This window comes from Stegodyphus dumicola, chromosome 1 (genome assembly GCF_044657685.1).
Source record: "Stegodyphus dumicola isolate Sdum_Otavi_A_Nest chromosome 1, ASM4465768v1".
In the NCBI taxonomy this organism is placed as follows: domain Eukaryota; kingdom Metazoa; phylum Arthropoda; class Arachnida; order Araneae; family Eresidae; genus Stegodyphus; species Stegodyphus dumicola.
The window spans coordinates 87506543-87650721 of NC_140768.1; the positions used below are offsets into that span (position 1 = coordinate 87506543).

The window sequence follows — 144179 nt, forward strand, 5'->3', positions numbered from 1 at the left end:
TTTGCATGAAGTAGATTGCAGGTAAAAATAAAACTGGATTCTTTATTTTATTCCTTTAAGTTTTATTTATTAGGAAATTGTATATATTATTGAAGTATGGTTATATGCCGCCGAGAAAAATAATGAAAATTATACCTCAATTTTTTAGGAAAAGTCAATTTTTTTTTTGAAAAAAATACCATTTGAATATTTTTCCTACTTCAAAAAAACCACGTGAAAGTATTGCATATAGCTTAGGAGATCTTTTAATTTGATATACCAAAAGAACTTTCTCACAAATAATTTATTTAAAATCGTTACAAACAAATTATTACATTACAAAAGTACAAAACATTCGTTAAAAATAATTCGTTAGAAATAATTTTTGCTTTCGCAAAAAGCTCACAAGTTGGCTGTGTGCCAACAAATAAAGCTTGCCAATGTTTTATAGAACACCAATTTTATAAGATTTCTTTTTTGAAAAATTAAAATGATCAATAATTTTCATGACAGTCGACATAGAAATCTTTTTCACTTAATCCATTAACATCAAAAAACCTTTTTAAACCTTACCTTTTATTTTCAGTTATTTTCAAATAGAAACATTCAGTTTGCATATGGACCCTAAATATAATTTCCAAATTAAGATGAACTATCTCGGTCTTAGGTGGGTTTAAAAACAATTTGTTATTTTCCTTTTTATAATTAATGTCAAACTTACCTCAATATAAGTATAGGTACTGGTAGAAATATGTAGAGAGTTAATATTTCGTCATTTTCACAGTTGAAAAAAAATTGTTTTTCTAAATTAAAAAATATGAAAATTTGAATTTTTGCGTTGGAAGTATATGTCTACGACGAACAATTGCAGAAATAAATACCTGATAAGGATGTTTGTGTACACAGTGTATATTTCATCAAAAATATTAAAAGTATAATTATTCTGAATGCTGCTTTTGGGTAAGAAATAAGAAAGAAATATATTGGCCCAACGCGATTGTTGCAAATGTGCCGACTATTAAATGTAGCTTAACCAGATGCGAAAAGAAATCTTTTGCTTTAATAATTTTAATAACTTTTATTGCATTTATAAGTATTAAATTATTTTAGATAAAATACTGATATTAAGTTAATGAACAGAAAGTTATTGGGCAGTTTTAGCAACATTTGAAAATAGTTACAAGTTCGGGGGGGAATTATTCTTTGTGTTGTTCAAGCTGCCTCCCAGATAAGAAAGTGGTTAGTGACACTGAATGCCGTATCGAAGGGCCAGGGTTCGAATCTCGGAGGAGGCATGGATGTAAATTGTCTGACTTTTCATAGAAGGTAACGGTGATCGCCTATTACGTACCTCCATTATAAAATAAATGACCACAGATTCTGGCCTTAGTAATGCCCAAAATGGCTAGTGTCCTCGCCACCCCCTCACCCTTCCAAAAATAAGCTTTATTTTTATCTATCGTTTCTTAATCTGTGTTCCTCGAATCCTGCTCTTGTAGTCCTTCTATAGATGTAACAAAAAAATCCTGTTATTTGTGTAAAGGAAATTAACAAGATTTTACATCATATCTTGCTGATGACATGTGGCTAAATACACTAGTATATCTTTCCCGAAATTCACTGAATTCAAAATTTCGTGTATTTTCAAAAGTAAATGAATTAAATAATCTATATTGTAATTCTTTGACTGTTTTAAATGCCAATGAGAAATTAAAGGAACCTGAGATGAAATTTGGTTTGTGGGTTAATTGTGTAAAACAGGGAATTTTTTCACCATTTCCAACCTTAGAATCTTTTTTTATCAGAAAATTATACCGTTAGTATAAATATATATATATATATATGAATTATACTTGTTTGCATCTCAAAATTCTGAGTAAATATCATGACAATTTTCACTCAAAACGTATTAGTCCCTAACTCACATAATAATTCGGACACTCGAAACTTTTGTTAAGATGATTTCGTAGATGAAGTTTCTTGTGATAATTTTTTGTCGTAAATGAAATTAATTCAGAAAAATTATCGTCCGTATTTATAATTATTACTTGTTTAGTTTATAATAAACAGTAATTAACGGTATGTGCCGATCTCAGAATTAAGCTTACGAGTTACATCCAAACATGGAGCACTTATGCAAGAACTGGCAGGCTCATTCATGTTGTTAACGTGAGTACTGACATTTATTTAGTTTTTAGTTAATATGATCAAGATTATCCAAACTTTAAAAGCCTTGAATTATTAAAAACAAATATAACTTAATTGACTAATACTAATGTAAAATTAAATGAATTGTAATTAATTGCGTTTAAAAAATATAAATAATATATCGGTGGTAACATATACTAAAAAAATTGTTTTCGAAGGGGAAAGTGCAAGGTGGTCCTCTGAACATTCTTTAATTTATAGAAGTGGTCCCCCACTATAAAAAGTTTGAAAAATGCTGCTTTAACTCATTCATGCAAGAGAGTAAATGTGCAAACATTTCAAAGAAAGGAAATCTAGTTGAACTTACCGAAGGCTGCTGCCTAACTGAACTCTTGATTTAAGGAAAACGCGACGACTGAGAAGGGACGAAAAGAGTAGATCTATTCAGAATTCTACTGTCCTAGTGATAAGTCATTTCCGTCCGTTTCGGGTATCGGAAATAAACAGAAGAGCAAAGAATGCTCCATATTTTTTGAATTAGGAAAAAAAAAAAAAAAAAAAAAAAAAAAAACACTGCCCTCTTTTTTTTTTATCTTTACCATGATTTTTTAAAATTAATTAACTTATTTTCGGGAAAGATATACTAGTGTAAATGAACTACATCATTTTACAAAAAATGAGAGATAATTCGATAGTCTGTCTTTCATAATTTCGAATTCATCAGTGACGCATAACAGAATTCTAACTGAACTTTAAATAGACGACATTATTTTGTAAAAATAAGTAATAAAGCTTTCAAGTAGCTCATGAATTTTGTTTTGAAGTTAAAAACAAATGTAAAGGAGCTTGGTACAGAGGTCGTTTGCACATTTTTTAGATGATTTTACTTTGCTGTATAAAAAAATCTTTTACCTGGAATTTTTTTAAACTGCAACTATATATTTATACTTATATAGTTATTATCTATATATAACTATGTAAGTATAAATTATGGTCTGTTACTTGAAAGTTTTATTTTCATGCAAAATGTCGCTTTTAATGAAACATTTATGTATGGCTATTTTTGGATTGTTTTCGAAGAAAATTATTCGTATCTAGTTATTATAAAACATTGTGAAAGCCATAGATTTTTGATATCTAAAGCTACGATAGGCAATGTTGTCAACAACAAAGGAAAAAAAAAAGAACTTAAAAATTTAGCTGCAAGGGGAAAAATTGTTCCAAATATGTAACCAAGGAAAAAATGGTATGTTTTCAATGTTGCAGAAGATCTTTAATGGTAAAAGAAAATCCTCCAATTCAAAGAGCAGTTGCAAAATCATTAAAATTCCCAGTGTCAACTGTAAATTGATGCTGATTTGAATCTTAAAAAGGCGAAAAAAGCAAAATGTGCATCTTCTTTCTGTATGACATATCGCCAAACGCAGAATGCACTGCAGAATTCTTTATGAGAAACATTTATCCGGACAAAAATGGAAAAATGTTGTCACAATAGACGAATCTTGGGTACTTAAATTACTGCAATTTAAAGAGATCCATTTATTATCATCGAAGAGGAGAAAAGATCTTAAAATGTGTTTCAAGGAATCTAAAGAAAGTTTTACGAGCCAGTTTCCGCTAGAAAGTCCTCTACTTAGGCATTACTCCTCTCAAGTAGATTGCCTTTATGAACTTTGCCATATTTAAATACCCTAAACATAAGCTCCTCAGTATAACGTAAATACAAACCAGTGTTTCTTAGAATGTCCTCTACGGAGGCATTCCTCCCTTTAGACCAGGGCTTCTTAAACTTTTTTCAGTCGCGACCCCTTTTTATCACTGAGATTTTTTCGCGACCCCCAGGACCCCATAATATTTACGAAAATTTTGTGGGACCCCATAAGCATTGCGCAAATCCGGCACAAGCGTATGTGAAACGGTCAATTTTTTCACTATACTATTGCTGTTTTAGATCATTAACTTTAATTTCTAATTTTAAGACATAAAACAATGTGAAAATTTTAAATAAGTAACAGACGAAATAACAGCTTTACCTGCAAAGCAAGTAAAATGAACTTTCTATTATACAAAGAATGCGTCGAAACGTTTTCCTTTTTTCTTTATCTGTATTGTCTTATTAGTCCAAAGGGGCTTTGTCCCTGAAGGACTATTGTTTTCGTTTTGCGATTTTGCGTCGGACTCATAAACGTCGGCTCACTTTTCAAACTGTTGCCACAAAATGTTAGAGTCCTGCATTATATTTGAAGAAATTAAATAATGAAAAATCTGCATAAATGATTGTCTATTTCTCGCATTGTGATAAAACAATGGTACATAGAGCCATCGAATTTTGAATGACGAAATCCTACTGCGAATATGGGCATCTGAAATCCCAAATTTGGAATTTGTTTTATTATAGATTTTATATTTTGTAAAACTTTAACGAATTTTTGATTTACAAACTCAATGCTTTAAAAGCGAGAAATGGCAACGTTATATAGAAAAAAAATACTTTTATCTCCAGCTCGCGAGACTGTGTATATAGGAAATTCTAAAGATATGCTTAATTTAACATTATTTTGCGATATTGCTCTTGAACTGAATTTTATGGTTTAAGTGCAAAGAACATGATATTTAATAAATAAAGGTAACACTCAAAATGTTAAAAAAACGCCCCTTTGGACGTAATTTAAAATCTGAAACATTTCAGATTTTTTTTTTGATTTGTTTTCAGATATATTGTGTAAAAATATTTGGTAATTGTAAAATTATTATAATAAGTTAAAGAAATAGCAAAACTGCTAAATTTTTTGGCGACCTCCTGCTGCAGGTCCGGCGACTTCCCTGGGGGGGGGGGTAGCTACCCACAGTTTAAGAAATACTGCTTTAGACAAACAATCGTCATGTTCCTTGCCATAAAGTAACCATTTTGAAATATTAGCGAATGTATTCGTGTATTTTTCAGTAATATATGAAAGAATTAAATATATACTTTAAATATACTGAATCATTTTATAAACATATTCGTGTATCTGGCATAACTTTACATTTTTCGATGTTGCAAAACATTACATTCTTCGATGCAGCAAAAATCTAAATTACCTTTAAATGTACAGCATCATTTTGTGTATAAGAGCTGCATTATTATTGTATTTCGCATAATTTTGCATTTTTCGATCACACGCAATAGAATTCTGACTGAACCTTAAATTTCTGAACCATAGTGTAAAAGAAAAGAATAATGTGTTCATGCATCTTGCTAATTTTGCATTCTTCGATTACACGTAATAGAATTCTAAACGAATTTTAAATAGGCGGCATAATTTTGTAAAAACCTGCCAGTGTTCGAGTAGTTTACACCACTGAATAACTTCACCTCAGGTTTGACACCAAACAAACGGTTGGCTTCTTGGGTGTTTTTCGTGGTTTTGTCCGTGTGAACTCAAGCGGGTTTCCCTTAGAAAGCATTTTACGAAGACATTCCGAATTGTACATGAGGGCAATCGTTGGAAAAGCCAGAGAGATGAAAAATTAGCAACGCCTTCGTCGGGATTCGAACCACGGACCTCTGGAATACCGGATCATGAAAATTTCACGTTTTTTACCAAGTTTCCAATATGAAGCGCCATCTAGTGCGAGCATATGACAACTTTTAAAAATAAATTAGCAACGCCTTCGTCGGGATTCGAACCACGGACCTCTGGAATACCGGATCATGAAAATTTCACGTTTTTTACCAAGTTTCCAATATGAAGCGCCATCTAGTGCGAGCATATGACAACTTTTAACTTTGTGAAGACCACTACACCACGAAGGTACGCTAGGAAGGCGGGAGAAATACCTTACAAGGTAACCATTTTGTAAAATTAAGCGAATGCTTTAACATGTAAAGTTTTCATCAGTAGGGTACAATAATTCAAAATGAACTTTAAGTGAATTGAGTCACTTTCTAAAAACATAATATGATGCATTCGTGTGTCAGGCATAATTTCTCATATTACGATTATAGGTAATAGAATTCTAAATGAGCTTTAAATGTGCAATAAATAACATATTTCAATACGATGCGTTTATGCTTTTAAAATTTTGCTTTAGTATTTGAGAAAACTGATATATATTTTATAGGCAATTAACTTATACATTTTCTAATACAATATTAGCCCAAGAATCGAAAAAAATAAAAAAATTGGCATTAAAACACTTTGCTTTAAAAAACGTTAATTCGCATTTCCTGTATTCTTATATATATCCCTACGTTCATTCTTTATGAGCTAACAAATGAAAACATTTAATTAATGAAGTCATAATGCTTTATAGTACCGTTTAAAATAAACATGGAATTCTTATTCCGATGTTCTTACAATATTGTTTCAAATCTGATCTCAATAATTGGAATGACGAACATTATGGAAAAGTAAATAAACCCAGTAAAATTTAAATATTGAAAAAAGTTTGGAAAATTAATTGAATACATATTCAACTTGATGTTTCAAACGTGATGCATGACTAATCTGCCTACAGCACTGCACTTCAGTGATTTTGCAATATGAAAAATTCACAGCTATTGAAAATAAGTTGCCTAGATTAAATTCAAGTCAAATGAGCCCTATACTTATGGATACTTATGGATGAATGTTTTCACGAAATCCTCCTAATATCAATGATTTTGGTAATTACAGATGGTGTTCAGATTATGTTCACACATTTTTAGTACGATTTCGGTTCCGTTTAATTAATGTTTAAAATGTGTAGAGTTTGAACATTAATTAAACAGCCCAAATTTATTAAATGGACTCGAATATATTTTTTTTTAATGTTCGATTTGATAGCCATTTTTTCTGACTACTTTGCATCGTGATTTCCATGATAAAGGAACTTTTCGTAAAATTTCGAGGGATACTGATTTCGATTCCTTTTCCACTATTTTCCAGAGTATATCAATCGTGGTTCGTTTGCTCTTAGAAAGAGCTATTTTCAAGAAACCAAAGGCACAAAAGGTCATAGGTGAAACGCCAGGGGACTTTGCAGGAATACGCTGTAAAGGTATATACGCGATATCTGTTTCAATGAATGCAGTGGTACTTTTTCGAGGTATGATTTGTTGCTTTTGTCTTGATAAGTTTTCTTTGCAAGTCACTGGGATAAAGAAATAGAATTTCTTCTGTAAATATCGCAGGCCAAAATTTCTCATGATAATATTTTGAGTTGATTTAAACAATTTTTCCCACTCTTCTTATTTTTTTATTTCCCAATGTAAGAGAATCCTGAGACAATGATAAATCCCTTATTGAAAAATTTTTCTGCATTGACGCTACCAGGTTTGTATATTTTTTCTCTTCGTTTTCGATAACAAACAGACTTTTGTTTGTTAAGCTGCGTTCGCATTGGTAGCAGCAACGCAGAAAAAAACGCTTTCCGCCTATGTCAGTTCACACCAGCGCCGCAACTTTCGCTTTAAAAGTTGTCATATGCTCGCATTAGATGGCGCTTCATATCGGAAACTTAGGGAAAAAAGTGAAATTTTTCTGTGATATTTTAATTTTTTACGATTATACTTTTAATTAAAATGGATTTAATTGCTGCTAGCTTAAAACGTATTTTACTTCTTGCTTTGTGTAAGGGAAGCAGAATGCAGTGGTTTATATTAATATATGAGAAATGACTGCAGCAAGGAGATGCAACAATTTAATTAAAGAAATGCGCTTGAACGAAACGAAATTTCTTTTAGTTACTTTCGCATGACACCTCATCAATTCGATGAATTTCTAGCCCTCATTGAACTATTTATTCAAAAGCAGAACACTAATTTTTTTGTCAGAATATCGCAGAAAAGAATCGTTTGGAAGATAGGAATAGAATATCCCAGAAAAGGATCGTTCTATATATTAAACGCTGTATATATCTAATTTAATTTATTTATGAATTGTGTTGAACGATAATTAGAAAAATCCTAATTGCATGATTCTATTTTGGAGAGTAAATTTTTCATGGGGTAGAATGCCATAAATGTTTTTGTATGGTGTATGAACTACTCTTAAGTACTTCCTTAAATAAAGTTCCCTTAAGTGGTTTAAGTAATGCAATAAAAAAGTATATTTTGTTTAAATATATGTAGGATTTACAGCATTACTAAATTAAATATCACACTTAAAAAAAGCAATTATTTTTAAGTTAATAAACAACAGCAATTTTTTTTTAATATTTTAGTTTCTGTCTTATGTACATATTTTTTTTACCTTAAATGCAACAGTTATTACTTCAATTAGTCATTCATCTATTAATGAACAGCCACTATCTAAAGGTTTATTTTATAAGGTCACTTCAGGGGCGTAGCTAGAGGGGGGCAAGGGGGGCATCTGTCCCCGGGCGCAGAATCCAAGGGCGCCAAACTGATGTTACGACATTTTAGAATTAAACGTTTTCCATCTTTGGCAAGCAGTAGGGGGCGCGAAATCTTCATTTGTCCCTGGGCGCTGAAAACCCTAGCTACGACTCTGGGTCACTTTTATCTAAATTTCATTGAAGTAACTGCATGTTCTATAATACTTCTTTTTCTGCGTTAAAAATTGAATTTCACAATTAACAAATTTGCTAATGCTCATGCAGAAGTTCTTTAAATTAATGAAAAATTTTCATCAAGATTAAACCTTTCGAAAAGTGGTCATGCATGTTAAGAAAAACAAACATGAAGCCACTACAATGCGTAGAAGTATTCCATAAAATCAGCTACATACTAGGGAGTTTCTTTTCTGTATAAATAACAGTTTTCTTAATTTTTTTTAAAATAAATGTTTTACTCGTCACCACTCGTTTAAAATTCAGAACTCACTAAATTTTTTAATTAGATGATACAGCAACTTTATACTAATACCAGTATCGCTTTTGCTAGTCTCGTGTTAGCCGAAATAGAATCAGATCATAGTAGTCAGATCTTATTATGAATTATATCAAAGGCTCGTTGTCAAAAGAAGGATAATGCACACAACGCCGAGCGCAGGTAAGCATGGTTTTCACACTTCAAGCTTAGGAAATTGAAGAAGCATTTGGGAAACTGAAACTAGCGCTAATATTTTTCTGTAAATATATATTTTTTTTAATACCAACTCTATTACAACACCACTCCTTTCGACGCTTGAATCCAAAATCTTTTAACTAGAAAGCCAACTTTTTATCCACTAGGCAACAAGAACAATCTTAAATTGATGTAGATATATTTTAAAAAAAATTCAAATTCTGGGATTTCAAAATCCGTCACTATTTTCTCGCAACAATCTATTGCTTTAGATTATTCTGTAAAAATTATCAACCATATATCATTTATGGTTGATTATTAAGGTTTATTACTGCTAATAAACTTGAGAATTTTCCTTTAAATAATTTATAATGCTATTTATTCTATTAGCATATACATTTTTTATTATTAGTATCCGAAATTTTATTAAGATTAGTCCATTTGACTTTTTTTATCAAAAAGAATTTTTGAAAGTGCAATTATTTAAAAAACCATAAACGGTACGTTTGAAACGAGATGCCTGAAACTGACGCTTCAAGCGTCAAAAAGTTGAGTCAACTGACGCGGTCTGCGGGCATCCGGCAAATGCCGCCTCTGAACTCGCTTCTGATTGGTTAACGCTATTACGCGCGAACGCGTGACCGCGTTGGTGTGAACGTAGCTGTGCAGTCGTTTAGATAAACTCATGTTTCATCAAGGGTCACAATGTATTTCCACCTATCTCCCGGTAAACAGTTTTCATACAGGTTTCTACAAATTGTTATGCGTTGAGCCACATACTTCAGCAAAAGCTGGCGAACATTACGCTTTTTAGCTTTTCATGTTGTAAATCTTGGTTTGTCACTTTATTTTTTGTTGTTACAAATGTATTTATAGATTCTGCAATTGATACGTGGCAGATTTTCTTTTTAACCAAAGATTTAACTTTAGTAAACAGTACCTAACATTTTCGAGTATTCGTTGAGTCTTCTTTCCTCTTTCTAATTAATAAGGCTTCTTATGTTGCATTTAGAAATTTTAATATCATGCATTTCACAACGTTTTTGCAGGGCCGGATTAAGGGTGTCGTAGGCCCTAGGCACTCCAGCAGCGTAGGCCCCGAAATAATAAACATTTTTTAACTGAAATTGACCGCTAATATTAAGTAATAATTTTGTTGTAGATATAAATCCGAAAATGTGATGATGCGGTAAAATAACATTATTTTATTTTGGGATTTTAATGTTTTTATTTTTCATAGAGCCATTTTCAATAGCCATAATTCCAGAATTGAGTTTATCTGCAACAATGCAACTTTTATATCTACCAAATTCCATGCAGAATTCCAGGGTTTTAGTACATGAACATGACAAGACATTAGCCGCCGGGAAAACCTCTCGGACGGGCACATGCGTTTGACACAGTTGGCCACGTTTCCATGCCCACTACCAAACGCTTGCGCGCGATCGAGAGGTTTTCCCTGCTGCTAAGGTCTTTTGTTTTAGTAGCTCAGTTGTGTAATAAGTTAATATGTAAACACTACGATAGAGCGTGTATGCCTGTGCTTGTATTTAATCACGCTCAACCCCAAGTCAATCTTTAGTTTAAAAACTGGAAGTTAAATTTATTATAAGTAAGGTAAGTAAAGGAAAGTTGTTTTTATACTCTACTTATTTCAACCTAGTTTTTGATTCTGGAATATTGCTTCATTCCATTATAAATAATAGAATTTTCATTTTATCACTTCTTATTAGTATAATAGTCCGCCGTAGAATGCAGCACAATGCAAGGAACTTTGAGTAGGCCTACTATGGGGTGGTTTGGCCATACTATTGTAAAAAATCTCCAGTAGTAGTCGTAGAATAGTACAGTCCAAATCACCTTTGGAATAGCTTAATTTTAATCCATACTCGTAAATCCGGGTTTCGTTTTTACAAGTTTAAAATGCATTACTTAACAAATTTAAAATAAATTTTTAGCTTTCTGATAGCATAATAAAAGCGACGGGCGCAAACTAAAATGTATATTTAAAGGTGACGAGAAGAAGGAGAAAACAAGTTTAAATTTTAGTTTGTGCGTGCCCATCGCTTTTATTATGGTATATCAGAAAGTTAAAAAATTATTTTAAACTTTTAAGCGCAATTTATAAAAGCTTTTTTTAAATATTTTTTTTAGCGAAAAATGTCTGATGGATATAAAAGAAAACACCAAAGTGGACATGAAAAACGCAAAAAGAAAGAGAAAGTGAGTGAGTCGCTTAGTAAAATTAAAGGTTCTTTATTGAAATATGTTAACATTTCTAAGGAGACAGAAGATAATGCAGATGCGGTAGATATTTCCTCGATCGAGGTTAGACCTAAAGAAGCTGAGGCTTGTTGGGACTCGCAAGAATGTTCAACCAATAAAACTGAGAATGTCACAGAAGACGAGGCTGACGGGGGTTTACGAAATTTTAACGACGCTTCCAAGCAGGTGGTGCCTGAATCACTACCAACAACATCAGCCTCAAGTATTTTCAGTTCTGATCCAGCACGGTGGACAACCATAAGCGCAGATCTTATCGATTACTTCTCTCGTAATCACCCTGTGCAGAAATTGGATATAAATTTTAAGTTATACGCCACTAAATTTGGCGAAATAATGAGATGTCCATCACAAGATTATTTTTTCAGAAAACTGAACAACAATGATATTATAAAAAGGGACTGGTTGATATTTTCCGAATCTACTGGCAAGTTTTTTTGTTATAAATGTATTTTGTTCAAATCGGACCTACCTGGAAATCCAAACCTGTGTAACCAATTCCTTACAGGCTTTAATGACTGGAAAAACGCACATTCGAGAATTTCAAGTCATGAAGTGTCAAAAGAACATTTTGCATCTATTTCTGCTTTAATGAACTACCAACAAACTAGAAAAATTGATGAGACGTTTGATATTGTCAAGGAAAAAGAAAGCACATATTGGACAACGGTTTTAAGAAGAGTAGTGGAAGTAATTAAGTTTTTGGCCGAAAGGGGACTAGCGTTTAGAGGCGATAATGAAATACATGGTGATCCTAGTAATGGCAATTTTCTTGGGTGTATCGATCTCTTAGCCAAATTTGATCCGTTTCTAGAAGAACATGTAAGAAGATACGGTAATCCAGGCCGCGGAAAAGTATCATATTTATCCTCCACAACGTATGAAGAACTAATAATTTTACTGGGGTCAAAAGTATTGGAAAAAATAGTTACAGAAATCAAAGAAGCCAAGTATTATGGAATCACTGTGGATTCTACACCTGACGTTAGCCATACGGATCAACTCTCCATAGTTATTAGATATGTCTCAAAAACTGGAGATATATATGAAAGATTTTTGATGTTTGTTAAAATAGAAAAACATGATGCCAAGTATCTTTTTGACACTCTAATTTCAGTTTTAGAAAATCAGGGAATAGACCCAAAATTTTGCAGATGTCAGTCTTATGACAATGCGGCTAATATGAGCGGAGTGTATTCGGGAGTACAAACTAGATTTAGGGAAATCAACAGCGCAGCCACTTGGGTACCATGTGGAGCTCATAGTCTTAATCTAGTTGGCACAGCGGCGGCAGAAAGCTGCTTAGAAGCTGTAAAATTTTTTGAAATTTTGCAATCGCTCTACAATTTCTTTGCAGCGTCCCCTCAAAGATGGTCCAAACTAAGGTCTTTGGGAAGTAAATTTGGTGTAAAAAGACTTTCAGAGACCAGATGGTCAGCACGTTATGAGGCTGTAAAAACATTATGTGCCCATTATGATGATATACGTGGTATTCTTACAAATATTTCAACTAGTGAAGGTATGAAACCTACAACAGTGATTGAGGCACAAACCTTAATCCATCAAATGAATACTTTGGAGATGGTATTACTCACAGTTATTTGGGAAGATCTACTAAAACACGTCGATATTGTAAATAAATCTCTTCAAGAACCTGGCATCGAGTTTAACACGATGGTGCGACTTTACGACAGTTTAATTCAATATTTATCTCACTGCAGAACTGAGGACATGTATAATAGCTATTATCTTAAGGCAAAAGCCCTTGCACCAGATTCAGAATTTAAAGAATCCGAAACTAGAGTTCGTAAGAGAAAACGACAGTTCGATGAAGGGCCAGATGAGACTCCCTCTCGCAGTGCCAAAGATTCCTTTAAGATTAATGTTTTTTTTATTGTTCTGGATGTGCTTTGCGCTGAAATGACAAAGAGACGCACTGCGTATACCAGCCTTTATGACACATTTAGTTTTCTTACGGATAATACACTGACCGAGGACATTATCAAGGTTAAGGCTCAAGCTCTGGTAAAAATGTATCCGTCTGACTTAGAAGAAAACTTTGTTGATGAGTATTTGATTTTTTCAAATTTGTACCCCAAAACCACCTCTATAACGGATCTCATCAAATTACAAATAAAGGATAAACTTGTGTCAAGTTTCCCAAATGTTAATATTGCATTGCGCATATACCTTTCGATATTGGATTCGAATGCAGAAGGAGAAAGATCATTCTCCAAGTTGAAGCTTATAAAAAATTTTATGCGTTCAACTATGGGTCAAGAGAGAACTTCGTCACTGGGCCTTCTGTGTATTGAAAGTGATGTCGCTCGCGGCATTAATTTTGAAGATATAATACACGAATTCGCTGTGTCAAAATCCCGAAAAAAGGAGTTATTTTAGGATCTACTTAGTAAACCAAACGTTTTGTATTCGTATTTTTTGTGTATTTGTATTTACATATATTATTTTGACCTTCACTGTATAATAATATAAAAATGTTTATAAGTTTTTGGGGTATTTTTATTTCAATATATTTTTTTTCAAAGCCCTAAGACCTTTGGCCTTCGTAGGCCCTAGGCACGTGCCTACTGTGCCTAATTGGTAATCTGGCCCTGCGTTTTTGAATTATGTAATAGAAATATATCTCTTCGGAAAGCGAAAAACAGATTCTTCAACTTACAGCTTGTTTACATAACACATTTTGAAAGAAAAATAACAGCAGCAGACGATATTTCTTATTTCAGATAATAAGCTGATGCCAAATTTTTATTCCAAAACATTTGCTTTTTCTTTAATTCTTTATCGAAATCTTAATCGAAGAATGTGTAAACAACTTCTGTATAAATTATCAGCAACTGATTTCCAAGGCTGGCGCGAGGCTTCCACCCCCTCCCCAACTGTCCAAAGCAATCTCTGAAACTTGCACCAATAGTGATAAATCAAACAGCCGCACTTGATAAATGAAATGAAATTAAAGCTTATGAAATGACGAGAAAATACCCATTTCACGCACTTTAATAATCCTTACTTTTAGTTAAATTCTACCTGCAGTTAACTCGCTCTAGTCTGAAGCTGAGGGATACAGTTCTCTATTTTCCGTTACAGAAATATACTAATTTAAAACTGAACATTCCGGGACTGATGGTAGAATTCTTTAACTAGTGCTACATATTTTAGGAACTTGTATTTCACTCTAACTCAGTTTGATTTACGGACAAACAAATGTCTTTGTATTTGTATTCCAGCTGCTTTTTTTTAACGGTTTATGGGTTATCTTTATTTATTAAATATGATGTTCTTCGCACTTAAAGCATATATCTCAAAATAATTTTAAAATGAGCATATCTTTATAATTTCCGATATACAGTCTCGCGCGCTGGAGATAAATCCCCCCCCCGTAGAGTGTTGCCATTGCTCATTTTGAAATCACTGAGTTTGTTAATCAAAAATTCGTTAAAGTTTTACAAAATATAACAATAAAACAAGACAATAAATATAACAATAAACAGGCAATAATACAAGTTCAAAACTCCAAATTTGGACTTCCAGGTGGAGGACTTCCAAGACCATTTGGGTGGAGGACTAAGTTATTCAAAATTGCTGCGGGTTACCAAAATTGCTGCTGTGGTTATTCAAAAGGCTGCGGGTAACCTTGTTCTTTTTACAATGCGAAAACCGTGCATGCATTCAGGCAGATTCTTCGTTATTGAATTTCTTTAAATATAATACAAGGCGATTTTGTGGCAACAATTTAAAAAGTTATATGTTGCTTATAGTCAACCGACGCAAAATGCCGTTTCGAGACTAATATTCTTCCTGAGATAACGCTCTTTGGGCTAAAAACAAATTCTGATGTGGACACCACATAACATCCTTGTACGGCCCTTTTTGCCGCATTTCATTTAAATTTATTTCCTCGAATTTCATTAGAGATATTTCTCATTCAATTAATTTAGCTCTCACTTCGTGGCAATGCAAAAATACATAAAAACTCAAAACATCTTTATTAAAAATTTAAAAATATAGAAAAACATAAAACACCAAATACAATTAAAACAATTTAAAAAAATTACAATTAAAATTAAAGTTTTCACGCAAAATCAAGCAATTCGGCCAGCAGGCAGGAAAGCAGATTTTTTTTTTTTTTTTTGGTGCACAAAATGGGAAGTTTGCTTTTGGTCCCTATCGGCAAAAAGACACTGAAGGTGCAGAAACTGAATTCCCTATTCTGGTAAGTTTCAAATGTAAACAAATATGGATACTCTATCAGGCTTAGTCACATTTAAACAACTTTTAAATTGTTGATAATCCTACAATTATTGCATATAGATTAACGAAATGCATAAAAACTTTAACCGGAACATAAGAATAGTATAAAAAACTGAGCTCACCGAGCTGAGTAATAGAGTGAATACCGTATTTGACGGCATAAAAGACGCACTTTTTTTCCTAAATTTGGTCAAAAAAGTTACCTGCGTCTTATCCGTGAAGGACACAGGTTAACTTTCAATACTGAATGCTATTTTTAGCCCGGATAAAAATCTAGACACAAGTAACTTTTTCTACATCTACATGTGTGTGGCCGTCTAAATAAGGGTATAAGGGTGCGTCTTATATGCAAGTGAATCTTACATGCCGTCAAATACGGTATATATGACATTTTAATGCGCTGTCCTGATGGCTGAGTGGAAAGACGAACAGTTAACGCCGTTGCAAATGAATTTGGAAGAAGTCCCAATCTTTATTTTCACGCATATGAAGCCATCTTATTAAACATTTATCCAATCATAATGAATTACAACAAATCCTATGTACACTGATTTCAATAGTAAGACGTAGGCATCTGAGAAGCGAAGCAGCGCGGTGTTGGTAGAGTAGCATTTATGGAAAGGAATGGAATGACGTAATTAATTTGGGAGCGATATTTATGCGGAAGTAGATGCAATTGTAGAGACAAGCTATGACTGGTTAATTTTAGTTTTAGCTTCTCAAGCAGCGTTATATAATATCTTAAATTTGGGAAAACTGATGAATTTAGGAAGAGCTCCAAATCTAGAATGTTAATTTTGAGGTCGCCAATTATTCTTAAAGCAGCTATCGTATTTTGTTATATCTTACATATTCTCCCCTTCAAAAGAAAGGTTGTGAGAGCAGGGTGGCAGAAAAGCATTAGCGAAGCAAGAGAAAGTTTATCATATGAGGAAAGACACGAGAAAGCGTCAAGGACATAGCCTGCAGGTTTTCCTATGCCCTGTCATGACCTATCTCATATACAGGTAATGAAATGCTTAAACGACTAATTTATAATTATTATAACAGCAATACAATTTCTAAATAAAACTAAACGATAAATTAACACAAATATAATTTTTAAGTTAATTCAAGTTGTTAAAATGTCCAATGTCTTTTGAATGTCCAATGAAAATTTTTTTGTAAAGTCTCTTGATGAAAATAGTTTCACAAAATAAATGTTCAAATGTTTTCATAAGGTAAATATTCACTAAAAAGTCTTTCAAATTTTTGTTGAAAATATTTCCATTATAATACAGATTGAGTTATCAGCACCAGATCTAGAATGTTAATTTTTAGGTTGGCAATTATTCTTAAGGCAGCTATCATATTTTATTATATCTTACACACACACACACATATATATATATACGTTTGGTGCGGCCGATTTGAACCAAAAGGGTAGGTGCACAAATGTTATAGCAGTCCTATATACAAAATTTCAACGTTCTGAGGCTTCTCGTACTTGAGTTGTGCAAGATACATACATGCGTACGTACAGACGTCACGAACAAAATCTCAACTAATCCATTTTAAATCCATTTTGTAATTCATTTTGGGAAAAAAAAAAAAAAAAAAAAAAAAAAAAAAAAGAATCCTTTATTCTGTCTTTACATACAGATGTGGCGCAAAAATAATCATAAATTGCATTCAGTAGCGGTCAAAATGGATATTTTCGTTGAAATATGATACCAGAACTATTTCGTGATTACAATATTCCTTTTTTACTTCGTATAAGGAAGTAAAAAAGGAGGCTGTTTTAGAGTTTACCATCGAAAATTTTGTTGGAAGCCTACCAGGGATGTTCGATTCCGTTTTAGGGGTAAAATAATGTTTATGCCTTTATGGATAAACAGTGAACTAACATTTTCTAACTTTAACCTAGTGATTTTAATTTGTATCATTTTCCAACTTTTTAAAAGCATTTTAATTCTCGAATTTTAATGCTAGTTCTATGTAGAAAAGATTTTTTAGGAAATCTCAGAACCACAGTTGAAAGAAATTAATCCAGGGAGCTCGTGATTTGATTAAATCGATTCTTCCGATCCCATTGCTTGTTCGATTCTTTTCGTTCTTCTCTCCATCTTCGCTATTCTATACCTCTGCTTATTTGATTCTTTCCGCCATTCACTCCATTATTCTAAAAGTGAGATAACCGTTCTTGATTCACTCTCAGTTCCCGATGTTTTTCATCTGGCTATTATTAGTGAGTCATAAAATAGAATCGATTCATTTGAGTGAGCGAACGGTTCTGATCCGATTCCATTCAAGACGGGTGCTGCTCATCTGTACTATATTACTTCTTTTGACATCGTTTTAAATTGTATGAGAAATTCTTTAGACAATCTTATTTTTTAAAAACTCTTATATCCGCTCCCAGTAAAAATTACATGTGATTTTTACTTTAAGTGGGGACAAATTTGTTTTACTTTCAGAGCTGTATTTTCTATACAGTAGGCGACGTTTAATTGGTGTCGTTGCCAGTGATCAAGAAAGGAAGAATGACGTTAATTACGAAGGGGACAGAAAAGGTGTGTGTTAGAGGTTATAAGGGAAGATATATTGTAATAGAAAAGTGCTTTTAAATCTCGTTCGTTATCAGAATATTAGGGAAAAAAATCTTGAAAGGATCTGAGAGTGGGTAGTTTAAAATCAGTTACGGATAATTTTCATGTATATTGCCTGATGAAATATGCCCAAATATCAGGGAATAAGTAATTTGATTTCTTTTATTCTTTCATATTATAAAATTTATTGCTTTTCAGTAGGAAAAACTGAGATAATTATAAAGTAAGATCTTTAATAATGTAATGCATAACCGTCAATAATAAAGTATTTATAATTATTTTTACTAATAGTTTCTACAGATATCAATAACATCAATGCAATTAATGAAAACCATTTACCAAAATAGGATTTGCTTTTCTGAATTATAGTTAAGAATAATGGCCCCCATTGTTCTAAATATTATTGGAATAATTTAAAGATTAAATCCGATAATATCTTAAGATGGTTTGCAGTCGAAAAAACAAAAGCAAAACTCATTTTTATTCATATGTGTTTGCCGTGTTTGCCATATTTGCCGAATATCTGTTTGCCATACACTTGATGAAATAGGAGTAAGTGTTTAATCCAGATGATAATATTAAGCATTGATTAACATTTCTTATAACTACTGTTTAATTAAGGCTTCCTGTGAGCAATCCCCTTAGTTTCAATTCTTTTATTTTTAGGCTAGGGTATGAGCATAATGTTAATGTATCTTTAAACAATGTTTTATTTTTGTATAATAAAAATTGTATATTTAAGATTTTTTTCTTTGATATTTTACACCTTGTTTTATATTTGTATAATTTAAGAATTTCATATTGACTAATACATATGTAACCCAAAACTGCATCAACAATGTATATTTCAGTATTATTAACTATTAAGAATTATCTGCAGTCTAGTTTGCGTTATTTTATTCACAAGTCCCGAATCAAAAACAATTAAATGTTTGCACGGCATTAGAAAATTAACCGAAAAATAGCGACCACAAAGCATTGTAATTTGGTTAACGGTCCTTATAATAAAAAAACTAGTGTTTTGCAGAACATTCTTCAAAATGTAAGCTCAAAACCCAGCGAAAAAAAAATTTTTTTTGGTCCTTTAAAGAAAGGTCATCTAGAATTGGAGCAGTATTAAACTGGTTAGTCTAATAGATCTTCGTAAAACTTGGAAAACAGGTTCCTTTGTAGTTAGTTGAGTTGATAAAACTGGAAGAAAATATGGCAACGTGAAATTTAAAATTAAACAAAAAAGGCAGCCTTAGTTTGGCGTAGTTTTTTAGTCCAAAGGAGCTTTGTCCCTGAAGGACTTTGTTTTCGTTTTGCGATTTTACGTTGAATCACTATAAATGTCCGTTTCACTTTTCAGACTCTTGCCACCAAATGTTAGAGTCCTGCATTATATTTGACGAAATGAAATAATGAAAAATCTGCGTAAATGTACGCATATTTCTCGTATTGTGATATAACAATGACATATAGAGCCATCGAATTTTGAATGACGTAATCCTCCTACGAATATGGGCATGTGGAAGACCAAATTTGAAATTTGTTTTATTATCGATTCCATATTTTGTAAAACTTTAACGAATTTTTGAGTAACAAACTCAAGGATTTCAAAGCGAACAATGGCAGCACTCTACGGAAAAAAAAAAAAAAAAAAAAAAAAAAAAACTTTTTATCTTCAGCGCGTGAGACTGTGTATCAGGACTTCTATAGATATGCTCTTTTTAAAAATTTTGCGATTTTGCTATTGAACTGAATTTTATGATTTAAGTGCAAAGAACGTGATATTTAATAAATAAAGATAACAAAACATTACAAAAGCGCCCCTTTGGACATCATTTAAAATCTGAAACCTTTCAGATTGAAAAAGAATTTTTTTTAAATCAGAGAATTTTATTTTCAAAAAAGAGAGGTTTTTTTTTTTTTTTTTTTTTTTTTTTTTTTTCTTTTTACTCTCAAGAAAAGAGACATGTATCTGATCGCTTTCGGTAGAATTGTTTAAAATTTACTTGAAAGATACATGACTTTTTTGCCGACTTTTATATAGTAGGCTAAAATAATAATAATAATAATAATAAAACCAGCACCTTAGCAACATTTTTGTGTCATTTGGAAATTTTTATAATTTATTTTGACCCTATTTTGCAGATTTTTCTTCAGTTTAAAACATTTACTCCATTCGATAACAATATCTGAATGATAAAATTAACTACGAGTACATTACGTGGCGTCTACTATAGTTTTAAATTACCGTATTTTCCGGCGTATAAGACGCACCCCTTTTTTATACACATTTTTGAAAGATAAAATTTTATTACTGATCATTATAATGAATTTGCAGTATTTTAAATGTAAAGTAATACAAATACAAAGTAATACCTTCTGCAAATACCCAATATATCTGCGAAAGAACACCTTTTAATCGCTTGATAAATAATCATTTTTGTAGAGACTATAAGTCCCGCTTTTCTGTGGTCTTAAATCCAAGTATTCAGCTCTGCCTCAAGTTCAGGCCAATGTGTTCCCCTTCGTAGGTTACTGTGAGTAGCTTTTTTTTAAGATCCTTCTCCCTGATTCCGCCAAGTTCTTATTATTTTCTCAGTTGGGGGTGACCCGAAATGCCTTTCTGCAGCCCTGTTTCCATGTTCTTTAGCATACGCAATCACACGTAGCTTGTATGCAATGTTATAGCAATACCGAAGCTGATTTTGAGCCATAACTTGCCAACAAATTTAAAAAAATTGAACACTAGACATTTCATACACTTACCAGTCGCTCACAAAAATTGGAAAGTTTAAACAAACCCAGCTGTGATCGTCGATGACGCATTCACTGAAATCTATGTAACTGTAATATTCCCACACTCCGCCAAAAAAAAAAAAAAAAAAATCGCATAACTCCGAAAAGAGGAAATTTCCATAAATGAATGCAATCAAAACCTGAGTATCGACGTAGAAGACGCACTCCATTTTTCAGACCTAAAAGTGCGCCTGATACACCGGCAAATAAAGTATTTTTATTATACCGAGTAAAATGGCTGTGCAGAAGGTAAGTATTGACCTTGATTGTTGAGAATTTTTACTTTGAAATCTGGCATTACTCCAGTCGAATGATTTGTTTGTTTACATTTGTCATATTTCGTATTCACTTGTTGTTGAAGCTTGTCTCGGAGTTCAAGGCTGTGATATCTTTTATATTTTCTTCATCATGATAACATCAAGCAATAGAAATTCTTCAGATCATACTTTTTATCGCGTTTGGGCCATTTTTTGCTCAAAACGTGAACTTTGCTCTTCCCATTCAGCCATGAAGATAGTACTTAATTTTGAAATCACTTTAAACTTAAAATAGCTCGAAGAAACACGTAAAGCGTCCATATATATTTATTATATACATATAAGATGAATAAAGATTTATCCCAGTGAAATTAATTTTATTCGCTTTTTATATTATGAGTAATGCTTCTTTTCTTTGCAGTGTTTACATTCTTGGGCTTTCGTATGTGAAATGCAACCGACAGATTTACTGGATCAAGTTCGGGGATTTCGAAGTGACAGACTGAAACGAGTTTCAACTAAAGTGACTGCGGGAGACGGCCAACAGTACGTAGAAACACTACAAGATTCTGGAAAATATACTATTCTAAAATCCGGCAACAGTACGGGGTACGTTGTGGATAACAAAGAAGATATAACCGTGTCACTGGTTGTGCAAGGATTAATACTTGGTGAGTAGACATTTTTTTATATCTAGATTATATATCATTAACCACCAAGTTGTGATGGGGAATTGTCGGATTACAGTGAAATATGTTCTCTCCTGTATCTTAGGAAAAATTTAATAATTTAATATATATGTGTGCTATTTTCATTATCTCTGTTTAGTTCTACTGCACTACTAGAATATTTCAGTCACATCTTTAGTTAAATATGTAAAGGATCATTAACATAAATAAATAGACACATTCACTATCTGTAGCAATAAAAATTAGCAAAACATTTGAAACTATGACTGCATTGCCTGCTTTGTTTTGACAGTTGCTGTTTGTGTTGTTGAATGTCTTTAAATTTATATTGTCATAGTCTAAAGTAATGATGACATATTTGCAATGTCTTGTACATTTTTTTCAAGCAACATAGTTAAGTTTGAAAACTACTCATTTTTGGAAATAAGTAACACAACTAGCATATGTATTTGGTAATAAATATTTTCATTATATGATAAAGCTGTAGAGGCAGCTGTGGCTGATTGAACACTTTCTTTTATTGTTAAACCATTCTTGAATATAAAATATACTGCTAAGTTGGTACAATCTGCCTGTTCCTAAATAATTTTGTGTTTTTTTTTCACATCTTAACTATAATGTATTTGATGAGATAAAGGAAAATGGCCACATGTTAGCAGAACAGCAGTTGATAGAATAATGCAAACATTCCATTTTCAAATTTTAAATATTAAATATTAAAATCCTATGATGAGGATTAATTTTGAAATGACATATTTTAGAGAAACTTATTATAAGTAGTTATTATATTTTAGGACAGAAAGGCAAAATTCCCAGATTAGATTAAGTTTCCATTGCAAATAAAAGTTAGAATTTTGTTTTATATAATCTTTTTGTTATATATATGCACTTATTATGTAATACTAGTTTGATTTGTGCTGATTCTTGTATACCTATGCAGTCCTTCTATTGTATACTAAAAAAAAAAAAAAAAAAAAAAAAAAAAAAAAAAAAATACAGTAAAAGCTGGACTATCTGTTATTCAGTTAACAGGAAAGCTGGAATAACTGAAGTATTTTAGAAATTTTTCAATGAAAATTTACACAAATGAAAGACTTGTAAAGGCATCATAGTAATTCAAAATTTTTCTATAACATCTAAAATGTAAATAATAATTATTCGGTTTTCGTTCAGAAGATGTCACTTATATTCTTCCCACTGTTGTATTCTTCATATTCCAAGAATTCATCTTTGAAATAAATGCTCCATACAGGCATCTTTTCTAGTCTAGCAGTTTTCAGTGAACAAAAGCTATTGCTAGACAGTGCTGTGTAGCTCTAATAATGATAAACATGACATACAAACAATGATAAAATTTTTGCCATGCCATACTGTAAATCCCCTTTAATTCTTGATAAGCTAGTATAGTTTTATTAAAGATATAAATCATCTGCTGTTTCTGTGTCTTACACCCACTGTTTGACGAAAATGATTTGAATTTGCGACCTGCCTTCTTCATAATATCATACAAGGAATATTTCAAATTTACAGATCTAGGCATCAAGAAAAGTTGCTTTAACAAGCATTATATGCAAATTATATGAAAATTGATAAACATTAGTGATGCAATGTGAAAAATTATGATTAACAATTTAAGTTTATTGATGTATACTTGATCCGTAACTTGTATCTCGTAATTACCTAACTAAATAAGGAATAGCCAGTAGTTCTGCTAAAATGCTTGGCACAAGTTTGGTGAGGTCTCTGCCATATTTCATGGTCATTGGTACTTCATAATCCCTTGAAATATTTTAATTTATGTGTTTAAGGCTTACAAACGTACGTCAGCTTTTATGCAGGAAATGCATTTTTTTCTGCAGTCTTACATAATTTTAAATGTAGGTTTCTGATAACAAATAAAGTTATTTTTTTGTAATTTTAGACAGGAAATTTTTTTTATTCATTTAAATACTTTTAAATGTGCATTACATTTCTTTGTATGCTCAACTAACCAGAATATTCACATATCCATCATTTCCCAAGCTTTCGGTATAGTCAAGCATGTACTGTGTAAAGGTTGCATAAAGAAATCAGACGTGATTAAACTGTAGAATTTCAATGCTACTACTGTTCTACTGCTATTATATAAGTTTTTTTTTTTCCCTTTCCAACTTTTAATTTGAAATACTCTGTTTTTTTTTTTCCTTCCCAACTTTTAATTTGAAATACTGTACAATGGCTTACAAGAGTGTTCATACACTTAAGAGTTTCAGATAGATATCACTTTATTCATTATTAAAAATTAATATTTTAGAATGAAAATTTTTGAGTAATACCTATTAATTTCTCTTAGCTAAATTACATTGTTTGACTATATTAAAACTTTTTTTTAGGAAAATCATTAATAAAAAAGTAACAGAAACGTTACCTCACAAAAGTCTTCGTATGCTTTAAACGAATTTGCACATATTATTAAATATTGTAGTATTACTGTAAGTTAGTATTTTGTAGCATATCTTGCAGTGTTTATGACAGCTTTCAAACATCTGGGCATAGAGTCACCAGTGTTTTTGTAATATCTACCTCAATGTTCCTCCATTGTTTCATCATTACTGTTTTTAGTTTGGTTTTTTTATTAATGTTTTGTCTTCATACTATAACCTCTAATTCTCTTCAAATATGTTTTTTTGCGTTTATATCTGGTGACTGAGGTGATGTTTTCAGAACTTGTGGACAATTATAGACACCCAAAAGTTGAACATTGAGGGCCGCTGATAAGAATCCTGATAAGAAAAAAGTTGTTTCCAGATCCCAAATTTTAAGCAGATAATTTTAAATTATCTTTTAAAATATTAAAAAAAAAAGCATGGTTCATTGTGCCATCAGTAAATACTAAATTATTTAATCCTGATGCTGACATGCACCCGTCACACAAGAACACCTCCACCTCCATGCTTTACTGTTCCAACCAAAGTCTTGGGATTAAGCTCCTTAATTTTTCGCCATAGACTTATATGCCTATCGGAATCAGGAATGCTAAATTTTCTTTTATCTGCAAATAAGACATGATTCCAGTACGCTTCAGACTTATTTACCATTGATTTTGAGAAGAAAAGCCTAAGCTTTTTATTTTTTGCACTTCAAAAATATTTTCTTTGAGCAAAGTGCCAATGTAATCCAGCTGATCTGAGAACTTGTTGAAGGGTTTTAAATGAAATTGGAGTAAAAAATTTTCAGTAAATTTTGTAGAAATCTTTAAAGCATTCAAACATGGGTTTTTCTCAGATTTTGTAATTATAAATCTCAGATCATGTTGAGTCACATCAAGTCCTCTTTGCCGGACAGCCTCTTCTTACTTTATTTTGGATCCTATTTTCTTCTTTAAAGCATTTTATGATATACTTCACCATAGAATGGGAGAAATTTACTAATTTATTGATATTCCGATTATAAAAAATTATAAATTTTGGAATGCTGTTCGTTGTTTCCTTAGGAATATGAGCCACTCTTAAGCATTTAAAAAAAAAATATAATGAAGTAAGAAAGCAAAAAATAAAGCCAAACGATTTTTTAAACGTCAGCAAAATGCAAAATGGAAAAAAAAAAATACAAAAGGGGTAGACAATAATTTTATTTATGAAATTTTACGAAAATGTTTTAGTGTACGATCATTTTTTGTAGCGTGCTTTATGTATGCCTCCTTCCATTTTCAATTTTAGAAAAAGAAAATAAGTTAGTATTAAAAATTAAAAAGTTTGGTTTTATTCAAAATCATATGGAGATGATATGAAAAAATATTGGGCTTTATATTTGAATTCAGCTCTGGGTTACATTGCTTTCCCTACAAATTCTTAAGGTGTGCGAACACTTTTGGGAGACACTGTATGTATTTTTCAGAAAGTGAAACTATTTATTTTTTTTAAATCATAAGAATTCAAATTGCATACTATTAAAAAAAAAAAAAAGATTATGGCCAAATCTATTAGTCATTACCTATCATAAATCTATAACACTTCTCACCTGTAAGATTTTAATATAGCTGCAGATTTAAGTTAAAAAAAAGTATTTTTGAAGCACTATCTAATGTGATATTTGGTTTTTATCCTTAAGTAAAGCCTAATGAATCAGATAATAAACTTTTTATTAGTAGTGTGACATAAAAAGAAATGTCTGATATTGTCAACCAATGTGCTGTGTCTTGATTAGAAGGTGGGATTAATTTTTTAATATCCTTTTTTTTTTTAAATCATGTGACTGAAATATTTTTCCGGTAATCTTTTCAATCAGTTCTTTAACTGTGTGCTGTTTTGATATCATAGATTGGCATCACAGTTTATATATTCCTCAAAATTAACCTCTGCTTCCAGAAAATTTCAGTTCGTGATCTGAGTCACAGTTTCATCATTGTATTTGTTTTTGATGTTTTTGTTTGATTCTGGATTTGAAGACTCTCCTTTGATGAAACAATTTTTTAATTGTTTCTGATTTTTAATTGTTTCTTAACTTCATCCCTAGCTAAAGTGATGATATTCATGGACTCAAGTGTGTTTAACTGATTTAAAATGAAATTTAACATTTTGTTGTTTTTACTGTTACTGGCAATTATCTTGAATGCCCTGCCTACATTAATCATGTATCTCCAAAAGTATGTATTCCAGAGCTGCTGTACAGCTCTCTCAAAGACAAAGTGTATGAAACATAAACTTCCGCTATTGCTGACTTAAAAGATTGATTCAGTATATGTAGTGAATTTCTCAAGCATTGCATTGACTTAAATAATGTTCTTGTCATTTTATCTAAAGAAATGTATTCAACAATGGGCTCATAACTTGTGTTATATGATGTTCAAAACATATTATAGCAAGAGCTTATGTAATAAATATATGCAAGAAAATATGCATTTTACCTTTCATTAGCATTTTAAATCTTTAAAGACTTAATGTCATAGTTCTTGTTTAATGATGGAAGTTATGACACTGTCATCCAAACTTTTATTAACTCAAGTCAAGTGTCAGATAAAAGAATATTTTCTAATTTTTCAGGCTTGGAAAGTAACACTGATGTGGTTGTTGGCAAATAGACACTCATAATAAAATGTTATTGAAGTAGTTCTTAATCTTTGTACAATATTTTTAATAGCAAGTGAGAATTCATTCTTCAGTGCAAAGAGTTAAAAACTTATATAAGGTGTTTGCAAACAATTATTCTGTATCAAAATCTGTAATGCATTGAATTAAAATTATGTTTTATTAATTACTAGACGCTATGTGGCGAGCCTTTGTCTGGCTTTTAAATGTACCAGAAAAATGTCTAAAGGGACCAAACATTAAATTTAAAACTGCACAGAATTTTACTCTGTAGAACAGCTTTATCAAAATAAAATAAATAAATAAATAAAAAAAAAAAAAAAAAAAAAACACAAATTTTAATAAAAATGTATTACATATAAAAAATTACAATGAAATAAGCAATATCCCTTAATACAAATATTAATTATCCTAATAAATAAAGTAACTAACTTCCTGGTGTAAAATCTTAAGAACTCAAATGGTATAAAGGAAGTTAAGAACATTGTTTCCTTAAAATAAATCATGCAAAACTTTTTATGTAATTAAAATTATATATAATTAAAACATAATATAAAAATTACAATGAAATAAGCAATAAATCTCATATTTCAAGAGAAAACTGTCAGTAGTCCAGTATCTAAAGCAATGAATTGGGGAAAAAAAAAAAAAAAAAAAAAACGCATTTTAAATCTTTAAAGACTATCATCAGAAAGAATGAAACTATCATCAGAAAGCACATACACATAATGGGATGACAATTCAAAATATATGAACCTCTTTGCCAATAGTTAATAAAAAGAGAAAGAGAAAAAAAAGGAAATTCTTTCTGTTGTGGCTTGTGAGACACATTTGATTCAGAATAAGAAGATTGCAATGTGCATGTCCAAAAATCAAAAGAATGAATTTCTAAAAGAATGAAACTATCATCAGAAAGCACATACGTACACATAATGGAATGACATTATTCAAAATATACAAACCTCTTTGTTATTAGCTAAGAGAGAGAAAAAAAAGGAAATTCTTTCTGTTGTGCCTCGTGAGACACATTCACGTCAGAATAAGATTGCGATGTACATGTTGCGTGCCCCAAAATAAAAAGAAAATAAGCAGCATTTTATCTCATACTTTCAACAGTCAGCAGGCCAGTATACAAAGCATTGAATGAAAAACTGTTGCCAAAAAAGAATGAAACTATTGAAAATGATGCCATTTCATAAAAAAAGACAAGATAAAAAAATCTGATTTGAATTTTGAAAAAATCACTTCGAGGTGCACTGGCTCTTGTCTAGGTGCACTTAGGTACCAAATTTCTTAGCCCTGGGTCTATAAGCTTGCGTGCAGCATGAACGAAAGACTCTTTCTTTTATTATATGTAGAGATAACAACAGTGCTAGTGTTTATAAACATCATTAGTTAGATACATTCTGATTTATATGTACTGTGAGTTACATGAGCTATTAAAAATAAAATAATAACAACAGAATAATAAATATGTATATTGAATTTAAATCATGCATTATGCTAAATAATGCATAAACATATGTTGCCATTTATAGTATGAAATATAATCAGATCTACTTTAAACTTTCCCTCCAAAAAACAGCATTCCAAAAAAACATGCAAATAAGAAATAAAAATCCATTATAAAATGAAAAAGTCTTTAATCCGGACTCTTTGGGACTTCAGCGATTCCACATTATCGATTTTTCTGGACTATAGATTATCAGTTTAAATCTGGTAAGATGGCATGCAGAAATTATAAAATTAAAAATATGAAACCGTAGTTTATGAAATAAAGAGCAATTATGATCTAAAGGGTAAAAAAAAAAAAAAAAAAGCTTAATATTTATTTCTTTACTTTATTAAACATTTCTTTCAACGTGCGCATGCGTAAAGCATACATTACGCATAGTCGAAATTAGAAAATTGCAACTAGAAAACTATTTGATGTGTATTCAGGATATTTATAATGATGAGGAATTTGATTTAAATCATATCAAAGAGGGTGTACATTGAGATGAAATACTACATTTAGTAAGGAATTATAAGCCGAATAAAATAAAAACATCTGCCCTGAAGATACAGAAAGCGCTGACAGATCAACTTTCCAGTTCATTGCGCGCCTTCACGTCCCCCCCCCTGTAGAGCAGCGTGAAATTGATAAACAGATTTCGGAATGGTTAGAGAAACAAAGGATATGCCTTTATCCATTTTTTGCAGCAATTCCACTTTTTGTTTGATGGACATCGAAACATGCTTTCGCTTTGTAGATCCTTTGGCAGCTCCAGAATCGGAAATTCTTTTTGACATAATCGAAAGTTCAAGCTTACTTTTATAAAACTGCTCTAACAGTCTGCAAAAAATAATAAGCCGGATCCAATTAGAAGATTAAGGAACAATGCAATCTGCAACATTAACTGAAATAGATAATTAGATAATTTTAGCTTAGCTTATACCGTCCGTTATACATCAAATGCACATGCATAAACGTATTATGCACATGCGTAGACGCATTATCCATTTACGCATGTGCAGAAAGTTTGTAGCTTTGAGGTCTGGATTATAGATCATTCCAGATTATGGACGTCCGGATTAAAGACTTTTGACTGTAATATAAAATTAAATGGCAATGTAAATAAATTAGTTATTAAAATACAATGGTTTATTGCTATATGGGGGTACTGTGTGTTTTAACATTCACACTTTTGCAGCTTTATTGTAAAAATTTCATTTGCTTTGTATTTTACACTGTAAAATGCAATTGTTTATTGCTATTGGTGTTTACTTTAGCATTTACACTTTTGTAATTTCATTGTGAATATTCCTGTTTATCTTTTTTTTTTTTTTTTTTTTTTTTTTACATTGAAAAATATAATTGTTTACTGTTGTGTGGTGATGGCAATAGCTTCAGCATTCATATCCTTGTAATTTCATTGCAAATATTCCATAGGTCTTGTATTTAGAATTGTAAAAGACAATTGTTTATTGCTGTGTGATGCTGGTGTTTGCTACAAGGTCCACCATTTTTCAATTTTGTTGTAAATATTCCATTTAACTTTCAGCTTAGATTGCAGTTATGATGTTTGCTAAGTAGTGATGTGTGCTTCAGAATTCATGCTTTTAGAATTTTGTTCCTTTTGGTTTTGTATTTTACATTGCAAATTGCAATTGTTTATTGCTATATAATAATTGTGTTTACTATAGCATTCAGGCTTTTGCAATTTCATTATTACATTTTGTCTTGTGTTTTACATTGTAAAATACAGTTGCTTATTGTTATTTGCTAATGGTGTTTGTTTCAGCATTCACTCTTTTGTAGTTTTGTTGTAAATATCCCTTTTGTTTTGTAATTTTGTGGAAAATATTCCTTTTTTCTTGTATTTTACATTATGAAATACTATTGTTTATTACTATGTGTGGATGTTTAACTCAATATTCATACTTTTGTAGTTTCATTGTTCATTGTAAATATTCCATTTTAATTTGTATTTTATGTTTAAAAATTTTCTATTTTGTCATGTATCTTTCGTATTAATATTTACATTTTTACTGTTTTCATTTTAGTGTTTGTATATTTATATAATTACCAGATTGCCTTTGGGTGAGGAAAGCTCTCATGGTCAAATATTCCCTTTTAATTTAAATGAAAAAATTTAAACCTTTATTAGCTACTTTATATTACTCCAGCTTATGTGTGTTTGAAAATCAGTTATATATAAAACTTTATTTTTGTTTTATATTTTTGGATATTCTTTTTTGTTTTTCTTATTTATATTTAGGTTCTCAAGATGTAGCCATGGAGTTGAAGATATTAGAAGATTTTAATGTGACTCACATTTTAAATGTTGGCTATAAAATTCCTAATTATTTTGAGTCCAAATTCATTTACAAAAATGTGGAAGTATTAGATGATCCATCAACAGATATTAGAAAGTTCTTCGATGGTTGTTTTGAATTCATTGATGATGGGCGGCAGGAAGGCTGCACATTGGTTCATTGTAATGCAGGTGTCTCACGTGCTCCAACTATTGTCATTGCATACTTGATGAAAAAATATCACATGAAGCTTAAGGAAGCATACGCTCTTGTTAAAAGTGTGAGATCAAACATAAGACCAAATGATGGCTTTATGAAAGTTTTAGAAGAGTATGATAAAGAACTCTTTGATGGATTTGGGAAGACAGGGTGAGTTTTCAGCTGATTTTAATTCCCAGACAAAGCCTTCAGTTTAATTTTTAGAAGCATAGTTACAGTACAAATAACGTATCAAGTTCAGAACTTCGGCAATGCAACAAACATGCTGGAGCAAGACCTATTATCTGGCCATAACAATTTTGTAAATTAGATTTAATGTATTGTGAGAGTACAAAAACTAAACAAAATTTGTGTAGAGTGATTCTGTGAATGGATTTAGTAACTGGAAACATATTAGAAGATAAACTATAGATAATGCGTTTTGTGTTAACTTATGTGTAAGAATTTGCCGTGTTGTTGCTTCATGAAAGCTCTTCAGGGTTCAAATATTCACCTTCTGATTGAAACATCATTAAAGAGAATATGAAGATTTATTTCTTTACGGTTATTATGCTGTAAAATTCCACAAATGTATTTAATGCTCTAGCAATTAATTAGTTAAACCTTCTGTCTTATTACTTTCCACAATTCTTGACAGCTTTGAAGTTTTTCACAACTGACTGATCTTTGGCTTCTTCAATCCATTAAAAAAATTTAGTAGAATGTGTAATAAGAGAATTGTTTAGGAATAAACACATTGGACTGAGTTCAGCAGTTCAGATTATTTGATAATGAAAACTGTCAATATTTTTGTTGCCTTCAGTAGATTTTTTGCTTAACATTCAGCAGTAATGATCCTTGATCCTTCCTGTGAAGCAATAGTTGTACTTTTCTGGTTACTTCCAAATCATCATAGCTTAATGAGATAGTATTCATACTGGATATATGTGTGCTGGATTAATAGGTGTGCGATACCACTGCTTTCTGGACTACGAAACTGTCACTCTATTCTTATCTGTTCGTTGTTGAATAGCAATCTAAAATATTGTAGAAATAAAAATAAATATTTTTGTAATTTCTGTGATGAAAACTTATTTACAGAAAGTTTTCTTATTTCATCATTCTCTTTTCATAGGATAATTATATTTTGGGGAAGATGACATAGTTCAAGGAAGCAGCTTTAATAACAAATATAGCAAATTTCTTTAATTGTTAACTCTATTACAGCTGCTGTTTTCATCTCATCTTCTGGTAGATAATCTAGTTTTTAATTGTTCATTTTTACTAAGGAAAATGTTTCCCAGAAATAAATTAATTCATTGAATTAATGAAATTTCAATGCTGCAAATTCAATCCTTCCCCTGCCATAGTGATTTTCTAATTTTGCTTATTAAATATTATTTGATTTGAATTCTGGTAATATACTATAGACCTTGTAGATGATTCAACCAGTGTTTAATTAGTTAATAGATGTATTTAATTTTGTTTAACACAAGTTACTGATATATTACTAAGTTTATCCATACAGTAATATATGCATTAATTATTAATTTTATTTTCATAATTGTAATATCACTCAGTCTTCCTCTTGCTCCATGAAAGAAATAGTCCAAGCTTCTTCATATTTTTAATATTTATTACACATAGAAAAACTACACACTAGATCACTAAAACTAGACAATTAATATCTGAAATACAAACATTAATTATTATAGGGTTATTTCGTTTTCACTGACTGCTCCCATAAGATTCCTCTTTTCTGACTTCTCTCTAGGTCTTCCTCTTAGAAAAATCACCTTTTGGCGCCTCTCAGACAGAGATCCAGCACCTTCTATCATGGCATTAGTTAATGTCACCCATACATCACACCCCTATTCAAGATAAAAATAAGACGAAAGCCTATTGAAAATATGATAAAATTGGGGATGTCGCATAAAAGAATTATTTACCTATTATTGTCAATAATGAAGTTGAAAGTTACATACTAAATTACTTATACAGATTACTTCTACATCTACAGTGAGACTTCTAAAGCTGTAACATATGATTAATAGTTAGTATGCAAAAGAATTCTAGAACAGAATAACACTAAAGTGTCTATAGTGTCATACAGTAGCTACGAAAGAAAACACAAAATTAATCCTAAGAGTTTATAAATGTCTGAAAAGAGTTCTTTACTTTCTAGTCACTCAGTCTCCAGTCTGGACAACGCATTGGCATTGTTCAACTTAGCACCTGGCCAATGCGAAATGGTAGTATCATATTTCTGTAATACTAGAGCCCATCTTTGTAGCTTAGCAGATAGCGGTGCATTCTTTGTAATGAAAGTTAATGGATTGTGATCGGTTTCATGGGTGATCCAAAGATCCATGTTTCGAACTTTTTTAGGCGCCAGATCAGAGCATAGGCTTCCCTTTCAATGGTTGGCCACACCTCTTGTGCTTTGGGTAATTTCTGGCTAACATAACTAATTGGGTACATCCTTATGTAGAGCTAAGCAAGCACCAACACTTGCTGAGGATGCATCACATTGAATTATAAAAGGTAACCATGGAACGGGTATGAAGACTGAGTGCCTTTACAAGACACTTCTTTACCTCCTCAAATGCTTTGTCATGTTTTTCTGTCCAGCACAACTATTCGGGATGTCTTCTTTTGGTAAGCTCTGTTAATGAATAAGCTGTTTCTTCATAATGGGGAAGGTAAGTCTGTAATATATTTGCATAGATCTAGAACACTTTCAATTGCTTCTTTGAGAACTAGCTAGTTTCTGGATAGTCTCCACTTTCTCTGGATCAGTACAATGACTGCCGGAAACGATTATATGTCACAAATACTTAATGTCAGTGTTAGCAATATCTTGAGATTTACTGGAAACGTTGGTTCTAACGATTTTGAAAAGATTGTGTCGGGATGTTCTAAATGTTCATTCTCTGAATAAAATGCTTTGTCACCGATGTAGGCTGAAGCGAAATCTTTGTAGTATTTAGCGAGTGCTTGGTTCATCAGTCCCTGAAATGTTGCACCAAAAGGTGGAAATTAGGTCAATAGTACAGTTGTTCTCAATAGATAGATCTGGTTTGTGTTTCGGAATAAAAACAGAAATTTCAGCACCGGAATCGATTTTAGCTGGGATTTCTTCACAGGTGGCAAAAGAGTGATGCGTAGTGCAGACAGAAAATTTGGAAAATTTAGCTTCCCTTTCCCACAAAAAGAAAAGGCTACAAACTTATAAGATAGAGCGAGCAACTCAGTTTACATCCATTAACACATCTGAATTAATTCAACATGCGAAAATGTTAGCAAAATAAAATAGGAGATTGAATAAATATGTTATGTTTTTAATTAAAAATGCAAAGGAGAGTTATTTTTACTGAATTTGCTGCCTCTCGTAAAAAATTGCGCAGCTTTCAGAAAATGAGGAGGAAAGTAACAAAGTACACAGTGAAGTTTTTAGGGACAATTTTTCTGACAACCAAATTCGTTTTCCCATTTCAAATAAAAACAATTTTAAGTGGAATGCAGAAGACATATGCAAATCCGCAACACTTAGGTGTCAGTATCCTGAAGATGCTACAACTATCTCGGACTAAACTTGGATTTTCCATTTCCTAGCATTTTGACTTGAAAAGATGGGTTTCCTGCTCGTTTTGCTATATGATGTGCTTCAGGTTATGCGCGCTGAGCATTAAAGTGACAGACCAAGAACGTATGTGTGTTCTTTCAATCGATGTAATGAACGTAGGTAGCAGAATTTGTTATGACCAAGCAGAGGAGAAGATTGTTGGTCCACATAGAAGTGTTCAAGAAATGGTGGTGCGAGGAGTTCTCGCAAGTTTGGAGCAGCAAATATGTTTTGACTTTGATGCACAAATGACTGCAGAAGTATTGAAAGATTATAATACTGTCGTTGGCAGAAATTGGATGTTATGTTGTTGCAGCTGTAGCTTGACTTAGGTGGACGAAATCATGCTGTGTGGACAAAATTTCAAATTACTCATCTTAACAGCTGATTTACACATCCACAGAACTGTAGTAAATGGTTGTGGGTGTGTGCTAATATGAAACATCTTTTGAGATTTCTTCGCAGTCACTTCTTGGATGGCGGATTAATGCTTCTAGGAAATAAATTAATAAAAAACGAACCCGTCGAAAGGTTATCAGTGGATAGCAGGTCACATTACTGTCAAAGGAAATGAACGCCAGCGTGTATATTTAGCTGCACAATTATTTTCAAACCATACAAGGTATCTGCTGTCTTGCACCAGAACAAGAGAACGCTCCAGATTTTTTTGAACTAGTGAATAATTTATTTGATATTCTAGATTCCAGGAAACCTGTTTCGGATACAGTATTAGCTTGTGCATGTGGGATGCATGAAGCAATCTAGCAAAGAACTATAGAATTTTGTGCATTGTGTGAGCACATGAGAGTAGGCAAGACAGAGGAAACGTCTTATGCTACGAACACCATGATCAATAGTTCGGAACCCAGCCGTGTCAAGAGAGACTTTTTCGTGAAATTTAATCCTATTTACCACTTTTTCATTCTCTGCTTTTTCATCAATGTTCCTTATGAGTTTTGAGACATCATTTATATTTCTCCTGAAATTTAAATACCAGATATGAATTTTAACAATTTTAGCATGCGCAAATGCAGCAGGAATGCACAAGCACTTATTACCATTTCAAAAATGATTTATGATATCAATGGGCCATGTCTAGGACCATCCACTGTTTGTAGATGTGAAATATCGAATGCTTGGATTATCGATGCTTTAGATTCTTCTTTGACTGTTGATTAATAATGCATGTCAGATTTCACTTTCCAACACCTCTTCTGTTGCTTCTGATAAGGAGAAAAAGGCATATATTAATTCTCGCTTGTTTGGTAATATTGTACCTGACATGACTGAAGATATTAGATGGGGAAATTGAGATGAGGGATAATGTTTTTGATGATTCTGCACATGTGAACCTGCAGCTGACTGCTCTGTACAGGGCTTTTGATATCTTGCAGGGCACATAGCCTACCGTAGAAAAAAATATGACCATTTATTAGAAACACCCACAGAACAGTTACTCCATCTCTTTTCAGATGAACATGTTGGTTGGATAGAAAGACTTTCTCGTGGTGGTTAAAAAATAAATGAATTTGAAGTAGTGTTTGCGAGCGAACATGGAAAAGTTGATCTTTCAGGAAACAATAATATTATGCAAACTATGTGTAAAAAAATGCATAAAAGTTTCCTGAAATGCATAATGAAATCATTAAAATATATGTTAAAACGAGAACATTTATATGGTTGAGGTAAAGGGGGGGGGGAGAAGGCTCATGCGGAAAAGGCAGCGAAGTGGGTTGCATCATCCTGATAACTCCTGATATTACAGCTGTGAAGATACTATTCAACGCCAGCCCGAGAGCGATTTATAATTATGAAGAAGAAACCGTTAATGAAAATGAATGTACAAAATCTTCGCCAGAAGATATGTGAAATGCATATGAAACTTTACTACACAGTTTGGAGAAAGTGTACCGGAAAACATTTTCCGTGAATTACAAAGATGTGAGACTTTTTAGGACATGAAATTTGTTCCTAGCAATCAAAACAAACTAAAATAACTGATTATTTTTTAAAATAAATTTATGTAATTTTCATGTATAATTCTGATCGAATGGATACATTAATGCGTGTAAATTTGCATTTATAGTTTATTTTATAATAAATAATGAGTTTTATAATAAAAATTTAAAATAAAAATTCTTATCTGAAATCATGTTCTAACATAATCTTCATTTTGTGACTGAGACTTATATCACGAGATATTTAAACTCATGTAACAGTGTCATATTTATAAATATTGACTACCTAAATGGGTGTCCGCCGATAACATCGCGGCAAAATCGTCGCGGAGAAAACAACGCAAGGCGAAAACGTCGTGCTACAAAACATCGCAAAGAGAAAACATCGCAGTTCTAAAACATCGTGGTACAAAATATCGTCGTCGAAAATAAATCGGTTCAAAAACTTCGCAGTTTAATAACATCGTCGTCGAAAATATCGCGGTAAAAAATAAAGTATCGACAAATCATCGCAGGACGATAACATCGCATGCCTGCTTTTTTCAGGCTTTAATAATTGTAAATGTATATTCCCATAATGATTTGTGAGCGCGAGATGGAAAGAAAGATAATTTTTACTTTCATATTTTTATTAACTAATAAATTTTTGCTGAAAAAGTAAGAAGGAAACTTAATACTTAAGAATAAACTGAAGCAGAACAAGAAATAATTTTCATTATAAGAGTATTAGATTGACAAAAGTGAAGAAAATAATCTCATAATTAGCAATTTTTTATAGATAAGGTCATGCATGCAGTTACGTAGCTTCCTTTTTCTAAACATTTTTAGATTATACTTTTAATGAAAAATTACCAGTAAAAATTTTATAAAAAATGATTTATTAATGACCTTTGTTAGTTAACTATGTCAGTTTAAAATTCAGTTAAGTGCTATAAGTTGCCTTAATTTTCTATGCTAAAATTTCCTTCTTACTTTTTCAGCAAAAAATTATTAGTTCATAAAAAATATGAAAGTAAAGAATATCCTTTTCATCTTGCGCTCACAAATCATTATGGAAATATCCATTTACAATTATTAAAGCCTGAAAAAAGCATGTCTGCGATGTTATCGTCATGCGATGATTTGTAGATACTTTATTTTTTACCACGATATTTTCGACGACGATGTTTTTAAACTGCGAAATTTTTGAACCGCTTTATTTTGAACGACGATATTTTGTATCACGATGTTTTAGAACTGCGATGTTTTCTCTTTGCGATGTTTTCTCCCACGATGTTTTGTATCACGACGTTTTCGCCTTGCGTTATTTTCTCCGCGATGTTTCGTCCGCGATGTTTTAACCGCGATGTTTTCGGCTGTAACCACCTAAATGATAAGTTAATTGTTAAATTCACCTATACAACTTCAGTCACATGCCTACATGAGTTTTGGTTACTTTCTTTACATACTCAAGTAATTTCTATGTACTGAAGCAATGTCTGGGTTAAGCACTGCGATCTGAGTAAATCGATACATGCTTCACCCTGAGGAAAGAACAGTTTCTCGACCTCACCTATCATGCAAACATCGAATGAGTAAATGACATATTTTCTTCAGTGTTATTTAACTGATGCATAAATCTGATGTGAATTTACGCATGCTTGACCCTGAATCTGTGTATTGTGTTAGAGTACAAATATCGAAAGATTAAGTGAGATACTCTCTTCAGTGTTTTTTAACTGGTGCATATTTTAAAATTTTGATTGCATATAATTTGTTTTTAATTATACGAGAAACAAAAGTATTTAAATACTCAACATTATTTTGATAAGAAAAATATTTTAAGAGACAATCTGTTATAAATACAGTAGTCATTAAAAATATTTAATTTGTATGCAGGCTGAATTGAAATTAAGAATTAGGGCAAGTTTATTATTATCTGTGTAAACAAATCTATTGCAATAGTTCTATTTTTAATATATAGAGGGAAGGCTACGGTGTAAATATCGAAGACTGTTTTACTATAGCAAATAATCACGCTAGGATAAATGCTATACACATATTTAAGGAGTGTAAGGGATTATAAGAGTGCTTTTAGATTATATTGAAAATATATGCACTTCTGCTGAACTACCAAGTGAATTAATAATATAAGCACTTTAATAAGAATATGATAAGTCTATTTAAATGCATAATGACTTGCTACTAAAAAAATTGTAGAATTTTATATTAAATAAATATGAATTTAGTGATTCAAATCTTTTTATCTATATTTATGCTTGAGATATGTAATTTAAACTGAAAATTACTATCATATATTTCTCATGGAATGTCAAAATTCATTTGTATTAAAAGTGCATGAACAATAAAAAAAATAAATAAAGGGGGGAATACTTTTTGAAAATGTTACAATGGTTTTAGCAGTTCTGCCTTCATGTGCTCTATTCAGCAACATTTATTAACTCTAACTTCAGGCAATACAACGTAAAAATATCGAAAAATACCTTGTTTTACAATATTTAATTACCTTAATTAACTGAAATATCATTTTTCATATCCTAATGCTTTATTTTAAGAAAATGTAATGTTTACAATTATTTTGACATTTATACGAATTTTGAGCTTAAAATAAACATTTTCTGTAACAAAATACTTAATTAGAAATTATATACCCGTATTTCCGATATGCTATTGTAACTACTATTTATAAAATGATGATATTGCTTTAGTTTACACTTTTTCCATTGCTGAAATCATGCAGCAGACGCGTCCACCGATGTGTCTTGTTACCCGGGTAATGTCACTACCAGCAAACAATGGAAGTATTTTTCCTTCCTGTAATGTATTAAAGAACAGTGGGATTTCTTTATGCTCAACGCAAAATATTTACACTTTTGTAATTGGTTGCATAATAACTTCATCCGGTTTTAAGCATAAGGATCCAATTTCCTTTATTATTTTACCACCGCTCTTTTTCTCTGGCGTTTCTTTTTTTGATGTGTTTTGTTTTTCCGATTTGTTTCTGAAAACTGGGGTGACTTAGCTGTATTTTCGTTAGTATCAAAAGTGGTTTCGTTTAGCGATTTGGCTAACAAAATATAGGCTAACTTCTTTAGCTAAATCCATAGTTAACCAATTTTCTCCTATTTTAATAGTGATGTAAATTGCGGTTTCTCTATCTAATGTCTGGAAAAATTTGTCGGAAACCATTAGTTGACACAATGTATCAAAGTCGCGTAATTGACAGTAATATTGGAAATTTGCATATAAGCTAGATGCGAACAAAATATGTCAGTCTTTAGAATCGTCTCGTGCTGTTATTAACCATTCATCAGTAGTTGGTTGATATTCTTTTAATACTGATTTTTTAATGGTTTCATTACATTTTAGTTCTTCATCCTTATTATAAAATAATATATTTAGTTGCTTTATCACCTAAAATGTTAATCAAAATTTCGGATTTGAGCTTCTCTGGTACATTTTTGGTAATGAATGCTCTCTGTATTGTGTGAAAATACAATTTGGAAGTTTTCCGATTTTCCAGGAACTGGGATGGTTAAAAGTTTTACACTTTTTATCTGATTTGCCAAATTATTTCCCGAACATGTAATGATATCTTTATCCAGACGAATTTCTTCTTTAACTGCGTTCTGACTTCTAATTGTTTCCAATTCTAATTCTTTTTCTAGCTGCGATTCTTTTTCTATTTGCGCTAATTTTAATTTCTCAGTTTAAACTTTTTAAGCTTCTAAGGCTAAATGTATATTAGCTTTTATTTCGTTTCCTTCTCTGATTTTTCTTTCCTCGGCTGTTGGGTTTAATAACCCAGTCACAAATTCTGGATCATCTTTAAAAACTTTGCTCTCCTCAATTTTACCTTTTAATTTGAAACCAATGGTTGGTGTTTCATCAATTTCACCAAGAAGTCTTTTTTAGTATTCTTAAACATCATTTTATTTTCGTTCTCCAGGAAATACTCTAAGTAAAATCAAATACTAACTGTCTTTCCTTGAACTTTCTCAACAGTCGTTTAATCATCTCTGTTCTTTAATTAGTGCGTGTAATGTCACTCAGTCTTGTTGCCTCATCAAAGACATTATCTCAATGTCTTCACATTTTTTTTATGTTTATTGCACATACAAAAACTACACACAAGATCACTAAAACTACTCTACTAATAACTGAAATATGTATTATTACAGAGTAATTTTCTTTTTAGTATCGGCTTCCATAGGCCTTTCCTCATTTCTAGGAGTCTCTCTTAGAAATCTCAACTTTTGGTGCCTCTCTGACTTAGCGCCCTTTATCATCTCATTAGTTGACGTCACCGATACATCACAATCGTATTCAAAATCACTTCAAGGCTTATTTTTTCCTTACTCCAGATTTTCTTAGCATCTTATATTGGTTAACAATATAACTATAACAGATATTTAATAAGATAATATTTATCTAAGATAATTAGAAAAAGAAATTGGCCAAAGGAAAAAAAAATGTATATTTAATTAAAAATTAGTATATTTTACATCTAAATCGCAATATAATAGTTCAGTAACGTGAATTACTTATTATAAAGTGGATTTAAATTAGTGGATTTCTTTTGAAATGATGTTGTCATGCAATGCGAAAACCTTCCGAAAACTCTCCCGTTTCGAGTGAAAGAGAACCTCCAGGTTTTTCATATATGAAAGTTGGCAGTTGTGCTGTACTGATGTAATATCTGAGATTTTATTATTTTCCAATAAAGACGTTGACATCGGCAAATGTGAAATTGTGCATTTAAATTCTAACTGATATGTTGAGTGTTTTCCTTTTACAGAAATATGTTGATGCAAACTCTTTTTATCAAATTAAAATATTTTGAAAAAGTGTAACGTATTTTTACCTCTCCTATTTTAACTTATACAAAATTAGGATAATAAAGGTAGTTGAAAATAGCATATGGCCAGTTTTGAGCTTAAATGTATATATGACATTTACAAAATACAAGTCCGGGAATCCGCGGGGTCCATCAGCGGCCGAGCGGTAAACTTGCTGAATACTGGCAGTTCGGTTCGGGGTTCGAATCTTAGCGAACGGGTTGGCTACATGGGCGTTTTCGTTGTTCTCCTTATGTGTAACATGTATACGAGCCAGTTTCCCTTAGAAAGTCTGGCCCACCAGCGGCCGAGCGGTAAAGTCGCTGAACACTGGTAGTTCGGTCCGAGGTTCGAATCCCGCGAACGGGCTGGCTGCATGGGTGTTTTCGTGGTTTTCCCCATGTGTAACGTGTATACGAGCCAGTTTCCCTTAGAAAGTCCTCCACGAAGGCATCCCTCCCCTTAGGCAGATAGCCCTAGTAAGCTTTGCCATAATTAAATACACACACACACAAATACACACACCCTTAGAAAGTCTTCCACGAAGGTATACCTTCCGTTAGCCAGATAGCCCTCGATTGCTTTGCCATAATAAAAATAAACAATCCGCACAACTCGCGACTAAGGCGTATGCACATTAGGGAATATTAGGATTGTAGATTATGTCTTTCTTAGATTTGTTTACATTTTTCGCTTTTCAATTTTCACGCTAGGTATGAATTTTTTGCAAATAAATAACTAACAAAATCATATTTTTAAGAATCGTTTAATCGGGATTTATGGAATAAAAAGCTATTATTTTCCTTAATGTATTTATATAAAAAGAAAATGTCAATATTAGGAAAAACGTTATTGGGAGGAAAAGGAATAAATGCTTTCTTTTAGGTCGTGTCTGTGAGTATTATTTACATTTTCCCCTTTCTAATTTTTACATTAAATTGGGGATGTGTGCACATAAATAACTAACCAAATCGTACTTTATGAATTATTTAATCAGGAATCATTGAGTCATTAAAGCCTGTTATTTTTTTAATATATTTATATATAAAAAAATAAAAGTAATAGGGAAAATAATTTTTAGGAGAAAAAATGATAAATGATAGAAATATTTTACGTCATGCCTGAGTTTTGGTTACATTTTCCCTTTCCAAATTTTTTCATTAAATTTGGATTATTTGCACCTAAAATAATTCATTTAAATTTTAGGAAGTATTTAATAAGTATTTATTGAATAAAATATTATTATTTATTTTAAATATATTCATAGATACTGTCAGTATTAGGGAAAAGCGTTTTGAGAAAACAAAAAATAAATGGTATTTTTTTTTTTTTTTTTTTTTTAAGGAGATAAATAATTCTTTGTAGAAATACGTCAAACTACATGTAACATATATATATATATATATATATCCACCAACGAAATTGTTTCTTTTACTCTCTTAAACGAAAGAAAAATTAAGTAAATAACTAAATGTATTTTTGACAATGGTTTCAGCAGTAAAGTTTTTGCCTAAATTAAATCCCTACACTAAATCTAACATTAAGTTCCATCAAATTAAGATATGTATTGTTGGATTAACAACATCGCTAGCAGCTAACAACAAGAAATGCTATAATTGAAATTTTGAATTCATTTAAAGAAAAACTTTTTAAAAATTTGTTTAATAGTTGCTATTGTGTTTTTTTGTAAACTCTATTTTTAAGAAATAATTTCTGTTCTCTTCCGATACAAATTTTTTTACATTTTTCTCTTTCTAATTTTTACATTAAATTGGGATTGTGTGCACATAAATAACTAACCAAATCGTACTTAATGAATTATTTAATCAGGAATCATTGAGTCATTAAAGTCTGTTATTTTAACATATTAAAACATAATTATGATGTTAGTAACTAAAATAATAGGTAGATTGAGAAACATTTAAGACAAGGCAATATAAAACGGCGTTATCCAGTTGGCAGTTGGTATTCAAATATCCTATTTTAGAAATTTATTCATATAATTGCAGGTTATTTATTCGCTATTTCCATAATTTTTTGTGCCAGCACTCTTGCCTCTTTTCTATAGTAATTCAAATCTTTGAAATCTTTTACTGTAGCCTTAAAATTTCCTGTTAGTAAACAATCCTTCACAAAATGTCGTGCGCATTCTAGCACGCCACATAATAAATAGTTTGCATTCTCTTCTATCTGAAATCTGTTAAATAAATAAGGAATCTACCATAGCCTGAAATAAGTTAACAAAGGTCGATATCTGAAATTGTTTTCATTTTCATCGAGATATTCAAGTTCTTCCTGTGGTTCGACATGTTCCGTTCTTCCTTCTATTCTTTATAAATATTTTGATTCATTTTTCTTATAACCGTTTGTCTAGATTCCCTATTATCAATTTTTTCGATATTCCCCGAATATGTGACCACTTCGGACCTTCGATCAACTTCACATTTGTATGGTTGTTGTTTTGTGCATAATATTTTTATCGAAAGGAACTTTATGAAAATTATTTATTTTGCACTCACGGAAACATCCAATCTGTATTACTGTTAACAGCAAACACTCAGGATTAATCTCTGTACATACAATAAAAGAAAGAGTTTGTGTGTCTTTCGTTCGTCCTGGGCGTAAGTTAATAGACCCAGGGCTACGAAATTCGGTATATAGGTGCATCTAGACAAGAGCCAGCGCACCTCGAAGCGATTTTTTCAAAATTCGAATCAGATTTTTTTTTGTCTTTTCGATTTTATCGCATCATTTTGAACAGTTTCATTCTTTTAGAAATATGGTTTTCGAGACAGTTTTTCATTCAGTTGTATACTGGACTTCTGACTGTTGAAAATCAGCACTGTTGCCACTCGGAAAAATGTGGGCGATAATTCTGCGCAGTTTTTAAATTTAATGTTCTCTTGGATACTGGACGTTTGTGGAGAGAAGGCAACGGGTAGTGGTTAATTTATTTATTAGGATAGTTAATATTTGTATTAAGGGATATTGCCTATTTCATTGTAATTTTTTTATATATAAGACATTAAATTTTTTTTATGAAGTTCTGCAGAGTAAAATTCTGCGCAGTTTTTAAATTTAACGTTTGGCACTGTTCTCTTCAGGCACTTTTCCTTTACATTTAAAAGCTAGACGAAGGCTGGCAGCGTAGATGCTAGTTTTAAATACAGGAGGTCAAGAAATGGAAAAATTAATTTTGTTATTTTTAACTTTTTTTTTTTTTTTTTTTTTTTACAATTTTCACGGTACTGTTTCTAATTCTCTGTTTACTAATATTTTATCAAAATCATTTCTTTAAATCATTGCATTATGTGTCATTTTAAATCAAAAACTGGACAGAGCTTTATTTGAGCCGGAGCCTACTGGAGTCCAACTCTAATGCTTCTGAATTTTTTAGATAAATCGTAATTTTAATCGGTGCACACGGGAACCCTAAATAAGAGGGATGTGGCACTTCCTTTATGCAACCGAATTACTAATTCAGCGGCATCTATACTGAACGTTACGTTTGTTGTCTGCTTATTGATCTTTTCTCCGATCCGGGGGAAAATTAAATTTTTTCCTCTGTCATATTCTGTTTGACAACTTATCAGGAGAATCATGGTCATAAAATGTTGACATCTTCTATCTTTGTTTTCATTTCTAGACATTTAATGGAAAGAATGTCGTTTGTGGAAGTCATTTAAAGCGAAGTCATTTGTAAAGTTATTTAATGGAAAAAAATTTACTCCATTAAATTTCCTTCCTTTCTTCCTATTCTCATTAAACGCTTTAATCATTTTAACTACACTCATGCCCATAAATTAAGGATAATTCGGAGTTACGCGGAAATCGAACTCTTAAATAAATATATCACCTGTAAAATCACTACACACATCTTCAAGAAACATATGCAAATTTCAAGAAATAACCAGATGACACCGATGGTACGTCACAATGACGAGAGTGTAAGAGAGATATATAAGGAATACAGGCAAAGAAGTAAAATTGTTCGCAGGCGCTTTATAAGCATTTCAGTGCAATAACCGAATAGTTATGACACAAAGCATGCATTTGGATGATTTTTTACGTGGTACAATTATCGGCCGTCTGGAATGTGGGCGTACCCAACTGGAAGTATCAGACGAACTTGGAATTGTCCAGAGTGTCATCTCCAGGCTTTGGCAACGATTCCATGATGATGGTAATGTGAGCAGACGTTACAGCACAGGTCGCCCCAGAATTACAACGCCGAATGAGGACCGGTATTTGGCAGTTACTGCCAAAAGAAACAGGCGGAGCACAGCCTCAGACCTGTCTCGTCAGCTCTCTTCAGCCACTGGTACGACAATTTCAAGGCAGACCGTGTACAGACGCCTAGGGCAGATTGGTCTATATGCTCGTAGACCTGTCAAATGCGTTCCACTTACTGCAACTCACTGTCGCCTGCGGTTAGCCTGGAGTAGAGAGCATGCATTGTGGACACCGCAACAGTGGGCTTGTGTGATGTTTTCCGACGAGTCCAGGACGCCTATTCTATGATCACTGGATCTGTCTACAACTTGAGCGAACAATATTGACTCAAAAGAACCGATATGGACAGCCATCCCAACTTATCGGAGAAAGCCATTCTGTGGTCCTCAGTTGGAGGGCGGGTGGGTCCATTTAACTTTACTGGAAGGGGACAAGGATCAAGGAAGTGCAATTTACGGAGTTCATAGGCAATTACGCCTTTACCTCCACATCTTCAAAGGAAATTTAATCATCCGAAAGAGGGTATTGTCAAATAGGGTAAAAATTTTGATAAGCCGAATGACTTGGAGTAAGTGCCTTCACACTGAGTCAAAAAAAGGCAAAAAACTCAGAAGGTCTTAATTTTGCGCCGAAAAAGGGCCAGAATAATTTAGATAGGGGCAGCCATAAAAATTTTGACTAGAAATATAAAAGGTGAAGTTTCCTTGAACCTTGATAATCATTTTCTTGGCATACGTCAGATGAAGGGCACGCAGGGGAATTCCGATGCGCGCTCTTCGAGGTGGGGGGGGAGGGGGGAACCTGTTTACAGGTCGAAAAAGTGGTTCAGTCAGTGATCAGCTGGGAGGGAGAAGTTTCATTTTATTTTTGACCGCTAGTCATTGCGGTTTTTAAAAGCCAAAAAAGGATGCTGTTAAGCGCCTAGGAAAGTTCCTTCTTAAAAGAAGAGAGAAGTTAAAATTTAAAGAATATTTTTCAGTTTTAGAGGGAACTTTTTCAGTTTTATTTTAGTTGAAAGATGATAGTAAGTTAAAGCAGTCCTATTTGACTGTGATGTTTCTTGTTAAAGAAACGTTAAAGAGGTTCCTCGAGTTAATGCCGTGTGCATTAAAGAACTTTAGAGGCGGGGGGGGGTTAAGGAACGAGAGGTAATTATTCACGTGGTTATCGGTGTGCTCATATCTAGCCCGTTTAAAAGGCAGAGTCGAATATTCCCTATTGAGTACCGCTCTGGGTCTCTTTCGGGAAGAAGCAACTGCAGGATCGTATACGGGTAGCATATGAAGCACAGGATTAGCGACACGTTGAATATTTTTGAAAAATTTTTCCGAAAGTCGCTGTATATAGCGATTAATGGGCATAATTTTGAGGTCGTTATGAATCTCTTCGTTCCGTACATACCACGGAGCTTTTAGAATTTGCCGAAGCATTTTAGATTGAAAAATTTGGACATGTTTTCTGTTAGTCAGTGCGCATGGGCCCCATACGGGACATGCATACGTAAGAACCGGCCTAATCATTGATTTGTAGAGCAAGATTTTGTTATCAGTTGACAGGTCGCTATGACTAGCTAAGAGGGGGCGTAGGGCGGTCTTGACAGCTGTCGCACCCGCTATGATTTTGCGGATGTGAGGCTGCCAAGTTAATTTTGAGTCTAGTAAAACACCTAGATATTTGTAAGAAGAGACCCAGGGAATAGGTTCACCGAAGAGCATTAAATTGGGTAAATTTGGGATATTTCTTCGGATGAACATGGTGGCAGCACATTTTGCGACATTAATTTTGATTTTATACAGACCGAGCCAGAGTTCTAAGGTCGAAAGGTAACTCTGCAATTGTGAGATTACCTGGAGGGTGTTGGAGTGTTGAGAAATGATGGCTGTATCGTCTGCGTATAATGCAAGATCGATATTTGGGGCCTTAGGAATATCATTTACATAAAGGTTAAAGATTGCGGGGGCGAGGAGACTTCCTTGAGCCACCCCAGCATAGATTGGGCGGGGAGAGGAGAATTCGTGGTTAACTCGCACGCGGAAACTGCGTCCGGTCAAGTACGAGTTAATAATTTTAATGAGATGAGCCGAAAAACCAAGCCGCATGAGCTTGTAAATAATCCCGTCATGCCAAGTCCTGTCAAAGGCTTTGGCAACGTCTAGATAGACAATTCCAGTTCTCTCTCGCTTACGAAAGCCTTCATGAATGAATTCCACTACACGGAGTAACTGGTGTACCGTGGAGTGTTTAGGTCGGAAGCCGAATTGTTCCGGGATTAGTAAATTTTTATCCCGACAGAATTCATTCAGGCGATTAAGTAAGACAAATTCATAGATCTTAGAGAGAGAAGATAACAGACTGATGGGTCTGTAATTGACGGGCAGGTTTAAATTTTGTCCCGGTTTTGGAATGGGAACGACTGCTGCAATTTTCCAACAGTCGGGGAAATAGCTTCTCCTGAGCATTAAATTTATGAGGACCGTCATCCATACGATAAACATAGGGGGGAAGTTTTTGATCATGCGATTCGAAATAGAATCTATGCCAGGTGCCTTGTCAGGTTTCAGTTTGTCAATGAAAACCATGACTTCAGAAGGGTCCGTCGGCCTGAGTTCTGGTGTGGTAGGTTGTGATAGAAAATCTTTAACCCGTGCTTGTATGCGCCCCTGTGTAACCGGGCGGTTACAGTAGGAGTCGTGGTTTGTTGTGAATTGAGTTGCAAGGCTGTCAGCTATGACATTTGCCTTTTCTGAGTCAGTGTAGGCCATCTGCGCGCCATCGGCCGTTTGAAGGGGCGGAATGTATGTTTTATGTTTGCGTAATCGGGCGGCTGCGCGCCAAATCGATTTGTCTTCAGTCGTTAGGGACTCAATGAATGTTTTCCACTCCGCTTGTTTTAATAAGCGGGTTTCGGTCCTTATCTCGTTCTGTATCTTGCGAAATTGGGCACGGATATTGGGATCTCGTGACCTTTGCCAAATTCTTCGCAAGTAATTTCGCTGCTTAATTTTGAATTTAGTCTCAGGTGGGAGCCTAGCACCTGGATGTTTACGTGGCTTTGAAGCCGCAGCTCTCGCTTCTTTCAGTAAAGACTCCAAACTTTTGATATGCCTGTCAAAGTCCGAATTGCTGGAAATTTTGATGGGAGGGAGTGAAGTTTTTTCCAAAATAAATCTAAAGTCGTCCCAATTTGTTGAGACTTGCTCCTCTAATTTTGAGTATCGATTTTGAATATCTAGGGATATCAAAACGGGGTAGTGATCAGAGTCCAATTCCTGAATCACTTTTATCTCATGCCGAAAGAATATGTTATAAAAGGCAGCCAGATCAAGAACTGCAGGGGACCCTCTATGAGGGTAAAAGGTCGGGAGGGTAGGAGCAATGATCTGTACATGGTTACTCTGGCACCATGAATTTAGACTAATACCATACCTGTTCCTGTTAGAACAAAACCATGCGGTATGGCGTGAATTTAGATCACCAGCAATTATTAGGTGATTTGAAATATTCAAAATTTTATCAAAATCACTGACAGGAAAAGCTGGCCTTCCACGCGCTGTAGACAGTGGAGGTAAATAAGCTGAGACTATTGTTAGCGGGGAGGAATTTTGAAGGAAAATTTTGATGATTGTCGCTTCCAAAAAATTTAAATCAGGGGTCGGTATCATGTGGTGCTTTAACGAACGCTTCACATAGATACAAGTGCCGCCACAGGGATTTCTGCCCTGTGACACCCTGTCAGTACAATAAATGTCATAATTCCCAATTTTGGGAGTATTCCCTGGGGTAAGGTGAGTCTCTTGGACTAAAAACACGTCAATATCGTGCTCTACAACAAAATCACGAACTTCGTGAATTTTTGAAGTTAAACCATTGGCATTCCATGTGCAAATGGTCAGTTCTCTGATGGTGTTTGAACTGTTATTTATACAATTGAATTTTATGCCGTTGTTAAAGGTTCATCACTGAAAAAACAGAAGACATGGGTCTAAAAAAGCCTAATTAGGTTGAAAGCTCAGCATAGCTTTCATAAATATAAAATGCCCTCATTAAAGCATCTGCTTGCCTGAGTTTAGGCATTGCTTTTTTGAAGGCAAGGAGCAGAATATGCTTGTCTACCGCTGGGTTGCGGGAGATTTCAATTAAGCATTTTAGTGTAGATGAGAAGACGTCGTCTGAATCATTGCTACACTCTGCTGTGGCTGACACTGCTGGGGCTGCAGGGGCTTCTGCAACCGGCAGTCTTGGATTCGTGGATTTGAATCCGTGCTCGGTGGTGTTCTTCACCATCTGTGCATAAGATGGTGAACTGACGTTGCTCGGGGGAGCAGGCATGGGACGTCTTGTCTCAGCGTTTGCTGGGGGTTTAGAAGAACCCTGAGGGGGGGCTGTTTGAGCAGCTACCCTAGTCCTAGGCGCGGAATTTTTACCGCGAGCCCGTTTGTTGCCTGGGTATCGGGGACAAGATTTGTACGATGCTGGGTGATCTCCACCGCAGTTGCAGCAAGTGGCTGGTACATCTAATCCTTTGGTACACTCACGTGCCCAATGGGGTCCAGAGCATCTGACACAACGGATTGGAAGAGTGCAGAGTTCCGAAGAATGGAAAAAGCCCTGGCACCGAAAGCATTGAGTAGGGCCCTTGCGGCCGCGGTAACGCTCAATGCTGATCTCTGTGCCCCACATGTCAGTGACGGCAAACAGATGATCGAGGAAGGGGTGTGGGATAACTTGTAAATATACAAGTGGCATTGGGTGTCTGGAGCCAGGCTGAGTAAGCCGAACGATGCGATGCACTTTAAATCCCATCGCCTCAACTTCCTCTTTGATATCCCCGATTTCAGTTTCAACAGGGAGGCCTCTGATAACAATTTTAACTGGCCGGTCCTGCTTTAAGTCGAAAGTTTTGAACTGGATGCCGGCTTGCTTCATCCAGCGGGTAACCTCCCTGAACTCCAGCTCTGTCTGAACAAAAATTTTGAGATAAGGTCCAGTCAGTATGCTCCGTAAGTTTGGGGCAATTTCTCTCATGAAAGACACTTGCGTCTTCCAGTTTTTGCTGCTTTTGAGATGTATTGCCGGAATCTCAGACTGCGGTGGGGGGGGGAACGTTCCGTGCCTGCTCGGAATTAACTCCCTCACTATTACTAGCAGTAACAATTTCTGCTTCATTAGAAGGCTCATTGATTAAAGAATTTTTGATTTTCTCATACTTGTTAGTACTCCTCTCCTTTTTAGGAGTAGCATTTTTTTCGATGGCTGTCAATTTAGAATTTGGAATAGAGCTATTTTTATCTTTAGCGTTTAAAGCCAAATCGTCTATTGTAAGATCCACAATAGGCGCCTTCCCTTGCTTTCGAGCCGCGGGGGTGATAAACCCGTCTGAGTCTATTGTCTGCGTCTTTCGCTTCCGCGATGACGTAGACTGGACTGGTTTCCCCCGCACCTCGTGCGTGGGATTAGATGCCTCGTGCTTGCAAGGATCTTCTGCGGATTGAGCGGCGGCCATCTTGGCTAAGCGCTCGCTCTCCAATATATTTAAAAATTCCTCTCTAGTTGAGGGAAGATGAAAAATTGGAACATCTAGAGCATTAGCAATGTCTTAGCATTTATCTTGTGAAAAAGTGACTTACCCGCCCGGTCGAGTTGATCGTATCCATTAGTGTCCAACGGAGAAGGAGTTCGCTTCATGAAGCTCTTCTGCCTCTGGATAGCTTCAAACTGTTGCTTCAGATCGTAGAACTGTATTACGAGGTTCATGCGCTCGTCATCTGGCGACGCCGATTGCACAGAGGGAGCATGATCCCTGGTCTCACTCATTTCTTCATCAATAACCACATTATTTTCGCATAAATTCGGAGAATTGCCCTGCGACCGTCACCCTCGCTGTCCATCCTCGGAATCGGAAGGGGACAAGGCTTCAAGGAGCTTTAGACCAATCGTAGTACAGACGAGTGACGAAATAGCGCGCGCTGGCTGAAGTTCTAGGAATATTCTTCCATTATTTCACTAACTAACACGTTGCATTTGTAGTTCGAAAAAAAAAAATTGCATAAAACAGTATTATGACCAACAAGCAGTAGAATATGCTGCTGTGTTATGTGAAAGAAAATCTCGTTTTTTTAATGGGAAAGTTAACGCAGGAATTTAGAGCTAAGAAATAAAGATATGGGATACCACGAAAGCAATGGTAAATAGATAAGAATAAATGAATTAAGCTTACTTCAAATCCTTTTAGAAATAAACAATTTTAATTATTTAAATTTATAATATGATTAATTTACATTACAATCTAATAGCAAACTAAGTTTTTTTTTTTTTTTTTTTCCATGTTTACATTAAAACTGTTTTCCCGAAATTTATTTATTTTACAGTTACTATTCGAAAAATATTTCTTTAAATAAGAAATTAGAAAGAAAATATTTCTTTCTTAATATTATAAAATAATTAAAAGATAGTAATATTTTCACAATGGAAGTACTAAAGTAAAAATAATCAGTGTAGGTCTCCTGCAGTTCAAGTCCTTATCAAACCAGCGTTTCGACACATTTTAAATAGAAAACTAATAATAATCAATATCTCTTTTACAATATAAAAATGAGAATGCTATGAACGGTATTTTTATTATTTATTTATTAATTTTTTCAAGTTTGCAAAGAAAAAATGATTTTTTAATACTATAATAGGTTACAAAAGTACTATTCCATGAACAAACCCTCAGTCTTATAGCATTGTTACTTTATAGCATAATACAATAATAATACAGTATAATTCTGCTAACAAGCCCACCAGCGGCCGAGTGGTAGAGTCGCTGAACGCAGGTAGTTTGGTCCGAGGTCCGAATCCAGCAAACGAGTTGGCCGGCGTTTTCGTGGCTTTCCCCATGTGTAACGTGTATACGAGCCAGTTTCCCTTAGAAAGTCCTCACTTAGAAACCAGTTTTAAAACGTATTAAAATTACACACACACACATACACACCAAAAAAAAAAAAAAAAAAAAAAAAAAAATCTGAAAGCCTTCAAAACTGAAAAATAACAAAACGAAATATAAAATTTTTATATTACTCCTAAAGGGCCGTTTTATTAACGTTTTGCGTGTTACCTTTATTTATTAAATATCATGTTTTTCGCACTTAAACCATAAAATTCAATTCAACAGCAATATCATATAATTAAAAAAAAAGCATATCTTTAGAATTTCCGATACATAGTCTCGCGCGCTAGAGATGAAAATGTTTTTTGCCATTGCTCGCTTTGAAATCGTTGGGTTTCTTAATCAAAAACCCATAAATGCTTTACAAAATATGATATATGAAATGGATAGTAATACAAATTCCCAGTTCCAAATTTGGGCCTCCAGATGCCTATATTAGGATGAAGGATTACGTTATTCAGAATTTCATGGCTCTAGGTACCGTTGTTTTATCACAGTGCGAGAAACATTCATACATTCTGCAGATTCCTCATTATTTAATTTCTTTAAATATAATAGAGTGCGATAATACTTGGTGGCAACGATTTGAAAAGGAAACGCCATTTATCGTGAAACGCCACAAAATAACAAAACGAAATTAATAGCCCCTCTGGGCTAAAACTTATTTTTAAAAGTATCACACTAATAGTAGTACAACTACTGAAAAAATATTATAAATCTATTTTATAGTTTTATAATTATTAATTTTTATTTTACAGTAGTGTGAATTTCGCGTAATAATGAACGACATTTTTGTGTTCACAGTATTATTCGTAAGGTATTTAACTGTTAGATTTTAAAGTAAACGTAATTCTTGCTGCACATAAATCGAGTAGAAGCTTATCGGATGTCTATATTTGTATTAAATGAAGAAGGTTTATGTGCTTGATAAACTTATTATCTTCTACATTTTTAAAGCGTACAATTACAATTTATATCTATAATTTCAGGAATAGTATAACCTTTCTTTTAGTAGAAATTGCGTTCTTGTTTTCTGAATGTGGCTCCAAATACTCTCTCAGTTCATCCGAAATTAAAATAACTATAAATTTTGGCAATCTGAAATACGCAATGAAAACATCTTTTGGCAGAGCAAAAGCATCAACATATTTTCTATAAATTCGCCACCGATTCAGAGATCTACGACCGTATTCTTCGTTTAAATATGAAAAAATCAGCGGCGAAAACACATATAAAGCCATTGTCTACTTAGTACGTCAACTGGACAACCCTGATTGACGACGCGGCAACATTTTTTCACGCGCTTTCGACAACTTCCGTACTCAGAGAATATAGGATGTCGGGCAGACCTGTTTTTTACTAGCAGCGACATCTGGCGGCCCACAACTTGCTGTCGACTCTCATAGCGTAGAATAACCGTCCAGGTTTAGCTTGCAGTCTGATTTTCGCCGGACTTTCATATGAAGAGCTCCAGGTACCCGTTACGACCAAGAAAACATTATTGAACGACACCGTTACGGTGGTGCAGGAGTGCTCGTTTACGGTGGAATTATTCTGGGTTCCAGAACTGACCTGCATGCTCAAATTGGAACCATGCCAAATCTATCGGAACGTCATTCTGGAACAACATGTACGTTCGTTTCGGGGCGCGATGGGCGCACAATTTGTGTTTATGGATGACAACTCCCGTCCTCACCGTGCAAACACCGTAAGCGAATGCCTTCAATCGGAGGATATCACCCATATGGACTGGCCAGCATTCTCACCGGACTTGAATCCAGTACAGCACGTGTGGGACATGCTTTGCCGACGAGTTGCAGCCCGTCAACCTCCTCCTACATGTCTACCGGAACTTCGGAGAGCATTGCTTTTTGAGTGGTGTAATATCCCCCAAGATTAGATCAATAATTTGATATTCAGCATGCCTAGGCGTTGTACGGACTGTATTGCATCGTCTGGGAGACATACAATGTATTAACAATCATACCAACCATGTAATATTGGTTTTTTAGTAAATAGGTTTTTTTTTTTGTAATTTGCTCCAGGGAGAAAAAATCGCTAATTTTTTTAATAATATCAAACATATAGCATCTTTTTTTCCTCTTTACCTTTTGTTTAATAAATAAGCTTTACAAATAAGTCAAATTTGTTTTGCTTCTAACGCTTCCTTTGCCTGATTTTGCATTATCCTTAATTTATGGACATGAGTGTATTTTCATTATTCACTCAAAGTCTGTTGTAAAAAGAATGATTTTTGTTTCTATGATCTGATAAAATAGTACATTATTTTGCACATTCAGTGTCTGAATTCTCCGGAAGCCCGACTGAGGTTATTCTTAGTTTTTATGAACTCCAGCTGGATCCTCAAAAGATGAGGCCAGCTATTTTATTTAACAATAATAAAAATATTATTTAATTTTTATTTATCTTTTTACATTTTTATTGAATTTTAATTTTGATTATTTAAAATAATAATTTTATTATTTATTTTATTTCTATATTTTGCTTCTTTTTTTCTGATGGTTTTCCATAGGGCTTCGGTACTTATTTTAGAAATTAAGCCCTTCTATTATATTATGTCACTATTAACAAATTTTAGTTTCCACAGTCACTCTGTGCTGTCGCTCTTATCTTCAAATCTGTTTGCAGCCTTCTGAAATATTCTGCATAATTCTAAAATGTCCTATAGCTAGATGAAAGACAGAATTTAGCAAAAGCTAGTTTTAGGTGCTAGTTGTAAAATGTTAACTCTTACAATATATCATGTTTTACAATGGTTTTTATGGCAGTGTTAAAGCTGTTGTTGCCGTGCGATCTGGTTTGGTCTGCTGACGCCATCTGGTAATTTGAACTATTTTTTTTTAATAGGAGAACTATCTTTGTATTTTTAAATGACGATGTTTGTCGACAATTTAGCACCAGTCGCGGCCAATGTCCATTCCTGCTTTGTTAATGTCGATCCCGAATTCGGATCCGTTTTGGCCGTGGCATGACTTCTCAAACGATTAAAGCAAAAGTGCAATTTAGTCTTATGCATTCAGGAAGTCATATTACATTTTGTGGCGAATGAAACCGGTCGTTGTGGTTTCTTGTTTTATACGTCTGTTGTAAATTTATACTGTATTACATTAATGCAGGCATTTTATTTGGCTGTTCTGAGGTTTCTACATTTCCGTTTTAGTAACTACACCATATTGTTACGGTTTTTGTATTTATTTAGCTGTGTTTAATAGGATTAATTAAAATTGTTTCATTTTCCCGTGCAATACAGCTAATTTGAAGAGAAAGCTCCGCCGGAAAAGTTAAAATACAGGACCACGGGCATTTAACATTTTAATGAATAGATATCTCTTAATTGTACTCTTTTGCTATCCAGAAAAATCGTGAAAATATGAGAATGTTCTCGTGCATGTAAAAAGCTGGAGGAAAACATCTCAATTCAGTTGTTAAGAAAACTGTTGTTTACTGTAGCGAATTCGCGGCGAGATCGGATTACCTCTCTGTACGTTTTTCTGTGTTTTGAATCGAGTTTTATTCAGCGTTTTAGTAGTTTAAAATATAACTACTGTGTGATATTGCGATATTGTACTGATATCTCTGAGAAAATTTCAGCATTTTGTTTTTATTTGTTTTCATAAGAATAAATTTTATTCACTTTTCATCGGACTAGTGCATTCAATTTATTACGAACCTGTACGAACGCAACAATATATTAGCTTTCAGAATCGTTTTTATAAGAACTGCTATGGTAAAATGGTAATTTTTCCAGAGTTACTATCTTGCAAAAATATTTCTTACTACTTTATGCAACAAAAAAGGAACTTGATATGGGGTGGGGGAGTACTAAATTTATATTTTGCTTTAAAAAACGCATGAGAATAACCCATATTGCAATTAACAGTAATGTGCCCTTAACAGTTTACCTATATTTTCAAGCAATTTAATTTGGAGATTGAGTTCATTCGGTTAAGTAAATTAAAACAGTGTTCAGTAAACCAGTATAATTAGGCGCCTTGACTGGTACAGTGTTCAAAGTTGCTAGTTGCCGTTTCGTTTAAGGAGGTTTGGATGTCGCAAGTGTATAGTATCAACGGCATGGGGCACTTAATATACACGGCAAGCCGAAAGTTCGAGTTGTTTGATGGTAGGAAAAGAGGGAATTAATATAATGTATAATATGTATAGTAATTAGTTTATATAATACAGCATAAATAATCTCTTGATGCGACGCCTTAGTTTCGCTTTTTATTTTTTATTAATTCTTTCGTGTAATTTCCATTTTTTCTGTCAATTTTCACCAGAACATAAATAAAGTAGAGTTTAAATAGCAAGCGAATTTAATTTTGGGAGAAGGTTTTGGCAATACACCAGAAAGCAGTTAATATCTTAAAATATCCTGGTGTTTGCAGTTCTGACTGGTAAGTAATTTCGTGTATTTGTTAGCGATTAGGTTTAGAAGTCAAGCAGTAACTGGATTCGGATTCTTTAGATACTGAAGCTGTTGCTATTTGTTTGATCATAAAGTTGCCAGGCATTTGGACGCTTCATATGCTCTAATGTGTCGCTCTCGTATCTTAATCCTAAAGATACTAGTACAGGTTTGGAGAAAACGCTTGAAATTTCGTTCATTAAGCATTCGTATTTTTGTGACGAATAAAGTAAAGAACCATAGGAAAATAGTATGTACCTTATATTATAGAAAATTTAGAAACATTTTGAAGAACTCTATCCGCAGTTCTTATAGAATCTCTCGACTCATCTCTCGCAACCTATCTATCAGAACCCATCTCTCGGCCTCTAGTATCCAAATTACATACCAACGACAGACGCATCCCGCCATCATAAAATTTGCCGACTAGTTCTAATGTTACAAGTGAGATAGATGTATCACAATAACACACCGTCAATACGTAAGAACTGAATGCATTATAACAGAACAATAGATAACGGAATGAATCTACGCTTATCGAAACAGAAGAGTGCGCATTTAATTTATTTTTATGGTTGAGAAAATTATTTTAATAGGTGATTTAATAATCTTTATATAAATTTAACTGCAAAAGGTAGTTTAATAGTATAATTAAATTACATAATGTTGTTGTGGATAAAAAGAATTTCCAAGTACTCTTAGCGTCATCTGCTGTATATCATGCAGATTTCGTTTCCTTTTTGTGCTTTTTATAGAGAGTTTCGTTTTATTCTGAATGGTTTATGATGGTAATTTTCTTAATAATTCTGCAATGGAAAAACTTAACTTCTTTTTAAAATTTAGTTATAGTTGTCTCTGTTTCTGTGCATTTGTCTTAATTGAGCAGTTATTTACGTGTTGATTTATTCTTATCTTTAAACGAAAAAAAGAAAGAAGGTTAAAAACAAAGAAATCTTCCTCTTCATCAGAATTGAAGGAATTTAAATTGAGTGAGATGAAACACTATATGTTTGAAGACACCTGTAACTGACTAACAGAGAAGTGCTTTTAATTTTTAAGCAGTTTTGTTGGTTTTGTTTTTTTGCATATGAACAAATGAACAGATTTTGTTTAGCAGTTTAAGCCAAAATCCTGCGATTTACGGTTCAAAGTTTTGGGTTTGATTTTTGAGCAGAAATATTTTGCTTATTTTACTTAAATTTCGTGCTTATTTTTCCTTAATTTCATTTATTTTCACTTCAATAAATTCTTTAATACTTATTTCATTTCCTTGATTAATATTATTTAGTTAGCTATTTTTTATACACTTTATTAATTATTTTATCTTTACTTATTTTAGCTTAAATGAATTCCTTCTCACTTGAATAAATTCTTAAATACTTTGCTTATTTCCACTTAATTTCATTTATTTAAAGTCATCTATTATATCACTTAATTATCACTTTATTTATTTAAATTTACTTATTTTCACTTAATTAGCACTTTTATTTATTTTTATTTACATTCTTATGAAATCTTAGTTAATTTAAGTAACTGAAATATTAAAAGTATTTAAATACTAAAAATGTCACGCAATTGAATAATGGAAATTATAAAATAATAGGAAGAACATCTGGAATTCGGAAAAGTATTTGAAAATGACACAAAACTTTGATATTTTTGAGAAGTAAATTTTGTAAAACTTGTGATATTCTTTCCAATAATTTTTCCCGCTATTAAATTATTACCTTAGATACTGTTAAAATGTATAATTAAAACACCTTTTTTAAACGGATTTGTTTTTCTGTATTTCGCAACAACTAAAGGTATATTAAATTTTACTTTATAAAAATTATTTAAATTCCTAACTTACTTTATTTTAACGCTAGATATATATATAGACGCTTTAAATATGGAAATTTTGGGAAATATTTGGTGTTAGCGACTATTTTATTGGAAACATTGATTTCTTTAAACATTTTGAATTAGTATTACAAACTATTAATAGAGGGCAGCACCAGATTTCAATTATATTGTTTCTGCCATTTTTTTTTTTTTTTTTTTTTTGTTCATAGCAATAATAATTTTATATTACGCTAGATATAATAATTTTTAAAAAATGGAAATTTCTGCATTAAATTTGATGTGAGCATTTATTTTGTTTGAAATGTTCATTCCTTTAAATATTTTGAATTAAGATTATAGCCTACCGATAGAGGACAGCACCAGATTTATTTTATTGCGTTGCTTCTCCCAAACTTTCAGAATCTCGACTTAAATATTAGAACCACAATTTATCGGATCCCAGCTCCGTACAGAGAATCTGTGGGCCCTGGTTAAGACTGAAGTGAGGGCCTGTAAGTATCATATAAAAAATAAGAAAATCTAGCTTATGAGTAATTATTACAAAAGAACATATATTTGGTTAAAATTAAAAATTATTTTTATTTTAGAAAGGAAAGGACAATCTTGAAGAAAAAAAAAAAAAAAAAATGTAATAATGACTTTATAATGAAAGCATATAGAGCGAAATTCCGATAAACCTGGGAAGGTTTAGCTCATTCTGGTTAAACCGTTCCCGCTTAATCGGGATTTGTTATTCCGATTCTGTATAAAGTCTTTGTAAAAAACGTTAATCTGTTAGGTTAAAAGCTAATCTGCATAATAAAATTTAAGTTTATTTTATTTTTGAAAAATAAAGCGTAAAAGAAAACTCTCTGCGGGGGGGGGATGCATAGAGTAACAAGCACTCATATCAAACGTTGTCGTTTTGTTGGGAAGTTATTTTTATGCACCGTAATTAACAATTTAATTGTAAACAATGGGAATATGTAAATATTATACGACAAAAAACGAAAAGTTTTAGTCGTTCTTAGAGTTTGAGTTCAATGTCATTGTTCGAATTTTCTTACAAATACTGTTCTTTAATAGTATTTGTAACTTTGTTCTTTCTTTCCTCCTTCTTACGTTTATTCTTCCGTTATTTATAGTGTGTTGTTTTTGTTTTGAATCATGATTTAATTTATATAACTGAATGAAATCATTATCCAGATTAAACTGCTCAGAAATTCAAGTAGTGCTAGCAATGTGTTAATTTTTAGTTTTTTCTTCTTACAGACTGTGACATCTGTCCTGTCTTAACTTTGACTAATAAACTGGGGCATTTGTCTTAATTCTGATTGACACTGGGTTACTACTCTGCGTCGACTGTGTTACTTTTGCCGTAATGTATATTAGTGAGAAAATCAATAGCACTTTAGCCCTAAAATTATTTTTAATAAAACATTTAAGAAAATTGCAAACATGGCAGTATTTTATTGTGTTAATACCTTTTTAATTTCACTGAACGGAATATTGCAGAGATATTCCATTTTTATTCAATATCATCCCTTAACATTCATTCTTGGAGCATTTATATGATTTGCAATATTCCAGGCATATCTCCAGGAAATATTTTTATGATTTTCAAGGAATATTTGTGGAAAGTTCCGAAAGCATTCGGAATATTCTTCTAATCTCCTGAATGGAAATTTTCTGAAAGGGAATAATTCACCTGTTTGCAATTTTCATAAACTCAAAATTTCATAGGAATATTCCATTTTATTCATATCTTCCTCAACATTCTTGGAACATTCGCAAGTGATTTGGAATATTTCAGGCGTATTCTCAGAGAATGTTAATAAGGGCTAGTCTTCTAACTTTCTGCTGGAAAGAATATGTCAAACATTTCAAGCGTATTTCAAGGAAAATGTTTTTACAGTGCAAAATTACTTTCTCATATTCTAAAAAAAAAAAAAAAAAAAAAAAAAAAAAAAAAAAAAGTGCCAAGCATGCTTTAGAAAGCAGTAGGCTTTCGTGGTTCCTTACTGAGAAGTCAAAATAATCTTTAGATATTGATAAGGTAACATGTTTGTTATGTTTTTATAATCTAAATTTCTAATACTATATACGAATGTAATATAAATATTTACTATTGTATACTTCGCATTATAGGAATTATATTACACGAATTATATATTACACGAATTATATATTATACGAATAATATAACTCCTATAATACCAAGAGAATTTCCATTGGATATTTCTGGAAGTATGAATGTTCCTCGAAAATATTCCTAGAATATTCTAATTTGGAGCTGTGGGTTTAGATGGTTTCTTTTATATAAGCCCAAACAAAATCGTTACTTACTAGTAAGGTTTCTGACTGCTTTATTTTTTAAATTTCTTTCTTGAATTCAAGCTTAAATTTCTGAAACATTTCTAGAGCATGTATAGAATATTCTTTTATGTGCGGGACATGATTATATATAAGATACAAGAGAGCCCACACGTATTCCATCTCAGTTTAGTTTTAAGAAAGAAAAATCACGAAAAATGAACGTTCTGAAAACGGCAGCGCCTAAAGCTACCAAATTCTGAACGCTACCCGAACACGTGCATTCCGAAACCTGAATTTCGAATTAAAAAAAATTATATTTTTTTCATTTTATGTCATGTACTATATTTTGTGTTTAATGAAATTTGATTAAAAAACTCAGTGATTTAAAAAATGTGTTGCCATTGCTTGAAGTAAAATGCTTTTTATTTTCCACGCGCCAGTGTATTGCTATTCGGGAAAGCTTAAAACATTTACTTTATTCTTTCAAATTAAATCTGTCTGTTATTGATTGACGAACGAAATATAAACGCAATTCTTCATCTCCATTATTATTAATCACTAGCTATGCCGATGAAATGGCACTAGCTGGACCCATTTTATATGGAATATAATTTTTCTTTTCAACACTAGCTATTTTAGGCGGCTAGACGCTCAAGCGGCTTGTACTTCAAGAATAAAAATGCTATTTGTTACGACGTGAGGCACATTTAAAAGGCCAAAGAACCGCATTCTGGTTTCGGTTAAACACAAACACATCATTTCCTATCTGTGGATCTAAAATTTCCATCTTTGAAAGAGAAATTGAAAATAAATGCCACGCGTTTCTTGTGTAATATGGGCACTGCACGGCAGTTCTTCATTACATGACCATCCAAACTGCCTTTCGTGTCGTTAATGGAACAGATTACTGCTGAGCGAATGAAAGGGTGGTTTTGTTCTTTTTGCGATCCGTTTCTATTCCGCTTTCTCAAATGTGGTAAGGTTTGTTTACTAATTGTTTCTTTGCATAAATACAATATACAGCACCAAAATAAATATTTTTTTTCATAATGCATTTCCGAACCCTCGGGCTGTGTCACTGAAAGGAAAACTGCATGCTTTGTTGCGTGATATGAGATGAGAAAAATACGTTTCTGTTATGGAAGAGGTGGGGAACAGTTATGTGCTCGAAGTACAGGAAATATTTAGAAAGATGGAACTGTAATGATCCGGAAAGGGAATAAACGGAAAGTTTTACTCCCAACAAGCCAGTTCCGATAGCGAAAATAAGTTCTTTTAAAGTGAAGAAATAACTATCGCTAAAAGCAATAAAGATAATTTCATTTCGAAATCTCGCTATGGAGAAATCCGTTTATAACGAACCCGTAGCTATAACGAGCAATCTTTTTGGTTTCGTTCAATTTCTTATACATTTAATAACTATTTCTAAAAGCAATAAAGAATAATTTATCGTGAACCTCGCTTATAATGATCCCCTGGATATAACGATAAAACGTTTTCGTTTCTTCGAATTTTTTGTTTCTAAAAACATTAAAGAAGATTTTATATGCAGTCAAGTTCCGCTATAGCTTTATATCTAAACTCCGGATATAACGAGATAACTTTTTGAACTCATCTAATCTGCTCTGCTGTTATTTTGTGTGGCAGTAGCGAATCTTCAGATATATGAAAGTCGGATATAACGAACTTATTGATTGATATCTTAGATTGAGGCTATTTTACATTCTTTAGATGTTTTACCCAGAATTTCTGCTAGTATTCTCTGAAAAATTACTAAACATTAAAAAAAAAAAAAAAAAAAAAAAAAAAAATCATTCATTTTAGGATATTAGGATAGCGAAAGATATGTTTACGTTAATGTTTTTTTTAAATCTTTTCCCCACCTACATCTGTGTTTTAAACAGACCTTGTAAGATCAACGGAAACTTTGTAAGATCAAGAAACGGTTCACTGTGTTTGTGTTTTTCGTATTGTCTATATTTCTCCACTGAACCTTCAACTATTTTACTCTAAACTTCCAGTACTTCTCTAGTTGGCATTTATTCTGCAGTCTGTTAAAATACTGTAACTTGATTTGAACTCACCATTCTTTCCTTCATTCTCTGCTATCACTTTGAGTGGAACTCTACTGGCTTGTTGACTAAATTAATTTGCCCACAGAGGCGTAATAACCTGCCTGTTATCATTAATTTTCCAGACGAAACATTTGGTCTATGTCGAGTGAAGAAAGAAATGGAGACAAAAGCGTTCTCTGGTTTTGATTTGATTTGAGAAGTAGGAATCACATTCTAAAGCTATTTTCGAAACCATTTATAATGTTTGAGATGAAAAAGGAATTGACACGTATGCCAGTGAACATAAAGAAGTTACAAAGTAACTAAAGTAATTCATAATATGAAATTTGGTTTAAAAAAAAACTGTATAATTAAAAAAATTTGGTTGCCACTTCAGATCAATCTTTTAAATGTAAAACTGCAAAAAATATCCTGACCTATTTTTCAGTGGCAGATTACATGGTTGGTTATCATTTAGAGATAGTTTATTAAAAGCTTTTATTCATCAAAATCCGAACTTACCAAGCGCAGTAAAACTTCAGTGTTTAAAATCCTCTTTAAAAGAAGATGCTTTTCGAATCATACAATTTGTTGCTATTCACAGATGCAAATTAGAATCTTGGATGGTCATTGTTAGAGGACCGTTACTCAAATGAAAGAGAACAGGTATATGCGTATTTAAAGATATTTCTTAACGCACTAAATACAAAAATGAGTCATTATCTGCTATATTAAAATTTAATAGATGATACGAGTGAATGTGTTCGAGTGTTAGAAATATTAGAATAAAAAGTAGATGGATTCGTCTGTATTATTTTTGCATATGTGTTGAATCAAAAGTTAGATGATAACTCGAAGGTTTGGTGGGAAAAGCACATTAAAAAAGAGAATTTGCTAATTGAAGTGAGTTGTTAGAATTGTAAAGATTCTGTAATGTGCACTTTATTGTTGAATGTGAAGAATCTTAAGCACTAGTAAACGAATAATCGCTTGAGTTCGTGTACAGGAAACAACAAGTAAGAAGGTTGAAATAACCCTTTATTATTCCAATAATAAAAATTACATAAAAATGATAAAACGTAGCGTCATGTGCAGCAAATATAAAAGTAAAAACACGAGACATACCCATATACTACATAATGCAAGGAACTAAGCCAATGAATTCATTGGAAACTAAACCAATTCATACTATTCATTGGCTAGAAGCCAATAAAACTAGAAACGATGAATAGTTTACCATTCATTGGCCAGAAGATAGTTTGCTATGCTAAAGAAAAGTTTCTTTTGGCACGATTAGTTGGAAGTTTGAATTTAACAATTCCATTTCATTATTAGTATCTGGCTTAAGATATGAAAAATTTCGCTCTAATCAATGCTTGAGTTCAGTCAGTGTCAGATTCTGTGCTTCTAAAGTTCTATCCAGAGTGTATTGGAGCTTTAAATAACAGAGACTCCGTTGTATAAACTGAAATGCAACGCATGGGAAAACTTCAATAACCGACGAAGAAATTTTTCATGAAAAAATGCGAACCCATCTGTTAAAGATCTTATTTTATTCTAACCAACTATTTTTAATTTAAGAAACTTTCCTTTCCATTCTGATTTCGGTTTCCTGCCAGATGTAAATTTAAGTGAGTTCGGAAACAGTATTTAAGCAACAATTTTAAGAGTTCGCAGTAGGAGCTGTTCAGAGTTAGTTATGAATTTATGTCGCGTGGATTGATTTAGTAACCTTGTAGTGAATAGCTGGTGATAACCACTTCCTTTAAAAATCATATTGATATTCTAGGCTCGGCTTTGATGTGTGCAGCCGATTCAATGGTTTAGATAAAGAAGGAGCCAGTCGTGTAGCTAATCTTTGCTTGATTGTACGTATAAAAAAAACTTGTACATCCTATTTTCTGTTCAAGTTACTGAGCCACAAGTAGTGGTAAAATTGTGAGCCCGAGTGAGTACGTTTTTAGTTAAAATAAAAAGTTTATTAAAACCTTCTTCTGCAGTTATCTGTTATGATCAAAGCAAATTATAAACCAAAATAAAAATGCACGTATATTTCTATGCGATTAATACTAGTAAAAATGTTTACTTTTAATTTATTCTTCCCTTGGACTGTAGAGTAGTTAGCGATGGCTACAGGTAATCTGGATTGCAAGGTTAGGGTTTGAATCCCGTGTAAGACTTTGCTATTTATGGGTACTTCCGGCTTCTTGCGAGCATAATAAGCTTCCCTAGTGCTATATCCTCTGCAACGTTCTCGGTGATGATATGGCTAAATTACTGATTGGTTCAGTGCATGAGAGCCAATACGTATCTAGCCATTTGTCGGGGGGGGGAGAGAAAGAGAGAGAGAGAGGAAAACTTTAGCTTTTAATCTTCTGTATCAGGGGTTCTCAATCATTTTTAACCTATGCAAACCCCTACTCATACTTTATCCCCCACCCCTACTCATATTTTAAAAGACTCCAAACATAAATATATATATATTTATTTAGATTATTTTTCAACGTGCTTTATAAATTAAACAATAAAAAGTGTAGTAGAAAATTTTGATAAATACCAAAACTTGATTAAAAGTGTCTTTTTATGTTCATAAACTAAAATTTAGTACTTAAAAGATAAATAAAAGACTGAGCCTCATTCACCGCCTGAAAATATCAAATCCTCCCCGGTTGAGAACGCCTTATTATTATGAGTTTAATTACTTTTCATTTCTTAATTATTTCATTTAAGTGTTTTAACGGTATTTTAATTTTTTGTTAGTTTACACATTATCATTTAACTTTTTATAGTATTTTAATTCATTATTTACTTACTTGATAATTAACTTAATTTAGTAATGCGTTTATCTCTTTATGTTTTATTTAATTATTCATTATTAGATTTATGTGTTATTTTATTTGTTTATTTTTGTTTCCGTTCTCTACGGCATTCTGTTTTCCAATATTTCTAATTTTAGAAAATAAGCCCTGGTTGTATTATTGGAAGAAGTGTAGAGATTTTCATATGAGAGCGATAAAAAATAGATCTTTAATAAAATAAGCAAATGAAAATATCTGTAAAATTTTATAAACTAACTATAGAACAGGCAATAAAGTATCAAATCGATTTATTAATTATGTACATGCCTTCATAAAACAAGATCTTTAGAGGCCTTAATCAATCTGCTGATTCTACAAGCAAATTACATAAAATTAATAAATTTAAGCCAGAGTAAAAAATGAGGCATAATTTAGCAGGATGTTTCTTATTACTTAAAGTGATTTTATAAATTGTCTTTAAGAAATCATGTGAATGGCATTTGAAAGTAAAGTCACAAATCACAAAAAGCTAATACACAAAGGAAACAAACAAAAGTCCCCCCCCTCCAAAAGCAAAATGTGTACCGAAAACTGTGAAACTGAGAAGTAAGATATCTATATTGTGAGACTGTATATATGTCCAGTGAAAAGCTTGTTTCTAATAATAATGTACTAGCTTTCTGAGCGCAGAGAAATTGCTGTCTTCTAATTACAGTTTTTCCGACATTTTATTAAATACATTTAATAGTCCTATGAATTATTTGTATTGAATGTTTTCTATTTCCCCCTTGAGATAAAAAATAAACTGCTTCGTAAATTTCTACCATGTATGAATGCGAGCGGTATTCATAACGTGATAAGTGGAAGTTAAACATTGATTCAGAAACATTGAAAACATTGAAACAAACATTGAAAACAGATTTTGTCAGTATCAGCATTAAGTATACCAGTAATACATTGTAATACATTGGGGGTACACTCAGACCCACCTGGCCACGAAGTGGCCTCATGGTCCAAAAAAAAAAAAAAAATAATAAAAAAAAAAGTGACCCCAAAAGAACATCAGATATAAAATAAATAATACATAATACGAAATAAAGATACAAATAATACTCAAATATAAAATAAAAAGAGGGAAAACATATAACAAGCATTCACGAACATACAAACAAAAATTAACACAAAGGACAACATCAGATCAGAATGCCAATTACACGTCGATTTGCATTAATAAATTTAAGGACATCTTGTGCAAAAGATATAAAAGCCGTGATATCAAAATTATCATTATATGTAGCATTATCAATTTTGTAAAGCTTCCTCTGATCGACGAAAATAGGACAGTCCTCCACAAAATGTTTCGCGTTTCCAATTACATTACAAGAAGCACAAAGTTCATTATTTTGTAAGTTGAATCCCTTAGAATAATAGGGAAATTTCCTGTGGCCAGTATGGATTTGGTTTAAATCAGTATTGTTAAAAATAGACATTTTGTTAGAAATTCTGATTATTTTCATGTATCCTTTATTTTTTGGGGAATTTCCCCACAGGATTTTAAATTTGTCGATGTAAAATTTCTTCATGTGTGTGATGGCCATCTGTTTAGATACTGAAATTTCAATAAAGGGGATATCCATATCGGAGGCTGCCTCCTTGGCCAGACAGTCGGCCCTCTCGTTTCAAATATGCCCCACATGAGCTTTGATCCAGTGCAGTTTTACATCTAAATACCCGTTCAATGTTTGTAAACAGTTTTTGATTTTCAAGATGATGGGACTGGCGTTGTCTGGGCGGTAGAGAGACTGAAGCAGTGACAAACAATATGTATAAATATTAATCGCATTTTGAAAGGCAACGCATCTGTTAATCCAAATTAAGGCTTGATATAGACCCTCGCACTCTGCCTAAAAGACAGAGTTATGGTTATTGAATCTAAATTTCGACACCAAAATAATATACAACAAATGCTGCTCCAATCCTCCTCTCAATCCCAAACCCGTCTGTATATATATCGTATGCACTAGAATTAACAATCTCTTTGTCATAAGAAAAGCCAATTCTTTTACAGTGGTGCAAAAGTTTAATATTATAACGCTCAAAAACATACTTTCTGACAATATATATTTTAAAATCGGTTCGGTTTGTACGTAATAAGAATTTGTCCGGAAAGAGTTCGTAGAGAATTGAAAGGGGCGGCCATCTGGCCAAGACAAACACAAACACAGCCTCAGTAGGGACTGTCCTGAAGCATCTTGTAAATCGCTAAAGCCCAAGCTCTCTGTATGCTATCAAGCTTAAGCCTCAACTCAAGCTCCAGTGCTTTAAGTCCCCAAGCGCCTATGCCGTACATGATGATTGGCAAAATAACATTCTGGTAGATTAACCACAGGGTGGAGGATTTCGTTGCTAAGACGTCAACTGAAAAAGTCCTTTTATAGTACAATAAAATCTGATCTGTTCGCCGTTGAAGTTCTTTAAAATGTTTGACGAAATTCAGTTTATTGTCAATGATAACACCCAAAAATTTTATATCTTCAACAAAACGTATTCTTTTCCCTAAAAAGCTCAGTCGTGGCTCACATTCCTACCACCTCTGGGGAAAAATAAAGCATTAGTTTTATCAAAATTAAATTTCAGTTTTTCATTCCTTTGCCAACTTTCTAAAATGTTGCAAATATCAGTGAAAGATCTCTCAATGGTTTTCCAATGAATCGTGTTTAATTAAAATCGTGATATCGTCAGCATAAGTGTAAATCTTAACATTCTGGGGGACTTCACGTTTTAGTAATTTATCAATGATAACATTCCAAAACAAAGGAGCGCTGCAGGGTCCTTGTGGGCAACCTCTATACATATTAAAAACAGAATCCTTATTTTTTTCACCAAAGCAATTAAACAAGATCTTCCTATCGATGAAGTAGTTTTTAATTAGATTAAGTAAATTTTTAGGGGTTTTCAGTTCTATCAAACGCTGGAGCAATGAGAACCAATCCACCAAGTCGAAGGCCGCCGAAATATCCTATGAGATTAATACCACATCTTGTTCCTTCTTATTGTTTCTAATAAATTCAATAACTTCAAATAAAACATCTTCTGTAGACTTTCCAGAGACAAATCCAAACTGACTGCCACTAAACGGACAATTTGTGCTAATAAAATAAACGATTCTTCTTCACAAATCTTCAATTTGCAGTTGCTAGCATTTATATTTTTTGACCCCAAGACTAAATCAGTCCATCCACATCTGACAGTTAAGTAAAAAGTGGGAATTGAATTAAAAAGCGTTAAAAAGAATTAAATCACTGGCAACAATAAAATCAAAGACTAAAACCCCTCTTGGATCATTTAGACCTGCTCCCCAGCTAAAATGTTTGGAATTAAAATCACCAAAAATTAAAAACATAGAATATAAGTTAAGAATATTTTCTAATTTGTATAGATGGGAAACAATGTCCTCCGCTGGAGAAAAATAAGCAGAAATTATTCCAAGGCTCATATTTTGCCAGAAAACAGTAATACTCATGATCTCATTGGATTCATAATCTATAGCGAAATCAGTGTTTTCATTAGTAATCACGATAGCAGATCTACCTCCACTGCAAGCCACGACTCTCCATTTGTGTTCAATGAAAGCAACCTTATTTTCAAACCAGTATCCAGTTAAGTATACCAGTGTTCAATTTTTATCTGCACTAAGATGAATTAATAGTTGATTAATACAGTTTATTTACTTATTATACTTTAAAACATATTAAAGTGCGATCTGCGTAAATCAAATAAAATTTAATTATGACCTTTAATTTGGTGAGTATGTGCATTTCATTAGTTTACATGTTATGGGACATTTATGTAAATACTATAGGCAACTTTGAATGCATGTAATTCAAACTTCCATTTATTAATTTAATTATTTAAAAATTTGGTGTTCAATGGCATGAGTATCGTAAAAACTTATGATACGCCCCTGAATATATATATCACAGTAGCCAATTCTCCCAGTTTTACATCACGATTCTCCGTCTAATTGTTTTAAATTGTTTTTTACTGAGGAAATTACCAAGGAAAATGTTTTCCGAAAGTAAACGAAATTTATTGAATTAATGAAACTTAAATTGTTCAAATTTCATCCCTCCACCTCTAGTAGTATACAGTATATTTTTTTTCTCTAAACTTTATTTGATCCTAATTGATCCTCATCTACTGCAGACATTTGTAGAACTTAAAATTAGCGAATCAACAACTTTGTATTTGGCGTAGATTTTAGACAAGATTTCATCGATTTCGAGGACAAACAGGTACACGTTCCTGTTCATCAGAAACAAAGAAATCTGGAACGAAGGGTTCGGGTTGTATTTATACCCAACAGGAGTAAAGCGAACGAGAAGGTAGCGCCATTTGTTGGAAGAAATAGTAACGAAAGTTGAAAAATGAAGTTAATTGAATTTTAAGAGCATTAGGAAGGAATGGATTGGAATAATAGTCATTAATCAAACGAGATAAATCTCTGTGAATGTGAAAATAGTCCAGAAAATTTAATTCACCAATGAAAGAAGCTTCATGGATAATATTTGCAGACCCATAGTAAGTCAAAATTATGATTAAATTTCCAGCTATGATTAGCTGTCGAAGACTTGTTTATTTCGCCTCCTCGAACATAAGATTCATGTTTCTTGATGGAAAATTAAATGCTCTTTTAGTTCGACTGATATATTCCAAAGAACACTGACAGGATGTTCCATAAATTTCCCAAGAATTAAAGTCAGAAATGGAATCTTCGATAGCGTGTTTCTCTTCTACCTTGGTTTGTTGAAATTCTTATGAAGATTCAAGTAATGTTTAATCGGTTAAATATTTGAATTTAATTTTGTTTTACATCAACATGCGATACATTTCTAAGTGTGCCTACACAATAGTATGTACATTTGTGGGGTTCCCCCCTTTTATCTAACAGCTAAATGGGGAGGAACCTAGCGAGCAGCTAAGCGAACAATCGCTTAATTTCAGTAACAGGAGCGTAAGACTCTAGAACGGTTAATTACCCTTTATTGCTCAAAATAAGAATGAACAGTTGGCTCGTTTCTCAGGGCGTACAGCAAAGCCTCCTCCACTTGGCTTTCAGCTCAAAATAATAAGAACTTTACTATTGCTTAACTAAAGAGATATATCTGAAGCTATCATAATTCCAAGTAGTTGGTACCTAAATATCGAATTTAGCTAGCGAAGCTCTCAAGGGTTTGTAATATGGCCGAGCGTAGTAACGGCTTAGAGAGACATGGTCGAAAGGCAAACGCGCGCTAGTCAGAAACTCTGAGGCTGTCTTTCGAAGTCTTAGGTCTTCGCTTATTTGAGTGGTGTACGACTCAAGAGTCTTCACCACTTTATTTTGGTCCAGAAAAGGGAAAACATAAGTAAAACATTTTTAAAAAATTGGCATTAAAGCCAGAGCAGATAGCGTCCATTTTTGGCCAAGGCCAAAAATGTCGGAGTCTTTCGAAGTCAGTGGAATTTCGACTTAAATACTACTCATACTCATTTGCATTAAACGCGATTCTAAAAAAACATTGTAAAATTGTAAACTGAAATTAGGAGAGACAAGAAAGAAGCTTTAACTTAAAATAACTGTTAAAAACTTAGGATAAAACCTTACACATTAATTTTATTTTCATTGCCTTTGAAAGTATTTTGATAACTGAAAGCTTTTCTTCCCTACTCGCGATTGTCTCGGTATAAAAGTATAAAAAAATTACAAAATGACATTAGCCAAAGTACATAAAATTTATAGTCTATTCTAATTAATATCAATATATTTAACATCAGGATGCCATTGTAAATAATGCAGCAACCTGAATCGTGCCTTATAAAGTGAATTTAAAAGTCGGGAGTTCCTTTGAAATGGTATCCCTGCGTAGTAGGAAACATTCTCGGAAATTCCCAATTTTTACTCAGGAAGTTCTCAGGTTTTCATACTTCAAGGTTGGCAGCTATACTGTTAGTAGTTATGTTTCTTGAAAAAGGAAAAAGTTAGTATTTTTGCATTCTAACTGAGATGTTATTTATTTATTTTAAATTTCCTTTCGACTGCTAAGTAAATTTGTTATTCTAGGCTCCAGCCAAATAAAATACTTGACTGTGAACGTGTAGGCATTCATCGTAATTTTAAAAATGCTCATTTCTGAAACGATTTCATTCTTGTTAACATGTGTTGCAAATCCATTTCTTTTGACCGCAATTCTCTGATAATTGAGCAGCTGCTTTTGTGAATCACTTAACCGAAACCAAAATACTTGTAACGACTATATAGAAGATTACCGGGCATGTAGAAAAGGGTCCCAAATTAGGGGCGCAAAAGCCAGCGATCACGGGGACGGTTGATAGTTTGCGCTAGGGGCCAATTATTTAGTTGAGCTTCGACGTTTTACAGCTCTTAATTTCCGATACAGCAGCTATAATCTCAAGCAGGAAGTAACATCGATAGAAATTTGGGGAAAAAAATCTCGTTATGCTTTCTGCGTTCGATATTAATCTTTGCTTGTAAAACATAGATATCGAGACAACCTACTTCTCTTTGCACTTAATCCTCATATCATTAAAGTACGCGTAAAAACACTTTTTAATCCATTGTATCTGTGAAACGCATATTTATCACAAAAGTAATTTGAATAGAGTTTCCACATGAAGTTTGAAAATTTTAAACAACAAGAATTTGGTCTATTTGTATCATTAAAACATAACGAATCTGTGTGTTTGTGTGTGGGTATGTATGTATGTATGTATGTATACAAGCTCTGCATTTAGGTTTTTTGTTACACAGACGAAACACATCTCTGTGACTGAGTTATTTAATTTAGCTATTAGTGGGATTACATAAGCGACTATTTATAAATGAAAAAAAAATTATGATTGAGAGCTTGCATCTTCATTGCCTCATCATAACGTCCTGGTAGAAGTGAGCTCACTCCTCTTATTTCTTATCATCCTTCTATTTGCGACACTGCCTTTCCTTCTATCTTTCATTCCTGAGAGATCCTTCTGGCAATCGTGTTGAGTTGTCGCACTCCTTGTACTCACACTCGGGCATTCTGATGCGACAAGTCCTCCTGGCGACGACAGAGATACAGTAAAATCTAAAATAAGTCAATTAAAAAAAGAGAAAAAAAGTTTCTTTGTGAGTAGCTGGATCGTCTTGAGGAAGGAAAAAAAAGAGAAAAGTCTTTTCTCCAGACTGTCTTAAATGCTCAAACGTCTTAAGGAACATGTCTGGAACATCATGGCGAAGAGGGAAAAAATTGAAAGTCTTAATAAAACTTGCACATATAAAAGTGTATGTAGAGGAAAAGAAAAATCTTTTCGACTAATGAAAACAATTAATAGAAAAAAAATGTAAGTAATAAAAAAGAATGAAAAATCATGAGAAAGAAAAAAGGTTCGGAATTGAAGAATAGAGGTAGTAAATACTAGATGTCTATTTGGTGTGATACATCAGTTCTAAATAAAGAGTACACTTTGGAGAAGGCCATGGTTTCATCATATCAGGATCTGTGGAAGTTTTATTAGGACCTTTCCAACTTTCTCGACCTGACAGCGATCATGTGGTTTAACACATGACTTTGTAGGGTCCAAATAGTTTGGGACAGAGTTTAATTCCAGTTCCTAATTGAGTGCATTGAAGCGCTATTTGATCACCAATTTTGTATAAGGTTGGTCGTTTAAGGCGTTTATTATAGTGACGTCTGTTTTCTTTTTTAAATTTTGAGAATGTAGTTTTTCGCCACGTCACGTAATCTGGATTCTTCTTGTAAGGTGGACTGCCAGTCCTCCTCTTTAAGTATTTACTTAATTTTTATATCTTCGTAATTGTTTATCTTGATGCCAAATAGTAGCTCAAAGGCTGTGAAGTTGGTGGTTTGAAATATAGAGTTGTTGATGATTCTTTGCACAGAAGCAACATGTTTAAACCATATCTTGTAAGGATAATTTGATTAAGAATAGAATAAAAAATATTGTGCATGCATTCAGTTTGTTTCTGAGATTTCCTAGCTTTTTATAATAGAGCTTCAGAATTTCTTTGTTCGTCTTCCATTTCTTCTTCAAGCCCTTGAATTCGTGCCTCAAATCTTCATTTTATCATCTACTAAGAGACATCTCTTTGATACGCTACTATTTATCTTCGCTTCTAATTCATCTCCTTCAGCTTCTGCAGCCTTCCTTGCTCTTTCAGAACTGGCTAAATCTTTGTGAAGTTGAATTAATTCTGCTTGCAATATTTTTTCTTTGTTCTCAGCTTCTTTGGGTTCTAAAGCGAATTTTTCCTCGGCTGATCGGGATGACCCGAACATGGGCACCTCGAAGCCCGATTTTTCAGTTTCAAATTAAAAAAAATATATAAATTTCATTCTTTATGGGAATTTAATGAATGTTTCATTAACAGACTCAAAGCAATGTATATTGACTTGGCAAAGTGTAAGATATTTCTCTTTCAAATTTAGTTAACAAACTCAGCGTTTTAAAAGAAATGTATTACCAGCTTGTGCAAACCTGAAAGACCTACAATTCTATGCATGAAATAAATATTGATATTGGAAACATGTAGCCACACATTCATTACATCCAAAACGAACCCCTAAAAATACCAACCTAAAAGCAACAAATGAATAAATAGCTAAATAAAGCTGTATCTAATATTACAGCAATACACAAGAACAGCAAATGCAGTCAAATAATTTTGCATATTTACAAAAATTTACAGCAGTGTTTACAAGTGGAATAGTTACAAAAGTTTACTTGTTTAATCAATTATATCAGGGCACGCGAGGACTGTCTGCCTAAATGGGTGTGAAAGAAAATTTTCTTTGGGGATATTTAGAATATTTTGTTAAAAAGAATCAATTTCATTTCTAGATATTCTATTTTAGAATCGATCCCACTCGTATGCAGTAGCAAAGGAAGGAAAGTAAAAGAATATTTTGTTTTAGCAAACACTTAAAACTTTCAATTTCATATCATTTCTAATATTTTCCCCGAAAAAGCAGGATTTGCGGTGATGAAATTTGTGGCGATTTTAAAAGCATCAAATAATTTTTCTTGTCGAATATGTAAAGCTTCTAACGAGTTTTCTTAAGCAGCTCGTTCCTTCCGTAATATATTTTATTTTATATTCAAATGAATAAATGGATATGGATGTTTTTGTTAGATTTGATTTGGAAAAATTATAATTTGTATTTGTGTGTGGCATTTATTTCTGTATTATTAAACATGATTCTTTCTGGGGTGGAGTGTTGCTGCCAGAATTTCATCGCTTTCCTGTATGGAAATAAATAATAAAAAATAATTTTTCAACTTAAAAACTTCATTATTTCTTTTTCTTTTGAAAGATAAAAGGTTACGTATCGAAAAGTATCCAAAACAGGATTAATTTTTGATTTTAAATGTCTTAATTAAGCGTAGCTTGGCGAAAAATGCTTTTGTTTATTCGGATATTGTTTGAATAAAGGGAATAGTTTAAGTGTCCTTGAGATGTTTGTGAATAAGTGTCATTTTTGTTATACCAAAGGCCAAGAGTTCTCTAAAATTCGGCTTTGGATTTCCTTGATTTTCTAGATTAAAAATTTTTGTGACTGTAAATGATAAATTAATTTATAAATTAGGTATGTGTATTGGAATAGTTTTATACGTTTACTAATTTAATACATTGACATAACTAAAAGCATTATAAAATCTTATTTATTATGAAACAAATGATTACAATAACTGATTTATTGTGACAAATAATAATAATAATATAGTGGGAAGTAAATATTACAATTAATAATTAAATTAATTATGAATTATATATAATAACAAATTGTGAACAATAATCAAATTAATTACGAGTAATAAATTAATAATTTATCTGAAATATTTTATTATTTAGTAATAATGTATTATGAGCAATAGATTAATAATAATTTATTGTGAAGCAAATAATAAATATATTGTAAAACAACTATTTTGAAGCAAATAATTTATTAAAATCTGATTTAGCATGAAGCAAATAAGAAGCAATGGCTCATTATTATGAAGTAAATGCAAAAAGATGATATACAGGAAGCATGCATTTGGCAATTCAAAAAAGTAGACAAGAAATTTTTTAAATAAATTAAAAAAATTTTTCATTCTACAAAACAACTTTAGAACAGTTTCTTAAATAATTAAATACTCCAGGATAAAAAAATTGTTTCTAGAAACAAATGAAGAGGAAGTTTAATTTTTGTTTTCCTAGCAGAAAGGATTTCACTCACTCCATATCTGATATAACTTTATCAAACCGTAATTTTTTTTCAGCTGCTAATGAGCTGTTCTTCGTTGTTCAGATTAGAAATATAACTGCTTTGCTTCCCCTCTATCTAGAATTATTATTGCCCTTTATAAATAAATACACTGGTGTTCAAAATTAAAATAATTATCACATTTGGTCGATTTCTACAGAACTGGCGGGTAGGTTTTAAAGGTTTGATATAATAATAATAATAAAGATGCAGCAGTCATAAGGGAAAGTCGTACAAAAAAAAAAAAAAAAAAAAAAAAAAAAAAAGGCTGTTAATGAATTCCTGCGGCAGTCGTCCCCTCTCCTGCAGCAATGATGTATTCAGTTCCTGTAGGGTTTGGAAAAGAAGAAGGTGGCTCCCAACTGTCTCTCTGAAGAGCGGCTCAGACATGTTGTGCAGCGTTTAGGTCCGGAGATACGGCTGGTCAATCCATCCGCTGAATATCCAGAAAACTTTCCAGAAAACTGTTCGAACGAGAGCCATAGCGCTTGAAAATGAACTGAGAACTTATTGCGCCCTTGAAAAAGGCTCTAAGACAGACCCGAGCCTAGGTATTTTTTCATCTGAGGCAAAGAAGTAACTGCGCGCCCCCATATCCAATCAAAATAACCTTATCTGTATAATTTTATATTCGACAAAGGTAACTGTACTATATCATACTATATCTATTATAGTGTTTTTAATTGTAATTTTATGTATTCAGAAAATTAATACATATAATAACTTATAATTTTTAAATGAAAAGAAAGAAGAAGAACCTTTTTGATAAAACTGAAATAATATAATTACTACAATTAATATAAAGAGATTTAGATTAATATTCATGCATTAATGCAATTTAATTCTTACTTTTAACGAAATAAAATCCTCAATAATATTTTGTTTTTCAGAATCTACTTGATTGTTTAATATATGCTTTATTCAGAAAACAGTGGTATTTAAAACTTCTTTTGTGCCAACAGAAGATTTTGCATAATTGTTTTAAAGTTTCTGAAATTTCTTTCACCCTAACATTAGCTATTGACAACATTAAAAATGTTCTTAACGCAATTTCCGTATTCAGATATACTTGAATCATAATGTGTTCTTCAATTATCTTCATTAGAACGGATTTAACTTCAGCGACCAGAATGATTGAAATAGCGAGGTATTTAAAACTATATATATTTGATGGAATATCTGGAGCATTTAGATCATCTGGATATTTAATTGCTAAGTTAAAAGTCGCTGTTTGTAAGATACTTTAATCCAATGACCTTAATTTGTTTTGCCAGTTTGAGGCTGGAAATCGGAAGTTATCTCATTTGATTTTTGATAGCTCAAGTTTTAGCTGTGAGATAAAAATCTCTCTCGTTTCTTTCATTTCTACTACGGAAGTGTATTTTTTAGAAAAAAAAATTATCAATTGATTCTTGACAGTAAGATTTACTAACCTTTCTTTTCCAATTCTCTCCATATTCTGCTTATATAGTCATATTTAAAGCTAAGTTTTCATACTTTTCAAGAATATTTTCTCTCATTTTCTCTAAAGAATGAGATATTCCTTCTATTAAGTTTGTTTGTTTAATTCAGTATACGAATGCATACGAGGGGTATGGAGTAGTACGCGTTCGTGGAGAACTTTCTATGGGAAGATGACTCATATTTAGGTTATACATTTGGGTACCAGGAAAGCATCTTTTCTTTACAGTATCGAATTGCACGAATATATATATATAAAATTTTCAACTTTAGCTTAAAGAGATTATTACTTTAACCCATTGCAATGATTAATCATTTGATGCTTTATATAAATTTGACTGTACTATATAAATATAAAGTAATAAGAACGAGCTAAAAATTATCTAAATATGTGATAATTATTTTTCTGTTTCGTTTTAAATATTTGATCGTTAACGATTAATTACATTTTTTGACTCAGTTTGGTTAATAAATTAAGGAAAAGCATGCGAGTGCACAAGTGCTCAACACTATAGCGCCCTTTTTATTGTTTACTTCAGATATTTTAAAACGATGCTCTCGATACGCTTTCAAAATGAAAGTAAACAATCATAAATTATTTTCTGAATGTGTTTCTAAAATTTCACAGCTAATTTAGTATCTCTCTCAACTGTTCAATTGTTAACCTCACCTGTTTTCCGGATCTACTCTGAGATCTCCTTGTTTAAAAAAAAAAAAAAAAAAAAAAAGTGCTGTTGGCGTCCCGTTCACTTCTGTGCACAAGAGAGCTTGTTTAGCATGATGCAGAAAGCAAGCATCAGTGGAGGGCTGATATCTACATTGATGAGCCCTGAATGACTGATTTTTGAAGTGATCTTGTCTGGAGAAAACCAGAAACAAACCTTTTTCTAACATCCGTCAAAAAGACCACTACGGCAATGGAGATTTGATGATCTGGGCAGGCGTCATAGCACTTCATGCCTTTAACAGAGGTTCTTTGATTGCTGCGAGATATAAGGAAGAGATCTTAGAGTCCTATGCTAAACGTTTCAGGAGTACAGATGGTCCACAATTCATTTTTATGGACAATGATCTCCGTCCACATAGGGTTCACCCTCCATAAGCTCATCTGCCGGATGGTTTTCTGGAAAGCGGAAATGCGGAAAAATTTCTTCAAGTTATATTTTGAGAGTTATATGACTGTTAGAGTGAAGCATACCGGTAGTCACCTCCTTTTATTATGACTGTTATATTACAGCGTACCGGTATTCGCCTCCTTTTATATTCGATCTCGCAATCTTTGTTTTAAACTAAACTGCGTCGAAGAACCACCACTGTCGTTTGGCTTGCTTTTTTTTTTTTTTTTTTTTTTGGGGGGGGGGTATAATATCAATTCGTGGTCAAACTAAATTTAATTAAAATCTGTATATCACCAAATGGGAAAATATTCTGAATTTTTAATACCAGTTTAGTTTAGTTAAAAAGAGGTTTTACGTCATAATAAATAATAAATGAAATTAAATATTGGATTAATTAAGTGTTGTTCTCAGATCTTCAGTTTTATTTTAAATTCCAGAAAAGTAATATTTATAGTCAATAACGTTCTGTTATAATTCCTTCTCCGGTGAGAGAAATATTTTCCATCCGCAGTTTGATATTTCTTTTTAAAAACTCTACCTAGTTTTTAAATGGTTTACATTCATATTTCTTATGTATAGTAAATATTCAACGTTTCGGCGCATCCCGTAAATGCGATACACCTTTCACCGACATTCCTGCTGTAAAATAGCGCTACTACATTCAATATTGAAAAACATTCACCAGTTTGATTCGTGTGTCTATTCATGAAGACGTGTCCATTCATACAGATGGGCTATTTTCAGTAATTCTTTTGTTAAAAATTTCATTAATATATCGTTTGTTTCTTTACTTTTATTTATTTAGAATGGCTTCGAAATGTTATAAAATGCTGATAAGGTGTAGAGACATTAGGTACTTTTTGAAAGTAGTAGAGATGAAAAATGAGCAATGCCCTCTCTGGAACTCGAACCGCGGACCTCTGGAAAACGCATCAAGTGTGCTGACCACTAAAGCACGAAGGCATGCTAAGAAGGCAGGAGAAATACCTTATAAAGGGAACAACTAATTGCTATAGCAAGAGGTGCAAATTAAATTCAAAAGAAACGATACAAGTTTCTCGTCTGGTTGTTGCTTGGAAAATTAAACAACAGAACACTGCAAAAAGACTGATGAAAATTGCTGCCAAATGTAATGACGAAACATTCTATGGAAGAAGGCGAAAATATTGATGGTCCAATGACCAACAGTTTTGAATCTTTGTTGAGAACGGTTGAAAATCTCGCTTTCGAATAATCCACTAATCAAGTTTTCAGAAAATGGGTTCGAACCGAAATTATTCAAAATAGGCGATTAAAAAAATAAGCGCTGTTCTTAATAACACTTTTTCAAACTTTTTAATTTAAATGCTTTACATAAAAATGCATTTAATTGTCTTGCCTCGCCAGGTATGTGCTGAAAATCTATCTGTACAAAAATTCTTTAGTATTCATTATGTCTGTCCAGTTTGTAATATACCTGGTGATAACGCCACTTTACGCTGCGTTTTTTATTTTTTCATTCATGCTTCTCGGAGAAAGATTCGCCATGTTTCGTTGTATAGGTAAGAAGGAAACATGAATTTTACTACAGAAATAATAATATAAATGGTGATTTCTATAGAAAGACCACTGTGCTCTCTATCATGGAAATCTTCAGTGAAACGATCTACATTTGAGCCACTATCGGTAATGCTAATATGTACTGAAAATGAAAAATACAATAACTATCGGAAATAATGTAATTATAGTTGAAAAGATATCAAGGAAACGAATTAGTTGATCCTGATTTCATGTTCCGTATTTAATTTTTTAACAATAAGATGCTTCTGTACACTTAAAAATAAAACGCTGTAAATCATTTTCTTTCAGTCCAAGGCTTTTGGAAGCATAATTAAAAGCAATAATCTCATTAAAGAAATTATACAATGAGTTGCAGTATGTACTCCTCCTCACTGTGTAATTTCTTTTGCATCTGAAGTCTAAATCATAGAATTGGAATGATTAATTAAATGAGCGTAATCAAAAAGCAATACTTTTGCTTTATTATTATCAAAATCAAATAATTATATGAAATTATTCTAGCTGGACCCAATGAAATTACACTACCTACCTTCATTAAGATCATTATAAACAGAGGGTGTTTATGCAATTTTAGAATGAATTCAGGGCCGTTTAATTAATGTGTAAAATGTAAAGCGTATTTTTTAAATGTTCGAGCTCATAACCTTTTTTCTGGACTACAAGTCAGCATAGCGATTTCCATGATAGAAGAGCTTTTCCTAAAATTTCCCCATTTCTATTTCTTTTTCACTACTTTCCAGCGTCCATCAATCGTGGGGAGTTTGCGCTTAGAAATACCAACAGACTAAAGGCACAATAGACCATAGATGAAATGTCAGAGGACTTAGAAGGAATGTGTTGAAAAGGTATGTGTGCAATAACTGTATGAATCTTCATTTTAACAGAGAGGGAACTGGTACATTTCGAAGTATGATCTCTTGCTTTGACGAAGTTTCACTCTTTGTCACTGGGATAAAAGAAATGGAATTTCTTCTGTAAATATCGGACACAAAACTTTCTCTTCATAATACGTTGAGTTGATTTTAACATCTTTCTCACTCATCTTATTTTTGATTTTCCATTCTAAGAGAATCCGACAATCATAAACCCTTTACTGAAACTGTCTTTGCATTGATAAAACTAGGTTTATGTATATTTTCTCTTAATTTTCAGTAATAAATAAACTTTTTGGTTGCAGTCATTTAGGTTGATTCATTAAGGGTCACAAAATATTTCCTGCTAAATAGTTTCCGTACAGGGTTCTGCAAATTGTTCTGCGTTGACCTCGGTAAAAGCTAGTTAACATTAAGGTTTTAGCCTTTTTAAGTCATAAATATTGGTTTAGTACTTTATTATTGTTACAAATGTATTTAAAGACTGTAAACTGATTTTTTGCGTCGGTGATTTTCCTGTTGTTACCAATGTTTTAACTTTAGAAACGTTATAAAGACTATATACCTTTTTCGGGTATTTGTGGGGAGACGTCTTTCCATATAGCAGTAATGCCTGACAGTTTTTTCGCTTTCGGATTAATAATGTTGCTTATTTTGCCCTTAAAAATTTTAATACCACGCATTTCAAAACTTTTTGAATTATGAAACAGGAATATGTTTCTTCGGAAAGCTCAAATACTTATCACTTAATCCATAATTTGTTTACCTGCGACATTTGAAAGAAGCATTAATTTAATTATGAAACAGGAATATGTTTCTTCGGAAAGCTCAAATACTTATCACTTAATCCATAACTTGTTTACCTGCGACATTTTGAAAGAAGCATTAATTTAAAAGCAGCAGATGATATTTTTCATTTAAAATAGTAAGGTGTTGCCAGAAATTTTTATTCCATAGTATCTTTCTTTTAAATTCTTTATCGAAATCATTCTAAAAATTTGTAATGAATTCCGAATACATGTTTCGTTCTTCTGAGTCATTTGAGACTCAAAACCGCTTTTTAGTACCGAACCTTCACTTTAAAACAAATTTCTAATAGTTCTCAAAGGTTCAGAGCTTTTCTCTACATGCATTCGTACTCAAATGAGAACAATAAGTGTATACAAATGCTAAAATTAGTAAAAAAAACCTAAAAAAGGCAAAAATAAATTAATTACACAAACTAAATTAAATCAAAAAGAAAAGTTCTGAATCAAGAATTAATGAAACAATTTTTTAATTCAAATTCGATTTTTTTTTTTTACGTCTCATTTGAGGTCGAATGCATGTGGGAAAAAGATCTGAACATTTAAGAACTATTTGAAATTTATTTTAAAGTGAAGGTTTGGTACTAAAAAGCGGTTTTGAGTCTCAAATGACTCAGAGGAGCGAAATATGTATTCGGAATTCATTAATAAACTTGGTTTAAGGCTTCAAAACACTTTTTCCTTGACAAGTTCTATTTGAAGCGTTAAACAAAGGAGATTAATAAAAAAATTATTTTGTTTTGTTACTTGTAATGTTCTGTAATTAAAAGAAATTCTTCTCTTTTCTCATTTTAATTTTCATTTAAAGATTCCGTTTTTTGAAAGTTTTATTAATTTGCGTTTATTCAGTTTGGTAACTTTTACCCGGAGAAGAAAGGTTAAACCTTCATATTGCAGGAACAGAATTTTATTCATTTTCGCTCTGACCTTTACTTTTTGATTCATATGTATATATCTTTTTTTACTATAGCTATTTTATATAAGAGACTAATACTGTAATTGTATAAATTATTTAATTATTTTTAATTTGATAACTAGTACATTAGGGTTGGTTAAGGCTTTAGTTATGAATGATGAATAAAATTAAAAGTCAGTGAAATTAAGAGTTTTAGTGAACCCTGCCTTAGTATTATTTTTAAACCTTCTTCCTCTATTTCAGAGTTGCCCAAACCCCATGTGGAACAAGCGACGAAGCAAACGGTTGATAATTAAGCGGTCTTGGTTAATAATGCATAGAAATTCACCATACATAGTCCAAATTGTTTGCGATAGGAAAGCAGATTGTCATATTAATACGGAAACTATCTGGAGAGCCATAAATCAGGGTGAAGTTATTCAATTAAGCAATTACTGAAAAATATATTACAAAATGTTCTTTCGAAAGCGATTATGAATAGCATGATTTTGTTAATAATACACTTTACGTTTTTATAATCTTCGCTTCTTGAAATAATTTTCCCTTTAGAGGGGCCATCAATTTTCGTTGTTTAAAGACCGATATCTTTGTCATTTTTCATTCTACACACTCGTCTCTAGAGAATTATTTTGTTTCTTACCATGTAAAATCTCGTGATATTGTTAAATCCTGGTGTTTTTTCGAGACACAATGACTTGATTGTGTTGATATATAAAGAGCATCCTGGATAACAATGAGAATACTACATTAGCTACGTATGAGGCAATGAAAATGGACAATTTTTTCAGGTTACCATGGTAATCGCAATTTATTTCCTTCAAAATAACAGCGTTAATTTATTTGATCTGTTTATAAAAATGTCATCTGATTTAGCGAAAGTTATAAAGAACGCAGTTTTCGTTTCTATGATTGTAACGCAAAAAAAGTAAAACTGCTACGTTTAAACGTTCTAAAAATTATCAACTATTAAAAGCAACGAATCAGTAATGTATCGAGTTTAAAAATATTATGAAGAGCAAAGACATGTTGATGGTTGACATCGATCAAAACTTTTTCTCTAGAAACGGGCTAGAGGGAGAATGCCATAAAACTTATTAAGTGAAAATTCTAAACACGATATGTTTCCGTCAAGTTTCTCGAAAAATGATAATACGAAAATCAACTCATCGAATTAAATACAGTTCAATATCTCTATAATTAAATAATGGAGAATCTGCATGTAAGAATGTATGCAATAAGATGACTTAGACAAAGTTGCAACGGATTGGGGATGGTCTTTGCATTATAACTTGGAGAGACTTTACTGCGTAGTTAGAAAAATGACACTCGAAGGAGAGACTTGCTGACATATGTGGCCGAATTGAACATAATTTTTATTACTGGACGCGAACTAATTATCGAAAACATATTTTTCATCATAAACGATCATGGGCCAATACACATTCCACAATTTTATATAGTGTGTAACATTTTAGATAACGGCGTAGTTAGCAGCACGACAAAGCAAAGAGAGTGTGTGTGTATTTAATTATGGCAAAGCACACTAGGGCTATCTGCCTAAGAGGAGGGATGCCTTCGTGGTGGACATTTTAAGGGAAACTGGCTAGTATACACGTTACACATGGGGAAAACCATAAAGCAAAGAGAGAGAAGTACCATCTTCGGTGCAGGAGAGCTGAAGCTAAAGTGCGCAGTTATTCAATATGGAGGATCACCAAGAGAAGGTTTTGGTTTAAGTTAGAAAGATTTCAATTGTCAAAATTTTGAGTTCAAGTTCCGAATTAACTACGTCATCAGCGTTACGCAAGCCATGCAAGATTATGTATTGATCTAGAAATGATGCAGTCTAGAAAAGTTATTACGATTTTTAGAATAGAGAAGGGGAATTAAGGATTGTTGCTAATTTAAATTATAATTTTGATTTACATATTTTTTATCTTATTTCCCCCTTCAAAGAAGAAAAGGGCTTGGCGACGGAAGAGCATTTCTAGCAAAAGCATTAGAGCAGTAGCAAAGAACTATAATGCACCATGTACAGTCAGTACGAGAAAGCAAACGAAGGGCTTCAGAGACATAGCCTTGAGGTTTCGCTATGCCCTGTCGTTTGGTTTCCATACTGTTTCATATCTAGATATGTAAAAAGGTATCAAAAATATAATTTCAAAATCAGAATACATAAAAACATGTAAAAATGCAATTTAGAAGTATGAAAACAAAAAGATATGGATGAAAAGTTGAAACTGAAAGTGTATTTAATTATGGCAAAGCACACTAGGGCTATCTGCCTAAGAGGAGGGATGCCTTCGTGGAGGACTTTTCTTGAAAAGATTACAAAACTTCTCGTTTTCAAGATTTACTTCTTGTTTGAGATGTATAAAGCTTCAGAAAAGATATCTTGATTATTATCTCAAATTTTCTAACACTTTACAGTCTTCTGTAAAAACGCAACGTTTAGAACAAAAATAGAGTTTCATATTGTAGAGCAATGGAATAATTGGTATAATTGTGAAGCAATGGAATAACTGATAAATATAAAAACCAAAATACAATAATAACAAACTTTGCTAAAAATAGGCAGGTTCACTACAATGCAAATCAGCATAATAAACTCTTGATGACTGTGGGATGCTCAAATACAATTACATGTAAAAACCTCCGTTCCTTAAAAAAGGTGATTAGCCTTTTTTAAGGAACGGAGAAAGGAACGGAGAAAGAATTAAAAGGTGATATTCTAGTGTTAGGATATTGAAATTCTTTGTGCATTACCCAATCATCAGGTTTAAAATTTATTAAATTATATGACAAATCGAAGTTAAAAGTTTCAATTTAATCTTATGGCTATAAAAATTCGCTTGCATTATACACTTGATATTAAGAAAAGGCTAAATACAGAAAAATTTAAATTCAAGGGAGAGAAATAACTTGTATGCTCAAGTTACGTCAAAGGAATTTTATTGGTATATCAACATTACCCTACAATATTAAAACTTCTAATAATAATAAAAATTAAATGTGTATTGTGTGTAAGTATTGTAGCAATTTGTGCTGAAACTATCGCCAGACGAATGTGACTGGCGAAAATTACTCAGTTCTCTAACTATCGCAACTCTCTGAGAAGACAAAAAGGGTGAGATAGGAAAGGGAGCTAGACTGGGAAAAGTCAAATTCGGGAATAAGATTGTCTTAATTAGGATTTAAGGTCTTGATCCGGTTAAAAAGTCATAAACGGGTTGAAATATTAAGAAAATTTAATACTTAATTTGGAAAATAAAATTTACTTAATTTGAATAGCCACAGGTACTTTACTATTTCTAACAGCTAATTTCAATTTACTTGCTGGATTAAAATGTCTGAGTCTGGTAGAATGGACAATTTCTGATTTCTTTTTAGTAAAGGGGATTTGGTTTATTTATTTCAAAGGTAACTTCAGAATATTGTTTTAAAATTTCATAAAGATCCTAAAAAGGAGGTGAAAGTTTTCTAGTGTTAGGATATTGAAATTCTTTGTGCATTACCCAATCATCAGGTTTAAAATTTATTTGCTTTAAAATGCGTGCCATACCTATTTGTATGATAAACGTCAGACCTTAAAAGGAATTAAATGAAAATCCTAAACACAATATTTTCCCTATTCAAGTTACTCGAAAACTGATTAGACCAAAATCAACTCTTCATCGAATTAAGGAGAGTTTAATATCTGATTAAATAACTGAGAATATGTATGTATGTATGTACACTGCTCAAAAAAAAAAAAAAAAAAAAAAAAAAAAAAAAAAAAAAAAAAAAATGGGACAGTGCTATATCTCCCGTTCTACTAGGCCGATTGACAAAATTCAAACTACGTTTTTCATGTCTCGAAAGCGCGACTTAGGATATATATTAGATTTATATATAGTACTATTCTAACATAGGTATTTTGACACAAAATCGGACTTTTTCTGAAATAACATACCAATATTTTTACATATTTCGATTCTACGACTCAAATTATGCCAGAATACCAAGTTTTGTAAAAATCGTACGAATAGTTTTTAAAACATTAGCTCTCAAAATTTTAGCTCCTCAATGTTAATTGAATTTGGCAAATATTTATGAATATCTCTTTTTTTATTAAACCTTTTTGATTTTTTCTCTCACGTTTCGAAATTTTGGTTCATTCCAAATAAAATTTACCCATTTTTTGCGTTTTATTTTTTAAATTTCTATTTTAAAATAATTTCTATAGATTTTTCGAAAAAAATTTTGAATTATAACCTATAAAATTTTTACCATCATCTTAAAGTAGGTGTATTTTTAAGCATATCTTCAAAAAATTAGACTTTTTTATTCAAAATTTTCTAAGATATACACGAATTTACATAATTTCGCGTTTTGAAATTTGGCACCTTTTTTTCGAGCGATAATAACGCCAAATGTGGTCTATGGATTTTTGTTACACTAAATTGCCACAGCTATTTTTAACCTTAAACATCAAGTAAAATTTTACGGAGAATTAATTATATGACATTTTTTCCCTCAATGATGCGTAATAAATATTTATTAATACTATATGAAAGGCTATTTTTTTAAATTATAGATGATATTATTCAAATTTTTAACTATTTTTTTTTTAAATTTCTCTCGTATCTTTTCTTTTTTTAAAAATTTAAGAGTAAGTTTTTGAAAGAGTAAATTTTTACCTTCGGCGTTTTATCGTCTGCTACTTTACTTCGTTTAAATCGAATTGTCTAAAACTGAGAATTTTCGTTTGATATTTATTTGAATTTTATGACATTAACTGCATAATTTATTTCTAAACAAACTGTTGCTTTTGAAGTGGCTGAAAGAGCGGCTGATACTATTATCCATATTTTTAAAGCACAATATATTTTTATAGAAACATAATATTTAGAATAATCATTTTTTTATAAAAGTCAAATTATGATATAAACATACAAGCCTCTAGAGACTGAATTAATGGAAGTTCAATGGTTATGTAGAAATGATCTGCAGCTACTTAATGGCTGGATAAGTCAGCAGATTCTGTGGACAAGTAAGAATAATTATATAAACGACACCAACATTCTGGATTCAATAAACAACGAGGATACGATGTTTACTAAATGAATTTAAGAAGTTTTAAAACATAAAACATCAACTCATTTTTTTTCCTAAAATGTATTTTTGAGCGTAGCGTATTTTCATTATATCCTTAAAGTTCTAATTTAGAATGTAATTGTCAAGAACTGAATCCTAATCATCAGTAATATAATAAGTAATTATTACGGTTATTAATAAATCCTTCTTATAAAGAAATTGCAAATATTTCAAAAAACTTTCTGTCTGAATGCAAACATTTTTCTATGCAAATATTTTTAATTTTATATTAATCAAGATTGCACACCATATTACTTATTTCCACTTCAATTCTTACCGTCAGTTCTAGTAGAATTTACAAATCAATTATATTTAATTAAGGATTGGATTAGATTATTTAATTATGGCAAAGCACACGAGGGCTATCTGCCTAAAGGGAGGGATGCCTTCGTGGAGGACTTTCTAAGGGAAACTGGCTCGTATACACGTTACACATGGGGAAAACCACGAAACCGCCTATGCGGCCAGCCCGTTCGCGGGATTCGAAACTCGAACTGAACTACCAGTGCTCAGCGTCTTTACCGCTCGGCCGTTGGTGGGCTATTTAATTAAGGAATGACCATCTAAGTTAAGAAACAGCGTACCGTAACAACATTTCAATTATTGGTTCCGTATCTTTCATGTTACTCCCGATTGGCTAGCTACATGATTTTTAATGAGTATTCGGATTTTACTAGTAACTTCACTTGGAAATCGCGCTTAAACTAGATTAGTTGGTTATTTGAACATAGAAAGAACATGGGAGCTATTTGATTAAGATGCTTTCATAGAGAATTTTTGTAAAGAGAACCTAAAAAACTACGAAAACCAACCATGCAGCCTGGGTTAGACTGAGCAGCAAACAATTAGTATTTAACAATCTTTTCTTTTTCAAATGCTAGGCAACTGATGATGCTCCAATTAAATCTCCAATATAATATTTTATTTGTAAATATTTAAAATATTGTTGTATTCTTTGACACAAAAAGCAGAGTTTAAGTTTTGTTAACTCGTTAGTAAACTACCAAGCCGTAGTGCAAATGAATATTCAATTTCTTTGGCAATAATTGTATTCACTTAATATTCTTAAAATATGAGCTAAAGAAGGAACGTTCTCAGAAGATTAAAGAAGTGTTTAAATCCAGTGATATTAGGTTTGTCTTAGAAGCTCAGGATCAAAACGATTCTGCAATTGCCCGAGTAGTTGACTTGTAAATGGATGTGAATTAAGCAGATGACTTTTAATCTTACGTTATTCAGCCAGATAACGTATTCCAAATGTTTTGTATTGCATGACAATGCATCTTTTCATTATTCAATAACCAGTCGGAGAACCGCTTGTGTTCGGAAAATAAGTATGTATATTCAATCGTCCTGCATGTTCTTCAAATTTGTCTTCTTGTGATTTTTTTTCTTTCTCAAAAGTTAAAGTTGCCTCTCAAAGGAAAGTTTTTTGACATTGAAGAGACAAAATTAAAATGACATCTACTTTTAAAGGCATGTCAAAAACAGATCTCTACAAACCTTCTCTTCCATTACATGCTGTGCAGTCAGACAAAAAGTTACATCAGCCTAAATTCTATAATCTATTTTTATTACACTCTGATTACTTTATTAACATACAGTGAATATATACTAAATCTTTTACTTTAGCTTAAGTAATTCGGAATTTTTGACGGAATTGTTATCGGAACTAGGACTTAGAAGATAAGTCAAATTAAATATTTCGATAACCCAGTAAATTGAGCTTCGAAATTTCAATATTTTATTTTCGGAGGGAGGGGAAATGTTTTCAGTTTTGGTCCATTATACTAACTATATTTGCTTCGATTTTTTATTTTTCCATAAAAGCGAAAATTTTACGCATGGTATACATATAATGCATAGCTTCAAATTAAAATTTAATAATATACAGAGTGGTTATAATTAAAGTTCCACATTGAAACGGTCATAAAAGGAAAACTACTGGATCAAATGTTATCAAACTTGGAAATCGTGTAAAGGAGGTCATGGGAATTTATTTTCCGCGAAAAAAAGAAAGTTCGAAACCTCACCACCAGGGGGGGAAATGGCGCTGTATGCAATATTGTTAAACGAAATATGGGTCGGAATCTAACTTAACCTTTTGTTAAACGGGTTTAATATGTTGTATACCCTTAAGAAACTTTGAAGTAGGCAAATTACCATTTAAAGACGTTAAATTCGATAAATGTCGAGTGCGCCATTCCTGTAAGTGAGAATTTCGTCCGTGAAAACCACGAATTAGCGATTAGAAAATGTGAGATCGCAAATCACTCTCACAAGTGCGTACAATCTGGAAATCGTTTTCTTACAGATCGCTAATTTGTAATTTTTTAAGCCTGAATTCGGTACTAAAACATGAAGATACTGATTCAAAACGCTTTTAATCGATTTGGGCCAAAGAAATCTCTCATGTTATGTATCTAGTTCCATTGCATTCTCCTACTGCATTCGATTGCATAACAGTCATTTCACACCTTTACTGTTGAATGACAGCTAGTTTTATAACTGAACCATTTTTTTCTGAAGAGCAGTCGACAGCTGGACCACTGCGATTGCAGCTCACTTAGAGCCAATATTAAAATATTTCGTGATACATGAACTGCAGTAACGTGGCATTTTAGATACTACGACTTTTATGCAGGGCTGGGCACCACCTCAAGAGCATCGCATAGTCACTTAGGCAACATTTCACGAATGAACGTCTTATAGGCCAACACTTCCCCTCTTCCCACCAGACCTCAACCTCTGTGACTTTTGTCTATGAGGTTATCTCAAAAGCACTGTTTATGGTGATAATCTAAACAATTTGGCAGAAATGAAAAATGTGATACACTGATAACATTCCTCCTGATATGCTATGTGTAACGTGTATACGAGCCAGTTTCCCTTAAAAAGTCCTCCACGAAGGCATCCCTCCCTTAAGGCAGATAGCCCTCGAGTCCTTTGCCGTAATCTAATAAACCAAACCAAAACCAAACCTGATATGCTAAGAGCTGCTGTTGAGAATGCAGTAACATGATTTAACTTGCTTTCGGAAAATGCTGAACGCTACATTGAACATGCTTTGTAACACGTTTCGGAAAATATTAAACACATTTTAAACAGATGTTTTCGTGTCTTATTTCATTTAACAATATTGTATACAGCGCCATTTTTTCCCTGATGGTGAGTTTTTGAACTCTTTTTTTTTTTCCTCCGAAAATAAATTCTCATAACCTCCTTTACACGATTCCCAAGTTTGATAACATTTGGTCTGGTAGTTTTCCTTTTATGACCATTTCAAAGTGTAACTTTAATAATAACCACCATGTAAAATAAGCTTTAAAAGTCTGACAGTTTGGTTCAAGTCCCAACTTTAAAAAATATATATATAAATATAAATTTTTATATTAATTCTCTTAGAAAGCATGTTTTAAGAAGCTAATTTTTCTCTCGCGTTATAGATTGTATAAAAAAACATGATCTTTAATATGATTTAGATTGTTTCAGCCGATATAAGAATCGGGTTACTCTGTGGTACAGAATAAACCCTGCTGGACTGTTTTATTTCTTTGTCATTTAGCAAAAATCTTTTAATTAAAATATTTATCCTTTGGACTTCGCTTTAAACTTTATTTATAGCTAAAATGACTAGAAAATGAAAAGCTGTCTTTAGCTGAAACGCAATTCATATAATTGATATTTTAAAAAATTGACAAGAATGCAAAATGTATGGAAGTCTAGCAGTCGAAAAATCTTAATTTTCTTGTGTGAGCACTGAAAATAACTGTAGAAGGAAAGAAGAAAATCAGGGAAAAAGTAAGCAAAAATTTGCAGGGAAATTTGGCTGTCAGACGTACCAAGATGTTCAAAAAGTTGGACGCTTTCGAATATACTTTCAGGATACTTCAAAGAATTTAGGTGTTCAAAGAGAAAACACTTGGACGAGTACACCAGCAAATACCATCAATTGAGCTTGTGTTAACAGAAAAGACAAAACGATATCATTGCAGATTAAAGCGAAGAGCGACTGGTTTTAAACTATATGGTTGTGTAAATTACGTTATAAAACATCATATCGTATCATAAATGGTGAATCCCATGATTTCCTCAGTCGAATTATTTGAAGATTCAGGAGTTTATCCAGTGATGTATGTGGATGTCACTTAAAGGTGTTTTTTTCCCCTTCCTGATGAAACAGCGGCCGAGCGGTAAAGTCGCTGAACACTGGTAGTTCGGTCCGAGGTTCGAATCCCGCGAACGGGGTGGCTGGATGGGCGTTTTCGTGGTTTTCCCCATGTGTAACGTGTATGCGAGCCAGTTTCCCTTAGAAAGTCCTCCAGGAAGGCATCCCTCCCCTTAGGCAGATAGCCGTAGTGTGCTTTGTCATAATAAAATAAACCAAAACCTTTTGATGAAACCAGTCTTTCCTTTCATCTCATAGCTTCAAAATGTTTAGCCTCTAAAGACTGATAAAGGCTCTGACGAAATACTTCGTGAAGAACTTTCTAAGGGAAACCAGCTGTCATACGCGGTACACATGAGAAAATCCACGAAAACGTCCATGCAACCAGCCCGTTTACCGGGGTTCGAAACCCGGAGTGAACTACCAGTGTTCAGCAACTTTACCGCTCGGCCGTTTGTGGGCCTTTATGAAATGGAAGGCAATAACTTTATTTAAAATGATTGTCAGAAATACCAAAATGTTTCGAAAAGTTGGATACTTTTCAATATACTTTCAGAATGCTTAAAGAAACAGAGAAGAAAAATAAATTTTTTCGTAAAATTTAGTATTCGTATTTTTTTAAATTTAAAACTTTTCAATCTTATGATATTTGATTCTTGCGATTTCAAAAATAAAATATTTGACTAAAATATGAATAACATTTTAAGAAACCAAATGTAGGATAAAATTGTGTAAAGCAATGGGCACAATGATAAAACTGTTTAAAGCAGTGTATGCAAGTCATCCTAAGTTAAAATATCGGTTATACATCTCTCTTATTTATATATACACTCACGTTTGTGAAAATTGCAACACCAAGAAGGAATCGTCATAATTGAATGCAATTTAATACACAGTTGAGTGGTAGTGGTACAAATAAATGATTAAATGTTCAAAGCAAACAAACAAGAACAAGAGATCAGAATCAGTATTTTGTGTGGCCACCACGCGCCGCAATAAGTGCTGCTACACGACGTGGCATGGAGTCAAACAAAGTTTGAATGTCTGACTGAGGAAGAGCATTCCATATCGTTTGTACGCGTACTCAAAGTTCGTCTGCAGACGCAACAGGACGAGGATCACGAGCAAGACGCCGACCAATGACATCCCACACATGTTCAATTGGCGACATATCCGGGGAACACGCAGGCCAAGGAAGAAGCTGTACCTGCTGCGCTGCAAAGAAGGATTTAACAATCCGAGCAGTATGAGGGCGGGCATTGTCCTGTTGAAATACAGCGCCTGGCAAGCTTTGAAGGAAGGGAACAGCTTCGGGCTGTAGAACTTCACGGATATACCGGTTGCTGTTCAGATTGCCCACAATTCGTAGCAATTGAGATCGTCTATGATATGCTATGCCGCCCCAGACCATAACTCCGGGTGTTCGTCCACTGTGGCGTTCGATAATGCACTCCGGAAGGTGGCGTTCACCGGCATAGCGTCTGACACGAATGCGGCCATCATGGTACCACAAATTAAAGCGGGATTCATCAGAAAACACGACATGCTGCCAATCAGCACGCCAGTCTCTATGCTGATTGGCCCATTGTAGCCGCAGGCGGCGATGGTCGTGCGTTAGGGGGATCCTGTATAAAGGAGTCCGTGCGCGCAGTCCACACTGCAGCAGACGTCTACGAATTGATGAAGCACACAATGAAACACCTGTAGCTATTGACCACAGTGCTGCCAATTGTCTAGAGGAAGCTGTACGGTCCGTCCGCGCCATGCGGACCAGGTGTCTATCATCGCGAGCTGACGTCACATTTCGGGGTCCACTCCCGGATTTTCGAGTTGTCCGACACTCGTCCGTCCACTGCTTCCAAACGCGCATCACTGTGCTGCTGTTACGCTGCACACGAGAGGCTACTGCACGATACGACAATCCAGCTTCACGAAGGCCGATGATTCTCCCTCGTTCAAACTCTGTAAGTTGTTCAAATCTCGCTCTCTTTCGTCGACGAGGCATAAGTACAGATTGAGTTAACGTTTACCACTAGCAGATAACCACCGATAACCATAAACGCCTCGCTACAGCCGTCTATTTATTCGGATCCATCAGCCGTTCAGAGGGCGCTGCTCAGCATACGCATGCGCTACGGATTTGCAATTCTAATCATTTGCATATCATGCGCTACTTTGCACTTCCTGAAAATTTCAGCTCACTCGCGTAAGTCCTTCATGGTGTTGCAATTTTCACAAACGTGAGTGTATTTTTTCTGAACGGAACATTGAAAGGCGTGTAAAACTGTGCTTTACTGTATTTTTTCTTTTAATATAGTATGCAGTTTTCAAACGCATCGTAGTCTGGGTTACAAAGTATTCTTCCGAAAAAAACGCAGTTCAAATAAATAAAATCAAATTCTGGAAAATTGATATTAATAAATATATTTAAAATGCTCAGTTCGAAGGAATGAATAGAAAATTTTAAAACAATTATCTAAAGAGACAATGCAACACAAACAATTAAAATAAAAGTATAAAAATTTAAAAATGACCTAAAATAATAGCTATGACGAAAAATATATATAAAGAAAACTATTTGAAAAAAAAAAAAAAAAAAAAAAAAAAAAAACGCTGCATTTTTATTTACGCAGTTCGAATAGGTAAATAGAAATTTTTAAAACAGTTATTCGAAAAAAAAAAAAAAAAAAAAACGTGCAACTTAAACAATTAAAATGAAATTCGAAAAAGAAAAAATTACTTAAAATAATAAGTTATAATTAAAAATATAATATAAAGAATATTATTTGGAAAAAAAGGAACGATGGTGACTTTTTTTCCTAAGGAAACTAGGTTGCCATATATTAAGAAGTTCGCCAAGTGAAGTATTCTTGGCGCAAACTGACAAAAAAGTGCCAACATAAATTTGTGAATTTCTCCGTAAATTTCGCTCCAAATTTTACAAAATTTCATATTTAGGCGTAATTTGAGTCGTAGAATCGAAATATGTAAAGAAATTGGTATGTTATTTCAGAAAAAGTCCGATTTTGTGTCAAAATACCTATGTTAGAATAGTGCTATATATAAATCTAATATATATCCTAAGTCGCGCTTTCGAGACATGAAGAACGCAATTTGAATTTTGTCAATCGGCCGAGTAGATCGGGAGATATAGGACTGTCCCATTTTTTTTTTTTTTTTTTTTTTTTTGAGCAGTCTACGTGCGTGTGTGTGTATGTTTGTTATTTTCATTGCGCAAAAAGAGCGGCAATTAGAACCTCCGGATTTTTAATACACATAATCGTCCACCCGACCTTGATTTTCTAATCTGTTTTTATTTATTTTATCTTTTGCGAGAGCGTACTGAAATTTTGATTAACAAACTTGGCGAAAGAAAAAAAGTGTGTTGACACTCGGCAAAGCGTGCTTAACATTTAATCAGCAAACTCGGACATTTAACAGAAATGTTTTACTCTTGCCAGAATAAAATATTTTTATCTGCTGCACATCAGTGTGTTGCCATTCGGAAAAGCGTAAGCTATTTATTTTTTTTTCCGAATTTGATCTCTCTGTTACTACTTAAAACTCTGAGCGATTTAAAACAAAGCTTTAGCTGTCTCATTAGATGTCCTGTTAGTAATAAATCAGATGTTTAATTAGAAATATTACATATTTTAATGAAATGGTATTATCCGGACTTATTAAAATCATTATATACTTTTTCTTTTTTATGATAAGTCTTTCAGAAGGTCGGCCGCTCGAACGACAGGTTTTCAAAGAAATAATATAGCGAATATTAAAAAAAATAAATAAAACAAAGTGCGTGGCAACACCTAACACTCTATCGGGAATAAAGAATGATATGCTTAAGGAAGATATGCTGTTTTTAGATATTTTGTGATTTTGTTCTTGAATTTTATGTGATTTAAGAGCGAAAAAGAAAAGAAATCTTTTCAGGCGATGTTAAAATCGGAATTCTTACAGATTTTCATTTTTTTCGGTTATTATTTTTTTGAACTGAAAGTTTCAAATGTTAATTACAGTTATAAATGTTTACAATAAAAGAAGGAAAATGAAGAGTCGCATAACACGAGAGTTCACGTAAGTCGAGTTAACGTAAGTCCAGGCATTATTACTATATAATAACACGATCTGCTAATAGCGTTTGCATTTTTCAGAGACACTTTTATTTTACGCTTTTGGGATATGCTAATAATTTTTCCATCGTTCCGCACAGTAAACAAACTTACTATTTTTTCTGACGATGGATGTAATCCTTGGCCTGCTGAATCAATCGTCGGTTAACCAAGAAATTATATGTATGTTAGATATTAAATTTTTTTTTGTTCGAGTGAAATGGTACGTACGTCTCACGTTAAAAGCAAATAATAATAATAATAATAATAATAAAAGTAGAAAAATCTTGTTTGTGAACTTTATTGAATAAAAATGCCTTTTTTCCGATCAGTTAAATGTATTAAAAAATTTAGTTTTTATATGAGAAATTACTCCCTGTATTAAGAATATTTACAAGTTTTTTTTCCACCCTCACAAAAAATGGTATTAAAGTATATCCATTAATCATTTTTTTTTTTATCCGAGAATTTTAGTCCCAGACTCTTAATCAGTTCCAAAATCTATGAGATACAAATAATTTAAATTTACAGGTCACTGAAATTTCTTCGAAAACTTTTCCCGAAATTTTAACGATACGAAAACATTTTATCAATTAAAAATTAAGTGTGTTATAAACTTATTAAAAAAAGGCTGTACTGCAGCAGCAGCAACACTCATCTTATTATAAATTGAGTCTATCGCCTATTTCTATTGTAAACAAGAATAAAACTGCAGAAGAAAATGTTGCCTGGAAAAAATGTGATTGTCAAACAACTTGCGGAAGATCGTCTGATGATGGATCGCCTCTTTAAGCATAATTGAATGATATCATCTGACAGCAACAAGGCATGCTGGGGGAAAAAAGAAAATGTATCGCCAAAAACAATTGCTTCGTACTCTTCTTCCTCTTAAAGCAATATTGGAATTGTTTATTACGCAAAAAAGTACATCTTTTACACTAGGGAAATTAACCAATAGATCAGTTGCTTGCTTACTAGTCATAGAAAAGGAGATTATTTTAGAAGAGGTAATCAAACTGCGATATTAAATCCTAAGCTATGATCTGGACTTAATCTTCTGCTAGAATTACATTAGGTACGTCAGATAACATAATCATCGAATGAAAGTCTGGAAGAACATTTTAATTTTTGCCATACTAATAAAAAGGCAAACCTATCTGGCTAGGTTTAATAGTCAGATGGAAATTTCTTTTTATTATTATAAGCTTTTATTTAGTTCACTTCTAGTGTTTGTCGCTATGGTCGGAAGTTTCTTATCGATTTCTAAAACCTTCTTCCTGATAAACTATCGAGTTGAAATTTTGTACATACACAGTTTGTGGATGAAAATGCATAAATGAGTTTGCAAACGAGTTTATTAAAATAAAACGAGTAATATGCAACAAAACGAGTTTATTGAAATTCTATTTAGATTTTTAGCCCAAAGACGCTTTATCCCAGAAGGGTTATTAGTTTTGAAACTGAATTTTGCGTCGAATCACTATAAAATGCTGTATCAACTTTCAAATTGTTGCCATCAAATATTATCGCCTTGTATTACATTTAAAGAACATGGGCATCTGGAAGCCCGAATTAAGAATTTGGGATTTGTTTTATTGTCTATTTCATATTTTATGAAACTTGAACGAATGTTTGATTAAAACTCAACAATTGCAAAGCAAGCAATGGCAACACAATGGAATAAAACACTTTTATTTCCGGCGCGTGAGACTGTTTATTGGAAATTCTAAAGATATGCTGTGTCTCAAAGCGTTATCCCAAATACTCTCGGAATGTGTATATGTCTGTAAGTGAAAGAAATGCTTTCAGGTTTTATTTTATTATTTATATTTATATTAAAATAGTTAAAATTCCATTACTGATTTGAAAGATATTTTATTTGTATTCCTTTGTTTAAAATTGTGTAAACCGTTTTTCGAACATATCTTCGTTTAACGAACAAAATAAAAAAAATATGAATTTTACTATTTGCAACATCGGATAAGGCGGAAAAAGAATCTTCTAAGTGAAGTGTATAAGATATATGAAAATAATATCTGATATTTTTTTTGGACAAAATCTTTGGATGTTTTCGGTCATTTGAAGCAAACAACCGTTTGAAGTAAAAACGTCTTTATTGAATTTTGAAAAGTGATTTTTTCGTTTTTGTAATTTGATCAATAACGTGCCATTGAGACTAAAAAAATAATTAAAAAAAATTTGAAATACACTCTTTTGCAAGAAAAATCGAAGCAACAAGAAGGACTTTTGCGATCGTGACAAAATTTGGTATGCAGGGACATCTTGATCGAACATGCAAATGTTTTAAGGCAAATGAACAGGAATTGAGATCATAGCGCGCATTTCTATTGCGCAATTCGCAAAGTATAAAACCAGTAACAGAGGCGGAAAATTTATGTTTTTTTGTTGCTAACATTGTAATTCCGTAAAGAAGCAACTAAAGATGCCATTACGACGATATCGAAGACCATACAGACAATTAAACGACTTCGAACGTGATCGCATTGTAGGGTTGCGTGAAGCTGGGTGTCATACCGAGCAATAGGCCGCCATTTGCAGCGTACAGACACTGCTGTGCAAAGACGTTGGCAGCAATGGTTACTACAAGGAAATTGCCGACGAAATGAAGGCTCTGGAAGGCCAAAGAGCACAAATGCGAGGCAAGATAGGATGATTGTTCGCCAGGACCGAATCGCTTCAACGGTATCATTGTCGACTATTCAGCACACTACAGCTACATCTGTACCTCCCGTGGTACCATCCATCATCTCACGGCGCTTGTCTGAGGCGGGTTTATGATCACAGAGGCCTTTAAGACATTTGCCTTTGACTCCACAACATCGGCGGAGTCGTCTGGAGTGGTGCCATCAGACTGGCATCATATAGTGTTCAGCAATGAATCCCGCTTCACTCTTAAAGCAGATGACCACCGTGTTCGTATCTAGAGAGAACGGAGCCTGGTATGATGGTGAGGGGCGCTATTTCTGATGATAGCAGGTCATCTTTAGTCATCCTCCGTACATCTTTAAAAGCTCAACGATATGTTGATACCATGCTGCGGCCTGTTGCATTACCCTTAATGGTACGTCATCCTGGGGTCAATTAAGCATGTATATGTCTGTAAGTGACATATTAATAGCAGACAGATTAAATATGAAAGAATAATACATTTTTCCGGATGGCAACAGACTTGAATAAAAACTGAAACAACGCAAAATCGTGTTTCGGGACTAAAAGCATTTTTGGGCTAAAAATTAAAAAAAGTTTTTATAAAATAAGCTTTTGCTTAAAACTCATAAAGCCATTAATGAACTAAAAGCAGAAAAAATATTAATCATATAGTTAATAGTAGCAAGAATTAAATAACTATCTTTATAAAAGTTTATCTACAGTTTTATATCACGAATAATAAAAGCGTGAGCCCCTAGCAAAACCTAATAAACAAATTGCATTGTCAAATGTATAAGACATTAGTTTTAAACATTTATCAAGAGTTTCCTACACAATTTTATTATTCGTGGTATAAAATTCCTGATGAATTTCGTAAAGAGAATAATTTAATCTCTTGAATCCATTAAATCATTTTCTACTTTTAGTTCATTATTTAATTTAGAGTTTTAAATAAAAGCTAATTTCGCAAAAACATTTTTTTTATTATTATTTAGTTTTTAATATGACAAGCTGCTTGCCTTACTGACCATCAAAAATGGTTAATATAAAAAGGGAAAAATATGTAATGGTAATTAATGAATTCAGTTACTTCTATTTCAAGAGTCCTAATAGTAAATAAAAATTAGAGGTGAAAATTGTTGAGTTAAAAAAATATATATAATGTTTATTGCTTTTAAATCGCTTTGTAATAAATAAAAGGGATATTAAATTTGAAAGAAAAATAAACATCTTAAGCTTTGCCAAATGGTAATATACTGGAGAGGGAAAGGTTAAAAAATATTTTATTTCTGTCAGTGGTTTACATTCCTCGTATCGTCTATATTATACTTCTGAGGGCAATGTCACCAGAAATGTAAAAATTAAGTTTTTAAGTTTTCCTACATTTATGTCTCACTTTTAGCAGTTTCATGCCGTGTTGTGTTTACCGCTCATTCAGATTTATTTGTTTTTCTTTGATGTTTTAGGGATGTTTATTTTTTTATTATATATTAATACATAAATTTTTGGAAATACATTAAATTCTGAAAATGTTAAATTTTCATTTAACATTTAAATACGCAAATATCCAAACATCTAATCGCTGTTTCTACAATGCCACTGGAAATCACATTTGTAGTACTATTTAATGCTTGAAGCTCATGTTTTGGAAGTATTGAAAAACTGAATATCTTAAAAGTTATAGTAAATATTCTCTTTTATTGAAAAAGCAAGCTAGAATATTTTTATAGTGAAATTTTTGCTGATAAGATTTTATCGATTACGAACAATGCTTTATTTGACAACGTTGATGTCAATGTTTTGTTTGACATCTTTCATTACATTGCAGATCAGATTGTTGGACATAATACTTTGAGCTCTTTTGATGACTGGAAAGAATCACTGGAAAGAAGCCGGATTTTGGATAGGTGTCATGGCAACCTGGAATCTTATTTCTATTTTATTTCTTGTTCGTTCAGGTGTCGGTTTCCACAGGGCCGTCTTAAGGAATTCGGCGCCCATGGGCTACTAAAAATAATGCGCCCTTCTTCCTAAGAAAATACACAGAATGGCAAATGGGAGTCGGAAAAGTTATACAAAACAAAAGTGTCAGAACTAGAAAAAAACTATTTATTACTTTTATAATAAACTGTTATCTTTTATTGTAACTTTTCTTTAAAGTCACTTATTTAAAAGATGGGTATAAATGTTTACCCAGATTTGAGGGGATTATCTCAATAATGACAGTTCCGATCAGTTTTTAGTCTAATCCTTAGAACTTGATCGGAACTATTATATGATTCTCCATCAGTGCATAACATAAACAAAAATAAAATTTAATTAAATAAAAAACCATTTAAGAACAAAAACACACCCTAATCTAAACAAATGTAACTTATATATTTACTTTCCTAGCTTTTTCTTTGACAAACTGATCAATAATATCACTAGTATTTAAATTTTCAAATAAATCTCTTTCAATAGACAAAATACTTAAATCATTGAGTTTACTCTGTCCCAAAGAAGATCGTAAGTAATTTTTTATTCTTTTGATTGCTGAAAATGATCTTTCGCCACTGCAGTTTGTTGTGGCGATACTTAAAAATATGCGAAGTGCTGTGGTTACATTTGGAAATGTAGATTCAATTTTTAACTCGATTATTGTCTTTAAACTTAGTTCTGTGATAGATATATTTTCGGTATTTTCCAATAAATTCACATGTTTAAAATGTAGGCATTCTTCAATAAAGTTGTTTTCTAAATCATTCTGATATATTTCGCACAACTTTGCAGCATTATTTCTAATTATGTCTTCATTTATATTTTTTAAATTAACTAGAAACCCAAATGTTGAATAAATGTCAACATATGCACATTTTCTCTTTTGTACTTCTGCTAGAATTTTATCAATAATAGCATAATATGTTTTTATGCGGAATTCGTCATTTGCATCAAGTTGCACTTCTTCCGACGTATTTTCGTCGAACTGTCTTTTTCTTTTCCGTAACCGTTTGTATTCATAACAGCCAAATAATTTTATACCTTCTGATTTGTAAAGGTTAAACGAATCTATATTTCGTTTCGATGGTACAAATTTTTCTAAAGAAGCATATAATGAAACAATGCATTCAATTGTAATATCAACTTTTTGAAGCGATATATTAGTTTTATCGATGGTTTCCAATATTTCACTCCAAAATGCTATCATAATAGCAGTTTCCAATGAGTTGAACTCATTTAACAACCCCTGGGCTTCAACTTTTGTTGCAGGCTTTTGAAAATTATCTTCGTAAAGTTTAGTTAAAGCATTTTTAAAATTTTCATAGCCCGAAACCACTACTTTCACTGAATCAGCTCTTGCTGACCAACGAGTGTCGCTTAATTTTTTGGGAACTTTATTTTTTGCTGTTAACGTATTTTTTAAAATTTCCCATCTTGATGTTGATGCGGCAAAGAAATTGTATAAGTTTTGTAGAAACAAAAACAATTTAGTTGCTTGTATGCAGCATTCAGCTGCCGATTGTCCAATTAAATTTAAAGAATGTGCCGCACAGGGCACGTAAATGGCAAGATTATTTCTAGAATTAATGCGTGCTTGGAGGCCGTTATATATACCCGACATATTAGAGGCATTATCATAAGATTGTCCTCTACAATCTTCCAAACTAATATCTAAATCAGATAATAGCTTTAAAATACAGTCTTGCATTTCTGAGCTCTTATGGCCAGTATTCTCCAAAAATTTTAAAAACTTTCAACGGGTGTTCCATTTTTATTGACATATCTTACAACAATGGTTAATTGATCCATATGGGAAATATCGGGCGTCGAATCTACTATAATAGAGTAATATTTTGCCTCTTTTAGTTCCGTGATAATAAAACATCTAACATTTCTGCCCAATACTTTTAGAAACTCATCACAAATATTTGCAGGTAAATAAGAAATATTCCCAGTACCTTTATTTGCAAAATTAAATATATGTTGTTGCAAAATAGGATCAAATTTTGCTAAAAGTTCTAAGCACCCTAAATAATTCCCATTATGTTTATCACCAATAGTTTGATTTTCTCCCCTAAAAGCCAAACCCCTTGAACTTAAAAATTTTATGACTTCGATGATACGTTCTAAAATATTTTCCCAGTAATTCGTATTTTTTTCCATTGATATAATAGAATAATTTTTGAAATATTCCCATTTTTCTGTAGATCTGTTCACAATTATACGGGTGTTTTCTTTATAAAGGGCTGAATTTTCATGGTCCGAAATTTTTTCACTGTGTTTCCAATCGTTAAAACCTGCACTAAATGGATTATTGGCACTACCAAACAGTTTGCAAGGGATGCAATATACTTTTCCTGAAGTATTTGAGTATAAAAGCCAGTTTCTTTTTTGTTGTTTTCCGTTTTGTAAACGTCTATAAAATATCATTTTTGTAGCATACCTGCTCTGTGATTTGTAGACCACTTTAGATGCAGAAAAGTCTAGTTCTTGAATATCTACCTCTACGTTAGATATGTTCTTCATTATATCTATAATTTTATCTTCGCTTAACCTTCCCCATAATGCTGGATCAGTATAATTAACACTCAGCATATTACTAAGTTCATCTTCATCTAAATATTCTCTTTCTTGATCTTCTGGCTGTGGCTGTTCCATGTTTTGTTGTTTCTGGTCCTCTTCTTTTTCTTTCACATTTGATTGCTGGGCATTATTGTCATACCGTTGTTGATTTTTTTCTTTTCCCTCTTTGTGTTGCTCATCCTCTGTAATATCCATAGAAAGTGTTTCGCCTTTTTTAAAGAAATTTGTTAATGTAGGCATTTTTTCCAAGAGAGCTTTTTGCCTCGCCTCTTTCTCTTCTTTTAATTTACGGTTGGCGGAACCAGATAATTTTTTTCGTTTATGTTCCATGGTTAGTCTTCCTACATAATGGAATAAAAAATTGTTATAAAATTGTTAAACAATTTTTTAACAATTTTTTATTCCATTCCATACGTAAAAAGTTATTAATTAATTTCTAGTTCATTCGGGGGAGCCCTTTGTGTCCGCCATTGTTCATGCAAGGGAAGAACAACATCGCTTTTTAGTCCATCATTTACTCTCAAGATTTATATCACCGGACGCGCAATCGTGTCAGGTTTTCCTTGGAACTATTTTCGTAGTGATCAGATTATTATTACGTTAATTACGTAAGATTATTTAGCTAGCACGTGGTGTGATGAGTCATCTGTGAAATTGCAGGAAAAAGTACGGTTTCATCCCTGAACGTATTGCTAACTATGACAAAGAGCTCCAAAGAGATAAGAAAAGCTGGTGATAACAAAAGGTACTAGTGGTTTCTTCATCAGGCAGTTTCTCCAGTTTTTACAGCCCTTTTTTCATGAAAAAAAGATGACAACAATCAGCGGAAAATGACGATTAAGGATTTCTAAATTAAAAGATTCTCCGTCAAATAGTTCAGAAAATATAAAATTTGGCTTATTTTCTCCTTTCTACCCACCGCAGCAATCCCCACAAGGAAGGAATCTACAACGTTCCCCTTTTCCCCCCAGGACTCTTACGAACAAAGAGCCTCTCCCACTACGTTTGCGGTTTTTATGACAGTGGATATTCCTCAATTGTGCAGTCACTCTTTTTTCAATTAGAAAACGGAAACAGGACAGAGAAATTCCCTCTGAAGTCTTCCAGAGTACTTTAAAAGTGAACTTTACATCTCTATCGGTCATCTACTTCAATTTTAGTGCTTTTGGTGAAATTTTGATTTTAGTAACAGCTTGTACAGACTCTATATTGTGTGATAAGATTAGTGTTTTATTGTTTTCGCACTCTTTTCTTAACAAGAATTGAGAATTTTCTCTCTTGGAGATAGTCTAACTTACGGAAGAAATACTGCTACCAAGGTAGGACTTTTTACTCTTTCGTCCCCGCTTCTCATTCTCCTTGCTTTTGTAATTGATTAATTATACCACATGCATTGCATAGTTTAATAACAAACAGAGTTAATTGCTTAGTGTTTAAAGAGATGAATTAAGGTGCCTAATATTCCTTATTTTCTTAAGTGCTGAATAACGCAGTTGACTTAATATATATTCGACCTAACATTTTTCATTTCATTTTACCAATGTTTTTAATAAGTTACATTCTTATATTAGTTACTTTTTTCATTTATTGCACTGAATAGAATCTATTTGTTCTTAACATTCTATTATTATGTTTGTACTTGTTTTTTGTTATATATTTTATATTTAACTCATCTAATCTGATTAGTAATTAATACTGGTATTATTCATCCTAAAAAAAAAAAAAAAAATTGGCTCTCTACGTATAGAAAGCATTTCCATTCAATTATCTCTGTACTACGACATTTCTCAGGAGTGTGTGCAACTTTCACAATTTATAATATTAATTCCCTCATAGTCAGCTTCCAGCATGGCTCAAACTACACGTCCTTCGAGCCCAGTGTCCGTCAACTCGGAAAGTATGCTTTTACCACCGGAAAAAGCAGCAACAGTACGCCAAGAAATGCATATAAGAAACGCACATAATCTTTATCATGCATGTCTAGATCTAGCCAGTACTAGACGAGGCGGAAAACGCATCATCCCACCAGGAATGTTCACAAAGCTTAAAAAGGTGCTCAATGAGCTCAGAGATATTGCTACAAGTAATGGGATCAGTAACGTAAGCGACGTTCCGTTTCCGATAGGTATTCCGCATCCCTCCCACGCCGTCACATGTCAGTGCGATGATTCCACCACAGACTTAATTAATACAGAAACAATGCCGTCATTATTAGAGGATAATAATGTTCCTAAAATTTCATATGCTAATGCTGTAGCAAAGGTACCAAGAAAAAATAACCCAACTATTTTGCTATACCCAAAGCAAGAGCTAAAATGCCATATTACAGAGAAACTAAATCAGATCCTTCCCCTCAAAGAAATAAATGCCAATATTGATTATATAGCAAATATTAAGAATGGAGGCATCGCGATCAGCAGCACTTCAAAGGAAGAACTCAACAAGATTACTAACGCCATAAACGTTTCCGAAGAAGCAAATAACTTAATAGAAATAAAAACACCAAGGGTTAAAAAACCGAAAATCTCAATCAATAATATCCCGAATACGTTACCACCAAAATTAGTTCTCGAAGAACTAGTTGACCAACTAATGATTGATAAAGAGGAGATTTCACCTCTCTTTTACACAAAAGGCAAAAACCCCAACACCATTAAGTGGGTTCTCGAATGTTCCCATCGTACTCTATCAAAATGTATTGAACGTAGGAAAATTATAATTAATTGGAGCATTCTCCCAATCGCAGAATTCTACGGAGTGAGGAGATGCTACAGATGCCAAGATTTCTCACATTCTGGTAGTGCATGCAAATTTAGGACTTATTGCGCTTTCTGTGGCGGACCTCACTCCATAAGGAATTGCAAAGAAGACGTACCGGATTGTATCAACTGTAAACTGTTCAACTGCACATATGGAACCTACATCAATACTTCACATGCTGCATTCTCCCCTAAATGCCCATTATATCAGAGAGAAATCTCAAAAATTAAAGCTGCTGCAGTTTACACATCAAAGCAAGAAGAATAGTTAACTTACTACCTAGTTTCTTTTAAGTTAATTTAAACTTCCCTTTCTGTACATGAATCCATCAAGTACTACCGCCGCCCCTTCAGTTCCCCAATCTCAACTGTTTACGACAATTTTACACAATAATTCGCCTCCACAGGACAAGCTTAGAATCCTTCAAATAAACTTAGGCAGAGGAAAAAAGGCGTCAGAACAACTTAGTGAAGTAATTGAAAATAACAATCATGATGTAATTTGCATTACTGAGCCGTATTGCGTAAAAGGTGAAGTTAGATGCCTTCCCCTTCACTGGCAAATATTTCAATCTACCGAAAAGGATCCTCTAGTTAACCCACGTGCCAGTATTATAGTCACCAATACCAAATGGTCCCCTACAATTATATTAAGCCATAGAGATGTGATGACGATAAGTATTAACTGTAAATCAGAACAGCTATTAATTACTTCCATTTACTGCTCACCACGAGAGGATATGGGGCCGAATCTCCACACATTAGAAAATATCTTTAGTAATCTCAGAAGATCACAGCACGTGATTACAGGTGACTTCAATGCTCACCATCAAATGTGGCATTACAATAATACAGATAATAGAGGACATACACTAGCTGACTTTATTGCTACACACAATCTGTATATACATAACCTCTCTTCAGACACTCCTACATTTGAAACAACAAATGGTAAAGGATGGCCGGACTTGACACTGTCAACATTGAGTATCTCCAATAAAATACAAGAATGGAAAGTTCTTGATGATCCAAGCCACTCAGATCATAACTACATCTCATTTGAATTATCAGAAGAAATCCCCGACCTCAAATTAAGAAGATTTTCAATCTCAAAGCAAAAAGCAAGGCAATTTGGAAGAAAAATCTCCACATGTCTTCAGTATGCGGAGAAACTTATAGATAAATGCACATCACCCGATGCAGTCCATGATTTAATGGAAACAATTATCAAAACAATACAGGAGACAGCGACCAACACATTTAAACTCCGTAACAACAACAAGATTACGAAGACTAACTGGTGGACAAAGGAATTAAGACGTGAAAAGCAACATACAAGGGCCCTTCGTAGAAAAATGAAAAGTGCTCCGGAAGAGTTGAAAATGGTAATATGGATAAAATACAAGCAACAATTAGCAAATTACAAAAAGAAAATAACTGAAGCAAAATTACGCAGCTGGAAGAATTACTGCTGTAGTAATAAAGATACATACGGCCAGCTGTATAAAATGGCTACAAGTAAAGTTTTTAGTCCCGCACATATCGGTCTTTCGAGAGATCAACTCTCACGTAACAGCCAGCTTGGTAATGTCACTGAAAAGATTCTCAACAATATTCTAGATGTTGTTTTCCTAAAAGATAATGCAGAAGACGATGACCACTCACATTCCGACATTATATACAATATACCGCTCCAAATACTCCAGACGATGTGGAATTCCACTCACAAGAAATTTCAAAAATTATTAAGTATCTTCCGAATAATAAAGCTCCGGGACCTGACGGATTAGACAACAGGATTATTAAGATAATTCACCACGCAATGCCTTTTCTGTTCCACAAACTACTAAACCTCTGCCTCAAATTTTATGTCTTCCCGAATTGTCTCAAACAGGGACAAACAATACTATTCAAGAAAAATAATAAAGATCCTACGGATCCGGAAGCCTTCAGATCAATCAACCTCTTACCTGCAATAGGTAAACTTTTGGAACGTGCAATCGCGGGCAGATTACGCCACCACTTAGAGAAAAACGAAACCATAAGCCCCAACCAATACGGCTTCAGACCTCTCAAATCTACATCACATGCGATAGTAGAACTTCAAGAGCAGATCCGTAGGAATAAATCTTCAGCTATCCATACAGCAGTACTCTGCATGGATCTCAAAAATGCGTTTGATTCCGTGTGGTGGGCTTGTATCCTTGAAGCCTTGCGCAACATTAAATGCCCTCGGAACATATTCAAGCTAATGAATAGTTTAATAACAAACAGAGCAACGATAATCATCAGCAACAACTGTATAGTAGAAAGAAGAATAACGAGGGGCTGTCCACAGGGCTCTTGTCTAAGTGCAGACCTGTGGAACATCACCTTCAATTATATCTCCTCCTACAAGTGGCCGGACCATACAAAGCTCATCGCCTTTGCCGACGATGTGGCCTTTGTAACAAATGGGCATTCAAGAGACATACTAGGAAAAAATAGTAACGAGACTCTCTCCATATTCCATTCCCTCTACGTCAATCAAAAACTAATAATTTCAGAGCCCAAATCACATATTATTTTATTTCCAAAACCGGGCAAATCGCTACAAAGGCTACCTTGCATTAAAATCAATAATAGAAGAATCAAGATCTCAAAAGAAATCAAATTCCTCGGATTGAAAATTGACCAAAAGTTTTCTTGGATCCCACACCTCATGGAAATTCGGAAGAAGACCCAAACTATTTCTAGAGCCCTCGCAAGGATGCAAGGCACAACGTGGGGCCTCAAGTCGAGGATGCAAAACATTCTCTATAATACCGTGATCGAAAAAATAATCCTCTACGGGGCATCAGCATGGACTCACCCTATGACAGTGAAAAAGAAAAGACTCTTAGCTTCGATCCAACGCCCCTTCCTCTTACAAATAGCAAAAGCATACAGAACTACCTCAACGGCAGCTCTCTGTGTATTAACAGGAATCCCCCCCTCCACCTGAAAGCAAAAGAAGATGCAGACTTAGCCACGTTATTCCACCTCAAGAAAAACATAGAGGTAGAAGATCAAAACCTGTGCCCCCTTGATTTTGAACAGCCACGAAATCCTTACCTAAGACACCCTGCAGTACATGCAAAACTCAGAATATCTACAAAAGAAGACACCTTCAGTGTACCTTCATTTCCAGTCGTGTACACAGATGGGTCAAAGTTAAACGAAGAAGTAGGATGCGCGTTCTTTGCACTCCTCTCAGAACAAGAAACAACAGAATGGAAAGGACACCTAAGGAACAACAACAGCGTTTTCCAAGCTGAGCTTTCAGCCATAAAACACGCTATTCTATGGTCTCATCAAAAGCATCTAACATATGTTACCATCTACAGTGATAGCCAAGCGGCAATTAAAGCTGTCAATGATGCAACAAACAAATCATCAATAGTGCAAGATATCTACGATTTATTATCACAGCGCAAGAGAACATCTATAAAAATAAAGTGGGTAAAAGCGCATGCTGGACAAGCCCAAAATGAAAGGGCAGATGCGCTTGCTAAAAATGCAGCTCAAGACCCATCTCTACCTCCAATCAATGTCCCATTCTCTAAATCGTATGTGAAACATATGTTGAAAAATTTACATTAAAAAAATGGCAAACTGAATGGGAAAATGCAGAAGTAGGTAGAAGGCTTTTCAACTTCTACAAGAAACCCACATATGATCCAATCTCTTATAACTTCTTCATCAACATATTCTTATCTGGACATGGTCCTTTCCCCACGTACTACTTTGCACGAAATTTGAGCGAATCAGACAAGTGCGTATGTGGGGAAAAGGGAGACCCAGAGCACTATATTTTCAAGTGCCAGCTCACAAAAGAGCTACACTGCAAAGGAAGGTCACAAATTACGCCTGAGTACATTAAATGCATGCTAACGATACCTCATTTACAACAAAATGTTTCCTTGATTATGAAGAAACTTTTTGCATATAAAAGAGAAGACATATGTCAAGTTGCTATCGCATCTGTATAAATACCTCTTATTCTACAACTTGCAAAAATAATGCAAGATTTCAGAAATATTGCAAGTGTCTGAAACAGGCTAAATATGGTATAAATAGTTTTTATAAAATAGTTACATTAAGAATTTCGATTGTATTAGTGTAATAATTAAATCATTAATTAAAAAATAATGTAAATAATATACGACTCTATTAGATATATTAGTATAAATGTAAGTATTATGTGATTTTCTAATGTATATTTTCTGTATTTATGATACATTAATTTACAAAAATAATAATGTAAGACTTCAGTGCTGATGCATTTGTGTGTAACAAGTTAAAAAAATGAAAGGAAATGTATTAATAAGAGAATTCGCCTTAGTAATTCAACTAAGTATGATAAAATGCACACACATATATATATATATATATATATATATATATATATATATATATATATATCTTCAATTAGCTCCTTAAAATGATGTTTATTTTAATTCGATGTAACTACATATACTAATGTAAATATATTGTTTGTATGAAGTACAATGTACAATGAAAGTTTGTATGTATGTTCGAAGTAATTATGTTATTTCAATCTGCCATAATCCAACTTTTGTTAATAGGTTAATTTCTTTGCAATAATTGTATACTATGTCTTTGTAATTGTATATTCAATACGTAAGTCTAATATTAATGTAAAATTACTATGTAAATGTCTTGGTAGGCTAGCATCCGATGCGGGCCAACTAAAAGCCCAGCGGGGTACAGTAGTGCGGCGGAGCAACACCTGTAAAAGTCACTGACGAAGTTCTGGTGCTCCGTCCACTTTTCCCTGTCCCTGTCCCTGTATATATCATTATTAATTAATTTTTAGCTAACATATACACTAGTGGACAAAAAAAAAAAACGCATAGTAAAAAAAAATGGCATTTAGCAAGATAATATTTATTAATTTTAAAAGGTTAAAAAATAAATTGGTTTTTTTTCTCATTTTATCTTTAAAAATATATTTACTTTAAGGTATAAAGAAATTAGGTAGTATATTGAAGGTTTATAAAAATCAAAGTGGACAAAAAAAAATGCATATTGTTTAATTAATACCTTGTATGCGGGCCCTTTGCTTTATAAAGTGCTTCAGCTCGATCTGGCATACTTTCGACCAACTTTTTGCAGAAATCCGGATCAATCCTGTCCCATTCTTCATGCGTTATCCTTTTTAACTCATCAATGTTTTTTGGCTGTCTTTCCCTTATTCTTGTTTTCAGGTGAGTCAAGAGATGTTCTATTGGATTCATATCTGGTGATTGGGATGGCCAGCTTAGCACAATAATCTTCTTATCTCTGAAATATTCTCTTGAATGCATTGAACGATGCTTTGGATCGTTATCTTGTTGGAATTCATATCCATTAAGACCCATTTTTGAAGCTGACAATGCAAGACAAGAGTCGATTATCCTAGTATATTTAAGGGAATCCATATTTCCCTCAATGATCGTTAACATTCCAGTGCTATTAGAGCTAAAACAACCCAAACCATAATATGCCCTCCGCCATGTTTAACAGTAGGCTTTAAATTTTTCAAATTATATCTTTCCCCTACCTTACGACGCACATATCTTCGTCCATCTGATCCAAACAAGTTTATCTTGGTCTCATCTGACCAGATTATGCTATTCCAATGCTCTTGAGTGTAATAAACCCATTTCTTAGCATGCTCATATCTGCTTAAAACATTTTTAGGACTTAAATATGGTTTAGAACAGGCAACTCTGCCAGGCAAACCTATAGAACACAACCCACTACGAATTGTTCTAGATGAAACACATTTTCTTTTTCTGTCATTTAATATATTTTTCAATTTATTTGATCCTAATTTAGGATCTTTTGAGATATTTTGCTTCAAAAAAGTTAAATCACCTGATGAGAGTGACAACTTTCGGCCAGATCCCGGTTTTCGAGATGAAGACCCTCTTATAATATATTTTTTAACAATTCTGGAAATTGTTGATTGATTTACGGAGTATTTTTTTGCTAACTCCATTTGGCTCATTCCAGACTCGTGGAAAGCTACAATTTGAGCCTTGTCTTCAATTGATAATTGCTTTGACATGGATGCACTGAATCATAGAATTTTTTTATGTTTTTTGGCGGGAAAAGGCAATTTTTTTCAATATGCATTTTTTTTGTCCACTTTGATTTTTATAAAACGTTCAATATACTACCTAATTTCTTTATATCTTAAAGTAAATATATTTTAAAATATAATGAGAAAAAAAAACAATTTATTTTTAACCTTTTAAAATTAATAAATATTATCTTGCTAAATGCCATTTTTTTGATTATGCGTTTTTTTTTTTTTTTGTCCACTAGTGTATGTAAAAGGAAAAGCACTTAGGAAGATAATAATATAATTTAATAATTTCCACTTAATTTTCAATTTTTAATTCACCTTATTCAGTCGATAAATACTAAAATTATATCAATTTTACTTTTGTCGTGCAATCTATATTAAGGTACGCATCAGTGACCCCTTTATGTTCCTATCTTTTATCAGGATTGTTAAAATAATACAATTTACGTTTAGATAAATGAATATGCCCTCTCGACGCGGTGAGTATACGTAGGTGGTCTTATATTAACTCCAGTACAGCTTCGACAGTTCAAATGCGACTGAAACAAAAGTACGATCGGTAGGGTGTTACTCCTATTTCGCGTTGCCCTTTTCTATCTATCGTTTTTCAACACATTTGGAAGAAATAAAAATCAGTTTAATATTTTAAGAAGTGTTTTAATTTAAAAATAAGTAAAAACTAATAAAATGAAAAATAAAATTTTACTATATCGCAAATAAAAAATTGCCGCCTCAAAAGGCTTGCGCCATGGGGCTATAGCCCATTTAGCCCTGTGGTTAGGGCGGCACTGGGTTTCCATAAAGTAAGTTTTTCAGTCATCTCGTTTCTATGTTTTTTAATATTACTTAAAAGGGATTCTTTATATTCCCGTCTTAGGATTCCTACGTGGTGCAGCGGTCAGCACGCTCGGAGCGTATTCGAGAGGTCCTTGGTTCGAATACCGGCAAGGGTATTACTCAATTTTCACGACTCCTTCTTAAAAAAAAGCCCTAATGATTCTACAGTGGCGTCCGAACTGAAACAAGGTGGTAGATAATGCTTTTCCAACACCAGGATTTGGCGATCGGGTCCTCTAATCCCCAGTCGCTCTTTGAAAGCGAGGTATATAAGGTATTTTTCCTGCCTTTGTGGTGTAGTGGTCATCACGCTTGGCTGATATTCGAGAGGTTCGTGGTTCGAGTCCCGGCGAGAGCATTGCTTATTTTTTTATCTCTCCTGCTTTAAAAAATTACCTAATGTACTTCATAATATAATATTCCTACCGAAACCTAAGAATAAAAAGTAGTTTTTGTAAAAAAAAAAAAAAAAGGAGGGGGCAAAGTTTTACATCTTTCGTTTTACTCGATCGCCTGATAAAATTCAGCTAGCGTTTTTCATGGCTCCAAAGCGCGACTTAGGGCGTATGTTATATTTATATATAGCGTTGTTCTAACATGCTTAATATTTGGATTTTACATCTGCCTCAAATTATATCAAAGTGGCAAAATTTGTAAAAATCGCAGCAGCAGTTTTATTAAAATTAGCAGTCGAAATTTGAAATCAGCAGCGTTACTTGAATTTCTCATATATTTAATAATATCGAGTTTAAAATTAAACTTAATTTCTTTTTGCGTAATTCGAAATTTAGGTTTAATCCAAATAAAACTGATATATTTTTAAAGTTTATTTTATTTATTGTTTATTGACTGATTGAAAGCAGACGTTTTTTGATAAAATTATTCATGGAAAAATTTATACCGCTTTGGTAGAGGAATTACGTTGGTTCTAGGCTACCAGTCATTAGGGATATGAGGACAATCACTGTAAGCGAGGCTCATTAGCGGGCGTATTTATCAGGTAGGACAGAATAAAGTTTATGTTTAATTTATACTTGGAAAAATGACTATAACGCTCATACTTTACTTGAAGAATGATTTTTTAAACTCGGTTTTTGCTTTTTAAAACTGTATCATTCCATGATGTAGAAAAACTTGATAATTCGTAAATAATGATCAATCAATTATCAGATAGCTTCACGATAACGTGATTTTACTTTATTTACACAAGAAAATATAATAGATAAATTTTATATATTAGTACATCGGCAGAATATGCCGTCCACCATTTGGTGAAGTTCGCATACTCGACGTTTCTATCTGTTTTTTGAATCTTACAGCCAGTTTCTGCATCTTTATTGACATTAACCACGTGTTTCATTCTATTTGTGATGGCGTCTCGATTTCACATCGTTCTTACGACATGCCCATGTTTGTTTAAACTAGTGATGCAGAACGCCTGTTGCTGCGGCGTCATTCCGATTCCGCGATGTAATACATGCACATATTTTTTTATTTCTGGAATTTTCTAGTATTTTCATTCTAGTTAAAGAGCTGCCTATGCTGAGCTAGAAAGAAAATAATAAAATGTTCTGGAAGTGAGTAAGTATGTGCGTTTTACAATGAGTGGCCGTGCGAGTGGTTAGTAAGTAAAAAGTGTAATTTGGGAATCAAACAGATTTTGTCGAATAAGGATGGTTTCATTTTAAGATTTTAGAAAAGCAATCATATTGCGTAAAATAACCGAAATTAAGAGTGTTCATTCATGGAGCATTTATAAATGAAATTTATTCACGAAGCGTTTGCAAATGCCTTTATAAATAAAAGTCCTCGTGAATGTAATTTTGCATATATAGGGAAAACTTGCAAATCTTCAACATTCAGAATAAACGAGCATATAATACGAGTTAAAAAGACTTCACTAGCTTCCCATGGTTGGAATAAAAACCACATATTTCAATTTCCGGAGGCTAAAACGATTGCTTGCACTACTCGATTTTTCAATCTGGATTTCTGATAAGCTTTTGAATTTTTTTTGCTAAGCAGTTTCGTTAAAGACGCAACCTTCATTCCGTTCCTGTTGGAGGCATAGAAAAAGCGGATGCGAGTCCCAACACTCTTTTTTAGGTCAAGCACCAGAATTTCTACGCAAGTTTCCATTAAAATGATTTAAATATGAGAAATAATAGAAATAGATAAAAAAAACTAAATATAAAAGTAATAATAACAACAGTAGCAATAACAACAATAATAAATGTACGCAGCTAAACAACTTCAGTGCTAAATTCTGGACCCTTGTAAGCAGTCAGGCGATCCGTGTTAGACTTCGTGTGAAATAACACCGAACTTAGAAGAAGGTTTTAAATCCTTTTTACTCCTTCAGTTTAATAAAACTCAAAAGCTTATAAGGTATTTCTCTCCTGCATGCTGGTCGTGTATTCCAAAGGTCCGTGGTTCGATTTCCGGCGAAGGCGTTGCTCATTTTTCACATCTCCTGCTTCCAAAAATACCTAATATCTTTACAAGTTCAAGAAGTAACAGAACAAGTCACTGCTTTTTGCGACGTTAAACAGAGCACAAATGTTAAGGTTAACTTAATCAGTTAAAGTATATATTCACAACGCAAAGTCCTAATGTAATTTTTGGCTCAGGCCAAAAATTACATTTTACCGATTCAGATAAGCATAGAAGCTCTGCTAAGCAAGTTCAGGCGATGGTTGCCGAAAGCTTTCTCTTAACTTCAAGAACTCTGTTCTTATTTACGTAAACTAATTTATACCCTGGTGGAAGCCTATGAAAGTGGAAGTGACAATAAAGATAAAAATATGAGATAATGTATTAATAAACTTAAATGCTACTTTAGTAGGAAAACAAATCTTCAAGGGTTCATATTTTAACAGTCACCCAAAAGAGCTCTTTTAAAGTTTAATATAGTTTATCAGTAGAGATTATTAATAAAGATGTCCCAGATAGAACAGGAAACGTTTTATAGAAGGTGATACATTTAGACTAACGTGGGAAAGCCTTATCTATTTGAAAAGTGAGAACATACGTAACGTCATAATATAAAAATATTAAATTTTTATTAGATATATCATCAATGAAATGCATTTTTATTTATAATTATTTTTATTAATTAATATTCACGTTAATTTATTTAAATCAATTCTATTCAGAAAAAATAATAATATTCTTAAGAACTGCATCTATTGTTTTTAGATAGCTTGGTTTATTAATCAATAACTGACAGATTAAATTTGAAAGGTAAATGTCTTGCATTTCTCAGATTTGCAACAGACTCGAAGGAAAAGTGAAACAACGCATTTATATGAGTGATATTTAAATTGAGTGAACGCAAAATCGTGTTTCATGACTAACATATTTTCATGACTAACATTGTTTCACAACTTTTTTGTTTCAAGACATTCATTGCTTCATGACTAACATATAGTTCTAAAGGGCTAAAAACTTAGCCCTGTAGAGCTAAAAACTAAAATTCACAGGTTTAGTATTTGCGGAGGACAAAATTTTTGCCAAACTTCAGAAAATTCCCTAACTTTCGTGAAAATGGTTATTCCGAATTTAGTCGAAGTCAGTTACTAAATCTTCAGCAAACTGTCAAATATATAAAAATTAAATTTTGAATATTTTTTTAAAATTAAGCACATACAATAACGAGGAAACAATCAAGTGGAGGAAAAAAATGCAAACGTAATGATTAGTCAAAACCAGACATGTCATTTGTTACGGATGTTACTCATCTGAGTGGATTTCAAAGAACCAAATAGATTAACGAGTAATTCTCTAATTACAGGGAATTTAAATTTTTCTTTCCGTTAGCATTCTTTTAAAATTATCTGCATGAATTATTTCGAACAAAACCACGCGCTCACGTAAAGAAACATTGAGGATATTACTCAGAATAAAGTTTGCTTTCGCCGTTACATTCCAAATCACGTAATATGTTGACGATCTCCTTAAGTACTTTATTAAAATGTTAGTTTTTGATAGCAATCTTTTGCAAGAGCATACTTACATAAAAATTGTAAAACAACAGTGGAATTAGGATTGAGCTTTATTTTTAAATGCATTAATCGATCAGTAATTGTGTAAATCTTCCCGAGTTCTAAATTCTTAAGCGTATTTACCTTTTCCTAATCCAAGTTTGAAGTACTGTAAATTCGTTATGTTTTTGCTTTTCGAGAGTGGAATTTTGCAATATGTCATAGATGTTTAACAGAATTAATTTATTCTTAGGAATTTTAATAAACTGGATAAGCAGGGCGTCCCAAATAAAATTGTACCCAGTTAACGGTTTTAACTACAAGAATGTTTTTGTTGTGCATACGTAACATGCATATCTATATCATTCATAGGCAGCATTTGTTGCATGCTGTATATTATAGAGAAAAGTGTAAGGGCCTGTTTGAAGAAAAACATATTTTTAAAGGGTCTATGCAAGAAAAAGGTTAGGAATCCTAGTTATAGACATTTATCTTGTTAGTCCGTTGGTCCATTGCGGATTTTCGAAAGGGATTTTGTCAGGATTGGAAGGAATTGAAACTTCCAAGAATATGGCAACAGGAACACTTATGTTCCTACAGTTGGCCATTTTCCGTTAGGTTATTTCACATTATTTGAATACCAAAGCACATGAGGGCTATCTGCTTTCGTGGAATTCTTTCTAAGGGAAACAAGAGCCTAATCACGTTACACACAAGGAAATCCCGAAAACTAAACACGCAACCAGCTTGTTGGGAATCAGAATCAGGCAGAAAATATTTTCCACTTTAGAATAGGCACTTCAAGGCCATTTCTTCTTCTTGAACCATGATTTATAACCATGGCAATTACTACTTTGGAAAAAAGAGTCAAATCTAACTTGCTGAAATCCATTCATTTCTGTAGTGCGATGATGAAGACCCGCGTTACGACGGTAAATGAGGCGAGCGTCGCTGCGACTGTGAAGTGCCTATTATAAAGTAACAGATATATATTTTAACCGGCCTCCCACTAAGTAGGGCGGCTGCCCATCGTGGTGGAAACGAACATGAATTTAATAATATCGAGCGTACGAGCAAGTTGCTCGTATGCAGGCAAGTATTTTATTTTCTGCATTGGCAACACACTGTTTTTAAATCGCTGTTAAATTTTAAAATATAAATATCTTCGTTTTGCTAAGTGGCAAAATACTGATTTTAAATCGCTATGTTTATTAATCAAAATTTCATTAATCCCCCTCCCCACACACAAAATTAAAATTTGTGCATCGAGCTAGATATATTCAGATGGAAGAGTGTGTGTTTAAAATGAGGCGGCTCTCAGCTTCTGGCGCTTTCCCACAAAGCAAAGAACATACATACATACATATATACCTACACACACGCACATGTACAAATAAACCCAATTCCAGTGCATTACAAATATATAAGTCTATCCCGCAATATATACTTCATCTTCGATGTCTCCATCAACTGTCACTGACAGCAACGGCACAGGTGGAAGGAAGGGTTCTAATAAATGGGGTTTCGATATCAAGCTGAATGCTAACGGCAAACATAAAACAGTAAATGTTATTTCTATTGATAAGGAAAAATACCAGAATATGCTAAGAAAAGCAAATTACGAAATTGCAACGAGCGAGTTAAGTATTTGTTTCCTGTTAGAAGGACAAGATAGAATCCATTTTCTCGAAGTCCTAAATAGTATTGTGTCCGTGATGTTTTAAAGCAGGTAATTTAACCGTCGAAACAATGCTTCAAAATTACAGTTTTCTTTCTTTATGCTATGTTTATTTATCTCTGTTTCCTTTTCTGATCTATTCCAACCAATTTATTGTTGTTAAAAGAAAACGTCGCCATTTTCTTTTCTGTCTTTCGTTTTGCATTTTGTTTAGCTTTAATTGGTTTTGCGTGAGTGTACGGAAATATTCCAATTCTTGAGGGATAAGAAAAAGCAAGGAGAAAGGGAAAATGTTCTATTTATCACTCCTTGTAATACGCTCCAAAATAATAAAACACAGATAAACACATACATAATAGAATATGACTTAGAAAGTATACTACTAAATTTAAAGAAGAATTTTTTTCTTTGATTCACGAATTTAGTTTGTTCCTGAAGTCCATTCATTATTTGAAAAGTTCGTAACCTAAACATATTTTCTCTCAGAGGAATTAATGCTAAACGGACTACAGCGGAATCTCTGATCACGAACGTCTCACCTCATGAACTATCCGGTTCACGAACAAATTATTTGAACCCAAAACGGCCTAAATGGCGAAATGTGTCGTGAATTATGAACAGTCAAGTCGGCAACAAATATTCAAAGGTGTTTAAGGTAATCTGTGCCACATAACCTCAGGGACATCTGGAAACATCATTTTAATATTTCCACTATTAAACTGTCACTAACAAAAGCTTACTACAACATCATGAATTCGACTTGGAGGAAATTATGTCCAGACTGAGTTGTAAAGAGAGGGTTTGAGCCCTTTGACACTAAGAAGCAACAACAAAAAGATTTTGGATGAAATGTCTTCAGAAGAAGAGGAAGAGGAAGAAGAACCTTGTCTCTGATCCACAGATTTGTGCAGCATGGAGTAAAATGCAAAATATTTACATAACAATATTAGCCTATGAAGCTTTTGCAAGCTACCGCAGATCAAAATTAATAGAGTATTTTCAAAGTTAATTCCATATCTCACTTTAGAAGCATTTTAAAATGTAGGTAAGGAAAAAAAATTGAGCGAAACACAGTGTGTCTCAAGAAAAGCAGAATGGCGCTTAGAGATGCCACCTGATGTTTTATGGGAGATAAATTTCTCATCCGACCAATAAGAGTTTCCTTATTATTCTCTACTTATGCCATTTACTCTCGTTGGTATTAGAACTTGAAAATTATGTTACGTTTTCGTTTGTTTTATCTGCTTAATATTGTGCTTATCATTTTTGCTTTGCATTTAACGATCTCCATTTTTGATTATGTACATTTATGCTTGGTTATGAGTTTGGGTTATAAATTAGTACATAAATTACTGTTGTGAAGCTTACATATGCAATGATGTGTGATCCAGGAATGAATTAATCCATTTTACCTTAGAAAAAAATTATTTCGCTTGATGAACGGCCTTCAAGAATAAATTAAATTCGCAAACCAAGGTTTCACTGTCATTTGCTCTTGAACTACAGATCGTTACTTATTCAGACATTGGAACAGTAACCTCGTGTAGAAGTTCATAACACAAAACCTATGGATATTATTAAATATAAGCTGAAAAGGAGGAAGACAATATTTAATTAGATAAAAGAGACGAAAACTTATTTTTACTATACCTTTACGAAGGAGAATGAACGGCATGAGTAGAAAATGAAAAGAAAGAGTAAAGGAAGGGACATTATTATTTGGAATGACGAGTCACTTTCCATAAATATTTCAGGTAACTGTCACCCTGGGGACACCTTCAATCATGTTTTATTTCTCTTTTAGAGCTACTGTGCTTGAAACTCACTGGACCTATGTTTCACATAAAATTTAAATATGATTTGTTGCGGTCTATGTTCTGAATATGTATAAAGTGAACCATAGCATTGACATTCAAAATTTATTTGCTGTATCTTGCTACTGCTTTATCGAGGTAATATGGTTAAGTGAAAACTTTGCATCCTGCCATATTTTGCAAATGTTTCGTTGGCCAAAGAATTAGGATCGTCCTTTTGTCCTTCCTCTTCCTCTGAAGTTAGTTTCTTCACAATCGCTTTTTGTTGCTGGTTCTGAAGCTGTTACAGTTGTTTTTTTTTGTCAAGCTTATTTTTGTGGTCCTTGTTTTTTTGTTAAGCTTATTTTTGTGGTCCTTGTTTTTTTGTCAAGCTTATTTTTGTGGTCCTTGTTTTTTTTGTCAAGCTCATTTTTGTGGTCCTTGTTTTTTTGTCAAGCTTATTTTTGTGTGCTCAATTTTTTGCTCAATTTTTTGTTATTTGTCAAGTTTATTTTGTCAAGCTTATTTTTTTTATTTAGTAACTCCTAGGCATATTCATTGTTAACTTCCAAATCCAAGTCTAAAAACACCCTATGTACCAAAGCTGTTTAATGTCTGTGCCTGTATTTCAATCTGGCCCTGATTTCTTTTACGCCGAATTCATGGTCCTCTAACTAATTTGATGCCAGGCTTTGTCAATAAGGGTTAATCATTGGAAAATATTAAAATGATGCTGTTAGTGCCCTTAGTGTTAATCCATCGTCAGAGAATGCCTAAAACACTTTCAAAAATTATTTGTTCAATTATTTGTTCACTTCATACAGTGAATTCACTGTATTTATTCAATGTATTCACTGTATAAAAATTATTTTAGTTTTTCCATTAAAAAGACTTTCATTAAAGGATACATACATATACATGTGTAAAATATAAAAAATAGGACGGCTTTGCTCTATACGAACAAACAACCTTTAATTAACTTTCTGCAATTTTAAGATCTTCCCCTAGACCAGTACTTTCGAGAATATTCCAGCCTATTACATAACTGCTTCTATAAATAGAGAACTCACGCCATTTTGCGTAAGAGAGATCGTTTTCTTCCTCTGCTGCAAAGATCTATGCCTTTTCTTTGTTGGAATATTATGTCGGTTACAGCCGAAAACATCGCGGCAAAAACATTGCGGACGAAAACGTCGCAGAGAAAACAACGCAAGGTGAAAACGTCGTGCTACAAATCATCGTGGAAGAAAACATCGTAAAGAGAAAACATCGCAGTTCTAAAACATCGTGGTAGAAAACATCGTCGTCGAAAATAAAGCGGTTCAAAAACTTCGCAGTTTGAAAACATCGTCGTCGAAAATATCGTGGTAAAAAATAAAGTATCTACAAATCATAGCATGACGATAACATCGCAGACATGCTTTTTTCAGGCTTTAATAACTGTAAATAGATATTCCCATAATAATTTGTGAGCGCAAGATGTAAAGAAGGATAATTTTTACTTTCACATTTTTTTATTAACTAATAAATTTTTGCTGAAAAAGTAAGAAGGAAACTTAAGCATATAAAATTAAATTTAACTTATAGATTATACTTTTTATAAAAAATTACCAGTAAAAGCTTTATAAAAATGATTTATTAATGGTCTTTGTTAGTTAACTATGTCGGTTTAAATTCTATTAAGTGCTATAAGTTGCATTAATTTTTTATGCTTAAGTTTCCTTCTTATTTTCTCAGCAAACATTTATTAGTTAATATAAAGCATGGAAAACAAATTATCCTTCTTTCCATCTTGCGCTCACAAATTGTTATGGGAATATCTATTTACAGTTATTAAAGTCTGAAAAAAGCATGTCTGCGATGTTATAGTCACGCGATGATTTGTAGATACTTTATTTTTTACCACGATATTTTCGATGAGGATGTTTTTAAACTTCGAAGTTTTTGAACCGCTTAATTTTCGACGACGATGTTTTGTACCACGATGTTTTAGAACTGCGATGTTTTCTCCCACGATGTTTTGTAGTACGACGTTTTCGCCTTGCGTTGTTTTCTCTGCGACATTTTCGACCGCGATGTTTTTGCCGCGATGTTATCGGCGGACACCTATTATGACGCATTGAAATTAATTTATTTAGTAAAGAATGATAATATGCCTGTAAAAAAGGTTATGATAAGGCTATTATTTAAAAGACGTTCATTCCTCTAAAATACAAATGTTATTTTGAAAAATTAATGAAAGAGTGCCATTAAAAAACTGTTCTTCAAATATGTAAAAAAAGGATAGTGCGGTGATCTTGATACAGCGTTATGAATTTGTATTTTCTATCTGGCTGAGATTGGGAATCGATAAGATCTATCTGACAAAAATTAAAATATATTAAATCTTAATATATAAATGCTGAAATCAATGTATGAAAACCTCCTCCTTAACTTAAAAGCACAACTTTGAATATGCTTTGCTAAAATATGCTATCCCAAATACTGAATAATAATACATTCGCATACCTTGTGTAATAGTATTAAATGTAAATATGCAGTGCAAAATGGACCATGCTAAATGTTTCTTTGAAAGTTGTGTTGGATATAACATTGCATTTTATTAAAAATGGTGACCCCCCAAAAAAGAGAGGAAGTCTAATTCAGAAGCAATCATAAGTTTCACATCAGTGCTCTTTTTAACACCTTTTTGTTTTTTCTGGCAGGGCTAACAAAGGTGGTTGCTACAGTTCAATATCATTACATGTAACGTTTTCGTAATTGTTTGAAAGTTCTTTTCGACATTCTGTCACGTCGTTCCTGTGCAGATTCAAATGAGTTGTCATGAAATGCGAAATTAACTCAGCGTCCGTGACCCAATACTGCATAGCACTGACGCTTTCTTTAACAGGATAAATGAATGTACTTTTGTTTTTCACAAACATGACATCCTAGCGATTCGGCGGGCCAGTAGTCCCGTGGTTCCTTCTTAGTAGTAATTTTGGCTTTTTTACATCGTTTATTAACTTCTGGTAAGTAGTTTCGGTTCTTCGAAACGAATCGGAAATGTATTTTATACTTTACCGGTTTGTCATTTGGCATTCTAAATGACACATTTCCTCGGCATTCTATAGAATGGCAAGGAAATGTGTGAAATATGAGTCATTTCAAACATTGCCGGCTAGTTTTAGGCATTATATACAATGTCTAGGCATTCTATAGGATGCCTGATTTCATACTTTGCCGGTAACATATGTTATAAGATTAAGTAATTTAAACGGAGAACAAAACACGATCTTCGAAACTTAAGTGCAAATTATGCATTGTAAGCTGGATGGCAATATTTATCAAACGCCAAACGTAATAAAACTAAATTCGAATATCATATTTTATTCTGAAATAATAAAGTGGCACACAAATTTTGCAAATGCAAAAAATTAGTTAAAAAGCGACACCTGTTCCCGGACAATCCATTGCTGTATAAATATAAAATTCATACAAAATTACCACATATACTCGATAAGTGGAAAAATAAAGACAAACGGATTTTACATAATTAAGTCATATAAATTAAATCCATATGGGCATTTATCAGCCCTGTCTCTATGGGATGGACTACAAAAGTCATCTTGCCTACATTTAAATGCGATTAGAAAGTAAACCAAACACGAAAGTGAGCCCATAAATGCTAGAAAAAGCAATACAAAGAATGACTGAAATTTTGTGAAATGTATAATGCAAACTAATACTATAATATATATAAACTACTATCGAGTAGTTTCATGAGTAACATTAAGCATATTTAGAGCAAAGCTTAATTCTTGTATTGTGAAAATTAGACATGATAATTATTTTAATTTGTTATTATTGTGATTGATAATTCTTATATTGACTATAAACATGATAATTACTGTAATTAAAATTCTTTGTATGAAATACAAATGAATACAAATTTTGCGAACAGTGTAAGAAAAGTATGATATAGTATATATCGTATTTGACTCACCCCTTTCCTTTCTTCATTTAAGTTGGGAAACATACCAAAGTAGGGAAATAGAGGAATCAAAGATTTATTAGAAAGAAGATGCTGTTCATCACAAGACTACAGAATCATTAAAATTTCATTCATTCAAGAGATATTCTTCACCAGAACTCTATATTTTTCAATAGTCCTCAACGAATGCAGTTCGAATTTCATTTATCGAAGAAGAAGTAGAAGAGAATAAAAATAAGGGAAAAAAAAAAAAAAAAAAAAAAAAAAAAAACACCCTATTTACTGACTTTCTCGTTTCAACCCGTAAGATGATGGAGCGAGTATCCAATCCATCATTTTCGAACCTAATACTGAGTAGTAAGGAGGGAAAGGAAATTCGTCACCATTCGAAGCACTGTTTAGCTGCCAGTTGCGAGTTTTTTTAACAGTGACAATATTATGCGTCATAATCATTGCAAACCCCCCTTCTGACAAATGTAGCAGGAATACGACAACAACCAGTTCTCATTTACGGAGACGACATTCATGGTTAGTTTGAAATCACTGTCAATCCATGGGCAGTTAAATATATAAAAAATGATACAAAGTAAAGTTGTCATAAAATAAGCTTTTATTTAAAAATCATAAAATAATTAAGGAACTAAAGTAGAAAAATAATGTATCCTATAGGTTAATAGGAACAAGAGATTAAATTATTGTCTTTACAAAATTCATCTATAATTTATATCACGAATAATAAAAGCGTGGAACTTCCTTGATAAATGTACAAAGTTAATGTTTCACACTTTCAACAATGGGATTATTAGGGGTTTGTTATTTAGGAGCCCAATCTTTTATTTTCGTGATATAAAATTGTAGATAAATTTTGTAAAGAAAATTATTTAATCTCTTGCTCTCATTAAACGATAGGTTAAATTATTTTCTGCTTTTAGTTAACTAATTATTTTATGAGCTTTAAATAAAAGCTTATTTTATAAATTTAAAACAACTTTTCATATTTTTAGTCTTAATGACACGTTGTCAATCAAGTTATTGAATTGATAAGTCGTTTATGAACAATGAATATTTATGTCAAAAGATCGAAAACATCCAGCGATTTTGACACTCAAATTACGTTTATGTCTCTAATAAACCTCATTTAAAAGATTTTTTCTCCGCTCTATCTGAAGGTATAAATGATAAAATTGTGAGAACGTGCCCATTAAGCAAAGATATGTGTGAAAAATTGTTTAAACATTAAATTAAAAAATATCTAAACCGCATTTAGGAAACATCGATTCATCATATTGCACTATCATCCACAAACAATTGTGTGTATAAAATTTGAACTCTATGGCTTATCAGGAAGTAGGCTAAAATCAATGACAAACTTCGGATCATAGCGACAGATAGTATGAGCGACAGATAGTATGTAAACTAAATAAAAGAGCATAAAAACACATCAAAGAAGAATAATTCTTACTGTAGTTAACAGAATAATACTATCAATTATTTACTTGCATTTTTAAGCCGTTTAATTTGGAGAATGAGTTCATTTGCTCGCATGTAGATAGATCACTGTTCGAAACATCAAAACGAAAAGAACGCACTGTAAATAATGGGAGAAAATAAACAGTAATGAAGAAACTAAGTCTTGAACTGCATTTAAGAACATTATTTACAAGAATATTTGAAAAATGCCAATATAATATCATTTATATTTTTAATAAATTACATCAATAATAGTCCAGATGTCTGAACTAGACTGGAAAATTTAATAGAGTTCACTGGTGTGCAAAAGATTATTCCATATCAAAGTGTGTTAAAGTGTGCTAAAAATATTTTTTGTTAATTAAAGCAATCATGTAAATGTTTTCAGAAATTAATAGTTAAATTAAAAAAAGCTTAGCATGAAATCTATTATAACAACATTACTATGCGTTTGGAAAAATGACGTATAAATTGTAAATAAATTTAAATTATTATGCTAAGAAGTTTTTTCTAAAGTTTATCTAAAAGAAAAGAATTAGATAAATAGTACGGCAAATTAATATAATCAATCAGGCCTCTCAATAAATAAAAGTTTATTTTTTAACCAAAAATTAAAAATTGGGATGCAAAAGTTTGTGTAATATACTTAGAAATATCTGAACATATAATTAATTGGAAACGCATAATTAAATTAATAACAAGCTAATTAACAGTAGCATTAAGCTTAATTTCATTCAATCTAAAGCAAGCAATCGATCAGGAGCTCCGCATAACTGAAGTTTTATTGCTATTTTAAGTAAACTTGCGTATAAAACAAATATTTGCACTTGTGAAACAAGTGAATAATGTACTGATAGTCAACAGGAATTAAAATACTGTGGTTAAAAATATAACTACTTGTTTGAAGGTATGCAAAGTTGCCATGGCTAGAGAAATTGAATGATTATAGAAAAAAAGTTAAGCGCTACAGTGTGAAAAGAAAATTCTGGAATAAACATGTTAAAATTAGATGGCGAAATCCTTAATTTATTGATATCCATATAAACTCTATCCTTTTGGAAAAAGTTACATATAATTTGCACCGAGGAATCAATCACCGAAAACGAGTTAATTTGTTTAATTATTTTCCTTATTAGAAGGATTTGTAAAAAGATATGCCAAGGTGAAAATTTTTGTAATATTTTTAAAGAATAAATTAAAAAAGTATTCTTCATGAACTGAAATTTGTACGACGATACATTTTTACACAGTAAATAAGTACAAAAAAAAAAAAAAAAAAAAAAAAAAAAAAAAAAAAAAAATGCTGGGAGATCACTGGATTAGAAACTCGAGTCGAACTACTAATGTTTAGTGACTTTTCCGCTTGATCATAGGACCTTTTGAAATTAGGCTGAACAATATATTAAGGAAAATAGAAGATACAGCACAGATAAGAACAAAAGTGGGCTGAATTAGAAATTTACACGTTTGGTGAATGAGTTAAACTTATCTGTATGATGTCATTATGAAATGTTAGGAATGTAGTATAAAAGCTTCAGTGAAGAAGGCAATGGCAATCTAAATCATTGTAATATAAATGTAAAACGTTATCAGTATCTGCTATTAATTTCAATACTGCTGAAAAAAGATATAAATGAATTATAAATCACATGAACTCGTTTCATTATATAAATTACAACAGTTAGAAATATTACTAGCGTGATTTAGCGACCATCTTTGTTAACAAATAATTTCAAATAATTAATTTTACAAATAATTCAGCCTGAAACTAGGTTAGAAAATAAGCTGCATGCTGAAGTTTAAGCTTTACCAAGGTGTTAAAAACATCTTCTGTTAACTAGAGTTATGATGCAAGAATTTGTAAAAATTATCATTTTAAATATAAATTGGCATAAATACAATACAAAATATATAAATTCTACATACATGAAAACTTGAATACAGTGCAACAATATGTAAAAAAGGAACTGAAAATCTCAAGATATTAATATTTGTTAATTATGAAAATTCTGCAGATGCTCGAGTTATTCTAATTTACTTATTAACCGACACCTCAATGCTAATTGAATATCACTTCAAATATCGAAAATTATCAATTTATTAATTAAATGTGTATTAGAAATTAAATGTATGCCAAAGTACATCAGGTAGAGTAACTGGAGAACAGAATAAATATTTAAACGTTTCTAGTATTAAAATATGGAATTTATAAGAAAGTTAAATAACCTTAAAACAACTTAAATGGCTAAAAATGGAAAGCTTAATACAGCATGTTTTGCAATAATATTAGTGTGAATTTAGAACCACCTAAAAAATCCAATTTTTATATTTAATAAAGAGAATTTTTTTAATTAAATTAGAACTGTTTACTTAAAATGGTAAATTTGAAAGTTAAAAACCATTCTGCTATCTAAGAAGATTTTTTGGAGAAAGTGCAGAATCGCCCACTGCTTGGCGCGTTTTTAAGAATTGCACATACTCGGTATCCATGTACACATCAACCTATTTGCACTTAAAAAATCATCCCGGAATTGCACAAAAATGGCATTGTGCACTCCCTTGACTTTATCCATGTACACATCGACCTATTTTCACTTAAAAAGTCAAAGAAAATAGACAAAAATCCTCTTACTCTTGTAAAAAACGCCAAACAAACGCCAAACAAATAAGTCGGCGATTCTGCACATTAGCCGATTTTTAATATTTATCTAGCCAAGAAAAAACTTATTTACGTTGCGGTACAAATCCGATATTTGATAGACTGATTATGTATCCGTTTTATGTATGTCATTAATCTATCAATTTTATTATTCAAAACTGATTGTATATATATATCTATTAGCAGCTAAAATCTACAACTTGGAAAGTTTTTAATTCTTACAGAGAATAAAAAGATCTGGCTCATTATTCTTTTAAGCATCATAAAACTTTTAAATGACTGTAAAAGAAATTCATTTTCACTTTAGCACACGCTAGATTTTAAATTAGTATTTGTTTTGTATGCACAATTTTCACAATATTGATAAACGAAAATAGAGGCTTGCAGTCTCAATAAAACGCCCCATTAATGGCTAAAAATGACTTTTTGTAGCACCCATATTCTTGGGAATTCAAGTTCTTAGAAAGAGGGGACAGGAAAACGTCGCGCAGTTCGTGGATTAGATAAGAAGGGGGGAAGGGATCTTCGATCAAATTTCGCGCAGTTCGTACCCTACCCTTCAAAAATTCATAGCGATATCTGCTATTAAAAACTTAAACTATTAAAATCAGGTACCGTTGTAAGGATCTTAAGTTTTACTAACGTTTATTTTATTTTAAATCTTTACTTCCGGCCAGAATTATAAGCGTTAAGGATTTTATGCAAAGTTTGTCTGGCGAACGCCAAGTATTTAAGTGTGGCCTTTTTGCCAAGCAGAAGAGAGGAAGCAGTAAGTCAACGCAGGCCGCTTACCTTAGAAGTTACGCAGTTGCTGTTCGCCTTCCAGGCCAGAGGTTTTAATCCTCTTGATAAATTAAACGTATTGTAGTGTTCACAGTCTCTGTGCTACATACGCTTCCTGTTATTATAAGGCCAATCTTATTCTAAAGTTAAATTGGAGTTTAGTTTTATTTTGATATTTTTACGTTAGACCCCGAGTGGAGGGTCATTGTATTCCGAAGTACGGAAGTCATTGTATATAAAGAAAAATAAAGGGTTTTGTATACCCTTCGTCTGTATCCTGTCTACTTACTACAATTAGTGAACATAGCTTTAGTAAGCTCTCTGTTCCTAGTCAGGTCCTTGTATGTTTCCGAAGAAGGTTAGAAGAAACATTGAACCTGATAGTGGCGCCCAACGTAGAAGAATAACCATGGCCGAGTTTCAAGAAGAACCTGTGCTGCCTGCAGAAACGGCTCAGAATCCAGAAATGCCAGCTGCCGCCCTGGAAGGATTTGGGTACATCGTCCAGACCATGCGCGCTTCGATGAAACCAGAAGCAACATTTAATGGAAACTCACCGGTAACCAGTTTTTTGGGAAAATTGGATGACCACTTCATGCTCTACCCTGTGCACGAGTTTCAAAAAGTTACCTTAGCTACCAGCGCTTTGAGGGGCCAAGCGCTTAACTGGTTCAAATGTATCGGCAGAAGTCTCTTGGGTCAAGCAGGAAGTCCCACCTATACTTACGAAAATTTCAAGACTGCCCTACTAAAAGCCTTCCCTGTTGTAAGGGATCGTGCGAAATTAGAAACAGAACTTTTCAGTATATATCAACAAAGAATGGAAAACCTCTCGAGCTTTATTTTAAGAAAAATTCACGTTTTCAAGCTCTTGTATGGAAACCGTCCGGATCCTGAAATAATTCAAGTGATTTTGCCGAGGTTACTACCCCAAGTGCAAGACTTTATTGAATTAAGAAATCCGACTACACTGGAAAAGTTATTTGAGCTAGCAATCCAGTTTGAAAGTAGAAGAACGGCGGATGTCGAAAGAAGACGCCAATATCAACAGCGAAACCAATTTGATACGCCAAGACTAGAGCAAACTCAAGCATACGGCTACGGAGAAAAAGCGAATCACTGGGCAAGGAAACCCGAGCATTCAAAAACAGCCGGGGAACGTCGACAGGTCAATAGCAACCCAGGAAAAAAGTCTCAAGGCCAGGGGAAAAAGAAGGAAAGCACGGAAAGGAAAAATAATTTAAACTAAAACGGATTTCTGCTGACGAGAGGGTGCGGAAATCCGAAGGCCACGAAAACCCCTCTTCCTACAAGTTAAATAAAGTAATGGTGAAAAATTTAACTCTTCCGAAGATTAAGGTCTTGGTAAATAATATCCCGGCCACCGCACTCCTGGATACCGGCGCGCAGTGTTCCTGTGTGGCAGAAGTATTTTTTAGGAAGTATTTTCGCAAATACCGCATATATAATGCGGATAATACGACAGTATTAGCGGCGCAAGGAGAAGAATGTAAGTGCGTAGGTAAAGTACCTTTATATATCCGTATCAAGGACGAACAAGTAAAGGTGATGTTTTTTATAGTAAAAAATTTGCAAGCACATTTAATCCTAGGAATAGACTTTCTTTCAGACGCACAAGCTACACTGGATTTTAATGAAGCGTCCCTTAGGCTGACAATGAAACCAGTGCGTGTAGAAAAGGTTGAACCGCCAAGGTTAAATCTTGACCACCTGCCTAATGACGAGCAAGATAGAATCCGACAAGTGGTAAGTGAATTTGCTTCCTTATTTAGTGATATTCCAGGATTTACTCAGGTTACTAACCATAGTATTGACACCGGAGATGCATCGCCGGTTCGTCAAAAACCATACCGGTATGATAAGAATAAGGAAAAAATTATAGAATGGCATATTACCGATATGCTACGTAAAAAGATCATAACGCCCATCTCAAGTAGTTATGCTAGCCCGGTGGTTTTATGTAAGAAAAATAATGATTATCCTTTGGAGCATCCAAAAAGGTGGAGATTCGCTATTGATTACCGTAAATTAAATTCCATAACGAAATATCCGGTGTATCCGTTACCGATCATAGAAGAAATTTTAAGGAACATAAAATCAACCAAATTTATGACGACTTTAGACTTAACGAATGGTTATTTTCAAATAGGGGTCAGGCCTGAGGACGTGCCTAAGACTGCTTTTATAACCAAGTCTGGCACTTACGCATTTTTGCGTATGCCGTTTGGCCTTTCTGGGGCCCCAGCATCGCTGAAATGAGGCGATGCATGGACATTGTGTTAAGACCTGTTCTTGGAAAGTCCACATTTATCTATTTAGACGATATCATTATTACTAGTGATAATCTCGACCAACATATACAGGATTTAAGACAGGTGTTTTCTTTATTAAATGAGGCCGGTCTAAAAGTTAATGTCGAAAAGTGCAAATTTGCAGCCCCTGAATTAAAATATTTAGGTTCCAAAATATCGCAAAAAGGGATCGAGACAGATGAATCAAAAATAATCGCTGTACAAAAGTATCCGACTCCAAACACGGCAAAGAAGCTCTCTTCTTTTCTAGGACTTTGTTCACATTATAGGTCCTTTATAAAAGATTTTGCGGCTATCGCTGAGCCATTGTTAAAATTAAAAAGGAAAAAGGCAAGATTCTCGTGGACGGCCGAAGCCAATAGTGCTTTCGAAAAATTAAAACAAGCATTAACGCAAGCCCCTGTGTTGAAATTTCCTGAAAAGGATGAAAATTTAGAAATTTCAGCGGATGCTTCGGATTATGCGGTAGGAGCGGTACTTTCGCAAAATCAGCAGCCCGTGGCATTTTTTAGCCGAACTTTAAATCAAACACAAAGAAACTATTCCGCGACCGAGAGAGAGGCACTTGCAGTTCTGTTAGCAGTGCAAAAGTTCCGAGTCTATTTTGGAAAGGCGCCGATAACAGTATATTCTGATCATGCGGCGGTAACTAGATTGTACTCAGGGAAAAATTTATCCCCAAGGTTAATAAGATGGGCACTCAAGCTGCAAGAATATAATCTGGTAATCAAGCATACCCCTGGAAAGGAAAATATCGTAGCAGATGCCCTATCACGAATTAAATTAGACGAACAGGGTAATACCGTAAAAGTTGCAATGCTGACAGCGTGTACAATAAATTCCCGAGAAACTGTAATAACCGAACTGGGTAAGGATCCTGAGTTTGGAAGTATTAATGAGTATTTGAAGGATCCTGAAAATTTTAGCCACCAAGATATTGTGGCGATAAGAAATAGGGCGGCCCATTACGAACTAATAGATGGTCTATTATTTTATACAGAAACTACGAATTCCAACAACGAATTTCGACCTGTTATCCCAGCTAGTCTTAGATTAAATATCCTGCAAGAGCTCCATGACAGCCCTTTAGCTTCTCATGCTGGTATTCGAAAAACTATCCAACGCGTACGCGAGGCAGTCTACTTTCCTGAACTGCAAAAGTTAACAAGGGCGTATGTCCAGTCCTGCCCAACATGTCAAGCAGTTAATTATATTAATTTCCGCCCGGTCGGGTTTCTAAATAGTATTAAATCCGAATTTCCAAATGAAATAATTGGCATCGATTTATTGGGCCCTTTCCCAAAAAGTCAGTTAAATAAAAGTCGCTATCTCCTTGTTATGGTTGATCATTTTAGTAAATGGACCGAAATTGTTCCCTTAAAACGAGCCTCCGCGAAATTAGTTACTGATTCTATTTTAAATAAATATATTTTAAAATACGGGGCGCCCCTAAAAGTTATATCGGATAATGGTCCTCAATTTGTAAGTAATATATTTGAAGACATGTGCCAAAAACTGGGCATACGTCATTTAAAAATGGTCCCGTATCGACCGCAATCAAATATAGCGGAACGGGTCAACAGAAATATAGTGAAAATTATCCGTAGTTATGTTAAAAATTTTCATAAAAGCTGGGATAACTATGTCAATGAATTTGCTTTCGCCCTTAGGACCGCAAAACTTGATACAACGGTCAAAACTCCTGCTGAGTTATTTCTAGGCAGAAAGATTATAACACCGTTAGATAAATTATTTTATGTGCAACAAAGAGCCCCAGAATTTAAAATGGGTGATATAGAAAAACTAATAAAAGAAGCAAAAAAGAATACGGAAGTAGCACAAAGAAAACAGAAACTATATTATGATTTGAAACGACGGGGAGTAACTTATAAAGTAGGGGATGAAGTTTTAAAAATTAAGCATTCACTTTCTTCAGCACCAGAAGATAAAACTGCCAAATTTTTTCCATGATTTGAAGGACCATATGTTATAGAAAAAATAACTCACGCTGTTGTAGTGTTAAAAGCAAGAAATGGTGAAACCTGTTCCGCAAACATTGATCAAATCAAGCCCTACTTCGATCGTAATAAAATGCAAATCTTTTCAGATCTTTTGCAGGATCCGGCACGGCAGACACCGCAGGTACAAGTTCCAGAGGTGGAAAAATGACAAGTACAAGGGCAAGCCAATGAGAGACAGAAGCAAGTGAAAAGAAAATTGCCCCGCGGAAAAATTGAAGGTAACAAGAAAAAGAAGCCGTTCCACCGTCCAGAAAACAGAGTTCACGAACACCCCCAGAATGAAGAAGGGAGAAGGACGACGTATGTGAAGAGGACCAGGAGGAATGACGGCAACTATAACCCGGCTTTAAAACGGAAGATTGACTCATCCCACAGAACTCTCCGCAGCAAAAGTCGCCGAACTGCGGAAGGGCCATCAGCGGCGGAGGAAAAAGTACAAGAAAAATTTGAACGGCCAACAACGAGGTCCAAGCAGGATCACGACAGAAGTTTCCCGGTTCCACCGAGACCAGCTGCCTTCAAACGGCCAAGACCACAAGCAGAGGACAAAAGGAAGGTGTTCAAGGGTGGCCGTACTGGTGAGAAACGGAAGCTTCCAGAGGAAAGCACTGAAGGGCGAGCCCGTACAAGAAGGAGGATCAACCAAGCTACTATCTGCTATACCTTTAAAGACTGGGCCCAGAAAAGGATGTCCGAATATTACAAAGATAAGTAAAATTTTATGTTACTTTGCAAACTTAAGTTAATCTTTCATTCTTACTGCAAGTGGCAGATTTCAAGAAGTTTTACCTCATGCGAGGTCTACCTTTATCGCCAAAAGGGCGAGAAATGAGTTGTGACCGATTTTCTTATTATGTTTTTCAATTACTCGCGCGTAAAACTAAAGTTGATGTATAATAGCGTTGTGTAAAGACTTAAATATTGTAAAAAGTTATTGTATAAATTTTATTTAAAACATTCTAGCAAGAAAGAAGTTTTAGTCTGAAAGACTTTTTGAAATGTAGTATTATTTCAATGTAGAAAGAATTGGCACTTGCTTTGAAAAGAATAGAAGTTAACAATGTACTACTAATGTATGTTTTCAAATGTGTAAAATTAACGGCATGTTGATATGTTCTTATATACATGTGTTCTGTTATTTTAAATGTTAAGAAATACCGTGATATGGTAAAAGTGAAAGTAATGTTAAAAATTTGTTATTCGTGTGACTGTAAAGACTAAATCATGGCGAATATATGTTAAAGGTTGAATGATGTAGTTAGGCTCTCTGACGCTACACTTTAGAGTTAGCCACTTTTAGAATAGTACCTCAGGGTTTAGAGTTGAAAGTAGGGTGTGTTAAGAGGTCTCGTTATGTTGAATTTTAACACGTAGTGTTTTGATTGTAGGAGGAAGTGTTGAACACATAGACATAAACACATTCGTATTTGGTGTTCTTTTACAACACATGTCAGAGAGCAAGGGGAGAGATAATTAAAATAGTCATGAATGAAATAAGAATGTTAAGAGAAGTATATTCTATATGTTATTTGCAATGTCATTGTGTAACATTTCATTAAACTAGTTTTCCTTCCAGATCTCTGGAAGGAACCAGAATTGAATAAAGCTCCTGTTTAGATGCAGTACAGATGAAAAAAAAAGATTGTTGTAGATCCTGGGAGCTGCTATTGTAACAAATTTCTTTCTTTTAAATTTTCTAGTTTCTAACGAAGTTATGATTGTAAAAGGTTGGCCTCGCGTTATATTCTAGAGCTAAAAGTTTTCAACAAGGTCGTTTTAGACCTCAGTTTCAAACTAATTAACTCTGGCGGGAAGTATGTAAGGATCTTAAGTTTTACTAACGTTTATTTTATTTTAAATCTTTACTATCACTTCTTATTTTCTACTTCCGGCCAGAATTATAAGCGTTAAGGTTTTTATGCAAAGTTTGTCTGGCGAACGCCAAGTATTTAAGTGTGGCCTTTTTGCCAAGCAGAAGAGAGGAAGCAGTAAGTCAACGCAGGCCGCTTACCTTAGAAGTTACGCAGTTGCTGTTCGCCTTCCAGGCCAGTGGTTTTAATCCTCTTGATAAATTAAACGTATTGTAGTGTTCACAGTCTCTGTGCTACATACGCTTCCTGTTATTATAAGGCCAATCTTATTCTAAAGTTAAATTAGAGTTTAGTTTTATTTTGATATCTTTTACGTTAGACCCCGAGTGGAGGGTCATTGTATTCCGAAGTACGGAAGTCATTGTATATAAAGAAAAATAAAGGGTTTTGTATACCCTTCGTCTGTATCCTGTCTACTTACTACAATTAGTGAACATAGCTTTAGTAAGCTCTCTGTTCCTAGTCAGGTCCTTGTATGTTTCCGAAGAAGGTTAGAAGAAACATTGAACCTGATACCGTATACAAATTGAAGATCAAAATGCTTGCATTTGTACGTAATTTAAAATAAAATATCGTTTAGAAAAGGGTTTCTGAGGTTAAAGAGATTAAGTGATGTGCATTTCTATGTAGATTATTATAAAACGTGTTGATCAATATAGTTTTTGTTTCAAAATGGAAATCTTGACAGAAATCTTATAAAATTCATATGGCACATAGCTAATTCATGGTACTATTCGCATTGATTAAAAATTAAAAACCTTTCTATATTAATCAATTTTTGATAAGATAATTAAGTTATGATTCTAATATAATAAAACTTCATAAAAATATTATTAATAGCGTATATATAGTATTTGAAGTATATATATATATATATATATATATATATATACTAATTTATTTACTAAATAATATTGATTAATTGATTATATTATCTCCTAAGTTTAATTAAAGTAGAATGATCTTAAAAGAGTGAATTCATACTAGTAAGTTATATTTTGAAAGATGTTTTGAAAATAAAAAGTTAATAATGTTTTAACGGGGACTGGAATTAAATCATCATGAAGAACAAAATTTCAATTGTAAAAGGAATAAATTAAAGGCAAGAATTAAATTAAATGCATGTAATCATTGTCATTGATCGGAAATTAGTTGACTTCAAGGAGAACAAACCAACTCCCGTTCAATGAACAATAATTAATAAATAAATACGAAGGTGTTTCGTCTTTACTCGAGCAATAAGGTCAAGCCAAACCGGCAATTCAAGTCAGGCCAAATATTTCCGTGAATAGAAGGGATTATGAACCAATGCTGATATTCAAAGAACTTATTCTTATGAAGCATTTTAGCCAATTCAATTTTGAGTGAAAAGCAATTTCTGCAGTGAATTTCGAAAACGCTCGAGTAACCGTCCCCGACACCCTCGTGTTTATGCATTTGAGTTCCCGAGTCCCACCCACTACCATAAATTACTTCACCCAAGTCTTATCGACTGATATTATTCAAAGCCCCCGCTGCCGTTAAGAATTTTTCGGAAACACTACACTTCTGAGTCAGACGCGAAGAGAACACTTTGCCGACTTCCCACTAGAAAGAACGTAAGTTAATTAATACTTTCTCTGGCCTTTATATCTTCATGCACATTCACTTTTCTAATTATAAATTTTTATTTTTATATTATTTTTGATTTGTTTTTGCAAAGTTTGCATTTTTTATCTGATATTTTGTAATCTTCTAATGTTTATTTCAACTTTATACTTTGAATTCTATTTCATAATGAAAATTTCCAATGTTTAATTTTTACAAATAAATTGAACTCAAATGCATAAACACGAGGGTGTCGGGGGACGGTTACTCGAGTTTTTTCGAAATTCACTGCAGAAATTGCTTTTCACTCGAAATTGAATTGGCTAAAATGCTTCATAAGAATAAGTTCTTTGAATATTAGCATTGGTTCATAATCCCTTCTGTTCACGGAAATATTTGGCCTGACTTGAATTGCCGGTTTGGCTTAGCCTTATTGCTCGAGTAAAGACGAAACACCTTCGTATTTATTTATTAATTATTGTTCATGGAACGGGAGTTGGTTTGTTCCCCTTGAAACGTCAACTAATTTCCGATCAATGACAATGATTACATGCATTTAATTTAATTCTTGCCTTTAATTTATTCCTTTTACAATTGAAATTTTGTTCTTCATGATAATTTAATTCTAGTGCCCGTTAAAACATTATTAACTTTTAATTTTCAAGTTACTTCAAAACATCTTTCAAAATATAACTTACTAGTATGAATTCACTCTTTTAAGATTATTCTACTTTAATTAAACTTAGGAGATAGTATAATCAATTAATTAATATTATTTAGTAAATAAATTATTATTAACTTACTTTGCAGCAATTGCGCAAGTAGTAGTAACTTGTTTTCGCACTAAATGAATTTAAGATCATACAGCATTATATATATATATATATATATATAATATTTATAAATTACTTGTATGAAAATTCTTCCGGCGTACACTATGTAACAAAATTATAAATAACGATTATAGTAAATCCCAACCTCGAGTTATTCTAATTATTTATTAACCGACCCCTCAATGCTAATTCAATATGACTTCAAATATCGCAAATTTTGAAATTAAACATAAGGGAACAAAATGTTTTACGTTTTATCTCTTATAACGAGTAACGCGTTGTCCTAAATACAGGAATCGGAAAAACTCCCCCATCCCCAAACTGCGGGCTCTTGTATTCTTTCGACATTGGCCACTCCTAAAGCCGGAAGTGGTGGCCATTTTATTGAGTAAGCACCTAATAGGCGGACAAATATATGCATACATATATGCACTCTGTTATTCGGCTCAGTGAGCCAAGTTTCTTTATTCTTATATGTTGCTTTAAAAATGATTGAACTATGTTGTTCTTATCTTCCGGCTAAGGTTTTTATGCCTTTACTTAACCTGCATGCAATAATTGTGGAATTATCAACAATTTAAAAGTTTTTTTAAGTGTGCCTAAGCCTAAGAAATTTTATTATTATTTGAAATTTTATTATTACATTTGGAATTTAAGATTTAACACCTATTTAAAAAAATCTATATAACTTTATAGTGATCTATAGTTCACTTTAAAGCGAATTACGGATTATTTCATTTTAAGTGAACAACGCAGCGGGGTTACATTATGCGACTGAGTATTGCATTTTAAAAACGTAAAAAGGTACTAAAGATAGCTAAATTCTGTTAAAGAAAGAAACGCGAATAACTTTAAAGTGGGACTGTAGTTTATTTTAAAGATAATGGGCTCGGTGCCTTTTGAATGAACATTTTAAATTAAGAACTTTAATTTATCTTTTATGAATATTCTTAACTGTTGTTGTTAAACATATTGATCTGAAGCAAGGGAAAAGAAACTGCTGGGAAATTGTTTTGAAATTTTATTTTCTTAACAAAAAATCTGAAAACCTTAGCAGCTTTCTCCTTTTTTAATTTTCAATGTTTTTGACTTTTTTTATTGTATTTATTATAATGTTCTTAATAACTTTAAGGATCGATTTTGCAATTAATGAATTAGTTTTCGAAACAAAAATAAAAAATATGTATGAAGTTCGAAAAAAAAAAAAGAAAAAAAAAAACGTGATTTCCATTACGTTTTCAGTGTTCCAGTGTTTCCCCCCCCCCAATGTATTGTAAAATCCATCCTTGTCTAAGTAGATAATAATAAGCATATAGAAAAAACATCAATACAATTCGTTGTCTCTGACTTCAAAAAACTTTTAAACTATAATGAAATGAAAATTTTGACTCGTCACTTTCCAATGTCTCAAAAACTTGTGATGATTATGTATGCAATATTTTTTATATATACAATCATGCATGCTTACAAATCTTAACTGATAAATAAATTTTTATATTTTTAAATGGTATTAATAAAATAACCCGCATATATCATATTTTAAGTTAATTATATCAACAAGATTTTTCAGCATTGTAATTTTCCTCTTGCGCATTGTTTCTCTATACCTGTTGATCAGAAGTTTCAGAAAGTTTGACCAACTGTATCAATCCTAAATGGGTATAAATTAACCGACTACTATGCCTCTCGTTTAAAAACATGACAAATTATGTTTATTTTTATACTAAAATTATGTGATCTGGCCAGCACAGGAGTTCACGCCAATGACATGGATTCCGTGGGAAAGCAACGGGCTTCAAGTAAGTTATCACTTCCTGTTGATCGTTTGTTAAAAAAAACTTATTTGTTTATAAACCTTATGACTTAATCTTAATTATAAAGGTTACTTATTTTTCTAAAATTCTATTCTCTCGTACAACAGACAATCATAACCATACGTGCTCAGGGTCCAGGACTTTTCGGACTAGGTGAATTATCGCTCTATCTGAAAGTAAGTACAAACTCAGGGAAAGGTTTAAGTAAACCCTTTCATTTAAGCAGAACTTAGAACAATACACATTGTTCTAAATGCACGTTCTTGTGCTAAAAAAATTAAACCACTGCGCTTAACTAAACGGAACAGACAAATTCAAATTAAAACGTGGAACAGTAGTCAGAGACTACACAATTAAAATATCAATAAGCTGGCTCAGTAACTTTTATACGCACACAGAATTCAAATGTCAGCAGCAAACGAACGCAAAGCCGAATAATTACAACTTATAAGAGCTAGTAGGAACTTAACGCATCGTGCACGTGTAGGCCAGCAACACGCTTTGTCTTAAAATCCAAATAACTCAATTAAAACACTAGCTACTCATTTACGTTCTAGCGAGGAGACGGGAAAGAGAAGTTGTAGATGGGCCAGCAACACCAACTTCAGAAGTGTCTTTCTTAAGAAAATGTCTAAACTTGACTCATGGTGAAAGTTCGTAAAATGAAGAGTGTATTTGTATTTAGTTTTGTTTTATATCAATATGTGGCACATTTCTAAGTTTATTCAAACAATAATATGGGCGTTAAGTATTAACTGGGCGTTTCATTTTCATCGTATTGTATTTTGATGAATGAAGCTTTCCTTCCGTACTCGGGATTTCGCTGTATAACATTCTGAAAAGAATTAAAAAAAGAAATTAGCTGAAGAATATAAAACCTACCAATGATTAAATATTAGTATATTTCGCATCATATTCATATTACATCTAAATATTTATAGAACATGAATCATAAATTATAAAGTGAATTTTAGTCAGTTTGAAGTTTCTTTCTAACTGCCGTTGCCATGCAGCTCGAAAACCTCTAGAAAATTCCTGTTTTTCAACCTACTGGTTTCTTAAAGCGCAAGTTTAGCAGCTTTTGGATGTTGATTACGTGAATGTCTTGAAGAATATTCCGTATCAAAATTTCCAGAACTGGTTCCGGCAGTGGGCAAAGTGTTGGAAAAAGTATATCGATATAAATGGAGAATATTTACAATAGTGGGCAAAACGTTGGGAAAAATACATCTTTTCCAAAATGTTCGATAAAGAAACGGTGAATACTCACCTGGAAGTTTCTGTCGTTTTCGGTAAGCGAGTTCGCGGATGGTGAATATCTTCTTTGTTGAAATCTCAGATTCATGAGAATTCACCATAATCTAGTATTTTGAAAACATTTAATAAAGCATTAAATTCACAAGCACATTTACAGCGTTCTACAAAATATACTCCGCACTCAAAAATCCTCCGCAGCTACAATTCGAAATCAAAACTTAGAATTCGTTAAAATTACAATTACAGTCACAGAGAGGTTAGGAGAACGTTCTCGATAATACTGCAGCAGACTGAGAATGTTTATAGCAGTAGGCAATAGGTTGGAAAAGTATATTGATACAGATGGGAAATGTTTTCAGCTGTAGGCAAAACGGTAGGAAAAGTATATCAGTAGAGATGGAGAATGTTTCCAGCTGTTCTGCAAAGAGTTTTGTTTTTACTTATTATGTAGGCACTACGCGGAAAGGGAGAGATGCCTCGTGAAGATCTTTTAAGAGAAACTGGCTAGTAGCCACGTTACACATGGGAAAAAACACGAAATGGCCCATGAAGCCAGCCCGTTAGCAGGGACTCGAACCCGGACCGAACTACCAGTGTTCTGTGGTTTTTACCGCTCGGCCTCTGGTGGGTGTGCAAAGAATTTGGGAATCGGCGAAGTACATTTTCAGCAGTGGCCAAAATGTTGGGAATAGTATATCGCTACAGATGGAGAGCATTTTTAGCAGTGGGTAAAATGCTGGAAAAAGTATGCTGATCCAAGTGAATAATGTTTCCGGCAGTCGAAAAAACGTTAGGAAACGTATATCGATACAGGTAGAAAATGTTTCCAACAGTGGACAAAATATTGAGAAAAGTATATCGATATTGGCGTGTATTAAAATATAAAGCATAAAGGATTATATAATTGTTTAATAATTCCAGTATTTTGAAGTAAGCCATCACATAAGATTTCAGCTTTTTATTCTTTAAGGGAGCAGTACTATTTAAAACCCTGGATAAAAGTTAATTTAAAAAGCTGTCAATAGCTGTGAATACCATTCAATAACTACAGCATACCTATAGCATACAATAACTACAGCTTTACCTATAGCATTAATAACAGTGTAAATGTGTAAGAGTATAATAAACTGCTTATATAAAACTTTGAACTGCACATTTTTGAACAACTACTGATCTGAAAGACAAATTACAAGCTGAAGTAACTTTTGTTTGTATTCATTCAAAATAGAATTGCTACAAGTTTTATTTTTCATTGATTCTAAATTACTAACTACACTGAAAAGTATCTCACGCCCTCTGGCGGTCGTTGCTTTGGCAAGGAAACGATTAGATAAAACTGCAAGAGTCAACAGCCCGTGAAATCTGAAGACATTTTGGGAAGCATAACTGTTAGTTAAAGTAATTTTATTTTATTCCAGTTTTAAATAGCTTCCTCAGTATAAGGCTGACTTGTTTTGAAAGCGAGTTTGGTTTTCGTAAGCTTTGCGATACCTAATTGGTTCACGTAACTTTTAAGTGTCAAAATATGCCAAACATATAACGCATTGTAAAGCTATCTTTATAACTAATTAGTTTATGTTCGTGAAATTTTGTAAACTTATTTTGATATTTCTGATGTCATATTTATTCCTTTACTTCATGTTTCAAATATTAAAATGCTTTAAATCAAATAAAAATAATTACATTCTTTGTCATCGCAAACAAATTTTATTATTTAATGCGTACAGAATTATGGATAGATGAATTACTTTGAGTTGATTTTTTTTCAAAACTAGAAAAGTATCGTATAATTAAAATGGCCTATTTTAAAAGTTATCTAATTACACATTTTTAAAAATAATAAAAAAAAATTATGCCTCCTAATCAACTGTTTTTTTAACATAAAATTCAAATTAATTTGTAAAATTTGGATGCCGCAAATATATTAGTTAGTCATTTTATTACTCGTATAAAAATGATATGGTTTTATATTCAGTGACGTCACTTAGTGAAATCACTTCTATTCCAAGCTTATTTGAATTTAAGCAGCAGCTGAGTTTAATGGGCGGATATTTGTGTACTACAAATTGTGATATCAGTCTTAAATTTCTCTAGTAAAACAATAACTAGCAACTAATCCATTAATTAGTCCTATAAAAATAATTGGTACTTTTCGTTTTGCCGGCACAAACGATAAAATCGCCAATAATGGTACAACTGATGCCAAACGGAATATCTTCGCTGGTAACCTTTTACGCTTCATTTTCAAAACAAGTCGCAGCCATTTCTTATCAGATTGATTGTTTCTTATCAATACTTGCATACAATTACACAGAAGTTTTACAAGATAGTTAAATTTTATGCCCTAAGACCATTCGCGGTAATTAATTAAGTCAATTAGGATGCAATCACACCGCTCACCGGAAGGCGAAAATATAGAAAATCAAAATCAATTTCATCAATTCTACTGAGAATGCACTAGCTAAGTAAAGCCCAGCGGTTTTACATACTTTCTGAGTAAGCTATTCGTACGAATTGAAATAATTCTTGCATTTAAACTTGTATTCCAAATTAAAGATTTAACTTGAAATGTAGATAATTGCTGAGAGAATTAGATTTTTGTAGTGTAGTTTACGTGAAATGAGATCACTTGCGGTCACGTGATAAGAACCGGCGTGATGGCTTTTTA

The 144179-nt window shown here is 32.9% G+C and overlaps 2 protein-coding genes and 1 long non-coding RNA gene across 6 annotated transcripts; 2 read left to right on the top strand and 1 right to left on the bottom strand.

Annotated features, from left to right (window-relative positions):
- Positions 1–6766: 6766 nt before the first annotated feature.
- Positions 6767–13801, top strand: LOC146999141 (zinc finger MYM-type protein 1-like). The gene is made up of 2 exons (XM_085810316.1): positions 6767–6775; positions 11402–13801. Exons 1-2 carry the CDS (start codon positions 6767–6769, stop codon positions 13799–13801), a joined length of 2409 nt encoding a protein of 802 aa, XP_085666442.1.
- A 7350-nt stretch (positions 13802–21151) lies between these two features.
- On the top strand, positions 21152–101261 carry LOC118201465 (dual specificity protein phosphatase 19-like). 4 transcript variants are annotated; one of them, XM_035373571.2, is made up of 3 exons: positions 21152–21294; positions 21724–21973; positions 30819–32132. In XM_035373571.2, the coding sequence occupies exons 1-3, from the start codon at positions 21280–21282 to the stop codon at positions 31226–31228; spliced, it is 675 nt and encodes a 224-aa protein (XP_035229462.1). In that variant the 5' UTR covers positions 21152–21279; the 3' UTR covers positions 31229–32132. The 4 variants fall into 4 exon arrangements, with proteins under 4 accessions (XP_035229462.1, XP_085673729.1, XP_035229461.1 ...); XM_085817603.1 differs by lacking the exons at positions 21152–21294; positions 30819–32132 and adding exons at positions 21336–21561; positions 101011–101261; XM_035373570.2 differs by lacking the exon at positions 21152–21294 and adding an exon at positions 21349–21561.
- LOC146999142 (uncharacterized) lies at positions 32675–51619 on the bottom strand. Its single transcript, XR_015041399.1, has 2 exons — positions 51335–51619; positions 32675–32924 (listed from the first exon to the last, which is right to left on the bottom strand). It is a non-coding gene; the product is annotated as an uncharacterized LOC146999142 (long non-coding RNA).
- Positions 101262–144179: the final 42918 nt, after the last annotated feature.

What these genes read in the sequence shown, in the direction of transcription:
- LOC118201465 (XM_035373570.2), top strand. Translation starts at nt 21,454, where the DNA reads ATGATAACATCAAGCAATAGAAATTCTTCAGATCATACTTTTTATCGC. An exon ending in CCCATTCAGCCATGAAGATA is followed by an intron (nt 21,562 to 21,723) that starts GTACTTAATTTT and finishes TTTTCTTTGCAG; the next exon opens with TGTTTACATTCTTGGGCTTT. An exon ending in TGTGCAAGGATTAATACTTG is followed by an intron (nt 21,974 to 30,818) that starts GTGAGTAGACAT and finishes ATTTATATTTAG; the next exon opens with GTTCTCAAGATGTAGCCATG.